We start from the raw sequence: 138,765 nt of genomic DNA on the forward strand, positions 1-138,765 counted from the left end.
CTTGGGACTGGACCCTGAGGAAGTTCTGGCCCCTGCCCAGACGAGTGTTACCCTTGTGGCAGAGAGTTCCACAGGGCCTGATGAACGGAGCTGCCGGCCACCGTCCCCTTCCTGGAGCTTGAGGCTCTTTTCTTCACTTGCCGAGAAGGCCTGAGCCCTTGAACTTGACTCCTATGTGGTCTACGGTCGCTCAGCACTACCTTCTAAGCGGATCCCCCTCCCCGCCTGGTGCGCCGCAGGTCCCCTGGGGGCACGGGGCTGGTGGAGCTCTAGGGAGGTCTCGTCAATGGGCAAAAGGGTCATTGACATTTCCAGAAGCGTTCCCCATTTCAACCCGCCTTCGTGCCGCTGTCGCCCCTCAGCACGGACATGCTGATCCTGCTCTGGGGAGAGCAGAAATCCTCCTTTAGGCCCATGCGTCTCTCCCTGACAGCCCCCCGCCCCACCAAATCCCAGCCCCCCAGAGCAGCGGCTGTTCTCTGTCCCACCCAGGCGCTGAAGGAGCAGGCTGCATTCCCAGATCACAGGACGCTGAATGGGGAAGAGAACGGCCCATCCCGGACCCTGGGCCATAGCCCTGGCCTCAGGGGGTTTTGGCCCTTTAATTTTATTTATTCCTAGCCTAGCCTTGACATCATCCCCTCCTTCTCCTGCTCCACCTCTATACTCCAATCCAGCAGGTTTCAACCTTGTTTCATTTGCAAACCCCTAAAACGTTTCAAATGCTGGTGCAGACCCCTTTGGAAATCTCAGACACAATCCGCAGACCCCCGGCTGAAAGCCTGTGCCCCAGCCCATCACCCAAAGACTCCAACAGCCTGAAATGCTAGGGAAAGGAGTGTAGGGCTGAGGCCCCAGGGAATTTAAACACTGTGTACCTGGCTGCAGCCCCCGGAGCTCAGGTGCGGCTGGTGGAGTCCTCCCTCCCTATTAGCCCATGGTAATTGGCGGCTGAACATGCCTGGTTCTTTGCTTTGGGATTATTGGGAGTTAATTAGGCACTAAAGCACTTGAGTGAGCAGCACACTGGGTGGTTACAGCCCTCCTGGGCCTTTTATGCCTTTAACAGTCACAGCCACTGCTGCGGGGTGGAAGTGGAGGGTACAGCTTAAAAGAAGGGGTGGGAGGGTAAGGAGCCAGGAACCCCAGCACCCCCCAAGCGTGGATCAGACCACGCTGCCTCTGAGCCCCTGCGCTGCCCGGGTCCCGGCGCACGGACTGTGGGGTCGGGCCTAGATCCTCAAAGCAGAATTGAACCTAACCGCTGGACTACGCTGCCTCCCTGGGCAGTGGGGTGGGAATCGGCTCAGAACTGAGGCAGCTCATCACCTGAATGGTGCAGCCACGCAACCCTCTGCACTCTCCCCCCTTCCTCTGCTGTGGATCAGTGTCACACGATGGCTTTTAAGCACCCAAAGGCTTCCCAGGGCTCCTTCCCCCCTCAGCCATTGATCTGGGCCCCTCAGTTGCTGGGGTCTCGCCCTGCCTGCCCTCGGTGCTGCGTCCTGTGGAAGTCAGTGAGTTCACTCAGCTCTCCCTGGGGCGGGGCAGGGGAGGGGCTGCTATCAGGGTAGCCCCATGGCTCCCCCTGCCTCTCAGCCTGAGTCTCAGCCCCCCCTCGCCCCTCCCGGCCCCACGAAGCACCAGCTATTATTACTAAGGGGATTCTTCGTATCCAACCCCGCCATCTAAGGGAGGAGGGAACTGCAAAGGGGTCCCTGCTGACACGAGCTAGGCAGTGCTCAGCCTCTGGGCAGGGCGCTTTGGAAAGAAGAGACCCTTCCACCGCCCCCTCCCCCCCCAGCTCTCTGTAGCAATGACAGAAGGAGCCACACGAGAGGGCGGGATGCTGCGGCAAAAGCCTCTCCCCTCCCCACGCCCCCGTCTCGCCTTTGGGGGTTCAGTCCCCGTGGCCTGCTCAGCCCTCAGCCTCTCCGCTCAGCTTGCCAATGAGGGGGCCCAACTGCCGGGGAGCCCCAGCGGGAAATGGCTGAGACCCTCCCAACTTCATCTCACAGCTGGAGCATGGCGCTGCGCCTGCCGTCCCCAGCCCCGGCCTTCTCTTTCTCTCTCTGTTAAAGGTGACGGGGGTTTTAAGCTGTCGGCCCCCTTCTCCGCACAGAGGAAGGAGTCCCAGCTGGGATTTGGGGCTGGGCTAACAAGGAGGGAGCGAACCCGAGGGCTCTCGCTTCCAGCGGCTCTGGTGCTGCTAAGTGGCTAAGAGGGAGGCGTCTCTTGATGTCTTTGAACGATGGTTTTTATTGCCAGGACAGCTTGACGGCTGCCCCATAAATCTCCCCCCTTGGCGCTGGTTTATTTCGCCGTCGCGCTGTGTGGCTGCCGGGCGCGATGGCAGGCCCCCCCGGCGAAGTGCTGGGCGCTGCATGTCAGCAGCCTTCGCCGCTCGCTCGGGCTCTGAAAAGCCCAGCCTCCATCGGGGGCTTCCTGACGGGCCAGAGCCGGGGACCAGGGGGCTGTTTCGCTGGCCTGTGTGCAGTGAGTTTGATGAGCCTCAGCGAAGCTCCTCATGCAAGGGAGTCCACCGCACTACAGCCAGTGGTCTCGGGGTGAGGAGTGCCTCCCTGCTCGAGCCCATGCTGTATCCTCCCCCCTTCGTCAGGCATTGAACCCCCCGGCCCCTGCCCCTCCAAGGCACTGAGAGACAAGAGCTGCTGCCCTTCCCCCTCCTTTTGCAAAGCCACCCCCAGCCCTCACAAATCCCAGAAGGACTCAATGCAGGCAGAGTCCCCACACACACCTTGGGGGGGAACCTCTCCCCCAGGGCAACAGCGGTAAAGCACCAGCATTTCTACCGTCGCCTGAGTCTTCAGAGCGGCTCGGGGCGACGCGGTGGTACAGATGCGGGTGCCGTTTACACTAGCTCCCGCTGTCAGCGGCACTGGCTTTAGTGCAACGAGGCGAGCTTTCCCCGATGGACAAGGTCCTTTGTGCTGTAATTCCTGCCTCCCCGGGGCAGAAACGGGGGAAGGAGAAGCAGGTAATTGCAACAGAGAGAGGCACGGATGATGGATGAAGCCAGGGCTACACAAGACAAATCTGAGCTAGAGGGGCTGTCCCTGTGCGTAAATTACAGTACTCTTTGGCTGGCAGGGCTGGGGGCGGGGGGAAGGGAGGTGGAGTGCGGGAGAGGGGGCTCTGCGGATGTTTATTTAATCATGGCAGGCGGGATAAATAGCGGATGTAATAGCTACGGGGACTCATCACCGGCCGCAGCGCTGCATCCCCCATCAATCTCGATGTGTCTAGGAATTGATTTCCAGGAGCTGCCTTTATTCCTCCTGCAGCCAGGCTGGCTCAGCTTTCCCCTGCTCGCTCCCCACCTCTGGTTGATGAAGGCCTAGCCCTGCCTGTGTGTCCCTCCCATCCGGCTGGGACTGGTAGGGCTCCTTGCCGGTTTGCCCTTGGGCGAAAGGGTCGGAAGAGGCAGTGTGGCATGGCTGGAGCCCAAAGCCGGGGGGAGCCACGCTGCACCTGTGTCCTGTGGGGCAGGGAGGGGCCAGGCTCGGGTGCCATGGCTGCAAAGGGGATTCTTTCTCAAGGCTGCTGGAGCCAGATCCACCCTGGGGTCCCCTCGGACTCCGCGGCTCCCTTGTGCTGCCGACTGTCTACCGCTCACGGACCCAGGGGGCATGGGAGAGATCCTAATCCAACATCGCAGTGGGGCTGGAGCTCTGTCCTGGCCTCAGCTGCCGCGGCCCCCAGCACAGGGGATGTTGGCAACGAAGCCACAAATCCTGCTCCCTCCCGGTCTCTGAGACCCATGGCTAACGGGGGCTAGTCACTGCCTTGACATGACCCAGCACGGCAGCGTCCCTTGCTTTCTTTCTTCCAACAGATGCTAGACAGGGCCGTTCAAGCCCCTCGAGAGGCCGTGTCCCCCTGCTAGATCTGAGATCTGCCCTGGCGTCTTTGGTCATGGAGAGGCCGATCCCGGAGCTAGACGTGTAACTACTCCCTCCTGGCTGCACTCACGGTTCATGCCATGGTGACAATGACAGGGTCCCATGGCGGGGACCCCTCCCACCAGTTACAGGCATGATCCACGGAGGTGCCGAGCACCCGTGGTTCCCCCAGAAGCCAATGGGAGCTGTGGGTGCCAGGCCTTATGGGCTTTGGTCCTGCCCACTGTTCGTGGCTGATGCCTCGAGCCCCGCATGGCCAGTCTCGGGCCTGGTGCCCTGCACCTCTTGGCGGGGGCGGGGGGAGGGGGAAAGCTCCATCCCTTTAACCCGGCTCCTACTCTTCCCCCTCCAGGCAAAGTTTACTTCCTGAAGACCTACCGCAAGATGAGCTACCCCGAGGCCCTCCAGGCCTGCAAGAAGAACGGTGCCAGGGTGGCCAAGGTGGGCCAGCTCTACGCTGCCTGGAAGATCCAGCTGCTGGACAAGTGTGAGGCGGGCTGGGTGGAGGATGGCAGCATCCGCTACCCCATCGTCAACCCCCGGGCACGCTGCGGGGGCCGGGAGCCCGGCGTCCGCAACTTGGGCTTCCCGGACAAGAAGTACAAGCTCTTCGGGGTCTACTGCTACAAGAAGGCCAGCGAGGGGCCCCCCAAGGAGGGCAGGGAGGAACCGGGCAAGTGGAGGCCTCTCCGGGTATAAGAGGCAGCCGTGGCCGCTCTGCTGGGGACAGAACCGCTCTTGCAACCGTCAGACAAACGCCGCAGTTGGAGAGCTGCTACCATAGTACCCTCCCCCCCATCCCTTCCCACCTGGAGCCGGCTGTGAGCCAGGACCGTGGTACTGATCGCCGAGCCCCAGGGGCCTTGCATATCTTGGTAACAGCATCACAAGAAACAGAAGGGAACCCCCTCCCCACCCTTATCCCTTTCCATAGCAGGTGGGGACGGTCCCACGGCATGGCAGGCTGGGGAGGGGGTCTGTGATAGAGAAGGGAAGAGGGCTGGAGGGGGGACCATGCCAGCTTCAATTCACTTGCTTTTTCCTGCAAACATCCATCCAGCCTCTGCACTCGTAGGGGCCGCTCCTGCCACGCAGGTGGGGTTTTCCCCCATCCCGGGCAAAGAAAAAAGTGACCGGATTTTTCAGTCTTCACAGTGCTGTCCTAAGAGATCCCCAGCCAGGGGCCCCCTGTGATATTCCCCTGAGAAAGGGGGGCTACTCTGTGGAGCGACCGATGGGGATTAATACAGGGCCAGATGTAGGGCCCGATCCTGCCAAGGGCTGAGTGCCCTCAGCCGCCACTGAAATCAGCACCACGCAGGATGGGCTCGGCATGGGAGAGAAATCTAGTGAGGGGGAGGAGCCAGGGAAAGGGGGCGGGGATTTGGCTTCCCCCTGCCCTGCAGATGCCCGCTTCTTCCTAGGCCAGGGCAAGGGATAGCTCAGTGGTTTGAGCATTGGCTTGCTAAACCCAGGGTTGTGAGTTCAATCCTTGAGGGGGCCATTTAGGGATCTGGGCCAAAAATTGGGGATTGGTCCTGCTTTGAGCAGGGGGTTGGACTAGATGATCTCCTGAGGTCCCTTCCAACCCTGATATTCTATGAAAAGTGCAGAGGGTCGGCCGTGGTCGCCCCGGTGGCTCGCAGTGTGTTTCCCTGCTCGAGGCACAGAGCCCGTCCCGCTGGCTGGGGCTCTCTCCCCGTCCCCGATGCATGCAGTCCATGTGCCGCCTCCCGCTCTCGCTACAACGCTGCATCGCCGTGCCTGACTTCGGTTTCAGCTGCATGAGCTGCATGCATGGCCGGGCGAGGGACACCACCAGCGACAGGGGAGGGAGCTCGGGGTCCCTCTGCTCCGAGTTTAGCAGCAGAGCTGATCAAGGTCTCCGTTCCCGCGACTTAGGGCCAGACTGCACCTGGGACGGGCCTGCAGGAAGCTCTCAGAGCCAGAGGTCACAAATGGGCTCCCCAGACCCGCTGGGGCTTCCCTTCTGGCCAGTGGGGGGGTCGGTTGTGGTCGGGGAGTTAATGAAATAAAGGCTTGGCTGTTGATTGAGAATGAACTGTGGACTCATGTCTCTGGACCTGACTCTCCGGCTCCTGGGCCTTTCGGGCGGGGCCTGTCTCCAGTCGAACTTCCGGGCTAATAGGAACAAGGCTCATTCATGTGCAAGGTGCTGTACAATGAGCAGGAGAAACAAAGACGTCGCGGCTCTGGGGTGAAGCGCAGACGCTGTTTAGTGGTGCAGGAAGGGGGGAGGGGGATTGAGAGCCAGTTCAAGCTGCAGGGGGAAAGAGGGAGGGAGGGAGGTGCGCCCCGCGCTCCTGCTCCTCTGGGATCGCTGGGGAACACAAGGTAGAGGAGGTCTGAGAGGTGGCTGCACTAGCAGCACCGCGCTCCCCAGAGCATGTGGCTCAGCGCCCTTTTTCTGGAGGGGAGCTCAGCCTGGAGCTCTCTCCCCCCAGCCCAGGGGCCCCAGCCGGAGGTGGCTGGTTGCAGGATGGGGGTGTGTCCCAGTTAGGCCTGCTCAGTGCAGGACCGGGAGCTCCTCTCCCACTTTGCAGCCTGGGGGCCTGCCACGCAGCTTTCGGTGAGCAACCAGCTTTGTTTAAACTTCGAGCAACCGGGGATTCCCCGGGGCCAGTCACCCTGCTGGGGGAACCTGCAGCCAAACCAGCGCCGCTCCATCTCCCCGGCCCTGCCGCTGCTCTCGCTTCTCTGGGTCGCTCCGGGAAGGCCGGGAGCGGGCCTGGCATCGCTGCCCTCTGCCGCAGGACCCGCGTGTGATCAGCGCAGCCTGGAGAGCATGCCTGCTGAGTTCTGGGCAGCGCCAAATACAAGCGAGGCCGGGAGCTAATTTTCATGATTGCAGCTAATTTGCATAATTGGCCTGGTGAGGGGTTGCTCGGCGAGTTTGCTCCCACTGCATCAGGTGTGTCAGGGGAGTCCACAAGCCAGTGCAGCATTCCGGAGGCTCCCTAGGAGTGTGGCGCCCCCACGGTGGCTTATTTGCATAATTTATGCTGCGGGAAATACCAATATAGCTGAGCCATTGATGACAAGCAGGGACTGCTGGGCCGGGCTGCATGGGGGGTGCCTGCTCTTAGCATCCTGCCTCTCGGAGATGGGGATGTGAATTCACATGGCCTGATCCGGTTACACTGCTCACCAACGAGGGGGGGGGAGTCTGAGCCAAGATAGCGCAGGGGGCTGAGAGGGGGTGAGCGCACCCCAGCCCCTTGGCTCTCCAGGCGCCCTCCCCCGCCATGGAGGCTGAACCATGACCCCTCAATCAGGATGGGGAATTGACGTTCCGGTTTGCTGCATTATAGAGATATGGGTCTGACCCCAAGCTCTGATCTGGACCCAACCTAGTCCAGGAGGGAGGTTCAGGCCCACAGCGAGAAGATCCCAGCTACCAGCAAGTGTGGCAGGGTCCGCTCCCCACCTCTGGTCTGGTCCTGGTGCGCCAGATCCTAAGCAGGTACCACAGGCCCTTGGCAGCCCCGAGCGACAGGCGTTAGTCCAGTCTCTGGCGCTGGTGGGCTTTGGAGCATAGAGGGCTGGGTGTCAGGAGTGATTCTCCCCACTCCCTCTGCAACAGGCAGCTGCCGAGATAGCTGGGCATGTCCGGCAATGTCAGGCTGATAGCGCCTGCCGGCACCTCTGAGGGCCTGTTTGCAGCCGCGAGGAGGCCCCTGGAAAACGCAGACTCTGAGTGTGCCGAGCACGGCTCCCGGTGAGTGGCTTCCCGGCCCGTCCCACATTCCCAGGGCTTTGCCGAAGGGCAGTGGGGCTAAGCAGAGATCGTACATGCCGTCAGTAGCAGTGTCAGGATCCGGCTGGGCAGGAATCAAGCTTCCACATGCTGCTCCTGGCTGCAGCCCTGGGCGCTAACCCCCCCAGGGGCACCCAGGGCTGCGAAGGGGAGTCGAGCAGCTTCGCAAAAGGTTCGTGTCCCTCCCATTGTGAGTATCTGCCAGCGTGTGTACGTGTGACCCTGCTGATCAGGGACGGAGCTGTCAGGCGAGCCCCAGAGCTACCGCAGGAATTGCTCTGCCAGGATGACTTGCAGATGGTGGAAGATACCCGATGGGCAGCCCCGTTGGCTGATGCCACAGGATGGGGATAGCCAGAGTGCAGATTCCACCCACTCCCCATGCCCGATCCCAGCAGGGGGGGCCGTGAGTTGCAGACGGGCTGGGTCTCAGTGCGGGGGGCACCTGGCCATGTGGAAAGGGACCAGGACCCATCAGACAGCCGCAGCGGCGGGTCACCATCCCGGGCTGGGTTGGAACCAGTCACCGAGAGGCGAAAAGCCCCGCAGCCCTTTCCACCCCCTCTGGGTCAGGTCCTGCTTCGTGATTTTGCCTTTGCCCTGTTATTGCAGTTGCCCCGAGAAGCTTGAGCTGCATTCAGGCCCCCGTTGTGCCGGCGCTGTACAGACACAGGGTGGGAGTCCAGCTCTCCTGAGGCCCAGCCCAGTGGCCTAACCACAAGCCCCCACTTTCTGCCTACCTGGCCAGCCGGCCCTTGCTCCACCAGGGACTAGGTGGCCATGTCTTGTTGGGTAAAACCAGCCTCCCGGCTGGAATCGGAGCTGCCCTTTAGCAAAGCGCTAACTCTGATGGAGAATGGCCAAAGCGCTTGTTTTCCACCTAGTGACGTTGCTCAGTAACTGGCCTAATTCTCTGGAGTTTGGGAACGAGGTGCCCCCCCCACCCCGCTCTTCCTTTCTTCTTCTCCCCAGCTCTCTGCCGCTGTGCGAGGACAGGTGCTGAATGCTGGCGCCCGGCGGCTCTGGTTGGGGCAGGCCTGGATTCTGGTGGCGTTTTATCTCCTGCCAGGGGGGCTCGAGCACGTTTCATTCATGTTGATTGACTCCAAACGCTGGTGGAAATAAATAGCTGCCGGAATTTGAAGCACTGGCAAGCTGGCCCCGGCTCTGCTCACGGCAGCTCTGCCATGGCGAAGGGGCGGGGGAGCGGAGCTCCGCTGTGCTGGGGCTGGATTTCGCTGTTCGAAAGGGGATGTGAACCCATGAGAGCGAGGGGACGGCGGCAGGGCCCCGTGGCAGGACGGATCAAGCTCACGAAGGGGGCTAAAACAAGGCGCCTCATTTTGCAAAGCGAAGGGAGAGGCTCCCCTTGCCCTGCTCCCCCATAGCTCCCTCCCCTCTGGAGCAGTGTCCAGGGGGTGGAGGGGAGGAACAGGCAACATCCCTCCGGGAAGGGGGGTGGCTTTAAGAGGCAGCGCGGGCCAGTCCCACAGCCTCATGCCAGGCGCTGTCCCAGCTCCACGCTGCTCGGTGCGGGTAGATCTATCTAGTCATCACAGCTGCTGGGTGACCGGGCGCTGGCCGCGATGGTGCCGGAGAAGGGAGCAGAGCCAGGTGGAGCCAGGACTAGGCTATTCCACTGTGGACTAAGGTCAGCAGAGACAGGCGCTGGGGAAAACCCAGCTCAGCAACGTGGGGCCTCCATGCTGGGGGTTTGTGCCGTGGCTTGTTGCACAGATGGAGCGGCCCCGTGCACCACGGGAAGAGGGGGCCTCACCAGCGTGACATAAGCCCATGAGGTACCAGGCACAGGCCCTATTTTGCAAGAATGCAGCAGCATGTCGCCAGTAGAGGTTTGCACGGGGGCAGGCGCACCAACGGCATTGCACTGGGCCCTGTTCTAGTTCCGTCTCAGGCCAGAGGATGGAGGCTTTGCAGAGGGGGTTTAAGGGCCGTTTGCCTTGCTCTCGTGCATGCAGATCCAGCTGGCGGTGCCGACAGGGCCCGTCTCTTGGGCCGGTAAGGGGCGGTGGGGATGGGTGCACCTGGGTTCCCCCCTTCTGCATCCCCAAGCAGATGTGAAGCCCCTTCTCTCTGCCCATCCCAGAGGCAGCTCTCACAAGTGTGCATGGCTTCAGTGGAGCCAAGCTGCCTCCTTTGTACAAGTGCCACCTGCCCCCCAACCTCCTCTGCCCCCCCAGGTCCCATCCACTGCCATTGAGGAAGCAAAGTCGGGGTCCCTCTGGCTTCGGGAAGCATGATCTTTCTCTCGCCTGGGAGGCTCGGTGGAATGAACATGCTCAAGCAAGGCAGGTTGTGTGGCCTACTAGTTAGAGCACAGTGTGGGGGTGGGGTGGTGTCAGGGCTCCTGGTTAGATGAGGCAACGGGCAGGTCCAGACTCCCGGGTTCTCTTTCCCAGCTGTGAGAGGAGTGGTCTCTAGTGGTCAGAGATAGGACGGGGCTCCTGGGTTTTTTTCCTGGCTCTGGGTGATCTGGGCCACTCCAGGACTCTGCCCAGGTGGCAGCAGCTGTAGGCAGAGCTTCCGGCGCAGGGGGCTGTGTCCGTCAAGCCTGCCGGGATCCCTGCCCGGAGGAGGGCAGCAGATGCCCACTGGCCCACTGATGAAGCAGAACTGACGGATGGCATCGTGCTCAGGTCAGGCAGGAACCCGCGATTCATGTTTTACGCAGGCAGCTTCCTGACAAATTCATTAAAGCCTCTGTGTCTTCTCCAAAGTGGCAAAATAAAGTTGCCCGATGCGTATGGAAGGCCGGCGCTGCTGTATTATTCATGGCTGGGTGAGCTCGCTGCCTGCATCCACCGCAGAGAGCCGCCCCAGAGGCAGCCGCGACGCGGGGCTGATTCTTTGGCGCTCGCTTTCCAAGGAGACAGGAGCAGGCGGCGGGGCTGGGAAAGGAGCGCTCCCAGAAGTACCGTGTTTGCTTCAAATTAATTTGGTGCTGGTGAAAGGAGCCGGATTGGCAGCCCTGGAGTTGAAAGGCTTTTGTTGCTCAGAGCGGTGGCAGGATAAGCTCCCCACCCTCCCGGGCCTGCTCCGGGGCCCGTGCAAGGCTGAGACGGGTGCTCAGTTCCCCGGGCCCTTCCATCCCTTGGCCTCTCTGCTGAACCTGCCAATACAGGGCCAGGCGGTGGCGGTGCCCGCCGAGCTGTCCCCAGGTTATTGTTCACAAGCCACGCCGCGGCCGTCAGACAGGAACCGCGCCCAGGCGTGGGACCGGAGCAGAACCAGGGGCCGAGCTGTGGAAGGCTCCATCTACCCCAGTGCTGGTCCCATGGACCTTTGGGAAAAATGTTTCCCAAGGTGAACATGCTGGGGTCCAGGGTACCTATTTGCTGTGTCCGGCCATGGGCTCCTGTGACCTGCGCTCGCAAGAGTTGGGGCTGGATGAGCTAACCTGTCTGTAAGTCTGCCCAGGGCCATCACCGCAGTATCTAGGCAGCGGCAGATTAGCCACTAGGCCAACGGGGCCTGTGCCAAGGGGTGCCCCTGCGCCCCAACCTGCTCCACCTGGCGCTCCTGCAGGAAGCAGGGGAAGCCCCTGAGCTTAATCTCGCTCCCCGGCAGGAGTGCTGTGGGGGGACTGCAGGCAGAAGGGGTGGGGAAGGCCCCTTACTTGCTCTGGCCCAGGGTCCCACAAACCCCTAATCCGCCTCTGTGTCTAGGCAAATGAGAGCTTCGTGCTGGTGTCTATGAAGCCCATCTCTGCAGCGTCTGAGCATGAGGAAGGTACACGAGCTCTCCATGCTGTCACTACAGAGTCCGCGGGCTGGGCAGGTACGAGAGATCTCTGTGCCAGCGGCTTTAGTGCCCATCACTGCCGCGTCTGAGCACCGGGCAGGGCGAGGAGAGCCCCTGGCTGGGTCCCTAGGGGTCTCTCCCAATCCCAGCTCCCCTGACCCTGTGTATCTGGGATTAGTGAGCTCTGGCGTGTCCGGATGAGACAGGCCCAGGGCAGGGGATACTGGGCCAAGCGAACTGGAGGGATTGAGGAAAATAGTCTAGTGTCTGTGATGCTTGCTCCCTTTGCTGGCTAAGACATCCCACTGTTATTAGTGATTAATTATTGAACACTGGCTGGAGGGGGCTTGGGGTGTCAGTAACATTCCTCAGACAGCTCTCCCCTCCCCCCGCACACACACGCTGGGGAGGTGCAGTCCCTGCCTCCTTCACAGGCCAGCACAGCCGGGGAATTGATGTGCAGGGCCTGGCGGGGAAGATCTGAAGAGTTCCCGGAATAGCAGGGTGGCAGAATCAAAGGAAGAGACTCCCAGGGCCGCCTCTGATCTCCTGTTGCCTTGTTTTATCCAGGGGGCGGATGGGAACCTGGGCTCCAGCTACAGAAGGGATCAGAGATGGGAAGAGGCCTAGCGGGTGGTCATGCCTGTGTCCCCTTCCCTGCCCCAGAGAGAAACAGGAAGGACAAAAGAAGGGGTACAAATAAACGAGGAGGTGGTTAAAAATCGAAAACCTGCCACTTGCACTCAGTGGTGGGCAGGCAGCCGGGCCAGGGCACCTGGGTGTGAGTGTGTGGAAACCTCACGGTGTGCGACAGAACGGAAGGGGAAATGCATCCCTCTGTGCTTAGCCCAGCACCCACGGCCCAAGGGCCTGGAGCAGCCTGACGCTCCCCAGGGCTCCATACAGGCCCGTCGGTCGGAGACTGATCTGCTGAAGGCCCCGGCACTTGACCATCACCAGCAGCCTTCTGATTACTCTGGATAAACTGTGCCATTGATATCCAACCTCCAGCTCCCTCACCGGCCTCCTGGCTTGATCTCCTGCCCCTTCCTCAGGCCTCTCTTCCCAGTCCTGCTGGGACCCAGATCATTCTTAGCCCAGAGCCAGGTGATGGCTGAAGGAGCATCTTCCAGCCTCTCCCAGACTGATGTGAGGCTGGGCTATGGGGCAGGGAATCTCCCCGGCTGATGCCCATGGAGCCCAGAACCCACCCGCTTCTACATGCCAACACCTATGGGGAGAGAGTCTGTGCTGTGCCCCCTGGAGGCAGAATGCAGAAGGAGCAGCCTGGGGGCAGAAGGTGGCTTTGAGCCACTCTAGCACCCTCCCATTTCTGGGCTGCCAGAGGCCAGGGTCTGTTCTAATGTATGGCAGCCTATTAGCTGCTCCACAGCTCTGAGCAGCAGAGACCAGCGTAGCCTAGCCTAGCATGCCCCCTCCCACCTCCAGACGTGCCCCCTGCACTGAGGCTTGGGGTGGGGGGCAGCACATGGCTGCTTCCAGCTGCCCAACATAGTACCTGCCCTGGGGGCATGTGGTGGCTTCTCTTCCAGTTCCTGCAAGGCTCTTGTAAACTAGTGGGACCTTTCCCTTGCACCAAAGAAGGGCAGCTGCAGGTGTCAATTAGTTTTTAACTTGAAATATGTCATGCCTAGATCTTGCCCTCTCCCCACCCCTTGAGACTTCAAGTCTTTGGAGTTTTAGGATGGAACAGCCAAAAAAAAAATATCCATTTTTTTTAAGGTTCATTTAAATGGAAATAGGAAGACAGGAATTTTTTTTTAAAAGAATGACAGAATATAATTATGTGCAGTAGCAATCCAGCAGCAGTGAAGTTTGGAATTAGCTGCAGAAAGATGCCCTCACAGCATTAAATTAGCCGAGCGCGGGAGCCAGGAGTCACAGCTGTGTCACTGCATCTGGGAAAGGAAATGGAAGGCAAAAAAATAATAACAATAATAATAAAAGGCAAAGCAGATTGCAGGGGCTTATTAACTGTTAAAAAAATTTATTAAAATGTCCAGCAATACAGAAACGCAGATGTCATCAGTGCCACGGGGGGTTGGGGATACAGGACACTGTGGTCACATCGCAAACAGCAGAGACGGGAAAGCGGCTGGCTGCGTTGTCACACACGCGCGCACACACGCACACACCAAATCAACCCGAATGACGACAAACAGAAAAAAAACCCTAACCACAAAACAAACTGGGAGGGCCTTGATCCTGCAAAGGCATTGGGACCGATTCTGCCAACATTGGGGGAAATTCAGCCTCCTCCCTGTGCGAAATACCCAGCACAAGGCCTATGTGCCATGCAAGGCTACGACTGCTCTGGAGCTGAAGGTGTCATTTGCAATGAGCCACAGCAGTGCTGTCCGTGGGATGGCCCAGCAGGCCCAGGAATGAGCCCATCTGTGGCCCTAGGTAACATGTCCAGGGCTACATTCCTATTTCAGGTGCACTGGCATGATCAGGTGCAGCCATGCAAGTTGGATATGACACCTCCAACTCCGGCACAGACCCACCATCCCTTGGTGTAAATCAGTCCAGCTCCTTCGGATGCAAAGGAGAGGCAACGGGGCTAGTGGACAGGACTGGGAAGGGCGGGGTTCCAGTCCTGCCACTGCCTTGGGGGAGTCACTTCCCCCCTCAGGGCCTCTGCTTCACTTTTTGCGCTTTGTCTGTTCAGGCTGTGAGCTCTGTGGGGCTGGGCCAGCTCTGCTGTGCAGCGACTGGCACAATGGGGCCCAATCTTATTTGGGGGCTCCAGGTGCTGCCATTCAAAAGGGGAGACTCTCAGTTTGGATTGGTGCATAGTCCTTGGGCCGACCTCTTTCCACAGCTGAATTTCACTTGGGCAAGTTCCCTATTGTTCGAGGAGTCCCATTGAAATCGGCCAGGCAGCTCCAGTGAGGGTGGCAGAATCTAGCCCTTATGCACTGGGATAACTTTACTCACACGAGCAGCCCCACTGAAGTCAATGGGGCCAGAACCCCAGATGCTGTAAATCAGCCCAGCTCCACTGGAGTCAACAGGCCAGATCTGCAGCTGGTATAAACTGGTGTAGCTCCAACAGTGCTGATTTACCTCCGCAGAGGGCCTGGCCTGAGGGGATTGCTCATGTCACTTTTGTAAGATCTGTGCTTTAAAATGGCAAAGAAAATGAAAAGCAGACCCTGGATCCTTGGTATGTCTGTCCTGGGGCAGGGGCTGGAGACGGGAAGAACCATCAGCACAGAAATAAAGTGTAACGGCCTGCTGCTGCCTACACTACCAGACCCAAGGGGGAAGGGATGGAAAGGCGAGAACAGACCCCGCCCTGAAGGGTTTTCGTTTGTTTTCTGTTGAGAAGCATCCCAACACCAGAGCAATACTGGATATCAAGGGACGCCTGCTCCCCCTTGTCTTTCCTACTGTGCGTTTTCTACCCGTTGCCTCTTGCCCTGGGGAAAGGAAGATAGCAAATAAAATGAAGACAGATGGAAGCGAAGGGATTCCAAGATGACCACTGCGTTGTAACCTGTTGGTGGCTGGGATTTGCTTTGCTTTCCCGGTCTGTTGGGGAGACCGAAGCTGGAAAAGGATCGTCACCTATTCAGCCAGGACTCTGGTGTGGGCTCCTACGGGACCTGCCCTTGGTTTTAGTAAGGACGTTTGTTTCCCAATACAGAGAAACCTTCAGTGCTGTGAGTGTGAGCATGTGTCCTGCTCTGAGCTTCTGCTCTTCTAGCCAGTCAGGAAACTGCTGGGTCCGAAAGGAAGAGAACGGAACATCGATGCCACCGGGGGAAGGAGCAGAAGAGGGGGCCTGACAGAGAGGGGACTATAAGGACCTGCTACTTGGGGGAGGGAGGGAAGGGAGGGCAAAAAGGAATGGGGGGGTTGTTTATTAAAAAACTGGAGTCTCCCTTGAAGAAGGCCAGTGGAATTGGGGATGAGGAGTCACACTGGGGTTTTGCCCAGAAGAGGAGCCCAAGCAAAGGAGCCAGAGATGGGGAGGGGAACTGTCTGTCCTGCCTCCCTGGGAACAAGGGCCAGATCCCAGGTGGAGTGAATCTGCCAAGCTCCACTGGAGTCAGCGGGGACGTCGACATTCCCAAAACAACCCCCTGCAGTAAGTCTCAGAGGCTGGGCTCTGAGACTCGCTGCTGCAGGGTTGTTTTGCTGTGTAGACGTACCAAACCGGGCCAAAGCCCTCCCCTCCCTCCACCGGTGTGAATCAGTGTAAAGCCACTGAAGTGGACAGTGGCCTCAGTTTACAGTAGCTGAGGATCAGGCCCTGCATGGACGTGCAAGGACAGTATGGACCCATCCCGGGAGCCTGGTCTGGCCTCTGCGCTCAGTGGGAGTCGGGATGGGTGGGGCCGAACAACTTGACCCTATGTGGTGCTGAGCAGCTCCTGTGAGGGACTGAGCACTGAGCAGGGTCAAGGCCTTGTGTATGCACAGAGGGACACAAATGCACACACACGTACCGCCCCAGGCACACAGGCGATGGGGACTGGGGGCGTCCTAAGGAATTAAAACAAAGGGGTTTAGAAAAGGGGGGTTGGGGGGGGTCAGTAAAAGTTGCCCTTTCCCATCACACACACGTGCCTGGCTCATGCCGGGGCGGGGGGGGGGGAAGGGACTTGTGCTTGCTCATCACCAGCCTCTAGAAGTAGTTGCCTTCCTCCATCCAGTCCAAGTGGAGCTGCTTCCTGTGTTTTCTCCTCTCCTTGCGGGAGTTGTGATGGTGGCGCGGGTGGTTATGGTGGTGGCGGTGGTGGCGCCGGGTTCTGTGGGACCTTCTGGCTAACAGAGGCAAAGAGGAGAAGGGGGAGGTGCGTTACCGTGGGGCTAAGCCACAAATGCCCCCCACCCCCGGGGGTCGAAGCCGAAGAAGAGAGGACAGGACACTGGAATCCTCCCATGTCGGCGCTACAGGGTGGGGCGGATGGGCATTGCACTGCGACAGGTGGCATCTTTGGGACGGGACAGCAGACGAAGGCTCGTCTTCACTGCAGTATTAGCTTGAGGTATAGCTCCAGTGTGGCCCCACCTCAACTCTCGTCCACACACGCACACAGCTTTAATCCTAGTTAAGTGGCGCTTTAAACTGGAGTGATCTGACCCAGGTGTGTGTGCGCGGACGTTTGAATGCTGCAGCTGCAGTGGGGATGAGTTACAACAGCCCAGCAGCTGCTAACCCGACCCCTCTGCGCAGTTCCAGCACTGGTGTGCAGTGAGATCACACCCATTTGAGTGGAGGAACGTGCACTGATCGGCAGTGAAGACAAAGCCTGAGGGCTACCTCCGGTGCAGCCACTTCTGGGGTGGAATGCAGCAACTGATCAGCATTCTCCATTTGAGAGCGCAGGGCAGTGTAAGCATAGAGCGATGCCCCTGGGATCTGGCCAGGACACTGGGGCTAAATGCCTCCTCCCTCCGGGGAAGGGGCCTGGTGTTTCACCCCCAGCACAGCTACCTTCAGCGCCCAGTGAGTAATGGTGGGTTTGTCTATAGAGAGGCTGGAGATGCCCTGAGAACTGTCCCCTCCCCCAGCCCCCCTGGGAAGGGGTGGGAAGCTGGCACTAACGTTTTGTGCAGAGGATTTTTGGTCTGTCCCACTTCCCGTTGCTGTGGCACTTGATGGTGGGGACGTGCCTCTGGGTGAAGCCATCCCCGCACTGGTACCGGACGGTCGAGTGGATAGTGTACTTCTCCTTCTGCTTGCCAATGGGGAAGGCATTCTCCACGGCCGGGGGCGGCCCGCACAGCACTGCACAGGGGGCAAGGCCACAGGCATGGTTACAAGAGAGCAGGGGCAGAGGGGGCTGCGGACAGTGCCCTCCGTTGGATGCAAATGGGTCATGGCCTGTGGCCTGCTGGCAGGATACCAGAGCAGCCCTTGATTGGGCAAAGCATGGGCACCAGAGGCCCTACACTGGTCTGCAAACCACCAGCTTTTGGACTCAGCTGGAGAGCTGCCTCTGCCCCCTGCATCTGAGTTCATGGAGTTTGGGGAGGGCCAGCCAGACCCACTTCACTGCACTTTGCAGTTTCCTCAGCTCCAACGCTCCAGGCTATGGATGGAGGCTGGATTTAGCAAGCAGTGGGGCTGGGTTTGGGACCACGGGGCATCAGCAGAGCTGTGTGCGGGGAGCCCAGGGCTAGGAGAGCAGGGGTTTCACTGAAGTTGCCAGTAAGTGGGACCCAGTGGTGCTGGTGGGGCAAACCCTATTTTCTGTGCAATATCTGAGCCCCTCACAATGCAATGCTTACAGCACCCCCCGGGGCAGGGCTAGGCTATTATTCCCATTGTGTAGATGGGGAACTGAGGCCCAGAGAGGCCTAGAACTGGACCAGTCAAGGTATTTAGGTGCAGATAGATTCTTCTGAAAATCCCACTAGGTGCCTAACTCCCAGTGGTTTCAGCACCTTGACAAATCCAATGATAAGTGACTCACCCACGGAGTCCATGGCAGGGCAGGAAACAGAACCCAGCATAGGGCCGTGAACAGCTGGCAGAATAACCCAGGCCCTGCCCCCCTACAGCAGCCAAGGGGCCCATGTGGTCCTCTGTTCTGCCTCTTGTAGTACATGAGACCAGATGCCTTCAGAGGAAGGTGTAATTGTGGCAGAGCCCAAAGAGGAAATTGGAGCAGAACCTGGGCGCATCTGCCCAGCCCCCCCATCCTGTCCTTAAACGCCTGTTCAGAGCCTTCATGTTTTTTCCATTCCATCAGGCTCCCTATGAAATACGCCCGTTGTCTCCCGCTCTGCCCTGCAGTTCCACCGCACTGCTTATGGAATACAGAACGTGTCAGGAAGCCGCCAGCGGCTGCTGTATAAATCCAATCTATGGAGAGGGCTCCTTTGACAGATTTGCGCCAAGGTGTTCTGGAGGATTTACATATTTAATTAATGGCCTTATCGGGACAAATATATCATTACATACAGTGGCTGGGATTCTGGAGCGTCTTTCTCGGCTCACCGTGAACAGCTGGAGGTTAATATAACTTTCAAGATAAGGAATGAGAACTTAATAGTTTTAATGGTGGCCTATTAAGCAATTTAAAGCAGAGGGGGGAGAATTAAGCAGTAAAAAAGATGAGATTAAGCGAGGTTATTTGGATTTTCTTTGTTGAGGGGTGCAAAGGGTAGCAAAAGAGAACGAGGGGGGGAAGCCACTTGTGACTTGGGCTTCTTCTTTGCACGTCTAGCCTGAATCTGATTTGCCACCTTCCACTGAGAGGCAGCATGAGTCCACGCAGAAATCTCTCTCCAGGGTGTGGGGGGAGCGCCGGATTTACAGCCGTAAAATGGGTTTGGCTGGCAACCAGCAAAACTCTCCTCTGAGGGGGATTAGATTGAATGCAGCCTGGCTGGCACTGACAGGCCCTCAAAATTCATGACCCATCCCCCAAATCAGGAGGTTGGCTTAAACATCAGGTTCTTTTTCATTTGCCTTCTGAAATTTGAGACCTTTGGAGCCCTATGTTCCCGCTCTTCTCTGCAGCTGAGAGGGCTAACATGTCACTTTAGAAAAGAAAAGAAAGCTGAGATTCTCATATGACTCCAGGAGCTGGGGCTTGAAGAAAACCACCAAGTATCACAAGTTTCGTGATGAACAGTGAGAGTTGGAAAAGCAGCCCACTTCTAAGCTGACCTCACCAGCTAGCCTCCCTGGGCTGCCCCACCCTGCAGCACTGACCTCTCTGGCTCCCTGCCTGCACCCGGGTCAGGGTGGCTAGAAGTCACCCCTCTGTTTCAACAGGGCCCATCTCGGCCCAGAGTCGGACTGAGCCCTGAAGCAAGCGCAGCCGAGGGCCACTGCTGGAGCTTGCTAGGCCAGCAGGACGGAGCCTCCCTTGGCCCAGCAACTCACTTGCTGCAGACTTGTCAACAGGGGTTAATTTAATTCTGCATTGTTCTCAGTGGGGGAGGGGAGGAGGAACTTCTCCTTGTTCTCACTGGGAGCTACTGACTCTTGAAACCTTCTCCCTCCCCACCCACCCACCCACATAACATCCCCAGCCACCTCCACTTCCCACTAGCTCACCAGCTACAAACCCAGCCAATTTATAGTTCCATTGGCCCCACCCCTCTTTCCCATTCAGCCAATCAGAGGCTGACCCTGGTCACCTGCCAAGAGGAGCTGCCTCCTCCGGCCCCCAGCCAGCAGCAGCTGGGGGAGTCTGGGGGAGCAAAGGAAGGAGGGGGCTGCGGAGCAGGGGCTGTGGCGGGGTACCTGTGCCTTTCTTGCAGATGTATGGCAGGTTGTAGTTGCAGGGGACGTCGTTCCACTTGCCGATCTCGTGGGACACCAGCACCACGCAGTCCTCGCCGCCCGCGAAGAAGTTGTCGGGCTGGTTCTCCCTCCAGTTCTCATATTGCTGGTGGGAAAGAGGGTGGCAATCACAGCCCCTTGCTCGCGGGCCCTTGCCTGCCCCCCCCCCACCGCCCCACCAGGGGACCAGCCAGCCCTTCAGGGACCCTCTGCACTGCTCTCTTCAGGACAAAGTGGGGGCAGCAGCCAGGGTAGGAGCCCCTTGGAGCAGGGTACAGGCTGCCCCAGGCCTTGGCCGTGTCCCCTCGATTTACACTAGTGATAATACCCCTGTTTATTCCAGGGGGCCTCCCAGAAATTAGAGGGGGACTGAGCCAACTGCTGGCCAGACTCACCATGTGGTGCCCTGCACCGATAGCTGGGTATTAGGCTCAGGGCTGCTCAGGCTGTTTGCCCCCCCACCTCCCCCCATGGTTCGGCTGGGTTGTATCCCCCCTACCCAAACTCAAAGTGATGCCCATGTGAGCCAGAGGCAGAGGCTCGCCTGGCTGGGCCAGAGTGGGGCCTCTGAGCCTGCTAGCTTCTGGGGGTGATACGCTGCATTCTCTGACTGCATGGAGTGGGGAGGCCAGGCCCGTGGTCACACGCTCACCCATGTTGTTTTGCACACCCACCCACCCACAATCACAGGTTATCACACACTCACACCCATGTGCATACCCATGTTTACACAGTAGCACACACACACATTTATGTGCACATTCACGCTTGCATGCATTGGCACATGTGCACACTCATGCATACTGAACCCCTCCACACACCTCCCAGGCACCTCCCTCTTTCTTTTCCATATTCCTCAGACATGCACATATTCACACTCACTCCTCTGTGACTCCAGGTATGCACTCCCTTGCACGCTTCCCCCCACACCTCACTATTCCCCTGGGGCTCCCCTCCCCTTTATATCGGGCACGTGCATGTTCCCAAGCTGGGCCCAAGTGGCCAATGGGCATTTTATAACCCCAGGTCATTTTATAACCCTTGGGCCAAGGCTGGATCAAACAGGACAACACCATGCTGAGGCCCGGGGCAGCAAAGACGCTCCCTGCCAGAGGTGCTCCAAACTCACCAGGCCAGTGTTATCCGTCCACTGGAAATCCTGCTCCACAATCCGGTCATTGAGCCCGATCCAGGTGTTCTCGTGCCCAAAGCCTGGGGAGAGTCACACAAGAGACACACATGACTGTCTCAGTGGGACTGGAGCCCAAGTCACTGCGTAGGCAGCAGCTGTGCTACACAACCAGGAAAGCACTTGCTAGAGCAGATCACTGGTCTTGGCAGGGATCACATTAAATGCTACTGGATGGTACGTTCCAGGGAACTAGAACTTGGCACCAAACTCTGCTTCTCTTCCTGTGTAAGCTGTGTAATACTAGATAGCTAGTGTGTCATGCTCCATCCCAGTGATGGCTGCATTTCCTTGATGGCTGATATTTACCTATTACTTTACCAGCTGCACCCAGAGTCTACCTGGGGCACTTCTGCTGGATGGGCCTGTGGGTTTTCATCCATAGACATCAATGCACTTTCAAAGATTGTGTTAGTGTCGTTTTACAGATGGGGAAACTGAGGCACATAGCAGGGCTGTCACTGGCCCAATGTCACACACTGAGTCCAGTGAGAGAGCTGGGAATAGAACCCAGGAGTCCTGACCTCCAGCTCTCAGGTCTAACACCAGAGCTTGGGATAAAATGCCAGGAGTCCTGATGGCCTGATGTGGACTGAGTTTCAGTGGGGCTCAGCCAAGGTCTTATGCCCCAGGAAACACCAGCACTGCTGGCACTAATTGAGACGTCAGTGCCAGGGCTGGGAATAGAGCCCAGGGGTCCTGGCTCCCTCTTTGTCATCCCTCCCCACAACAACTCCCACCCTCCCACTGGATCCTTTGCAGAGGCTGCTGGAGATGGGGTGCTGCCCATTGGCAGGGGGGTCCCTCGTGCCGGTTTTGTTGGGTCGAGGAAGAATCAGCGGACAGAGAACTGACCTGCACTGTCAGTGCTCAGATACTATGGAACCCTTCAGTGCCCCAGCGATGGGGCTGTACAAGACCCAAGAGAGAGACTTGGAACTGGTTTTGTTGTTCAGGGTCATCTGTTCATAGTGGGGCCAATCCTGCAAGAAACTGAGCACCCCATAGGAGGGGCTGAGTGCCCTGATTTCCCATTGATGCCAGTGCTCAGCTCAGTACCTAGCATGATGTGAGACCAGCCAATTCCGAGTGGCAGGACGGGCCTCGGACACGGCAGCCCATGCCCCGTGCAGGCCTTTCCCGACTGCACAGCGGTGGATGGAAAAGGCAGAGCAGAGACTGAGCAAAAAATAAAAAATAAAGAAGCCAACCTTCATTTCCCAGTGTGGCTGGGTCCCCTCTGCAGCACCCGCTCCACTGACCGGGTAAATGGCCCAAGTAAAGAAGCAGCATTGAACAGATGCCCCTGCCTGCAAATCGGTGCAGGGATGGCTCCGCGGATGGTTATTTGACCCTGGGCTCTCAGCTGGCAGGTGCACTGGGCGGGGGAAGAGGTTGGATGGGCGCCAGCTCAGCAACAGGGACTGGAAGAGAGCTGGGGCCTGCTGAGACCTGCGGGAGGCGTGTGTGCAGGGGAGGGGCTGAGTGGAGGAAGAGGCACCAGGAGCTTGGCCAAACCAAAAGGGTTTGTGCAGGAGGCTGGATTGGAGCCACTGGAGAACGAAGTCTTCTGTCTAGCTGCAGGCACAGGAAACGGGGCAACCCCGTGCCCATGTGCTGGACCGAGCGGGACCCGCTCTAGGGGGGAGCAGGGCACTGAGATGGCACAATTGGTCCCAATGAGGATGAAGGCTTTATGGTGTGTGTGCTCTGAGGCCCAGCAAATTCACTCCACACAGATCCCTGAGCCACCCATCAGAAAGCAACATATCCTGGCCGTGCTGCCCCACGCCACTTCCCTCCAGCCCCAGCAACAGGCGGGATGCTGCATTTCCATGACGAGCCCCCGAGCTGGCCAGGCCCCCACAGCACCTCTTTGGCTCTTGGCCCAATAAACTCCCGGCAGAGAACGGCCTCTCCCAGCCAGAGCATGTCCGAACATGGAGCTTCTCTCGCACGGGAGACTCAGCACTTGGCGAATCAGAACAAACCTGAGGGGGCTGGAAATCTCCCCCGAGGCGTCCGCTGGCCAGGTTTTGTGTCGGAAAAATTCCCCAATTTTGTTTCAAAACAAACTTTTTGCTTTAGAATTTCTGTTTTTTCCTCCCCATTTTTATATCACCCGCCTCGTTCTGTCCATTATTTCATGCCAGGGCAGTAGTGACCGTAGATCAAGGCACGTTGTGCGATGCACCAGAGCTACTGCCGATTTCTGACATCATGTAACCAGGGGAATTGGAACAATGTGTATAGTGTGGGGGAGGGGAGAGGGTCATTGAACAAGACTGTAAACCCTGTATATGATGGAAACCACTTCAAGCCAGGGGGTTCTGCTGTGCCTCCAGCACCCCTAGTTCCAGCAACCCTAGTTCCAGTGCCCCCTCCCACATCTGGCTGTGTAACCCACCCCCGGTGGGCAGGAAAACATGCATTTCGGAGTATTCCCCATTCAAAAGGGAGAAGCTCTTGAGAGAAGGGAGTGCTTTCATTTCACAGACAAAAGTGGGACATGACACAAGAGCTGGGAGCTGAAGTCAGACTTGAGATAAGAGGCACATTTTACCAGCAAGGGTAATTAACCATGGGAACAGCTCCACGGGGGAGGTGGTAAATTCTCCATCTCTAGGAGTCTTTACATCAAGAGTGGGCGTCTCAGCCACATGTTCCTCAACTCATGCAAGAGTGAGATTCTCTGGCCTGTGCCTTGCAGGAGGCCAGGCTAGATCATCACAAAACTCCGCTCGTCTGCAGCGCTTTGAGCAGCAGATCCCAGTGCGCTTTACAAAGAGGTCAGGATCCTTATCCCCATTTGATAGAAACTGAGGCACGGAGCGGCCATGTGTGATTTGCCCAGGGTCACCCAGCAGGGCAGTGGCAGAGCCAGGGGGTGAATCTAGGTCTCCCAAGTCCCAGTCCTGACTAGACTGGTCAGACTGGTCCCTTCTGGCCTTGGGAATCAGTTTGAGGTTTCCACGCACGACTAGAATCATTTCCTCAAAATTGCAATGGCCCCACTGCATCGGGCGTGGTTTCTGATTCCCTGTGAACCAGCGCCCTATGAATACCACTCACAAGGCTTGTGCTCCGGGCATTGCTGGGATTCGAGGGCCTGGCGCCCGCATAGGCGGTGAAGGCTCAGAGGCTTTCTACAATGCTTAACCCTGCATCCCTCAGCACATGGCCCCACTACAGAGTTGAGCTGCTCTAACTAGCCTGGGAGAGGATCCTGTATATTTCCCTACAGTGATCTCATGAACGCAGTGCAACTCTCCTTAGCATGAACACAGCTATACTGGGGGGACGGGGTTTATACCAGTGTAATCCTGTGCGGGAAGGTGAATGTGCTAGACCAGGACAAGGCGCCTTTATACCAGTGTAACTGCATCCACACTGGGACACCACCCTCTAACCGACCCTCTAACCTTGCATTGAAGCCGGGCTCCGCCCCGCCGCCCTCCCGGCCTACGTCAAGCTACAGGAGAAGGGAAGCACCCGCCCTACTGTTAATGAAGCCGTGCTCCTCTGGCGAGTGGATGCTGGCCAGGTGGCCGGCGCGCTGGCGGCAGTCCCGCTCTGCGTCCTCCCAGGAGCGCCGGTGCGCAAAGTAGCGGTAGCAGTGGCCCTGGAACTTGTGCCAGCCATGATCGCATCCTTCCGTGTCTGCCGCCAAGCGGGGAGAAATGGAATAGGTTAGCAAATGCGGTCAGCACCCCCGCATCGGTGCCAGTCTCCAGGTCAGGGCATTGGAGGAAGGACTCCTGGGTTCTATGCCCAGCTCTGACTGGGTGGGTGGTGCTGGGGCAGTGCCTGGCCTGCCCTATGACTCGCTTTCCTCCTCTCTCACTCAGGGGAAATGAGCTGTGACATGAAGCCCCAGTGTCTGCACAGCACCGGCGCTTGCGGCATGGAAGTTGCCAGCCAGCAGAGCCCAGGTCTGATAAACGCTCGGCAGCGGCGGGTGGATTTTCCCCAGAGCGCCGAGCGAATGAGCTGGGAAGGCAGGCAAAGCCCCATTCCCCATTGCGCTCCGCTGCTCAGTGGTATGGAGCGTGCCGCTGACACAGTTCCACTCCCAGAGGGGAGCAGATGGCTCATTCCCTGGCCTCAGAGCTGGGGCTTTGCTCACACGATCTTATTAAAAGAGTCCTTGTCTCTGGCAGCCAGGATGACAGCATGTGAGACGAGGCCGGGGCCTTGTGGCTGGTGCCAGGTGGGATGTTGCTGCAGGGAGGTTTCTTTCCTCAGTTCTGGTCTGGGGCTGCCAGGGCAGGTGGGGCAGGGCTGATGCTGGGGAAGTGCAAGCTCTGAATCGCACATGGACCAACAGTTTGGGATGAACCCCAAATCACCCAGAAATTCACTTGAAACTAGAGGTCTGCTCCAGCCTAATTTTAAAGACCAACCTGGCCCCGAGCCGAGCGGAACCTGACCCGAGGGCATTGAGACATTTTCAGAACCGACCCAACATCTCCCCTGAACCCGTGTCAGCACCGACGCCTCAGCCTAGTGGGGACTCCCTACTCCCCCTGCTCTGCATCTGCGATCCGTCCCTGGCTGTCTCCTGCCCGTGGAATGGCAGGTCTGAGACCCGACCCTCTCGTGCTGAGCTGTGCTGTGAACGCTGTGGAGCGAGGGGTGTGCAACCCCTTGGCCTCACTCACTTTGCAACATGCCCAGCACTCAGCGAAGGGGAAGCGCCTGGGAGGAGCTGCAACCCCCTGCCAGGAGGAGTTATTAGAGACGGCCTGGCTCAAGGGGTCTGGCTGGTCTTAGACCTAAGTGACCCAAACCCGACACTCGGACCCATGTCCTATTGAGGTTGGGTTGGGCTGCAAGGCTCCACTTGAAAGTAAGTTTCACCTGGCTGCTCCGTCAGGCGCTTCCGTCTGTCTGTGTCCATCCTAGAGTCTCATCTATCCAACTCCTAGATCCTGGTCTGTCTGTCTAGCCATGCTTTCATTCCCAACGCCCCCGCCCAATTCCCAACATCCTGATCAATCTCTGGCTCGCTCTCCCTCCCTAGATCCTAGGGCATCAAGCTGTCCATCTGTCTGTCTGTCTGTCTTTCTATCCTGCACTCATCACTATGGAACCTGAGCGACAAGATTCGGGATCCCCTCCTCCTATCTCCAAACTTCGCAGTTGTGAGGCCAACCTACAAACAGGTCCCAGGTTTCCAGCCCACAGAGAGCCCCACTCAGACTGCCCCCAAAGCAAAACCCCAGATCCTGATCCCGGATCGAGACCTGATGTGGAACTTCCCTCCCCGGGGCTGTCTCTGATTTAACTCCATCCAGTCTAGGGTTGTTAAAGGGCCATGTTGCTAAGCGTGTTCCCAAGATCACCCTGCAGGCCAGGCCATGGGATGCCTCGGTTCTTACCTTTCTCGCACAGGCTCTCCCCATAGCTGGGCAGGCAGAGGCAGACGAAGGAGTTTATATCGTCGATGCAGGTGCCTCCGTTCTGACACGGGCTGGACAGGCAGTCGTCAATATCTGCCACGAGAGGCACACGACGGCTCAGGGCCCAGCAGTGATAGGCCCTCCCAGGCAGTGTCTGCGTTGGGGATGCACACACACACACACGCACTTCCACACACGTGTACACACATACATGCTTGCTCTAACTGACACGCTGAGGCTGACGGCGTGGGCGTTAAAGCCATGGCCCTCGCTGGGGGAGCTGCCTGGGCGAGGAACTGGTTCTGGGGGCGGGTATGTGCCAGCAGCTGGGATGCAATTTGACACAGCTTCTCTGGGGAGATAAAAGGGCTTAACAAGCTCCTGCTGACAGGACGTGGTGCTGTGGCCCCCAGGATCGGGCCCTGTGCCCCTGGGGCTTGGCCCCTGCCCTCCTTTATTTTCGTGGGTGAGGGTTTCCTGCAGCTCCCTCCCACATCGTGGAAACCAGAGCTGGGGAAGACCTGTCGGGACCCATTGGGTGGGGTCACTGTCCCTGGGGTACATGCTTCCTTTGGGGCCCCCCAGCAGTGGCCTCCCCTCTGGCTCAGAGACCTCCTACTCTCCAGCCCATTCCACCCCAGTGACACACACACTCCTGGGGCCACCGTTGATTCTCCCCCCTGCCCGCAGCCCAGGCAGATGCCTGCAGATCGTACCCATGCCCCTGAGTCTGTCCCCGGGCCCTGACACTTGGGCGTGGCTCTCCCTGACCAGGTGCCAACGGCCACTCCCCTCTCCCACTGGCCTGAGCCAGCCCTGCGATAGCCCATCCTGCTCTGGCAGCAAGGGACTGGGGGATGGATGGAAGGCAGGGCCACAGCACCCCAGAGCAGCTGCCAAGGAAGCCTGGGATGTTGGACGTCACCTGCAGCAGGACTGGGGAGGATGTGGCTCTGGGCTGCTGCTGGAAACGCTTCTTGATACACTGGTATCAGGGGCTTTAGGAACAAACCAACCATCAACACCCCAGCCACTGACTCCTGCTCCCAACACCCTGGCCATCCCAGAGAAAGCATGGCCTGGTCAGCTGCAGATCTGTTCCTAGCTCGCCGCCGGGGGGACCATGGTTATGCCAGGGAAGGCTGCCTGTTGGGTTTGCTTTATGGAAAACGAGCTGCTCTATACAAGGATCTGGAGGGTCCGTAGTCATAGATAGACAGAATTTAAAGGGACCTGCTGTACGTTGCAGGCCACCTCCCCCAACCTGCTCCCCCCCACTAACCCCAACAACTGACATGAGACCAAAATGTCACAGCCCCCAGGAGACTAGGCTCTGATGTGCCACAGGCAGAGAACTGGAGGGACCCAAGTTCCCCACAATGCCAGGGAAATGGTTAAGTGAGACACACCCAGACTGCACTCCATGTTGCAGAGGAAGGTGGAAGCTCCCCGCCCAACTCCCTGTCTGTCTGACCTGGGGAAAAGTCCAGCCTGACTCCACACCCAGTGACCGGGTAGACCCTGAGCATGTGGGCAAGAACCAGCCAGCCACGCGCCCGGGCGGGGGAATCCCTCGGAGCCAGGGACCAGCAGATCCCTCCTCTGCAGCTGGGCAAGGAACCCCAAGGTGCCCAGTTGGATGCCAGCTGAGGCAGCTCACGGGTCGTACGTGCAGCCAGGCTATGAGGCATGGGAGTGGGGAGCTCGGTTCTCAGCCTGTTGCAGCCTCCAGCTGCCCACAGACGGGATACACCAGGGCCACAGTTTAGCGATTTCGGGCATCACAACGCCTTTCCAACAAACGAGGGCAGCCATCTCTTGATGCGCTGAGGAACTGGTGCTGTCATTGGTGGTTTGACGCCATGGTGATGGGCACCTTAGAGAAACCACGGTGAGAGAGAGAGACCAGGATCGAGGGCTGGATGGATAGATAAACACACTATGATCTAGGGATGGAGATAAACAGACAACCAGGAGCCAGGGCCAGGGCTAGCAAAATGATTGATCAGAGGGGATTGAACTGACGTTGTCTCTTTCAGGCAGGGAAAGGCACAGCTGTCTGCATCCTAAGAGATTAAACTCAGAGGAAATCAGCCGGGCTGATGGGCAAGAGTGGCTGGATCTCCGTGGAGCAGCTTGGCAGCTGGGACAAGTGCCCCACGCTACCCTGCCTTAATATCGCCGGCTGCTGGCTCATCGGCCCCATCCCGGCTGGGAGACTAACATGGCCGAGTCACAGACACAAGAGCAGGACTCTGGGGCGGGCCCCAGGCTGTTGTTACCGCTGCTCCTCTCCCTCCCCGTGGCTGTATTTTTGCAGCTGGTCACTTGGGCAATGGGGGGGTGGGGAGATGGTTTGGGATAGAGAACGAGTGCCAGAGAAGGCAAAGGGCAGCAGCAGCCATCGCCCACGCAGCCCAGGAAGAAGCAGAATCCCTGGGTGACCCCCAGCGCACACACACAGCACTCCCCAGTCCCCTCTCGGCGAGAGCAAAGGCCACCACAGGGCACCAGCTCCTGAGCAACTGGTGGTTCTGGGCGGGGGGTTCAGTGCAGATGGAAGTGAAAGACAAGCAGCCAACAGTGCACACCTTGCAGCTGATGGCCCTCAATCCAGACCCACAACGCCCCTGCCTTCCAGCCCTGCCCTCCCTGCTCTTTCCATGTGCCACGGTCCAGACCCACAGTGCCCGGCCAGCCAGTCCTGCCCCCTGCTCTGTCCATGTGCCACAATCCAGACCCACAATGCCCCTGGGGTTCCCACACAGTTCCCATGCACCTTGATCTGGACCCGCAGCCCTTGGAGGCCTCTCCTGTTGCTGTAGGTCCCACTGGGCCTCAGCAGTGAGATGGAACCAAGCTGGTGTCTGCCGATGGGGAAACCCCGCTGGAGGAAGCTACTTTAGGCCCAGAGCATGATGAAAACAGAGACATCCCTCCCGCGCAGTGGGGTGGGGCAGGCTGATCCCTCCCCAGGCAGCCGCCCCAAGGGATCCCAGAAGTGGGGTGAGGTGGCTGCTTAGCCCCAGGAGGCCCGGGGCTGAGTGTGCCACGTGCCACTGGGCTGATGACTTCACTAATGGGGTATCGGATTCTCCCGGACAAGGATGGAGTGCGTCTGCCATCGCAGCTGAGGCCGCTCAGCCACGGCTGCCCCACTCAATAATGCTAATTGGAGCTGATTTATCTGTGGCTAATGAATTATCAGGCTGACGCTTTCAGTTCTGACACCTGGCCCAGCGCTGGTGCCAAGGGCTGGGCAGTGCGGGCAGCTGGCCAGGGGGCACCCGGGCGGGACCAATGATGGGAGACTCTGGAGAGCACCCAAGGGGCAGACATCTGTGTGGACCAGGGCTGGGCTGGGGCTCCCTGGTGGGATGGCCAGGCCTCTCGGCAGCTGATGCTGCAGAAAGTGTTGGAGATGGCCCGTGCTGTCGAGATTTCCAGTCCCGCTTCCTGGACATGCTCCCCAGCCATTCTGGGGTAATTCTCCGGCGGGATGCAGATACCTGTCTGCTCCAAACCCCCTGCCATCACGCAGGCTCCTGAGGCCTGATCCTAACCCACTGGAGCTCATGGAAAGGCTCCCATTGGCTTCAGTGGGCTTTGGTTCAGGGGCTTGGTCACTGCTGGAGCTGGGTCATAAGGTGGATGCTATGACCCTCTACCCCAGTGGGAGCTCAATGGAAGGATGGTCCAGAGGTTAGGGCTTTATCTCAGGAGACCTGGGGTCAGTGCTGCGCTCTGCTACAAACTCACCATGTGTCCTTGGACAAGTTCCTTAGTCCCTCTGGACATCAGCTCCCCATCTGTAAATGAGCTAATCTCCCTGCCTTGCCTCCTGGGGCGGGTGAGGAGAAATCCACCACAGTGTGCACAGTGCTCAGCTGCCACAGCAGTGGGGGCCCGGTGAGCCCCCCACAACAGCCAGCTGGCATGTGTGCAGTAGGCCAGAGCCTGTCCCCATGCAGGAGGCACTGATCCCATCTGGGAAGGCGCTGAGCGGTTCGTTACCGCTTACTGAGCTGCAACAGGGAAATCGAAGCTGCTTAAATGTTATTACCCAGCTCTGGAAAGGTTTTTTCTCCCCAAGCGTATCTCAGCCTCTCTGGTTTTAAGCCTGATATTCCAGTGCCGGCTGCCCCAGGCCCTGGACTGGCCTGCGAAGCACGGCAGACGGGCAGGGCCCAGTCCTTTGTGGGAGACGCAATGGGTTCCTCATGGCAGCCCTTGCGCATAGTCAGGAGCCAGTGTCTCCTCCAGCAGCCCCTGACCTTGGAGAAAGGCACCGCAGGGGGACCCCGGAGAGCTGCTTCTGCCACAGACTCCGTTGGGCCCACATCACTCTGTCTCTCAGAGCCTCAGTTCCTTGCTGGGCAATAAGGATTCTCCCTCTGTCTGTCCGGGGCCGTCTCTCATGTTGGGTTCGTGCAGCACCCTGCACAACAGGGCCTCTAGCTTGTACTGTGAGAGAAACAGCTGCAGCAGGCAGGTCCCTGCAGGGAAATGAATCCGCTTGGAAAGCAAGATCTTCCCCTCCCTAGGGTCCCCCCTGGGTGGAGGTTGGGGCTCCCCCATATCCCACTGTACACCCTGGGAGTGCTGCCCAGGGGGAAGCACAAGGAGATTGGGGGCAGGTGGGGAGGAGATTATTAGAGGAGAGGATTAAAGAGGAATCAGCAAGGTGCTGTTCCCTTGCCAGCTTCCCAGCCAATTTGAAATCAGCGAGTGTGGCGGCCCCAGCGCTGTGATAATAGTCTGGAGCCTGCGGTGCTTCATCATGGCACAGGCGTGGTGTGATTTAGGGGGGCGAGATCATCCTAGCCAACCATTAACACTCCCTGCCCCCTCGCTGGGAACGGTGCCAGCTCTTCGCGCCACCGAGGCAGCGGGATTCAGCTCACAGCTGGATCGCCAGCAACACACCCAAGGTGGGGGGTCCACTGGATCAGAGAGGTTTCTAATGAGCAGCTTGCAGCCCCTACATCCTCGTGTGCCGAGCCCTGATACAAGGGACGGACACAAAACAGCAGGGCAGGGAGCATGAAATGTCTTCAAGCTGCTTCCATCCTTCCTGAGGCCCAGCTGTCCAGGACAGGGACTGCCTGCCTCATTCCCTGTCCATGCATCCCCCAGCTCTATGGGCCCGGGGCTCCTAGCACCACCCTGAAAGGAACACTGATGACAGTAACAAATCTAGGATGGAATGGCCTTTCGAGATACACCCAGCCCTGGATTAGCCTTCGTTTTTAGCCAGGGGTTTTCCTTTTCTCCTGGGGCAGAAACGTTCCCAGGATGGCTTCCTCCAGCCCTCAGAACCGCCAGAATGATTTTATAAGAAAACGGACGCTAACGTCTCTCTGGGACGGTGAAACCCAACCACAGCCACCTCCTGTTACGGGGGGCAAACCAGGGAGTGAAATGCACCCGGCTGGTTTGGCTGGGCTCCGCTCTCAGATCCCTCGTCCCTGCACTTGGAGATGAGATAGGAGCTTCACACAACCAATGTGCTCCCTGTAATTTAGGTCCATGCATGGCCTTGGCCAGGTCCCAGTGTAAATTAGAGCCACTTCAGGGTGTCTCGAAATTATGCTCCTCTCCCTACTGCCCCCTACAGGTGCTGGAAAGTAAGAATAGACATAGCACAGTGAGCTCCAGTCACAACCCCCATCTCCCCATTAGGGACCAGGATGAGGAGCAGGGTGGGTGCAGGGACCTTAAGCCAGCTCCACATCAGCTGGAGAGGCCCCCTGTGCTGTGGGGGGGATGCTCAGAGAACCCGTTTATGCGGCCAGAGGGTATGTCTGCACTCCAGTCACAGGGTGTGACTGCGGCTGGTGTAAATGGACCCATGCTAGCTTTAATCTAGATACCTCAGGTCCCAGCTCAGCACAGACTGTACAAGCTTGCCGGGAACACGGGGTTATGACGCGGGTGGCTCATTCGTGCCGCAGCCCGTGCTTCACTGGTCCAGCACCTGAGCCTGTTCAATTAAAGCCAGCTCAGGGATGTCTACACAAGCTGCGATCACCCCCGGTGACTGCAGTGCAGACAGACCCTTCGTGTAACCGGGACGGTAACACAGGCTGAGACGATCTGCTCCCTACAGCTCCCCTGGCCTCTGGCCGCAGGTGGGGAGCTGGCATCCCGGGGTCTCTCTTGAGCAGCGTGGCCAGGGAAAGCTGGGTGGGGTGGAGGTACAGGCGGGAGGGTGGCCCTGCAGCCAGCTGGCAGAGCCGTGCTGCAGTCTCACCTTGGGAACTGGACTGGCCGTGAACGAAGGGCCGGCTGCCAACCAGTGCCACCTGTAACATGACATTTACCAGCCTCTGCCTGCAGGTGCCGGCTGCGTGAGCAGTGCAGCTGCCACCAATGCCGGCAGAGAGGCACTGAGGGGCCAGGCCAGGCGGGTGTGCCGGGAATTGGGGGGGTGTGGGTGGGACGTGACATTGCGAAAACGAGGAGCATGAAATAAAAGGTGCTTTAAAGGACAGGGCCTGGAGCTCCCTCTCACCGATGAAGGGATTAGCAGGTGTCCGCAACCTGGCTGGAGATTGAGATCCCCACCCGGGCAGGGGGAGCAGCAGACTGAGCTCTGCACCCACCTTTTCCCAGAGGAGGGCTCAGCCTCCGTGGCTCACTCCATCCTTGCTGCATCTGCCAGCCAGGAGTCAATCAGTGCCCATGGGCACCTGCACTCCCGTCTCCAGCATGGCACCTTTGCAGAGACCAGGCAACAGCCATCAAGTGCCACACCTGCTCTTGGCTGGATTTGAACTGGCGACTCGGTGCCCAGACCCCTGCCCCACCTGTGATTGGCCGGGCGGCTGTTCTTAGCCCCTCCTGACTCTGCAGGGCAGGGCCGTGGTTGGGCAGAGGCCACTCACCTATTTCGCAGTTCTCCCCAGTGAAGCCCTGGTCGCAGCTGCAGCTGTAGACGGTTCCGTTGGCCTGGCAGGTCCCGCCATGCAGGCAGGGGTTAGTCTCGCAGGGATTAGCCTGAGCTGCAAGACACGAGCATAAGGCATGGGCACATGGGCATGGGGCCCTTTGGAGACGGGCGCTGAGGCAGTGACCCAAGACCCACTGCTCAGGCTCCCCCCTTCCCCAGCCTCCCTCAGGCCCCCAGGACCCACGGAGATCACGTCACACATGGGCCATCAGTAATCTGTGTGGGCTCCTCAGAAGCAGAGTTTGCTCTCCAGCTCCACTGGGCAGCCTTCCTGCATCTCTGCTGCAGTCATGAGCACTAGCGGTTCCTTCCCGCACCCACCAGATACCAACCAGGGGGTTGCTCTGTGACACCCCCTTTCAGAGCGAAAGACCCAGGGCTTGTCTGCACTTCAGTTTTCTCTGGTTCTCCTGCGAATGCTGCCCCTAACCCGAGTCCCAGCCACACCCAAAGGCCTCTGGCTCAAGCACAGGGGTGCTTTGCACAAAGCCGGCCGGCCGACGGGGCACAGTCTAAACCCACACTGGAGCGGCTGTCGTCACTGCTCTGCAGCATGGATACAGGTCTGAGCCAACTCAGTGCTGCTAGTCCTTCAGTGCCGTCCCACAATTCTTTGCCATCTCCCTCTCCCTGCTTCCAGCCTGGTTCAGCATTTGAACCCCACGCAGCTCTGCCCCTGCAGCAGGGCTTCCATGGGAACGGGGCCCTGAGCGAAATCCAGGTGAGAGCCACATTTGCACACTATGGTAATGTGCTTGCACGTGGCCATCTGCTCACACCCAGGCCCATCCGCTCTGCTCCCCAAATGAAAGCACAGCTCCCTGGCCCTCTCTCTCCTTCTGGTCCTGGTACACGTCTAGCTGTTAAGACGAGACAGATTCTGTGCTCTTGATCTCTGCAAACTGGGATTTTTCTCCCGGTTTTATTTTGGGCCCGCGTGCGGGACCCGTCATGCACGCCTGGCACCCAAACGCAGCGTTAAAATATGCAAAAGACTTGCAGCTCAGGCACCTGCCAGCTGGCTCGAGTCGGAATCTAATTCTTTCTTTTTATAATTAGTTCTGACTGACTTCAAACAGTCTCTGGGGGAACCAGCAGGCAGCCCTCGCATGGCAATGAGGCGCACACCCGAACGCCAGCAGCCCTGCAAAGTCTGAGATAGGCGAGTGGACTCCTCTGCTGGCTGAAGTGGAGGAATCTCGCTCCATTTATCTACACAGCAGCGCTCAGTGAGCAGAGGGGACACAGCAGGCAAAACAGCAACTGAGCTCTCTGTCAGGAGCTTTGCAATGCGCACCGTGAGAGCCCCCGGCAGCAGGAGAGCGACTGGATGAGCTGAACGGCGGAAGATGGCTCCTCCAGGCAGCTTTGCCGTGCTGTGCGCTATTGCTTGGGCCATCAGCTACGCCAGCTGTGGCTCCACTCCCTGTCGGGTGCATCTACACAGCAAATGACGGTGTGTTGGTAGCGTGGGTAGGAATCCCCCCACTTGCTTTAATCCACCAGCACGGGTAACAACAGCAGGGAAGACGCTGCCACAGAGGCTCGCAACCCAAGCATGTGCTCGGGGTCCCCAGAGTGGGGTTGTACCTTGGAGTCCCCTGCTTCCCACGGCTGCCTCCAGAGCCCCCTGCTAAAGGTTGGGTTTTCAAGGACACAACGCCTAGAATTGGGGCCAGATTTTTGCAAGAGCTCAGCATGGGTAATCACGAGTTCCTGTAAAACAGGCACATTCTTCCTACAGGAATATTAAAGGCGCAGCACTGCAAGAACAGAATCTCTCTCTTTCCCCCTACTTCCTTCCATCCATGGTACCTAGTTCTGTATGAATTCAAACGAGAGGTGGCAAATTTAAAACCAATATGAGGAAATACTCCATTACACATTCATCATTAACCTGTGAAACTCCTTGCCACAATATAACACACATCTATCTAATCTAATCTATCTATCCTCGTACACCCCTTCTATCTATCTGTCCCCAGCCACCCCCTCTATCTAATTTAATCTATCTATCACCATCCACCCCCTCTATCTAATCTATCTATCCCCATCCACCCCTTCTATCTATCTATCCCTATCCACCCCCTCTATCTAATCTAATCTAATCTAATCTAATCTAATCTCTTTGTTAGATTCTCATCTTTCTGTCTCTCCCCAAGATGGAAGAAAGTGGCTCCCTTTGATTTAGATGCCAGCAGGTGACCCCGAAGGGGTATAATGCAGATACTAATGATGCCCCCTAGCCTTTGATTGTGTCTCCCGGGAGCTACGTCTGCAGCCATCTTATTTTTCAAGCTGATTAACTATGGCTCCGTGGGGCGCTGTGTCCAGCGCAGGAGCTGGGCCTGACCAGGGACGGAACGAGTTCACAGCCAATCCTGGGAACAGCTGCACAGGCTAGGCCAGGGCAAGCCACTCTCAGCCCTTGAGGCCCCAGCTGATTGTGCAGGGCCCAGCAGGCTCTATTTCCATCACAGCCGAGAGCTGGCAGAGGCGGGATCTTCCCTGCAGGGGAGATGCAGGGAAGGCTTGGCGGTTAGTGGGGGACTGACAGGATCATGTGGAGGGCTCGGTGCCAGCATGGGGCGGTGCAATGAGCAGGGGCAAAGAGGCCTCAACTGGCACGCCGCCAAATTCCCCCAGGCCTTTTCCGCTGGAGCCGTCGCCCTCCCGCAGCCTGCTTCTCAGTCTGAGCTCAGGGAGCCACGTACGGAAACGAGGCCCTTCGGTCCCATTTCCATGTTGGGGTCATTGAGACTGGATGTTGGGGTCATTTGCATCCAGTGCGTGATGCCTGCCAGGCTGCGGCTGGGCTCAGCTGGTTCTTCAGTGCTGATTGCTATGCTCCAGCGCTGGCCCCACCGTCCCAGGAAGGGCTTAATTAGGACCTGGGGACCCAACAGCAAGTGTCACCAGGTGCTCGTGAACCTCCAGGTTAATGGTAGAGCAGCCTCGTTTCCTACCCTTCTGCTGCCCAGCATACCTGGCTTGCAGCTGCCGGGGCTCTGCATGGGTGCCAGACTGCACACCTGAGTTCATAAGTGCAGGGCTGCCTGGGGGTGCTGAGCTGTGTACACTGGTTTGTTATTGTAGGGTTGCCCGTGAGTGCTGGGCTGTGTACACTGGTCTGTTATTGTAGGGTTGCCCGTGAGTGCTGGGCTTCCCACTTCTCCTCCTCCCCACCCCAGCCAGCAGAAGGGGAAACAGAGGAGAGCAGTGCCTGGTGGTAGCTGGGACGGTGGAGAGCTGGGGCCAGCACTGATGGAGCAAACCCCAGCAACCAGGCAGGCGCAGCAGCAGGGCAGGCAGATGTGCTGGAGACAGGAAAAAGAATCCAGGAGCCCTGCGGAGGTTTGTTTGCTCGGCAGGCATCAGTGCTGCCAGCTCCCACAGCGTGGCGGGGGATGTGCCGTCCCCGCCAGCTATGGGAACGGAGCAGAGACGCTGCTGGAGAGTGGCCAGGAAAGCATGCATGTGAAGCGGGTGCTGAGCACGTGGGTGAAGGCGTACTGCACCCCGGGTGGTGATGGAGGGTGAGTGGGCATGCTGGAGCCGGGTGCAGGAAGAACAGCTCCGCTTTGAGTGTTTGTGTCTCTTGTTATAAATCCACCAAGACCCAGTGATAGGGGGCTAACCATAGGAGAGAAAGAGAGAAAGAGAGAAAGAAAGAAAGAAAGAAAGAAAGAAAGAAAGAAAGAAAGAAAGAAAGAACATCCCTTTCCAGGCTGAGCAGTGTCTTGGCCCCGTGAAACCTCGTCCTGTCCAAGCAGCTTCCCCTCAGAGCTGTAACTGCTTTACCAGGAAGATGTGTTCAAAAGCAGAGCCCCAAGTGCACCTTATTAAAATCATCTCACATCTTGCCCTGGGCTCGCTGGGATCTATTAGCAGGGATGCAGGGGGGTCCGGGCCTGCCCATCAGTATGCAGGAGAGCACAGCCCCCCTTTCCCAGGTGCTGTTCTGTGGCCAGCTTGGATTTGTGGGTAGTGGGGGGTCCCCTGGACCTTGACACCAGTAAGGCCAGTGCGGAGAATGCTGAGGCTGCAGCACAAGGCTGTAACAAAGCCCTTGGATGGGCGGGTAAATTCCAGACCTATGGAAGGCAGCATTCTGGGGCTGGGCTCCAGGCACCACTCACCGGGATCCACCAAAAACACCCTGCGGGGCTGATCAAAGCAACCCCTGCAGAGGGAGGGGACATGCCTGGGGCTTCTCTATCGGGGTTTATACACATGCACCAGGTGGCTCCACCCAGGGTGAGGCGCTCCCTGCTGCTTGCACTACTGCCGGAGACCCAGCCCAGATAAGATGAAGAAGTTACTCAGGACTGGACAGTAGCCAGGGCTACCTGTCCCCGGCTGAAAAACCACCCAGCAACCCCACAGCATGGCCAGCTTCCACACAGGGATGTCTCTGCAATTTGGGACAGCGTGGCCAGGGAGCTGCCGCCAGGATGGGGGAGCAAGGGATAGAGGCCAGGAAGTGGGTCTACACCGGGTGTGTGTGTGGTGGTGGTGGGGGAGGGCAGTTTGGGGATGGAACCTGCCTGGCTCACTCCACAGGCCGGCAAGGAGGGACACTGAGTGTTATAGCCAGAGCTGTAACGTGGGGAACTCCTGGCCCGTGGGAAATTCTACCAGTTCATAATCAGGTTTTGCCCCAAAATGTGACAAAAAAGTCAAAATCTGGGAATTTTTCATGAAATGAAACATTCCAAAAACATTTTGAACGTATTGTTGGAACTATTCATTGATGACATTATGGGCTAGCATGGGGCAGCATACTGACATCAAAGTGAAGGATCAAATGGAAACGAAAAATTTCCGGTGAAAATTTAGATGAAATTGTTACATTCCCGCAAAACATTTTGATTTCATGGAATCAGCATTTTCCAATGGGAAATTTCTGGCTGGCTCTTGTAACTAAGAGGCCAGTTCATTCAGGCCTAGCGAGAACCAAGCTGCAGCCCCCACCCAGCCACCCACCCCCACTCAGCGCTGGGGAAAGAAACCCACCTGGGTCAGGTCAAGAGCCGGGGCAGTGGGGAGGGTTGGGGGATCGCTCCAGGTATGAGTCCCAGTCTGACCTACCTCCCCATTGGGAGAAGCTCTGACTGCTTCTCTGCCCCACCCCCAGCATTAGCCAGCCACAGGACAGAGTCTGTATTGTCCCAGAAACCATAGGATCGTGTCAGGATCCTGCCGAGGGGCCACAGCGCATTTGGCATCAGAGAGCTGTTTGCAGGGGCTCAGCACAGCCGCAGCTCCAGCTCCCAGCGCTGACGCATATTTCACCAGCAGCGCAGGGACCTCAGACTGCTGAATATTAACTGCGTTGACTTTCCCGCCTCTCAGTGGCTCCAAACTTCAAAAATATTTGTTGTCTTTTTCCCAGACACTAAAAGTCTTGGATGCTTAAATATTCCCTGCCAGGAGCTGCCTCTCTAGCTATTATTATTAGCAACTGCAAATATTAAATATTTTAAACCATGGGTTTCCGGCTCGCTCTAACAGCACAGAGCACGTCGAGAAATCCAGGCTATGCCTGCAGCCCCATTGCAGTTGGAAGGAGAGCTCTATATAAAACTCAGCACCGAGGAAATGGGTGCTAATAAAATAAGGACCCCTGAACCCTGGCCTTAGCATTGAATCAATCTGTCTATATCCATATGTGTCTATCTGTCGCCATTCCTAGAGTCTAGTCTCTCTCTCCCAAAATCCTAATCTAATCTATCTATCCCGATACACCCCCTTTATCTGTCATCTATCTATCTATCCATCCCCATACCACCCTGCTATCTACCGCCTTAAATCCTAGTAACTATCTATCCATTCCTAGAGCCTATAGGGTCTATCGACTGTTTTCTCCATTGTTCTCTGAATGCACCCTGATTTTTAGCAGCTGGGCAGACTTGCTCGCTGGGCTACTCTCTGCTGTGTTTCCCCCTTGGAGGAGCCAGCATGCCAGGAGCCTGCCAGTGAGGAGGAGAAGCTGAGGCTATTTTTTGCCAAGTTGATTGTATCTGAGTTGCATTCATCAGCGGGGCCGCTCAATGCATTCCGACCCATTTGGAGAACCTCTGCGCAGGGCACTGGGGTGGCTGCCCAGGAAGCAGAGCCAGGAAATTAAGACGGATAATTTTGCTCCTTGTTTCATGTGAATCAAGAGAGATGGGGGATCTCGCCCTCTGCCAGGGCAGGATCCTGCATCCCCAGACGTCCCCCATGACTTCATCAAGCTTTTAGTCAGGCCCTGGGATGGAGGGAGGAGAAGTGCAGGGGTGGGATGCAGCTACCCAGAAACCTGGGATCAGGAGCAGCAGCAGGCAGGGGAAGAAAAGTGCGGGGGACACAGAATGGCATCTTGCAATGTGCAGACTGCTTCCTACCTCAGAACAGAGTGGCTTCTGCGGGACTTGGCTCCTGCACATGCTCTGCCTGGCTCCAGCAGGTGCCACCCCCGCTCTGCTCACAGCCTTGACCCCATTCCCGGCTCTACAGGGCTGTCACTTACCCAGTGTGCTGGCCTTGCTCTCCCCAATCCAGGTCAAGCTCTCCTCCCCCGCAAAAGGCAGCACTTGCTCCTCTCCACTCCCGCTGTCAGCCTCCCTGTCCACCAGCGAAAGCCCCGGGACCTCGGCCAGGATGCCCTCTTGGGCCGTGTCAATCACAGGCTGGAGAATGAATCTGTCCAGCTCCGCCTTGGGTACCTTGAAGGCCTGGCTGGCGTGCAACGGGGGCTCCAGGACGCCTTCCTCCCGGGACCCGGGAACCAGCGGGGATAAATCAGTGGGCAAGCTGGGCAGGGGGTCCTGAGGGCCGGTGCTCACTCTTGTCCTTTGTTCCAGCTGGGGCTGCCCAGCTGCAGAGCCCCATGGCGTTGGTGGCTCCTCCCTCTTGGCTTCCCCCAAGACATCCTCTGCGTTGGGCTCTGTGTGTCTTGCAGCAGCCGGTGCGGAGGGCGAGCTCTCGAGCCCCATGGCTCCTGGCAGCCTGGTCATTGCGACAGCAGCCTGGGCTGGTCCTGCTACAGGGGCTCGGTTAGCAACTGTGCCAGGGAGTGTGGGACCCGGTGCGAAGGAGTGGGCAGGCTCCGTTATTGTCAGCGATGGCTGTAGGAGGCTGATGGCTCCTGCTGCCATCTGCCCCCTCCTGGTCACCGGCCAATTGGTCCCTGCAGGCTTGTAGGGGTCCAGAGCCGTGGTCTGGGTGGTGCCAAAAGGGAGTGTTGGGGGACCCACAGTGTGCTCCGCTGACCCATCCCCAGACAGTGCTGCAGCCAAGTTCATGTCCTCACCTTCCCCCTCCAGCTCCCGTGGCTGTGGCTGGCTGGCTGTCATTGCCCAGGCTGGGCTGGGCTGCGTGGCAGATTCACGGCTGGCCGGTTCGCTGTCCCTGGCTGGAAACTCGGCTGGTGCCACCCAAGGGTCAGAGCGGGCAGGTGCTGGGGCTGGAATCTCCTCGGCGGGATGAGTGACCGCGCCTTCCCCTTGCAGCTCAGCCTGCCCATCCTCTGCACGCTCGTCTCTCAGCTCCCAGGCTGGGCCAGGCAGCGTTTCCTCCAGGCCCGGGGGTTCATCCAGAGACTCCAAGCCCAGAGCCCTGTGGGCATCCGTGCCAGCTCTCTCCCTGGGATCCTTGGAGCCGGAGCTCTCAGTGCTGGCTGGTGGGCTGCCAGTGCGACCAGGCAAGGAAATGAACCTCTCGGTAAAGGTCGCGGCTTTGCCCTTCCTCTCTGGGAAGCTGAATTCTGCAGCACCACTTCCTTCGCTGCCCCCGGGGTGGGGATGGGTGGAGGGAGGCGCCCCCAGATCCTCAGCGTGGGTGGGGAGTAGTGCATGCAGGTGGGCCCTGGGAAGGGCAGGTAGCAGCGGGATGGGGGTGGCACCCTCCTCACTGGAGGTGACCTCCCCAGAGAAATCCTCCACATCCTCCCCAGGGGACGGCAGCCCCAGGCCTCCCGCCTGGGGGTAGTCGCCTCGGACGCTGGAGCTGGGGAGCGGCGGGTTGAGAGCGGCCTCCTCCAGTGGACTGAGAGTGTCTCCTGGGGTCAGGGTGCCAGCTGGGCGCAGAGACAGCCCACTGGCTGCTGGCGTCGGCTCAGCCAGCATCGGGGTGCTCTTAGAGCTCCAGTCCCATCTTCCCTCCTCCGTTCTGGCTGCTGTCTCTGCCGCCCCCCGAGTACCCATCAGTGACTCTCCCACCCCGATGGTGTTGGCCGCTCGCGCCGCCCAAGGACTGTTGCTGGCTGGGGGCTGGTCAGTGGGAGCCCAGCGGCTGTGCTGTGGGAGCGGCAGTGTCAGGCGGAGGGTCCATTGCGGATTTTTTTTCTGGTCGGGAGCGGATGGTGAGGGGGGTGCTGGGGCTGTCTCCGTCTGCGGGTGCCCTTGGTGGGTGGATCCCCTTCGCTCTGCAAAAAGCCAGAGATGTTGGTTAGCAGAAGGCCCTGGGGCGTGGGCAAGGCAGCAGTGAGGGGGCGTGGATCACACAACCGGCTACATTGGGAGCCCCCCTCTAAATACAATAATCAGACAACAGCAGGACCCATGCAGGCCATGTGCCCTGGCTCTGCCCTGCTCCTCAGTCACGGGCCAGGAGCTCTCAGGGCAGGGTGTGGGTATACAGCGCAGGGGGATCCTGGGACAGAAAGCACCATCTGTGCACAAGGGTCTGAGGAGAGGTGCTTTTGAGTGGATGGACGTCCAGCCCCCCGGCCCCTCTCCTTGGGCTGTGACGAGCGCTTTGCGCTGCTATATCATCATAGGGCCTTATAATGGCCTCTAGTGATGCGCAGCAGCAGATCCCAGCTAGGCAAGGTTGCCATGGCTACTGGCTCCTCATGACTCAGGCAGCATCCGGGGAGGAGGCTCCCCCACTCTGAAGGCCTGGTTAATTGCAAGGTGATGGGGGGCTGCACATGATGCTCTCTCTCCTGGTGGCGGGGGGAGGGAACGGCCCTTTGTCCAGGGGAGGCTTCCTCAGATGTGTGAGGGAGGGGAAATTGTGGGAAATGGGGTGGCTAAGGGGGCAGAAAGGGCTCAGATCACCAACAGTCCCTGGGAGCAGGGGATGGGGAGGGGGGGAAGTGAGAACAAGGGAGTTGTTTCCATACAGGTGATGAATTCAGTGCAGATGAGAGGGGGTGGGCAGCACCCTGGAGGGGGTGGGGGGAAGGGAGGTGTGCCCTTGCACGGGGAGAGGGAGTCTGTGGATAAGGAAGGAAGGGGGCAGAGTGAGGCGGGGGGCTGGTGTTGTATTGTTGAGGCTCTCTGGCTCACTGTCCCCCCATCTCCCTGAGCTCCTCACAGGAACCTGGTCTTGTCTGCCCCGCGCCTGGCCCAACGGGCCCCTGATCTCGGCCAGTGTCTGCACCGCGCCTGGCCCGACGGGCCCCTGATCTCGGCCAGCGTCTGCGCTGCGCCGGGGCCAATGGACACCAGATCTCGCCTGGGGTCTATGAGTCACCCAGCATGACGGGATCCCGATCCTTGGGAGTGTAGATGCTCCCATGATAGAACAGGAAGTCAGACCACGGCAGATTAGGTATAGCCCTGCAGACATCAGTGGAACTGCAGGTGTAACAAGCGGAAGAGACTGTCCTCAGAATGGGGTGAAACTGGCACAACTGGGAGGGAAACGCTTCTCTCTGTCTAGATACAAATTGCTCAGATCAGGGGGCTGCCCCGGCCAACGCATGGGCAGATGGCCAGTCCTGCATTATAAAGCTGCAGCAGCTGCAAAGAATTCACTTCACCCCCCCCTCAGAAAGCGGTTAATCAGAGATACTCACTGTGGCTGGCCTGCCCCTCGGCCTGCCCATCTACTTCGTTGGAGAAGGGGTAGGCGCGGTCCCTTGCATGGGCCTTGGCGGTGGGCTTGGATGCAGGGAAGATCTCGACAGCATTGTCCGCTGGGCCTGTCATCTCCCACGCCATGCCAGGGGCGGGTGTGACGCCCCCCAAAGCGTTCCCGTCCATGCCCTGGGCTTGTCCCTCGCGCTGCAGCTGGAAGTACCGGCCATTCAGCCCCGAGGAGACACTCTGCTTGGTGGATTCAGAGCCATGGGACAGATGGCTGGGTTCATCCAGAGTGGCAGCACTCAGCTGCTCAGGCTTGTTGGCAGCAGATGAGAGCCCCAGGTCATCCTGGGCCACGGTGCTAGCGGCATGTTCCTGGGGAAGCTCTGGGGCAGGGCTTTGGGAAGGTGGCTGCAGATCAGCTGACAGGGGCCCCTGTGTGATGCCACCATGCCAGGTTGGCTGGAAGGCATCGGTGGTTTCCCCCAGGGCTGGGGCATCTCTTTCCACAGAGGACAACTGGCTAGGGCCAGGTGTCTCCTCCCAGTGACCTGTGGTGAAGCCCAGTGGCTCGTGGGCTCCCTGGTCGCTGCTCACCCCTTGCACTGGTGCCTGGTCGACCATATTCAGAGACTGATCTTCCCCCGGCCCAGCCGGAAAGGAGACTGAAGAGGGTTTCGGAGACACAGTCTCAGCCAGAACTCCGGCCCCTTCCAGAACGGGAGCTACCGTGGCTGCTGCCCTCTCGGATCCCACCTGGGGAGGCTCTGGGTCTTTCCCAGCTGGGCCAGCCGTCACCAGCTGCAGCTGCTCGTCCTCAGACAGAACTGGCCCCAGCAGCTTGTGCTGCAGGCTGTAGCGATCGCGGGTGATCTCCCTGGAGTCCCCGGACACACTGGGGTCCTTGCGCTCCTTGGGGATCAGCTCGTTTTGCGCCAGAGGCAGTTGCTCCTCGGCGTGCTCCACCAAGATGTTGTCAATGCCCAGAGGGTCAGGCCCCGCCGGCTCCAACCCATCCAGGTCCTGCTCCGGCTGCCCACGATCCAGGCTGCTCTCTGTTTTTTCAGGACTCAACTCATCTGGTTTCTTCTGTGACGGGGATGGCTGCTGACCCACTGCAAAGAGATGAACGAGCAGGAGCTGACACGGGCTGCTCTGACCCGAACGGACACAGAGATGAGAACTGGGTGTGTGCTAAAAGGGCCTCAGTGGGATTAACCCAGCGAGGGTGGGAAGCCCCCCTGTGAACCAGGCCTGGACCCAGAGCCAGGTGAAACCCAGGGACCTGGAGGTCTCGTTTGGCTCTGGCCCCTTATGGGGTTGCAGGAGCGTGGGGGAGCCAAAGCCTTGTGAGTGAGCGTGGGGTGGGGGGGGGGGGGGCACAGGAATGCCAGAATGAGCCCGTTTCCTGTTTGAGTCTCTAATGGACAGTGTGAGAGGCAGCTGGCACTGGGAGAGGTGCTGGGCCCAGCGACTTGCACCATCTGGGGTCGTTAATGGAGGGGTGACCACACGCAGAGCAAAGCCATGGCACAGGTGGGGAACCGAGCCATGGGAGGTGTGTAAAGGGATTCAGGGGTCTGACAATGCAGGTAGGCACTTTGTGGGACTTCTACAGGTGCCTGAGATGCACCCCCTCTACATCTCAGGTACCTAAATCCCTTTAACACTCTTGGCCTGGCTCTGCTGGGTGCTAAGAGCATTAGTCCAGACACTTGAGGCTCCTCAATGCAAGGGGGATTCGGACGAAGGTGCCGGCCGGGCGATTTATAGGGGCTGCAGAAGGGAGCTGTCTCCAGTTCCCTGCTGCAGCATGAAATAGGTCGGCTGTATTTCCAGACTGGTGTTGGGGGGCTCTGGCCGGCAGGCTCCCTCAGCAGCCCATAGTCCAGCAGGGCTAGTGTATTTCCCCATGGGGGCAGGGGCTGGTTCCTTCTGTGCCCTAACCCTCACCCCATTCAACTCCACCCACAAGGAGCTAGCCCATGGGTGCCCTTCTCCCAGTTGGGGGGTTTGTGCTTCTGTTTGGGAGCCAATCTCTGACACTCCTGCCCGGTGTGCAGCCACAGCGGGGCTGCTGGGCAATAGAAGGAGCCTCCAGCGCCCCAGCCAGGCCAGCACAGGACACAGGGAATGCGGGGTTCGGGCAGAGCCTGCGACAATCGCTCGGCCAGAGACAGAGGGGAGGGAACCAGAGCTTCCAAAGGGCTGATTTTCTCAGCGTAACCCCCAGGAGGCAGTCAGAGGGTTTGGGTGGAACATGGGGGGCACCTCTGAAGAGCTGAATTGCCCTCCCTTCCTCCCCCCACATCCTCTCCCTGACCCCCCTCGGGTCCCCTCCCCTGCTTCAGGCTCTCAGCTCCTGCCTTCGCACTGGTACAGGTTTATTCGCACAGTGAATTGGCCAGGCTTCCCTGACTGTAGTTCCCCTCATTTCTCTGATTAATTCCCCAATCAAACATTCATCCGAGGCAATTCTGCTGGCCATGCCCATCAATTCCCAGGCAGTGCAGGGTGACGGTGCTGCTCCGTCGTGTCTTGCTGCCCGCCCAGAGGAGCGGGAGCTCTGTGCACGTGGTGGGAATTAACAGGGGAGCAGAAACTAGCACCCAAAGTGCTGGAGGCCCTGCTTGTTCCCAGGCTAGCTCTGAACTTCACCTCCAACATCTATCCACCCGGCCCCATGGCCCTTGTGTCTATGAGACAGACAGGTTTAGGCTGCACCAGGGTGGTGAGGCGGGCGGGCAGCACGGGGACAAGTGGGCACCAGGGTGGTGGGGCGAGCAGGCAGCATGGGAACAAGTGGGCACCAGGATGGTGGGGCGGGCGGGCAGCACGGGGACAAGTGGGCACCAGCGTGGTGGGGCGGGCGGGCAGCACAGGGACAGGTGGGCACCAGGGTGGTGGGTGGGCGGGAGGTTTTAACGACACGTAGGGTGATTCTGGATCAGAAACTGGACTGGCCCATCATCCCTGGTCCGATCTGTCCCCGGAAGCGGCGCCTTCCTTCTTACCTACCTTTGTAGCAGTAGGCGTCAAACTTCGCGGCCGGGCCCGGGAAGCCAGTCCGGTTGGGGAACTGGTACACGGTCCTCACGCCCGGCTCGTCCCCTCCACATTTTTTACGTGGGGTCCTGATTGGGTATCGGACGCTTCCATCAGCCAGCCAGCCTGGGTCGCACTGGTCCAAGCCGTCCCTCCAAGCTAAGTACAGCTGGCCCGTGGTGGCTAGCGAGGCCCCCTGACTCTGGCAGTGCTTCCTGGCTCCTTGGGATGTCAGCCGTCCGGCCGTGGAGACGTAGAACACTTTCCCTGCAAGGGGAAGAAAAGCCCATTGATACATACAGCTCACTATTCCCCCAGGGTCACGCGGCTCATGGCTGCAGTGCAGCCGCCGCTGGGGTAGAATGCACCCACAGCTTAACAGTGCTGTACAACAGCCGGGATGTGAACTGAAGCCGAGTGGAGCAACAGAGTCATTGACTTTACTAGAGTGATGCTGACTTACGCCAGTTGAGGATCTGGGCCTCTTGCATCCAATAAAACCCACATGAGGGATGTCAGGTTGATGCTGGCATCCAGCCAAGATACGGGAGCTAGCATTGCCTAGGTGTGACGCAGCAGGGAGGGGGAGAGTTGACCTGGGAATGTGGCAGGGGAGTTTCCCTGGGGATGGGAGACCTGAGAGTCTGTACCCTGAGCCAGGAGGGGGATGGGGGAGGTAACACCTCTGCCCGGAAATCTGGACAAAGGCTGCAGGAGGAAGCTTGCTGGGGGGGGGTTGGTTGCAGTTTGGGGCTGGGTGGTGGAAAGCAGGGAACCCCAGGGCTGGGGTCTAAGCTCCCTGCTCCCGCAGAAGGACTTGACTGAGGGGTCCTGGTGGTACCCACAGGCTCTGTTTTAGACTGTGTTCCTATTATCCAATAAACCTTCCGTTTTACTGGCTGGCTGAGAGTCACGGTGAATCCCAGGAAGAGGGATGCAGGCCCCGGACTCCCCCACCCTCCGTGACAAAAGGCCTGGGAACCTTTGCTACCGATCAGAACGCAGGGCCCCACTTTCCCCTCTCATCTGAAGAAAAGCCCCTCCAGGAGCACAGCGCTCACTGTCATCCTACCAGGAAACTGGTGCAGAACTGGCTCCGAAGGGCAAACATCCCCACCACTTGCTGAGAGACCTAAGGGTCTCCCCTCCAAGCAGTGACTAGATCTACTACTGCTTAGCTTGCAAGGCCTGCCAAAGCACAAATCCCAGGGAGTGCAGCTATCGCATCCCTGAGCCACCCCACCGCTCAAGGTCACCAGAAGGGCTTCAGGTGCAAAGAGGTAATAAATTCTCCTTTGCTCCGTTTGCTGAGACGGCCGTGAAATCAGCATCCGTCAGCCTGGGGAGCTCGGAGAGGAGGAATGCATTTTTAGTCTTCATTGCTTAAGCAATAAGGCACAGCCAGGTGCACAGTGCTCCTTGGTTTGTCACTGTCCCCTGGGGGCGACGTGCAGCCAGCGGTGCGTCGCCAATCCATCAAGAGCCGCCTGGCGCTAGCTGAGGAATGGCCCTCACGGAGCCTTTTATTGACTCTCAAAGAGCAGCAGGGGAGGCTGCAGGTGGAGGGGAGATGGCCAGGGCTTGGGACCAAAGACCCTGCTCCCTGCCCTGAACCTCTTGGGGTAGAAATCCTCCTGGCTTCTCTGCACCCAGAAGGGACTCGAGACCCTGCCGGAGAGACACTCCCAGCCCAGAGGTGCCGGGGGCAATTATCTGCCCACCTCCAGCCAGGTCCCAGATCCGCTTCCCAGCCCCCGAAAGCAGGTGGCAGGAGGGGCCCTTTGGGGCTGCCTAGGAAAGCATCGTCGGGAAGGGGCCCATGCCCCGGGCTTGCCTTGGAGCTCCCTAGCGTAGCAGTAGACATCATAGGCTTCGCTGGCTTCCCGCTCCCCGTAGCTGCGGATGCCAGGGAGTCTGCTGCGGTCTCCGTAGCAGCCAGGTCTGGAGAGCGTGATGGGGTACCTGTGGGGAGATGGTGCAGAGCAGTGGTCACAGGCCTGGATTGGCCATTGTCCTGCCCGTCCCACAAGTCTTGGACAGCCACAGAACAGATTCTCCCTCCGTGCCGCTGTGCTTTAAAGTGGGAAGCCTAGCGTACAAAGCGGGAGATGGGGGTCACGGCTTCACAGCATCCCCACCGGTTTCTGCAGGGAGCTGGGGTGGGGTAGAGGCCCGTTGTCTCTGCAGTGGGCCCTTTGACAGCAGAGATGCCAAGCCCCAGCTCTCAGGATTTGTGACAGATCTGGTTGCATGACACTCAGGCGGTGGCACTTTGATCTAGCAGAGAATCACTCGCCGCGGGGAACCATGCTAGAATCAAGCAGCCGCCACTTTGATTCAGGTCAGAAGCTGAGGGTGTCTGATGGCAATTTCAACTATAACGGAGAAGAGGTGGAGGGGAAAAAAATCTCTTTATATATCCAAGGGGATGGAGACAGGCTGAGGGAGAGATGGAGTGGGGCAGGGGGAGCTGGAGATGTATAGATGGAAGATGTAAGTGCAGATCTGTGTCCTGAACCCAAAGGAGAGAAATCCTCTGTGGTAAGCTGTTTGCTAAGAGCAGAAGTGCAGCCTCAAAGTGCTTGGCAGGGATTAACCACCTTCCACCCCCGACTCTCAGGCTTTCCAGGGTCATTCTCCCCAGTTTTCAGATGGGGAAAGGGAGGCACAGTCCAGGGACATGACTCACTCAAGGTCACACGGTGAATCAGTGGCAGAGCTGGGAGCAGATCTGTGTGCATGGAACAGGCCTGCGTGTGGAAAGACACCACTATGCACAAGTAACCAAACCCCTTGCCTGATCTGCAGATACAATGGTGTTTTGCACACTCATTTTGCATGTGAAAGCCCCTGCACTGGAACCTGCTTTGGGCAGATTTTGCAGGCTGCTACTATTTGAATATATGGCTCAGTGGCTGCTGCTTAGCTGGGTGCCTCTGGGCCACTGGTATGGCTGCTTTGCTGGGTCAGGGCTGTGTTACGGGAGCCTGGGCCCACAGGGAAATAGGGATCTAGGGTCTCCAAAGGAGGGATACAACATCACACGGATTCCCAGGGCTCTAGTGCTGCCAGGTGTAGTGCAAGATGCAGAAACAAAGCAGCCACGTTGCACTGAGAAGCTGTCCCATAGTCCCACCCCCATCACCAAGCAAGTCCCACCACTCTCCAATAGGGCTACTCCCCAAGCCGCATCCTGACAGTGCCCAGGATCCAGGGGCTCCCCCGTTTACCGGACGGTCTGGTCAGCCAGCCAACCAGCATCGCAGTTGTCATAGCCATCTTCAAAGGCAGCCTGCAGGTGACGCGGGGAGGCGATGACGGCTGAGTTCTCCCGGCAGGTGCGCTGGGCCTCGGGGAAAGTAAGCGCGTAGCGGTTGCTGGCAGCTCGGTAGTGGAACACCACGCCTGGGGAGAAGGGGACAGGCAGGGCATGAGCAGGGGGACAATGCCGACGGGGGCTGTGCAGGGAGGAAGGAGCCCCCCCATCATAGAATATCAGGGTTGGAAGAGACCTCAGGAGATCATCTAGTCCAACCCCCTGCTCAAAGCAGGACCAATCCCCAACTAAATCAACTCAGCCAGGGCTTTGTCAAGCCAGGCCTTAAAAACCTCTAAGGAAGGAGATTCCACTACCTCCCTAGGTAACCCGTTCCAGTGCTTCACGAACCTCCTAGTGAAATAGTGTTTCCTAATATCCAACCTAGACCACCCCACTGCAACTTGAGACCATGGCTCCTTGTTCTGTCATCTGCCACCACTGAGAACAGCCAAGCTCCATCCTCACTGGAACCCCCCTTCAGGTAGTTGAAGGCTGCTATCAACTCCCACCTCACTCTTCTTTTCTGCCCAGAGTCAGTTTGTCTTAGGGACAAAGTAAATTCCACGCTGGTGAAAGGGGCTGGATTGATAGCTCTGGAGCCTGCCGTTTTCTGTTTATCCACAGAGAAGGTGTTTGCCCAAAGTGACACAGTGACAGAGCTGGGGACATGAGGCAGCTGTCTGGATTCCCAGCCCCCCACTCACCTCCCAGCACTGACTCCCAGTCTTCCCTTTGCTGTAACCCACTAGATCCCACTCCCCTCCCTGAGCCAGAGTCAGAACCCAGGTGATCTGGTTCCCAGCCCCCGCTGCGCTAACCCACTAGACCCCACTCCCATCCCTGAGCCAGAGACAGATCCCAGGAGAATTGGCTCCCAGTCCCCCCTGCTCTAACCCACTAGACCTCACTCCCCTCCTGGAGCCAGAGACAGGAGAACCCAGGAGTCCTGGCTCCCAGCCCCGTCCTTCCCCCCGCCGCTCTAACCTACTAGACCCCACTCCCCTCCCTGAGCCAGAGACAGAACCCAGGAGATCTGGCTCCCAGCCCCCCCTGCTCTAACCCACTAGACCTCACTCCCCTCCCAGAGCCAGTAGCAGACCTTTCTGAAAGAGAAAAGCAAATCACGAGCAAGGCCCCAGTCAGTAAGTACTACAGCCCTGCGGAGCCACTAGAGCTCCAGGGGGAAGCCCCAGGAGAAGGCTGAGAAGCAGCAGGGACGCAAAGCCAGCAGTGTTTGCTCATGGAGTGTTGATAGCCCCTGAGTGGGGCTGTGCATGCATAGAGCAGGAGTCACTGGCCATGTGCTCTCTGGGTGGAAAGATTCTATCAGTTCCCCTTTGGACACCAGCTGGACATGCAGCCTGAGCACGAGCCATTAGCATCAGCGGGAAGCTGCTACTGGGGGCGCCCAAGTGACTGCACTATATGCTGTTGAGACTCCAGCGTATTGGGGAGAAGAAACGGTACACCCCTGCTCAGTACACACACACACACACACACACACACACACACACGTATACATACGGCCAGACAGTCCTGCAGACAAAGGAGAGAGACCCAGAGATAGTGGCCCCAGAGCCAGGGCTGCCCTGAAAGATACCAGTGCCACTGCCTACCCTGCTATTATACCGTGCAGCAGCAGCTGCAGTGATCCCTCCTGCCCCCAGGGCTGAGTTCACCTCCAGCTCCTGGGACTGGCGGCACACGATGGTGGCTGGGCTCTGGCCAGCCTGGAGTAGCCAACACTCCCACAGCGGCTCTGCCGTAGGCATCCAATGGATAACTAATCACCTGCTTAGCTTGTGAATCCGCTGAGGTGTGGGTGAGGGATGTGGAGCAGCAGGTGGCAGAGGAAGTGTCCACTCTGGTGCTCAGCCTGCATGGCTCACGACTTCCAACCCTGCCGGCGTCCCCACTGCCGTGCACCCAACTCACCTGTGACCTCCAGGGGCAGCAGGTCCTGCTCGTCGTCGATGCCGGCCACCACCTCGCAGCGGTACAGCCCAGCGTCGCTGGCCCGCACTGCACCGATCACCAGGGTGGCGTTGTAGCGGTTGCTGGGGTAGCCAGGCAGGGACACCCTCCCCTCGTAGGCTTTCACCACCTTCACCACGTTATCCTTGGCCACCAGGATGGGCACGTCCTCCTTCTGGCCGGATGCCGACTGCACCTTACTCCATTTGATGCGAGGCGGGTCCGGCGGCTCATTAGGCCCCAGCGAGGCTGAAGGCTGGAGCAAGAAGAGGCAGGGGAGGGCCACTGGCTCAGCCAGCCCCACGCGCAGCAGCTGGTGCTGGACCTTGTTGATGCGAATCACCGGCCCATTGTCCTGGGAGCCTGCAGGAGAGAGACAAAGAGGAGGGGGGGATCAGAGGGAGGTGTAAGTCCTGGGGGAGAGGGAACGTGATACCACGGGGATGGGCACAGCAGAGAGACACATGTTCTGGCCAAACCATCTCAGACTCAGAACCAACTGCCAGCTCAAATCAGAACTGACTCCAGGATGCAGAAAAGTCCCTTGCATTTCCCCCCGATAGTTTCATTCTCGCTTCATCCGGCTGGGATCCGGCAGTGCTGGGCTGCCACCGGGAAGCTACTTGGCTTCCATTTCCAGCCCCCAGCCCCATGATGATGAGCATTCTGCCCAGGTCTCCCACATAGTCCCCACGCTCCTGCGATCCGTTCCCACTGGGCGACTCTCAGAGAGTCCGTTCCCTGGAAGTGTCACATGGCGAGGACAGGGCAAGATCAAGCAGCCCTGTCAATCCCTCGCTGACACCTGCAGACTCACCCGCAGGCAAGGGGCAGTTTGTACCAGCGCCAGTGGCTGCACCCCTCCTCACTGGTATCCATTCCCCCTGCGGGCCCAGGGTCACTCCCACAGTGGGTTTGGCTGGCACTGCAGACACCTGGGGGCTTTCTGGATGACTTGTATAAATCAAGTGAGCTGCGGCAGGGAGCAGGATCCTGGTTTCAGCTCTGGTTTCTAGCTTTCACCCTCCTTGGCCCTGGGGCTGCGGCAGGTGCCATGACAGCCTGAAACAGACCTGCCAGGTCGGAACACCCCTGGGCTGCGGCGGAGTCCCCAGTCGAAGCCAGGTCCGGGTTTAAGGTGATCTGCAGCACTGAGCTGGAAACACACTCTGCAGAACAGCGCAGGAAAGGCCTGGACCCTGCAGCCTTTGCTCACAAGAAGAGCCCTGTAGAAGTCAACGGGCCCCAGCATGACCTCCCTGCCAGCAGTCACTCCAGGGGAGGGTACCAGCTACCTGGGGGCAGGTGAGAGCAGGATCAGCAGAGTGAGCCTATGGTCAGCATACACTTGAAATCAGGGATGTGCTTTACTAACTCAAAACAGCACCCGCTGCTGCACGTCCAGCCAGCCTCAAGGTTCCCCAGCACTGCAGAGCTATTGACTACCTCTGCAGCAGGGGGCACAGAGCATGGCTGGAAACAGGCCTCTGGGCTGGGCTGGACGGCCCATGACTCTCTTCTGCTAGGGCCCTTCTCTGTGCTCTCACATAGCATGCACAGTGCTGGAGATGCTGGTATGGATTTAGCAGCAGGGCTGTCTGGGCATGAAAGGGTGTCAGGCAATCTGGTCACGTCAGGCAGCTAGGTTGATTGGCCCAAGCTGTGCTTAATTGCATGAGTGCTGACACCTGCAGCAGGGAGCCAGGTATAAAAGCAGCCCTGGCAAACTGAGGCTATTGTGTTGCTGGGGTCTGGGATGCAGGTGCAATGAGGGGGTGAGGTGCTGTGCTCTGGGCAGGGCTCTTTAGAGAGTGGAAGATAAAGTAGCTAAATATCAGCTTAGATCAGGAGTCCTCTCTAAGCTGCAATTAACAATTCTCCTTCTTAATTGCATGTTTGCAACTCTCTTCTCTCCTCTCAAACATACTCCGAAAACCCTCAAGGCTCTGCTTTGCCATAGGCAAGAATAAAAGCTAAATCTCTGGTGAGAGAACGCAGCATGTGCCTCCTCCAGAGAGGGTTGGCTGAATGCAAAATAGCAGGTGTCTCTGAAGGAAGGAGATATAGGCCTGAGGGATCTGGGCTCCAGTCCTGGCAGGATGTGACTCTGGGCAAGTCCCTGCATCTCCTTCTCTGGAAGACGGGATTAATGACCCTTCCTTTTCCTTGGCCGGTATTGTGAACCTCAAACGATCAGAGACCATAAGCCAGGCACCAAAGATTATGAGTTTGGCTTCCAGGTGAAGAGATTTAAACGGGCTGATAACTAGTGGGTTCTTTCCCTTTGCTTTCTGGTCCTGGAGCCACTTTCCATCTCTTTTCTACAACCAGCGGAGTCAGAAACTTAGCCTTTTTTAATAAAATGAAAGCGGAGGCTTGCACTTAATCCCATGAATCCAGAAGCTGGGGCTTAAAGAAAATGCTGTGAAGCTGGAGATACAACTGGGAGCGCTGCCCTGAAGAGCTGCCTGGTGCAGTGGTTGCCTGACCTAGGTTGGGGCTTCTAGGAGCTACCCCAATTCACATAATAAGGAGGGAGGGGAACTTTTTGAGATACAGGCCAAAAACTGTAGCCTCTTCCCTCGCCCCCCGCTACCTGATGTGGAACTACGCAGCTAGCAATGCGACCCCATCTCCCTGAGCTTGTTCTAGCCAAATGGTGTTGCCACATTACCAGCCTGTTCTTGCCAAATGTGATGTGCCCAGGCCGGAGGCTCTGTTCCTCTCCATGTCCCTCCAGCCTGGGCCCCGCTGCTAAGAGAGCCTTCTATGGTGGCCAGACTATTGAGTTGTCAGTGTGAAGGCCCTTCCCCAGGCTTATTAGTTGCCATGGCACCCACACTATTTAAAGCAACACAGTCCACCCCTGCCCTGGGGTGTGGAATGGGCACAGCAAGAGGTCTGGGCCCTGGGGTGAGTAACAAAGGTCCTGTGGACGCGGTGGGCTGGTCTATGGAGGTGCCAACAGCAGAAACAGAGGCTTGTTGGTGCACAGGCCAGCACACAGCGTGGCGGGGGGGAAGCCATGCTGGGAAATCTTTGAGCTGCAAGTTTCAGAGTAGCAGCCGTGTTAGTCTGTATTCGCAAAAAGAAAAGGAGTACTTGTGGCACCTTAGAGACTAACAAATTTATTAGAGCATAAGCTTTCGTGAGCTACAGATGAAGTGAGCTGTAGCTCACGAAAGCTTATGCTCTAATAAATTTGTTAGTCTCTAAGGTGCCACAAGTACTCCTTTTCTTTTTGAGCTGCAAGTTGACCTGTCTCTCTGAGGCCCGAGTACCAGCTGTAACTGTGAGGTTTGTTTCAGAGTAGCAGCCATGTTAGTCTGTATTCGCAAAAAGAAAAGGAGTACCCGTGGCACCTTAGAGACTAACAAATTTATTAGAGCATAAGCTTTCGTCAGCTACAGCTCACTTCATCGGATGCATTTGGTGGAAAAAACAGAGGGGAGATTGATATATACACACACAGAGAACATGAAACAATGGGTTTATCATACACACTGTAAGGAGAGTGATCACTTAAGATGAGCCATCACCAGCAGCTGGGGGGGGGAAGGAGGAAAACCTTTCATGGTGACAAGCAATGTAGGCTATTTCCAGCAGTTAACAAGAATATCTGAGGAACAGTGGGAGGTGGGGTGGGGTGGGGGGGAGAAATAACATGGGGAAATAGTTTTACTTTGTGTAATGACTCATCCCATTCCCAGTCTCTATTCAAGCCTAAGTTAATTGTATCCAGTTTGCAAATTAATTCCAATTCAGCAGTCTCTCGTTGAAGTCTGTTTTTGAAGCTTTTTTGTTGAAGTATAGCCACTCTTAGGTCTGTAATCAAGTGACCGGAGAGATTGAAGTGTTCTCCAACTGGTTTTTGAATGTTATAATTCTTGACATCTGATTTGTGTCCATTCATTCTTTTACGTAGAGACTGTCCAGTTTGACCAATGTACATGGCAGAGGGGCATTGCTGGCACATGATGGCATATATCACATTGGTAGATGCGCAGGTGAACGAGCCTCTGATAGTGTGGCTGATGTGATTAGGCCCTATGATGGTGTCCCCTGAATAGATATGTGGACACAGTTGGCAACGGGCTTTGTTGCAAGGATAGGTTCCTGGGTTAGTGGTTCTGTTGTGTGGTTGCTGGTGAGTATTTGCTTCAGATTGGGGGGCTGTCTGTAAGCAAGGACTGGTCTGTCTCCCAAGATCTGTGAGAGTGATAGGTCGTCCTTCAGGATAGGTTGTAGATCCTTGACGATGCGTTGGTGAGGTTTTAGTTGGGGGCTGAAGGTGATGGCTAGTGGCGTTCTGTTGTTTTCTTTGTTGGGCCTGTCCTGTAGTAGGTGACTTCTGGGTACTCTTCTGGCTCTGTCAATCTGTTTCTTCACTTCAGCAGGTGGGTATTGTAGTTGTAGGAATGCATGATAGAGATCTTGTAGGTGTTTGTCTCTGTCTGAGGGGTTGGAGCAAATGCATTTGTATCGTAGAGCTTGGCTGTAGACAATGGATCGTGTGGTATGATCTGGATGAAAGCTAGAGGCATGTAGGTAGGAATAGCTGTCAGTAGGTTTCCAATATAGGGTGGTGTTTATGTGACCATCGCTTATTAGCACCGTAGTGTCCAGGAAGTGGATCTTTTGTCTGGCTCCCTGCCTGCCTTCCCCCCTACAGCTCCCTGCACTTGGCCCACCAGCCCCACGAGGAATTGAGCTGTATGCAGAGCAGCACCCCAGGGAAAGCCGGGTCCCGCTCCACAGGACTAACCCAGAACCCTCCAAGCTCTCTGGCTGGGATGGCGTTCCCTAGGGGGCATTGAAGAATTACATTGCAAGGATTAATCTACCTCAAGGCATTTATCAAACACCGTAGATTCTAGGTGGGGACCCTTCCATTTGGGTGCCATCAATTTCTATGTGGCGCCAGCAAGTATGAAAATAGAAACCATGTGCAAATGAAAACCCCCATGGTGGTATCCCCGGTGCCATGCTTGATGCCCTTAGCATCTTTCTGTGCTCTAAGATGGATCTTAGAGCTTGCAATAAATGCTATTGTCGCCCCTCTGCTGAGCCATATCCTTGCAGGTCAGTTTCCATTGGAGAAGGAATAAGTGAAGTGGAGTCTCTGTATTTTCCTAGTGTAACTATTTATGTCATGTATACCTGTCCTGGAACAGAGGTGGCCACAAATGGTACACAGCCACTCCCCTTTGTCCAAACTTTTGCTCAAATGTAAAGTCCTCCATCTCGGAGCAAAGAATGCAGGCTATACTTAGAGGACGGGACTATCCTGGGAAGCAGTGACTATGAAAAGGATTTGTGAGTCACGGTGGATAATCCTCTGAGCATGAGCTCCCAGTACAATCCTGGGATGCATAAAGAGAGGAATCTCAAGTAGTAGTAAAAAGGTTAGTTTGCTTCTGGATTTGGCACTGATGCGACCACTACTGGAATACTTTGTGAAGTTCTGGTATCCACAGTTCAAGAAGAATGTTGATAAATTGGAGAGGGTTCAGAGATGAGCCACGAGAATAATTAGAAAACTTGCCTTGTAGCGATAGACTCAAGGAGCTCAATCTATTTAGTTTAACAGAGAGAAGGCAAAGAAGCAACTTATCAGTCTACAAGTACCTCCATGGGGAGCCCAAATTCGATAACACAGGGCTCTTCAGTCTAGCAGACAAAGGTCTAACCAGCTCCAATGGCTGGAAATTGAACCTAGAGAAATTCAGACTAGAAACGAGGCACAATTGTTTTTAAACACTGACAGAACAATTTACCAGGGGTCGTGGTGGATTCTCCAGCACTGGATATTTGAAAATCAAGACTGGCTATTTTTCTCAAAGACGCACTCTGAGTTCCAACAGGAGTTAATTCAGGGCACTCTCTGGCCTGTGCTACGCAGGAGGTCAGACAAGATGATCACAGGGGTCCATGTGGCCATAGAATCTATGAACTCTCAGCCCAAACACCAGGGAACTAGTTCCCCGGGAGCCATTCTGCCCTAGGAACTGACTGACTCCAGTGAGAGCTCCACTCCCCTGCTGAAAGAAAAGGAGTATTTGTGGCACCTTAGAGACTAACAAATTTATTTGAGCATAAGCTTTCCTCTGCTGCTTGCTACAGTGCCCCAAAGTATCACCAGACTAACAACAACACAGCGTGGCTTCAAGGACACTGCTCACTCACGAAGCAAAATATCTGGAGACGGTAACGGCACCACCTGGTAACCCCTGGTATGATGATATTGACCTGGTGCCTCTCAGCCCAAACACCAGGGCCACATTCCAGATTAAGGGATCTGGGAAAAACTGGGGTAGAAATTTCCCTCCCAGCTTGTTCAGCAGAGCACAGTCCACATCAGGATGGCCTGGAACTGTTTCAGGTAGATTCCAGTTAATCCTGGGTCTGCCGCATATCCTGTCACTGCTTCACCACTGAATGTTAGCAAATTCATGCCAGGCTGCTGGCAGCCTGGAGGAGATACCCCCCACGTTGGCATGAGATCCCGCAGTGCATGGAATTGGTAGCTGGCACCAGGCTTCACGCTGAGGCTTTCTCCGCATGGCTGGATCTATCCGTAATGCTCAGCTCCAATCTGTCTCCAGGCGCAGCCTCACCTGAGTCAAAGCCTTTGCAGACTTTCCCACACCCTTGTTAAGCGGACCCCATAACCTGGCAGGTGGGCTTGATCCCCATTCCCTTCCCCAGTAACCCTCCAGCATGGGCTTCGATCGTCCGGCATCATCTCGGAGGGAGAGGGCCTGGCTTGGTGTTGACTCCGCAGCTTCATTGCTGCCCGTGCCTCACCTGGCCGTCCGTACCTGCAGCAATTCCAGAAACCACAGGGAAAGAGCCAAGTGTCTTGCTGCTGACCAGGCTGTTAGCAGACTCTGCTTGGCTGGCTGCAGATGGCAATTAGGGCACCAGGACTCAGCCTCATCAGAATTAACGACACGCACACAATGGCGCTCCCCAGCCTGTGCTGTGATTGATTTTTTCCCCCAATTACAGTGCAAGAGCAACAGCAAAATGATCCACTGAGGCACATCCTAACACATCCCTGTGAGTAACTCCCTAACCTCCAGCGGCAGGCAGCCAGCGAGCTGCCACCGACACCGGCCCTGCCCGGTGAGCCCGGGGAACTAGCTTGGGTAACTAGCGAGATCTCCCCTTTAGACAGCGCCTCTCCTACCGCATAATGGCTAACCTGGCGCCAGTTCTGCAGGGCAGGATGGGAAGTGATGAGCGATTGTGGGACGTGGCTAACACTACGGAGAGGCAGAATGGAGCTGGAATGGAACCAGGACACCAAGGTTAATACCCTGCCTCTTATGGCAAACACCACATGGGATCTTTAGTGACCACATGCAGCCTGGAGATTGGTTTGACTTTGCCTCCAGAGGGCAGAGCGGACCCACTGCCAACCCCGCCCCTGCCAATACATAAGAATAGCCATACAGCATCAAACCAATGGTCCATCTAGCCCCGTATCCTGTCTTCCTACAGTGGCCGGTGTCAGGGGCTTCAGGGGGAATGGACAGAACAGGGCAATTTATCGAGTGACCCATCCCCTGTCATACAGTTCCAATCTCTGGCAGCCAGATACAAACCCAGTGGGAAGAGCTCCATTTTCTGAATCCCCAACATCGTCTATTGCCACGGTCCTTTGGAGAACCCTTCCTGATCCCCCAGCCCAACCCTGTGTCGCTCGTGAGAACGGACACAGCATGACGGGGATGACACACGGCTCTCCAGCCAGCCTATGCATCTCGAACAGGGTGGGAGTAAGCTCCCCCTGAGGCTCCGAGTCTTTGATTATCTTTGCCCCCTTCACATGCACTCCTGGGTGTGTTGGGCTCTTCGTTGACACGGCCAAGGTGCTAACTCCCCACTAGGATCTTGGATTCTTTATCTCAGCAGAACAAGCCGCCATGCATGCAAATGGTTCCCGGGGGACTCAGGTGCCCAGACCCAGTGACAAATTAATTACTGGATCCTGGGATGGGCAGGGAGGAGCTGGGAGCCCCGTGGCAGATGCATGGATGGCATTTCTCAGCCAGCTGTGACAAACACCCCAGCACCGGAGCCCCATTCTAAGGGGTGAGGTGGGCTGTGCTGTCTGAGATACCAGCAAGGCCCCCGGGGGAAGAGCATAAAAAGGCCTGGCTAATTCCCCCCCCCCCCCCATGAACCCCCGTGCCACTCCCCATCCGGCACTTGGAGGCCAACTTTGCTATTTAAACCCATCCCTCCAAGGCTGAATCTCCACGGTTCACACCCTCCGTCACTAAGCCGTGTTACAGAACTTCCAGTCAGAGCCCCCTCTGCGGGCTGATGGAGCTACCCGTGGCCCAAAGGTATCACTGGGCAGAGTGAGCCCAATGGGGAGAGCACGAGAAATACAGAGGCGAGAAATCAGCAGGCTCAGAGAATCCATGGATGGCCCTGCTCTCTGCACACCCACCCCCCCCACAGAGGGACTGGGCTGCATGTGGCTATATTTCAATCAGCATGCCTTAGGGCATACCCAAGTGCCCCAGGTCATAATTACCGGGCTGTAATCTCTCCAGGACAGCCTGCTGTCCCAGCTGAATTCTAGAGTCAGCAGCTCCAAAAAGACCCACCTCATTTAGTTAATGTTTAGAAGGGGCCCTGATCTCTGGGGGCTTTTGGGGATCTGTAACATCCTCTCTCACTTCATAATGCCCTCTCCCGCCCCAGCAGCTTTGGGTTTCTTTGTGTACCGTTCTCTTTCTGTCTGCCCCACTCTGTCGCACAGTCTAGTAGCTTAGCTACTGTAGGGGCACTTGAAAACACTGGAGTTGTGAAGTGGGGTTTCTTAGGCTAGCGCCCAGGAACTGCCAGCCTGGATCAGAGCATTGAGACATCCAACCCAGTACCCCCTCTCTGACAGAGGGCAGCGCCACATGCTGTAGATGGTCTGCACTGGGCAGCACTGGGATAAAATTTCCCCGAGGAGGTTCCCTCCTGACCCCCATTAATTCGGGACCAGCTGATGCCCTGGAGCCAGGAAGACTTGTTCTATCCCTTCCACGCTTGGAGAAAGATTTTTCCCTCAGCTGAAGCCACAGGGTTTGGGGCTTTTATTTTTGCCCCATCTCCATTTTGAGCATGGCCTGGCTGTAGAGGGAAGCAGCATGATTTAATGGTGAGCAAAAGAATCAGGACTCCTGGGTTCTATTCCAAGCTCTGTTGCTGACTCTCTCAGTAGCCTTAAGCAGGGCACTTCCCCATTTCTGTACATCAATTTCCCACTCTATGGAGTGGTCGTAGGCATGGGGAGGTGCGGGAGGCTGCAGATCAGTTCCTGTTGAGGAGAAATCAGTGATATGGAATCTGGGTATTTTCCTAGAGTAACTGGTTTATTTACCCTATACATATCAGTCCTGGAACAGAGGTGGCCACAAACAGCATGCAGCCAATCCCCTTTGTCAGGACTCTCAACCCAAACATCAATGCCTGGCTGCTTGGAAGCAACTCCATCCTGAGAAATTACTCTAGTTATGAAGGTTACAGCAGGCAACAAACTCCTGCTGTTTGCGACAGCTCCCCCCAAAGCTTTAACATAACAAAACTAACAACAATGCTGTGTTTCCTCATGGACGGTACACTGAGACAAAGAACTTGTGAGGCGACGTGGAACGGTGCCACCTGGTGACTGCCCACCATAACATGAATACCCTGCAGTTCACATTTTTCCACCAGCTCTGCACAGCCTTGGCATTTTCAGATCCCGCATTTCCCCCAGATACTTTGAAAGCTGTGTTCCTCTCCCCTGTAGAATAACCCTGCCCTACACATCTTGGTTCCTCTTTCCATGCACGGCTGTGCAGTGAGATATACACTGCCCCACCCTTCCTTTTGGCACACCTGTTTTACCACCTTCTGTGTGCCCCCCTCCCAGCCTTCCTGCTCACTCTCTTTCTGTTATGCTTGTGTTTGAAGCAGTCATTCATCTAGGAAGGGATATCCGTGAGGAGCAATCTGAGCTCTGCAACTGGGGAGGAGGGACTTTGACTGGCTGCATAAATTGCTTTAAAATAGAAGGGAGAAGAACTAAGCAAGCAGGCTGCACTCCCCTTCAGGGATAAAAACCTGGCATCAATGCATCGAATTATGTAAAGCCATAAACTGTTTTTATGCCCTTCAGAAATGACCGGGTAGCGAGTTGAATCACTTGTTGAGGGCATTTGCTGAAGCAGTTTATCCCTCTGGAGAGGGGCTGATTTATAGACTGAATGAGAGGACTAAAGGGATCTCAGGGAGCGTGTGCGAAGCAAACACTCCCAGACAACCGTCATTATTAAAATCTTACTAGTGTTTTATTTCTATGGCAGCAGCACCTGGGAGCCTCAGTCATGCACCAGGAGCCCATTTTGCTAGGCGCTGTACTTTATTATTATGCTTTTATTGCTGGGATAGAATCATAGAAGATTAGGGTTGGAAGAGAGCTCAGGAGGTATCTAGTCCAACCCCCTGCTCAAAGCAGGACCAACCCCAACTAAATCATCCCACGCAGGGCTTTGTCAAGCCGGGCCTTAAAAACCTCTAAGGATGGAGATTCTACCACCTCCCTAGGTAACCCATTCCCGTGCTTCACCACCGTCCTAGTGAAATAGTGTTTCCTAATATCCAACCTAAACCTCCCCCATTGCACCTTGAGACCATCGCTCCTTGTTCTGTCATCAGTCACCACTGAGAACAGCCAAGCTCCGTTCTCTTTGGAACCCCCCTTCAGGTAGTTGAAGGCTGCTATCAAATCCCCCTCACTCTTCTCTTCTGCAGACTAAATAACCTCAGTTCCCTCCGCCTCTCCTCATGAGTTGTGTACCCCAGCCCCCTAATCATTTTTGTTGCTCTCCGCTGGATGCTCTCTGCTTTGTCCACATCCCTTCTGTAGTGGGGGACCCAAAACTAGACACAATACTCCAGATGTGGCCTCACCAGTGCCGAATAGAGGGGAATCATCACTTCCCTCGATTTGCTGGCAATGCTCCTCCTAATACAGCCCAATATGCCGTCGGCCTTCTTGGCAACAAGGGTATACTGCTGACAGAATCTGACATGCTGAGAGCAGCTGGGTTCATCCTGGGAATCTCTGACGCCCACATGACTCCAGAGTGTCCTATTCTGCTCAGGACACTTTCCTGGGGATCCCCTCTGATCCATAGCTCCTGGGGCTGAGCACTGCGGTGTTCGCTCTTGCCTTCCAAAGGAGGTGGATCTGACAGCATCTCCTCGGAGTCCCATGCTCCTGAGTGCTCCCGCTCAGGACAGATGCATACATAGGAGAAGGGTGAGTGGAGTCATCTGAGCACAGGCCTGGGTGCCGGGAACTCCTGCGTTCTAATCCCACTGCTGACACCAGCTTCAACCTTGGGCAAGGCACGTGGGACTCTGTAAACCAGGCATGAGATAATTAATTTCTGTGCTGTACTCTATGGGCCATGAAATAACAGCCAGCCCCACAAAGTCACCGGGCCACCACATGAGGAGGTGCTCAATTCCTGCCAGTATAAACAGCACCATGCCATTGCCTGGGCTAGAATTGTATCCCCTTCTGCCAGCCAGAAGTCTGCTCCTGCCTGCGTACAGAGTGCCAGGCAGGAAAGTCATTCCCAGCCTACCTCCAGCCCTCACAGTGATAAAGTCCTTCTCACCCAGCTAATCCGCCATCAGGCAGCACAAGGATGGGGCTCTGGGGCTGTAAATCTCTAGTTCTCCTCCTGGTGAAATGGCTCTCGCGAATGCACAGGCTAACATGCTCTGCTCTCCTGACAACTCTGACGCAGGAGACGTATAGTAATAAATAATGCTCCTCATTACGGCCGCTCTCTACTTAGTTTAATACCCAGTGACCCTGCTTTGCAATCCTATTAATGTGCTGCCCCCCTCATTACATCGCTCTGCTCTCTGCACCAGGGAGTGTGCGGATGGGTTTTCACAGCGCAGGCCATGCGGGAGGCGGGGGGATGTTTTATTCATATTCCATTTCAGTCTCTTCCTATGCTCCTGTTCTGCCACCTGAGAGTTGCTCTGGGAACCTAGAAGATGGAACACGGAGCCTTTCACCTTTGGGTCACAGGTTCGAATCCAGCCCCAGGTCAGGTGTTACATGCTAAGGGCTCACTCCTGGCCTGGGGAGTGGAATGAGTTTGATGGGTCTCAGCCCCACGATCCTGAGCAACCCTATGATTACAAAGCAGACTGAGGAGCCAGAGGATCTGGTTTTGGTAGCAGGAAGCTGGGAAGATGCCCCAGGTGACTTGGTTAAAAGCCCCGATGTCAGTGAATGCACAGCCGGCCGCAGCATGCAGGGAATTTGCATGATGAGCAGAGCCCCACAGCAAGGACCGTGCTTTCGACTCATCCCACAGTCCCCACCCTCACTGCTGCTGCCCCCAGAATGTTTTGAAGCTCAGACTTTATCTTTCTATGCACCCGGTTAGAACTCCTCACAGGTCCCTCACCATCTCCTCTGGCCTCGGTCACCGCCCCCTCCTCGCTGGCTTCCCTCACCCCTGCGTCGCCTCCCATCAGCATCGCTTCCCCGACAAAAGCCTGGTCAAGCATCTCAACCTCCCCTTGACAGCCATGCGCTGCCAACCCACCCTTGTTGCTGCCTCAAAGTGTCAATCAACTTCTTCCACCACCACCTCCACGTGGCCCTGCCCTGATGACACTGCCTGCTTCTCCTTCGCAGCTCTTCATAGGGCTCGCTGCTCCCATCACCCTTGCAAGGAACTGTAGCCAGGCAGAGGGGCAGGTGGCGGAGAGCTGCCAGTAGCAAGTGCATATAAAAGCAATCCCTGCCGGGTTTGACTCCGGCAGCCCCTGCCCTGGGTTGAAGTGTCTCGTTGTCCTAGGCGGTGAGATGTGCAGGGCAGGAACCGTGTCTCCCCAGGGCTGTGCCGACGGCGCTGATGGCACCGTGTGTGCCCCTAGCACGTCCCGGGGGAGGCGGAGGCTCCTGAGTCACATCCCGAGAGCAGAGTCCTGGCTGCAGCATGGCACGAGGAGTTCAGGTGTCTGGGGGCGCTGGCTTTAAACCTGGGCAGGTCCAGGGCAGGGCCTGGAACCCCACCCCCAGAGAGATCCCCACCCTTTGAGAAGATTTTGCCTCCCGCACCGTGGCTGGCCCTAGTTGGGGCAGTGCAGGGGTGTTATCTCCAACAGCTGGCCAGGAGCAGCACTGGACCTGAAGAAATCCACCATATGCCTGGCAGCAGAGTTCTGCAGCATCCTCCCTAGGTGAGGGGAGGGATGGACAGGGTTGAAGCCTGCACTTTATGGCTCCCTGCACTGGCCTTGGCCTCTGGGTAAATACACATTCAGCAGCAGCCACAGCAGAGCTGCAAATAATCCCTGAGGGGGAGCCCCTGACACATGCAGAGCGGGCAGCTAATCCTGGCTGGGTGAGGGCTCATGTTGTGAGGAGCTGCTAGCGTTGGACATTCGCCGAACCGATCCCGGCTGATGGGCTCGGCGGCAGGGAGAGAACGGGATTAAGGGTTTAAAGATTCACCCGGGGAGGATTCTGGGGCCGCCAGGGAAAACACGAACTGGGGATGGCTTTTCTTTTGCTACTCTTCCTCTTGCCTCCTTGTCCCGCTCCTTGCCCTGTGCCCACACTGGGTGCACAGCCCCTCCTGCCCCACAGCCTCTGCCCCATGAGGCCTGCAATCACTCTGAAGTGTTTGGACTCAAATCTACTTTGCCAGCTGCATTATTTCCCTGCATTGAGGGGGTCAAAATGGTGTAAACATGTAACTTGCCACAGGGGCTGATAGGGTGCTGGGGGCACCCTCATTAGGATGTTCAGTGCACTTTGCTGGCTGGGGGCTTTCTAACTCCAGTCAGAAGGGCAAGGGGAGCAATTGTGTGTACCAGGAGCTCCCGGGGTCCTTGCACTAGGCACACAAGGGTGCACAATGGTGCATGTGGACCCCACATCTCCCCTGCCTCAGGTGAAGTTGGGGATTGTCACGGAGTCCCCGGGCGATGCTCTGGAACTGCTCCCTATGAAGCCAGGCAGGACTCTGGGGAAGTCTCCTCTCTGTGAACAGACTGTCTGCAGGACCCACAGCTCACCCTGCTTCCCCCTTCCTGGGTCTGACCTCAGAGCATTCAGCATCCTCTGCCCCTCCGAGCGCTTCCCACAGCGAGTCCGCCCAGGCAGGGTCCTGGGGAAGCCAGAGGGTCCTGCACCCCAACTCCACAGTCAGACGTGACTCTCAACCAGCCAGTAAAACAGAGGGTTTATTAGATGACAGGAACATGGTTTAACACAGAGCTTGTAGGTGTAGAGAACAGGACCCCTCAGCCAGGTCCATGTTGCAGGGCAGTGAGCCAGACAACCACGTCTGCACTTCACTCCATGTCCCCAGCCAGCTCCAAACTGAAACTCTCTCCAGCCCCCCCTCCTCTGGGCTTTGTCTCTTTCCCGGGCCAGGAGGTCACCGGGTTCCTTTGTTCTCCAACCCTTTAGCTCTCACCTTGCAGGTGGGAAGGGCCCAGGCCATCAGTTGCCAGGAAACAGGGTGTCGGCCATTCTTTGTGTCCAGACTCCTGCACACACCTGCCCTCTAGGACTCTGCAACGATCATACACCCTTATCCCACCCCCTAGATACTTAAGAATTGCATAGGGGAAACTGAGGCACACCCACAATATTCAGAGGAAACATTAAGAACAGTCCCGCTTCGTCACAGGGATTGTTGGGGATTGGTCCTGCTTTAAGCAGGGGGTTGGACTAGATGACCTCCTGAGGTCCCTTCCAACCCTGATATTCTATGATTTTAAGTCACGGCTGCATCTAGTCAGCTGTGCCAAACCCCTCTGCTCTTGGACACTGCAGACGCCAGACCTCCTGGGACAAATCCATTCTGGTGCAGCTCGGCGGCAGGCAGCTCTGAGACGGCAAAGATCTCCCTGTGTCAGGGCAGGTGGAGCCCCCCAGCCTGGCAGAGCCTTCAGAGCAAATGGTAGCCATCAAGCAAGGCCCCACATGGCTGGGCAATGAGACAGATCTTAGGGAACAGCAGCGCCCCTCTGTGGACTGCTGGGAAAGGAGATCCTGGAGGGGAGAGGAGCATGTGGGTGCCTGGACCTGGAGTGGTGCTAATGACCTGGGGGGGCAGGGAAGTGCCCCTTGCAATGCCTGCATTTCAGCCACTGCATCCTCCCCCGCTAGTCAGCAAGGAGCAGAGCCTGCATCTCCACTCCAGGCCTGCAGCTGTTACCAGTTATCTAATTCTGCAACTTGGATACTAAAACTGAGTCTGGTTTTATTGTTCCCAGCACGAGCCCCGAAAGAAGCCAGCGATTGTTCTGATTGTTCATTAGGAACCATTGCTGCCTGTTAATGCATTGTTATTGGCCAATTATTGTGGGCGATTTGTTACTGGTCATTAGCAGTTTATTCTTTGCTATTTTTTATGAGGGATTGTTAATACTGATTCTTTCCTGAAGTCCTCTGCGTGCAGGGCCTGTTTTTCCAGAGCAACCACGCACACATCGGTTGTTTGAGAAGTTACGGAGTGAAAGAGGATGGTGGCTGAGGCTGTCGGGAGCAGAGACAGTCTCACCCCCAGGAAAGGGAGGGAGGGCAGGGTGCGGTTCCCTCTTATGGTCCCAACAGGAGACAAGTGGCTTCTGCATCATAGCATCTCATAACCATAGGGGTAGCCTAAATTCCTCCTTACCTGTAAGGGGTTAAGAAGCTCAAGTGACCTGGTTGGCACCTGACCAAAGGAACCAATGGGGACAAAAAGAAAAGGAGGACTTGTGGCACCTTAGAGACTAACAAATTTATTTGAGCATAAGCTTTCGTGAGCTACAGCTCACTTCATCAGATGGAGACAAAAGATACTTTCAAATCTGGTGGTGGGGGGGAGAGATTTTGTTTTGGGTTCTTTGTTTCTGTGGCCGTTGGCTCTTGGGACTAAGAGGGACCGGACCGGGCATCAATCCATGTTCTCCAAATCTTCCTGAACAAGTCTCTCCTATTTCAGACTTGTAAGTAACAGCCAGGCAGGGCGTATGAGTTTATCTTTGTTTTCTCATCTTGTGAATTTTCCCTTTGCTAGAGGGAGTTTTATCCCTGTTTTGTTGTAACTTTGAAACTAAGGCTAGAGAGGGTTCCTCTGTGCTCTTTTCAGAGCAGCCGTGTTAGTCTGTATTCGCAAAAAGAAAAGGAGTACTTGTGGCACCTTAGAGACTAACAAATTTATTAGAGCGTGAGCTGTAGCTCACGAAAGCTTATGCTCTAATAAATTTGTTAGTCTCTAAGGTGCCACAAGTACTCCTTTTCTTTCTGTGCTCTTTGAATTTTCTGATACTCTGTAAGGCTAACTACCAGCCTAAGTTTACAGAGATGATTCTTTTACCTTTTTCACTTTAAATAAAATCCCTTTTTTTAAGAACCTGACTGATTTTTCCATTGTTCTAAGACTCAGGGGGTTGGGTCTGTAGTCCATTTGTAACCAATTGGTAAGGATATATGATCAAGTCTTCCCCAGGAAAGGGGGTGTAGGCTTGGGAAAATATTTTGGGGGGAATAGGGCTCTCGTGGTCCTTTCTCTGATTGTTTGTTAAATCACTTGGTTGTGGCAGTGATCCCAGGGCAAGAAAGAAATCTGTGCCTTGGAGAAGTTTTAACCTAAGCTGGTAAGAATAAGCTTAGGGGGTCTTTCATGTGGGTCCCCACATCTGTACCCCAGAATTCAGAGTGGGGAAGAAATCCTGACACAGTCGCTAACAAACCCTGAGTGTCACTGTGCTCAGATAGAGAAGGCAGCTTTGGCCTGAGTCCCTGAGCATAAAAAGTTTCATGACTCTATTGATGGGAGGCCAGCACTAGCTGAAACTGACCATAAACCGCTTACAGCGATTGCCAAGGTGGACTGGCAAACGCCCCCAGGCTCCCCTGACAATACAGAGATCAGTTGTTCAGCTCCAGTGGCAGGGTTTGCACGTTGAATACAAACCCAGGAGAGAGCTGGTGATTACGGAGGCTTTTGTCAAAAGGGCGCTGCAGCCAAGTCCAGAGCTAGACCGTGTACACGTCGATCTGATTAAAAAACGCCCCTCCAGCCTCCCTCAACAGTGAGCAGGGATTGCCAGGCTCCTGCCTGGGAGTGATGGCTGGTATTTGCACAGCGTGGCTGGGCCAGCGTATTCCCAGCCCCTAGCGTAACACCCCACCTGGACTGGAGGCGGCTGGGCCCAAACAGCAAAGGGAGCAGCACAGGCTAGCGGCTAGGAGGCAGCCTCGTGGGGCTCAGAATGTTTTTGTTAAAGAGGGGAGCCCGGGACAGCTGCTCGTGGGGAATCCCAGGAACTCCAGATGGGGTCTCAGGACAGTTGAAGCAGGGTGAGCGCCAGCCAGGGAGAGGAAAAGGGGAAAAAACAGCGAGTGAGAGCAGATGGTGGCTCCTGCCCTCCTGAAGCAGTGATGCAACAGGTGAAACAGGCAGTGGCAGAAATGGCTGGGGGAGTGAAAGGGAGGCTGCCCAGTGCTGGGGGCAAGAGAGGCCAGTCGCCAGTGGGGCAGCAGCTGGCACCAGAAAAGAAGGGATGCAGCAAGTGGCTAGGCCCAGTTGTGTCATCGGAGGGGCGCCAGGAACAGAGCTGAGAGGGAGAAAGTCCTGTTCAGGAGGGAGAGGAAAGAACAAGCCTGGGGAATAGCAGGGCTAGCCACAAAAGGGACAGTAAGAGACAAGGCAGAGGTAGAACAGGAAAAAAAGGAAAGTTAAAAGGAAGAAGAGTGCAGATAAACAAGGGCCAAACTTACAGAAGAGTTTCTAAGAAATCATCAGACAAACATTGTTAGCAAATGGTGAAAAAAGTCAAGCAAGAATGAAATGGGAGGGAAATAAGATGTAATAAAAGATAAACTGTAATTAAAGGGGAATAGACTTACGAAATAAGGAGGAAGTGAGCTTGAGTGAAGATAAGAAAATAGGAAGGACTGTGACACAACTTCTGGTGAGTGTCCAAAGGTATCCAAAGGGCAGTGACAAGAACAGAGAAATTCTCAGAGAGTAAAGGGACTGTAAGCCAGAAAGGAGCCGATGGACTGATCAGTCAAGAAGCCAACACATGGCATCAAGGAACATCTGTCTTTCTTGAAGCTGGAACTCCAAAAAGCAACCAAAGATTGCACAAGAGAGAACTAACCAGCCTAAGAACTCTTCCTCCAAACTCCGGGCTTGCAGAGGCTGAACGCTGAGGAACTGGAAGGGGAGCAAACACTGGTGGCGTTTATGTTCTAGTGCATGGTATTTTCTAATTCCAAATTCTGTTATTCCATAAATGTTCATTGTTACCTATAAAGTGAGTTTAATTAAGATACTAGCAGATAATAGACACTAGATAAGAGTAAAGCTGATAGCAGTCAATATATAATAGAGCAAAGGGAGTTTACAGTAATTTATGGTGTAAACCTAAATAGTTCATGCTAAAACAATGACTTTTGATTTGGTTGGGATTATTCCCCATGTCATTGACTTATACTGTACCCCAACTGGTTGACAAAACATAATTTGGACTCTTAGATTCACTCTGCATCCCCTCAGTGCTCTGATTCAGAACAGCCCTCCATTGGGCCGATTATGCTCGCACCAACCCAGGGAGAAACTCTCTGTAGGAGATGGGAATTTTTTTTAAAGCAGCAGGGTGGGGATTCCTGAATTGTTGCAAAAGAAGATGTTAAAGGACACATGAAGGTCATTTAGACATAGAAATATCTAAGTGAAGGGCCAGAGATGTTTTTATACTGGCCTCAAATGAACAGCGACATTCAGGAAGCTGTTAGACCTTATTGCCTAGCTAAAAAATACAGGAAAAGTCAAGAAAAAGAGCCCATGCTGGTGGCACAGGACAAACTTCCCCCCTGGAGCAAAATAGGTATTGATTTATTTATGCTGGCTGGGGAAAAAAAAGCCTGCACTAATCCCAGACAATTATTCTCACTTCCCTGAGATAGCCTTACTAGCAGATACTCCCGCTGACCATGGGATTGAGCATATCAAACCTATTTTTGCTAGATGCAGTGTGTATCACATTGTGATGGCTGACGGTGGGCTGCAGTGCAGTGGGTGTGAGTTTAAGCAGTTTGCAGTGATGTCTGGGTTTAGACAGGTGTCCCCCAGTCCCCGTTATCTTCAGTCCACTGGGCTGGTTGAAAATTGTGTCAACATCATAAAGCATCTACTGAAAGAGGCTGCAGTGTCAGGCTGATCCCTACTTAGCCCTGCGGCATCCCGCCAATGAAGCTGGGGTATCACCTGCTGACGTTTTGTTCAACAGGAAACTGACACCCGGAGTGCCGGCATGGTTAGAAACCGGTGTCAAGAGTCACAGGGGACTTGCAGACGTCTACAGAGACAGACAAGGCAAACAAAAAATCTGGGGTCGCTGGGTGTCTCTGTGATGGGAAACAATGGTGCTAAGCAGCAGGAGTGTCACAAACAAGTGGCGCTGGGGTCAGATGGGGTTGTCCCTCTGGACAGAGACATTCTCCGGGGGAATGGGCAGCACCTTCTCCAAATCCCAGAAGGGGCCCCTGTATCCTAGAGCATCTCAGGCACGCAACAACCACGGCAGGGTGGGACAACGGAGCCACAGGCCATGGCACTCCCAGGAGAAGTGGGACCAGCCACCTCCTGCCAGCGGCGGTGATGCTGTTCCAGGGCAGCCCACAGGCCGAGACAACCGCCCTGGGCGCTCCAGACACTCCTTGAAGATTGTTAGTGGGGTTCGCTGTTGGGATGGCTGTAAGCATTTGCACACGTGTGTTGTGGCCATGTTGGTTTACGTTTTGGCTGGCGCAGTACTGGGAACTGTGCCTCTAAGGACTGAGCTTCCCAGAGAGAGAGTCTAGGCAGGGCACTGTGACACTTTAGCTTGTGCTGCACCTGCAGCTAGAACCTGCCTGAATGCCACTGGGGGACTCCTCAAACAGGCGGAGGGATACAGGTCCTGCCCACGCTCCAACAGGAGGAGGGATACTGGGCTCCTTGGTGGGCAAAGGGAAACAGGGTGGAGGGATACGGGACTCTACAATGGGTAGAGGGAGCCCCAGGATGGCTGCAAGGATAGGGGCCCAGCAATGGGCTGAGTGTTGTGGTGGGTCATGAGTCACACATTACAGGGGGTGGGTGACTAGGTGCTTACATAGGGCATTGGTGGTGAGCATTAGCGCCTGGCTGGGTCTGGTAGGCTCCACGTGCTGTCAGGACAGTTGTGCGCTCTCTGTCAGACACATGCCATCTGCAGTGAGGCCAAAGAGTTTTACAAATCAGGGTCAGTGTCATTGTTCCTGTTTTACAGATGGGGAAACTGAGGCATGGAGGGGGGCAGTGACTAGCCCAAGGTCACACAGGAAGTCGGTGGCAGGGCTGGGAATAGAACCGGGAGTCCTGACTCCCAGGCCATGCTGCCTTCCTCTCCCAGGGACTAGATCTCTGACCGTGGAGTGAACCCGCGGAGGCTCGGGAGTGATAGGTATGAGACGAAGTCGTTCACCCCAGGGCACCGGCTCTTCTGCAGCCGGGAAGTAGCTACCTGGGGCCAGGCGCGTTGGCCTCTTTGGTGCAAGCTTGCACATAGTAGCGGGGTCCCAGCTGTCCGGGGTCCCAGTTCTCCCCACTCCCAACCACACATAATTAGCAGTAACCGCCAGAGAGACCAAGCCCCTGTCCCCTCCCCCATCCCACATACACACCCTGCCAGTGCAGGGCCGGGGCCATGTGTGTGGGCAGTGGGGTGTAGGGGAGGCTCCTTGGCAATACAGGGGGGACAGCTCTCCCTATTTGGAGTGGTCAGTAGGGGGCCCCACTCCACAGTACTCATTGCAGCTGGACAATAACCCTCTCCCCATCCTCCTGCACTGCTGCTCCTGCCAGGGGGCTGCTTTGCACTGGGCTGGGGGGGCCTTCATGAAGCCAGACATCCCAGCAAAGCTTCCCCCACTTCCCCTGAGGCCTCACTGGCTTCCCCAGCCCACCCCGCCCCCTTTGGGGAAGGAACCCCCCTTCCCCATCTGGTGTGCAGGAGGAGCTGTGGCGATCCCCTTGGCATGCGCTCGCCCAGCCTGGCATCACTTACCCAGCCCAAAGACAGGGAGGAGGGACAACCCGAGCAGGAGCCAGCAGCCGGCATCACCCATCACATTTACCATCCTTAACCTGCAAGGAGAGAGAGATTTTTGAAGACAAATTCTCCCTGTACCCCGCTCCCTGTTTGTTTAGTGCCTGCACCAGCTCGTAAATCATTGGCGGGCACTGAGGCCCCCGTGACACCCAACCTCCCCGGTGAGTAATGGAGAAGAAATGGCCTGCAGTGCAATATCATCTCCACTTAGGGAGACGGCTTTAAACGGAGACGATTTAGTCCCATTCTCGGTGAGAAGACGCCTCCGGAACTGGGTGCTTGGATGGGGCCGTGAGAGCAGCCAGCGAGTGGGGTCAGGCAGAGGGAGGGGTCAAAAGCCATGGGCGAACAGCGCCCCGTGCAGTGACATGGGAACGGGCCACCCGACCCGTCTTCGAACCCAGGCTGAGGCCACCTGCCAAAGGAGACGGAGGAGCTAGTTCGTGCTCCCAAGGGAGGTTTGTCCCCAGCATACCACTGCTGTCTGTCTCTGCTCAGTAAGGGCCGGGGCTGGGAGAGCAGAGGGCTGCAGGCTGGGATTGAGGGGCAATGGCAGAGCTGTGTGTGGGGCGCCCAGGGCCCAACCCTGGCCCAACATTTGCCCCTTTCTCTTCCTGCTGCTTGGATCGATTTCAGGGCCCCAAAGCTACCTCCTCACCCTCGCCCATTGGTGCCACTCTAGAAATGCAAAAGGGTTAAAACTCAAGGTGTTTTGGACCTTTCTTGTTCTCCCTGCTGGCCTGAGACCTGCAGCCCCATCACAGAGTCTACATGTAGGGGGCAGGCTCAGGAGATCTGGATTCAAGTCCCCTCCCTATGGGATAGCTCAGTGGTTTGAGCAGTGGCCTGTTAAACCCAGGGTTGTGAGCTCAATCCTTGAGGGGACAATTTAGGGATCTGGGGCAAAAATTGGGGATTGGTCCTGCTTTGAGCAGGAGGTTGGACTAGATGACCTCTTGAGGTCCCTTCCAACCCTGCTATTGTATGACCTTGGGCCAGTCCCTGCATCTCTCACGGGCCTCAGTTGTAAACAGGGGATAATGGGCTTGCACCGCTCTGGGCAGAACTGCCTCACTCAGTCTGTGCCACGCCCAGCACAGTGATGGACTCTGTCCCTCTCCCTGTGGGTTCCCTGGAGTGGCTAACGGGTGATGTGATGAGGGGGGCGAGAGCTCCCCACAAAGAGGATGGGCTCCCTCTTTCCTCCATGTCACTGGGGCTTTGTGATGCCTGACCTTCTGCATTACAGACCTACCAGGATCGCAGGGCCAGACCTTGGTGTCCCGCCCTGCAGGGACCCTGACAGGCTCGCTCACTGAGCTCCTTGCTGGAGTGAGCATGGATTGTTGCAGCATAGGACTGGCCCCTAACACACACACAGTCCCCTGCTTGTTTGTGGGACAGCAGGGGTCCTGTGGGTCAGGACTGAGGGGATCAGCAGAGCCATGCCCGGCCTCCAGCTGGCGTGCTCCGGATCTCCTGTTCCCGAGCGTTACCATTCAGCAGTGGTCTCCTGCTGGGGCTGCACGTGCTGCACAAAGACGGCAACGCTACTTGCTTAAAATCTCCCATTAATCTGTTTTACTGCAGCGCCAATTATTATTTTCTAAATCATTTGCTCTCCAATCTAGGAGAGGAAGTTCAGACAAATCATTCTCCCATCCCAGCATGCAGCGATGCAACTGCTGGCTGCTTTTACAACCCCTTTGGCCTCAATGCACCTTGCTGCTCTTTGTTCAGGATACAAAATGCAGCAATTTTAACCAGCCCACAGTCCTCTCCTGCCCCTCGTGCCCCTGGCTCCCACACACAATGGCCAGCAGGGAGCAGGGGCCCCAGCAAGGAGGCCAGGCCATTCCAGGAGCCAGCTGTCTGGGCAGAGAGACACTAGGACCTGGGCTTGTAACTGCCCCTTTCGGGGATTCTTGCCCTGGCTATGCAGCAGCTGGTGCTGTCGGAGATAGGACGCTGGCTCTGAGCTGCGTCTAGGGCTGCAGCTGGATACTTGTGTAAATCCACTGAAATCAACAGTCACTCTGGATTTACACCAGTGTCACCAAGAGCAGGATGTGGCCCTGACTCTGAATTTACAGCAGGGTCACCGAGATCAGACCCCAGCTGTGATTTCCCTGCCCTCTCCTGTGTTGGGGCTTCTCCTTCCCCCAGAAGGATGGAGATCCTCCATCCGGATGGCTCTAGCCATTGGCATTAGTTACGGGGGGGCCCTTCCAGCCCAAGGGTCTGCTCTGCTGGAGAAGAACCCCCCACCACGTGAGCACTTTGTGACCTGTGCAGCTGGAGAATCCAGCCAGGCGCTGCCCCAGGATTCACAGCAACATCCCCTTCCCATCCTGGAGGCCCCCCCGCCCCTCCGAGGTGGGGGGATTCCTTGTCCCCAGGCCTCAGCCCTTTGGCACAATCGCAGCCCCGGCTGCTCCTGTGCCCCACTCTCCCTGGAGTAAGGCTGGAGCCGGCACATAGTGACCAATGCTCCCTCCCCACTGGGCTGGGCAGGAGGCTCTGCAGGACTCAGATTCTCCCGGGTGGTAGAACCTTGTTGGTCCCATCTTATCTGGCACCCTCTGTGGCCATGGAAGGCAGGCCAGGGCCACTGCCCCAGGTGCATTGCCAAGGGATGCCATGAGTATCATGAGGCTGGGCTCTGCAGAGCCCTGAGACTGCAGGATTCCCGGTGAAGGGTGGATTCCCACCAGGCCACGCTGCTCTCCAATGAGCACCACGTGGCAGCTGCTGCTGGCAGCGCAGGGTCGCTAGCTTCCACTCTGCTGGGATATCCTGGTGCCTGATCAGACCTAATAATGTCTCCGCAGGCAGGAGGTGCCAGGTGACGGCACCTGGGCCCCTGGTGGTGGCAGGGGCAGGGATGTTATTGGGAGGCGATGTAATTAGCCCAGTGGCAGCGTTGTGTCTGGGAGGCGTCCACTCAGCCCCCCCGCTGCTGGCACCAGGCTGCTGGCATCTCACGGCACTACCTGGGCACCCAGCCCCAACACTTATCGCTCTGGCATATGGGCCGTGCACTTGGAGCTGGTGATGGCTCCTGACAGATGGGAAAGGAGGCTCCAGTTAGTGCCACATTCTGCTGACATAAAGCCTTTCCAGAGCTCGCCTGGTGTCTCTCCATTGCCTTGGGACAAGACCCATACCTTATGTTTGTCTGGTCCCCCCACTCTGTCACTTACAGTACCATCCAGAGGACATAACTGAGATCAGGGCCCCATCACGCTGCACGCTGCACAGACATGGAGCGGGAGACTGTCCCTGCCCCAAAAAGCTCAGTCGTGATAGATAGAGGGTGGGAGGGGAAACTGAGGCACCTAGAGGGAAAGTGACTTTCCCAAGGCCACCCTGCAGGTCAGTGGCAAAGACAGGAACAGATCCTAAGTCTCCTGGCTCCTCATCCATGCAGCCTCCCTATAAGCGGCTGTCAAAGCAGATGGATTATAGCATTTCCCCACTAGCCATACCCAGATCCGTTCTGCGGTCTCTGTCCAGTTTGTAAACGGCTCAGCCCTGGTACACTGTCTGAGGGAAGCCAATGGGAGCAGGGAGGAGCATGGGAGCTCACAGACAGAGAGTTTATTCCTCACAAAACCATCGGTGTGGTTGCATGTCCAGCGCTCATCAAGGGTGCGTCATCTTAACTGTGGGGGGAAATCTGCCTGCAAACACAGCACGTGGCAGCACTTCTCCGAGTCACAGGACCACAGATGAGATGGAGAGATTCAGAGAGCAGAAGCCCGTCTGTGTGTCTGTCTGTCCAACCGTCCATCTGCCCCCCGCGCTATAAGGTGAGCATGGCAGAGAACAGGTAAAATGTCTCAAAAGGCATATTTTTTCTATGAAAAAAAGTGGCCATTGGTGGGGCAAAAGTCAAGACAAATGTGTGTGAGGAGGCTGGGGGTTGGCACATTCTGGGTTTTGGGGGTTTTTTTGACATAAACATTAATTTTCAGCTTTATTTTTTTCCTTTTCCCTCCTCCTTTTTCTGTGGCGAAAAGGAAAAGGAGGCAGAGGGGAGGTGAAATGGAAAGAATGAATAGGCAACACTGGAAAATTTTGGTCAAATGTTTTGCAAAAAACAACCCCTCTCCCACAAACAAATCAGTTCTTTTCACAGCTTGTAAATAAAAATGTTTTTGACGTTTCAACAAATATTTTCCTCTCCCCACCTGCCCCTGCTTTTCCACCAGCTCCACAGGGCAGTGTCTCTCACCTCCAGGAATCTTTACAAGTAACTATAGAAGATCAAGAGGTGCCTTGATCATGGTGTATAAGGGTTTTCATGGGGAGGAAATACTGGTTACCAAAGGGCTCTTTAATCTATCAGAGAGAGGCCAAACAAAATCCAGTGGCTGGAAGCAGAAGCCAGCCAAATTCCAAGGAGAAATAAGGCCCCGATGTTTAACAATGATGGTGATTAACCCTGGACCAAACTCCCAAGGGCAGTGGTTCATTCTCCATCTCTTGATATAGTCAGCTCCAGACCAAATGCCTTCCTGGAGACGTGTTAGTCAAACCCAAGTTATTGGACTGAACACAGCAGGACTGACTGGCCTGTGTTATCCAGGAGCACAGATCAGATGATCAAATGGTCCTGTCTGGCCTTAAACTCTTTGTATCTGTGAATCATTGTATTCTTTGGAAAGGATGGGCTGTGCTGGGACATTCTCAGCTGGTGGAGGGAGCCGTCCATGACCGGGCTGATTGCTGCTGGTGCCCCTTGCCTCTCTCGCTTTGCTGCAGAACCTGTTCATGCACCCCCTGCTCAGCCCTCAGCCTTCATCTCTGCAGGGTAATGGGGTCTTTCCTCCTGCAGATTCCTCCCAGGCCTGGAGTCAGAGCCTCCCTCAGGCTTTCGGACTTGTGCAAAGGGCTGGTGAAGCTAGGGAGTGGCCGAGCAGAGGGTCCCCTTTGACATGGGGGAGTCCCCAAGATGAGATAAGGCCAGTGTAGTCCCCTTCTCTGCCGTCCACCTGCACAGCGTGTGTGTGGGGTTGTCCCGAATGCTGCTGCCAGGGCCATTTAGAGCAGTCCTGAGGCTGCTCTGTGCTACAGTGAGGACTGGGCTGGCAGAACTGGGGAGTTGCAGGCCCCCTGAGCTACGGATACTGGGCACAGCTGAGAACTGGGCCCAAGATCCTCTCACTTGTTCCCCAGAAAAACAGCCAGCCCAGAGGTGAAAGTACCAGGGCTGTGAAAGGAATGATCCTGCATCCTGTGGAGCTCAGAGCTTGAGCCCGTCCCTCAATCACAAGGCACGGCTGGGCTCAGTCAATGGGCAGTCAGTGGGTTCTTAGCAAAGGGGCCATACCCCTCCCAAGTCAGGAGTTGCCATTCACGCCTGCTCTCAGAGAGCAACGGTGCCATGGTCCACTCAGCAGCCGCTTCCCTCCAAATGTCCCTTGGAGTGGCCAGACAACAGCTGGGCTCTGGGCCTGCGGGAAGTCCGAAACAGACAAGCCCAGAGAGCAGCTGCTGGGATGCTGCACCTCTCTGATGAGAAGGTTGGATATCCTCAGGGATTGGATATGGACCTTTCCCCTCTAGCGGGGACTGGCTCTGAGCCAGTGCCAGGTTAGGAGGGAATGGGACACAGGGCTTTCCCCTCTATGGGGGTGCTGGCTCCGATCTGGCCCCCAGGGTGGGGAACTGGCTGGCTCGGGGGAAGGGGGAAAGGAATATGGGCCAGTTTGGGGTGGACTGGCTGGCTTAGAGAATGGCATATACAGAGCCTCTAGCCTGAGCTGGAATCCAGTCCCAAGCTGCAGTGTCAAAAGTGTTCATGTGCCATTAGTCTGGTGGTCATGAAGCTGGCGGGTCTCGATCCATCTCCTGGCACTAATTGGCTCCCTTGACAGCAGTCTAAGCAGAGATTCAGTTATGGATGGGCTGGGGTTGACGCGAGGTTGGCTGCTGGCATTCTCCACGGGCAGATAGCACTTTGGCAGCTCACCCCTTTCATATCAGCGCAACCCCAGACTTTACCCAGCACTTCAGTTCCGCAAGGGAGGCTCTTAAAGGGGCATGTGTCAAACCCTGATTCCATGCACCAGGCCGGACTGCCCCAAGCTTCGGTCCAGGCCCGGATCATTAGCGAGAAGCAAAGTCCCCTAGGCTGGAATTCAGCTTCCCAGTCGAGACAAAAAGCGGCTCTAAACTTTCCCTGTCCTTCCCGTTTAAAGAAAAAATAACTTGACATTATCAAGCTCCGAATGTTGCACATTTCTAAATCCTCCCCATTGAAGTGCTAATTTTGACTTTCTCTGCGGCCTCAGGAGAGAAAAAGCTTTTCCATCCCAAACAATTAATGTCTGACCAGCGGCCTACTCTGGGGAATGAGGCATCTCCTGGGGAGCCCCAAGGCTCCCACCCATTCCCCACCCTTCCCCCTATGGGTTTGAAACTCCTTGCTCAGTCTGAAGGCTTTACAATAACCGTTAGGGTTTAGGCTGTGGAAACGCAGCCACAAACCAGTCATGACTGTCTGGAGAATCCACAGCAGGAGGAAATTAAAGTCCTTGAGGCCAGAGCCCCCCAGCTGGTGGGACTCACTCAGGGAGTCAAGGGAGCAGAGCCCATTCACACCAGTTGATGTTCTGACCCATGGTGGTAAAAATGGCACAGGTGAAAAGCCAGCACCTGTCAGTAGAGGCGAGGTAACAAAGCCCTGGAGAGCTTGCTCGGATGATGTAATGTGTGTACCTCCAAATCTTGCAGTGGGGCAAAGGGGGAAACCTTGTGGATGGAGTTTCCTTGGGCCCAATCAGAGCTGGGATTCTCCTTCCTCCCCTGGATCCTTTGGATACAACTCAGCTTGGTTGATTTTAGCTCTTAATACAAGAGCACTGGTTTTGTTTTTTCTTATCTGCCTCCAAATCTGTATGCACAGAGCTAGTACCACCCACCCCTTCACGGTGCTGGCTCCCGGGGGCTGCTCCGAATTCAGTGATAAGCAGGGATTGACCTCACAGCTCTCTCCCCCTTGAACTAAAGGAGAACCTCGTTAGCAGTACAGGGCCTATGAAACACAGCTAAGCAATTCCGATTCCATCCAGCAGCAGGCGGTGGCACAGCCACAGAGGGAGCTGACCACAGCAGGATCCTTGTCTGTAACAATGGCTGGCCCTGGCTCTGAACACTGAGCTGTGAAATGCACATGACAGTACCCTGGCCCCTGGAAGCCCGTGTTTTTGAGCCGTCTCTTGTCGGTCATGTCTACAGCCGGCAGGAGTTTTTGAAAAGCCTTTTTTAGGGTGAACAATCCCGATTGGTTGAAACCAAATGGTTCTTGGGAAAGGGGCGGGTTTTGATGATTTTCCCATTTCAAAATCATCTGTGTCACGTTTCGATATTTTCTAGACTTTAAGTTAATTTATAGTTAGGTCAAAACTGAACCAAAATGTTTCAATTGACCCCACCTGAAATGTTCAGATTTTCAACTTATAAAGTTTTTGAGATTTTGAATTTTTGTCTCATTTCAGGAAGAGATTTTTTTTTTTTCAAATCTGTGAAATTCTCATGGAACAGGAAAACCATTTCCCACCCACATCTCGATACAGCTGCTAAATTTGGGTCCAGATTTTCAGCAGGTCAAAGGTCAGTGGTTTTTAGATGTAGCTATTCAGCCTCAATCACACACATCAGCGAATGTGCCCTCCCAACACTTCACTGAGACAGATCACTGCTATCACCCCCCGTTTACAGATGGGGAAACTGAGGCATGGAGCCAGGAAAGGACTTCCCTCAAGTCATCCACTCTGGCTGCAGATTGAGCCTCCATCACAAGACTATCCTCCTCCTCACTTAGAAAGGAAGGCATCAATGGTATATTGCAGACCAAGATCTGGCTAAGGCCTAAGTCTCCCAACCAGAAGGATTATCTGGGATCCAGCCTGAGCGGAGCTGTAGGAACCTCCCAGCTGACAGGAGCCCTGGTTTAAGAATCTGAAGAGCAGCTTAAATGTGTAAATACTCCAGCAAGTCCTTCCCTATGTACCCAGCAAGTTGTTTTGGATAGTGGCTCCTGGCTGAGCAAACGCCAGGCCAGCACGGCTGGGGAAACATTTCGTATTTTATTTAAATGTTAAACATGAAAGTTGCTCTTTGGATTGTGAACCCGGCATCCAAGAGGGCTGGGAAGTGGATTGAAGGGGAGCCGGGCTGAGCCCCAGGTCAGATTAACGCAGCCTGTATCCTAGGTTCACTGTGAACTCCGGCTGGGGACAGGGGACGGTTTGCCACCTGTGTTACCAGCCACGTGGAGATGCCCACCTCCTTGTGCTGAGATGGGGCATAAAGGAAGCTGCTCCCAGTGCCAGGAGGTAGCTTTTGTGCTTCCACACAAACAGTGGGGCAGCCGCCTTCTGAGCCAAAGGTCCAGGGTTGGGGCCAAATTTCAAATCGACCTGGGCCCAGTTTGGGGCACCCAGGAGGGAATCCGCAGGGATCACCTACCTAGCATGTGGCTGGGAGCAGATTTAAGTTAGTGCTTCAGGCCCGAGTCTTCACTAAGGCTCAGACGAGTCATGGGGGCGGGGGGGAGTTGTTCAAACTCAAGCACCAGAGAGGGGAGGCTTCTCCCCCCACCGCCCCCGGAAGCCACATCCATGCACTTGGCACTGACTCCCATTGACATCAGCAAGGATCTTCCCAGGAACGTCAGGCCCAAGGCCTTTGGTTCCCAAGAGGCCGGTGGAGGGTGGGGAGGGACACCTTTAAAATTCCAGTTTATCCCCACATGTTAAATCTTGTTGCCTGGCTCCCAGCTCCGGCAGGGCAGGAGAAACCAGATCCCTCTCCCAGCTCAGTGGCAAGGGCTTGCATCTACAGGGCCTGGGGAAGGGTGACACCAATGGAGTTTCATTGTCTGGCCCAAACATAGGTGGCATGCTGCTGCCCATCCCCGTGACTTCTGCGCATGTCCCACGTCAAACTGGTAGGAACAGCCAAGTCCCCAGCAGACTCCATGGCGTGGCACATTGTGATGCTGTGTCAGCCTCTGATCAGCTGGGTGGGGATGTGGGGCCAAGGGATTCCTGGGGGTGATCTGCATTGCACAGACCCCCCTGATGGGGGGCTAGAGGAGACGTGCACACCAGGGCCACCCCTGGGTGTTCCCCATGGCACTGGGAGACAGGACGCTAGCAAGGCCATAGGTGCCCGAGTGTGTGAGGCCTGGAGCAGAGCCATCGGGGGCAATGGGGAGTTTCCCAGGCCCTGTGAATTGGCAGGTGGGGCAGCGACAGGGGCTTTTGGGGATTGGTTATGTTTCCTGCAGGGATCCTGCACCCAGTGGTTAGAGCCGGGAGGCTGGCTATGGCAGAGGGGCTGCACCTTTGTCCGTGGTGCTGACACCATTGAGGATACAGAGCTTGCAGTGGGGCGCTTCCTAGGGCAAGCAGACACCTACTGGGGGGTGGGTCTGATCCCCTGCCCACACACACAGACCGTGCAGCCCACACCCCCTCGACCCTCTCACAGGGGACCTGGCTCTCAGCTCCCTGACCTGGTGTAAATACGGAGTGAGTAGGTGCCGCCGCTCACCACACTGGTGTCAAGTCAGCGCATGTGTGCGGAGAATCAGACCCAGAGAACACAGCCTGTCCCTCCCCCAGTGCACCCCCAATTGTGTACAACCCCCCCCACGGCCCAGCAAACACCTGTCACAGCCCTGGTCCCCAGCACTCCCCCATTGTGTACAACCCCACACAACCCTGCACACCCATGGCCCAGCAAACACATTCACAGCCCTGCCCCCCCGAGCGTCCCCATTTGTATACACCCCCCGTACACCCACAGACCCAGCAAACACATATCACAACCCTGCCCGCACAGCACCCTCCATTTGTGTATAACACACACATAATGCACAGCCAAACACACATCCCAGCCACCTCCCTCCACACACCCACACACCGCACCTCATTGCGCTGACACAACACGGCCAGACAACCATCCCCAGCAGGCAGTGCAGGCCCCCAGACAGCTACAACTACCAAGGGCTCGAGTGGGAGTGGGGGCTGGACTGTGACAGTTTCACACCCTCCCAGCCATCCACACATGGGCCAAGTTCCCTTCAGGGCAGCTCAGACACTCAGCATCATAACCAATGAGCCAGAGTCCTACACTGCCCGGCGCTGGCGTGTCGGCTAAAGGTAGCCACAGACACAAAGCCGACACAGCCCTGACAGAGGGAAAATTGCTTCAGTTCTGACACGTTCTGAAGTAGTAAAAAGGAGAAGATGGGAAATAAACTGCTAATAAGTCACTGAGACTCACCTGGGAGCCAGAGCCGGCTCTGGCAGCTGCGGTGTAGAGAAAGGCTGCAAAGCCTGGCACGGGGCTGTCCCTCCCCAGAGCCTGGGGGCTGCAGGGAAGGAGGCCAGATGCTGCTCAAGGGAGGCCAGTATGAGTTTCAGGGCCGCCCCCCAACCCTCGGTGGCTGGAGACAACCTGCGGGCTGACAGCCCAGGAGACAAAGGGCCAGCTGCTTACTGGGGTGCGGGCAGAACATGAGCCATCCAGGGCTGGGGTTTGTTCTGCGTCAGGCTGTGTCTGGCCTTTATCTCTTGGCCGGTGGAGCAGCAGGGCAGCTGTGTGCCTTGTGGTGACGGGCTGGTTGTTCTGCTCCTCGTCGGGCCCTTCGTTAGCACCCTGCCAGGCCTGCCTCTCTGTCAACAGTACGTGTAACCGCTGCCTGTCCCATTCCCTCTGGGCCCCATTTCACCCTCCCCTCTCAGATTGCAAACTCCCTTCGGCAGGGACTGTCTGCATGTGTATGTACAGCACCAAGCACAGCAGGGCCAAAATCCTGCCCGGGAGCGTTTGGGTACTACTGGACTATAAATAATCTCCCTCAACGAGCCCATGCTGAGAGTGTCCTGCCTGGGTCCCCCGGCTCCAGCCTTTTACCGTCCTGGATTTGGTTAAAACCTTAGCACTAAACTTTGGGGGAAAGCGGCCCGCAAGGCTGTTCCACTGGGGACACCAGGAGTGGGGAGGATTAAAGGCCTGTCAGTCTCCTCCCCCATCTCCTGTATTGCTGCTGGGGGCCTTTTTCACCAGCCATGGCATGTGAATCATAAAACGCAACTGTCAGCCTCTGAGGGCAAGGAGATGGGGCCTGCACGGCTCTGGGCTCAGAGATGGGTTTAGAGTTCAGACCCTAACCAAAGGGGTATTTTAGTTCCCCCATGCTCAGAGGGGGATGTACCCCATCTTGGGCCCTTCTAGAGTCCCAGCTCCATCCCATCACTCACAGACTAGCCCACCTGCATCTCAGAAAGTTTCCCTAGGAACTTAGACCCTGTGGTAATGGGCCCAGATAGAGGAGGGTACACGGGCCTGGGAGACAGGTGGACAGACAGACATGGCAGGATGGAGGAATGGGATTGGAGGTGGTTGGATGCATGGACACAGGGATGGAGGTGCAAGGGGTTGGCTGGATAGGTAGGTAGGGAACCAGGCCAGGCTTCCTGTCTGCCCCACATCTGGCGGGGAGGGGGCTCGTTCAGTGGCAAGACCCTCCCGGAGAGACGTGGCACTAAACAGGGCGCATCCCCGGTGTGGTCAGGGCAGGAGGAACCCTAACGGCCATTGGCCTCCACCGGAGATGATGGCTTCAGGCTTCTTGCTGGTGACATGGGCAAAGGGCTCAGCCAGTTCCCACATCCTCCCGTTGGGGAGGGAAACCAGTCCTCTGGGGTGTCACCCACATGAGCGCAGACACGCGGACAATGGGGGATGAATACATCCACATACACAAATCTGCTTCCTTCACAGCTAAGCTGATATTTTACAGTGGGATCCTATTTCAGCTCCCACACCCCGATTCCCCGTTCTGATCATACACCCTGGTTAGGAACAGCAGCCGGCTGCCCCCAGGCATGGCCCGGTTTTCCCCTTGCACCTGAGGGTGAAATTCCATTTCCCCCAGGTGAAATTCTTGATTGCCCAGTGTGGGTCCTTCCCCAATACGGTGTGTTGGTCTTTGGGTAGGTGGGTGGGTGGGTGCTCACGCACAGTTTTCTGTCCTCTCCTGGATGCAATCAGAACTGCTCAGCTGTGAATCATAGGCCCTATACTGTCCATTGGGGAGGAGTCTCCTTATAGCTCAAGCAGTGGGGGCCTGTGCTTTAGGTTCTGAGTTCCAGTGCCACCTGCACACACAACACCCAGCACAAACATGGCCAGGGCATGTCAACCCGCTGTGCTGCTGCTCGGTATGGCTGAACAGGGAGCACCCCACTCACTGGGATCATGGGGCTCCACCCCCACCCCGGGCTGTGGGGAGGACTGACCCCCTGTGCTTGGAGATGCAGCAGCCACCCCAAGTCTGTCCGGTTTCACAGGCAAAGCCAGATGTAAGGCAGATCCTCCCTCGCCCAGAGGAGGAGGCAGGGGCTGGAGCCTGGCAGTGGTTGAGGCCAGGGGGCCGCAGTAAAATGGTTCGCTGTTATTGTTAACTAATGTGCCCGCTCAGCTGTGGCACCATCCCCCTGACATCAGCATTTCTGCAGGTTTCACTGAAGCAGCAGGGAAGATCAAGAAGCCCCAGGGGAGTGGGGTGAAAAAACCGCCTCCAAGCTCTGATCAGGCTCTGAACTGGAGTCAGGAGTTGCTGGGGGGGGAGGGGGTTATTTTGTGGGGATGGGGAAGACTCTGTCTCCCCCTGCAGCCAGTCTGTTCCTGGATCTGCCTACTTAGGGCCAAATGCTCAGTGTAAATGGGCTCTGCCCTACTGAAGCTACCGCCCCAGCCAGGACACTTCCTTGTCCCCAGGGGTTTACATTACAGTTTTGCTAAATGATGCAGCTTCTCCCTCTCCTCTGCCCCCGGGAACAGCCCTGCTAACTGCCTTTGGGGCCTGGGGGAGCCTCAGCAATGGATACGCCTGAGCCAGGAATTTCGTGAAATTGATTCAGAGCCAGAGGCACAGCTCAGCAGGGAGCTGAAATGGCCCAGGCTCCCATCCCCTTGAATCCAGTGAGGGTCCCAAGCCACAGCCCTGATCTCATCTGTCCAGGTGTTCCCCAGCCACGGGGCTGTGCAGACAGAGTCCCACTCTCCTCCCCGGAGTAGGCTTCAATTCACAGCCAAGGAAGGCAAAGACCAAACCTAAGGAGGGACGCCCTGTTTTCACTGGCTTCTACTAAACACAGCCCAGCAGGGCCCTGGCCCAGCTTGGCTGTGACCTGCTAGGGGAGCCCAGAAAGTGCTAAAGCAGCTGCAACCAGGCTTAGTACTAAAAACAGCTGCAGTTGCAAAATACAAGTTTGGTCAGAGGAAAAGGTCACTGCAGCTCCTGTCCTTCCCAGCTCCCCCGCCCCTGGAAAATTGGTTCCTTCGCCAAGCAGCTGCCTGATCCGATTCCTTTGGGGAAATTGATGAAGGTAAAGTGGTCCCAGGGGAGAGCACATGGGGTGGATCAGAGTGGAGGGAGCAGGGGGAGCTTCCCCTCCTCTCTGTGGCCTGGGGAGCAGCCCCCACCACAAGTGAATGAGAGCTCATCCCCACCTCATAGCCATTGTGTGGAATTAGTCAGTGGATCTCAGTCCAGCCCCCAGGCTTCCATTCATGGACTGTCTTCCTCCCCCGCCCTACAACCCAGCAGGGTCAGAGGGGCCAAGCACTGAAGTATCATAAGGGACTTACCCCCATCCCCACACCAGAGGGGGTCCCTCCAGGGCAGAACAGGACTGAGGCCCAGAGGTGGGAGCAGCTGGCCCTGCCCGGTGGATAAACAGAGCATTTCAAGAGTGTAAACCTGGCACTGTTCACCAGCAATACATTCACTTAGGTCTTTTTTTTTCAACATGCCTTTAATTGGGAGAGCACGTGGACCAGCTCTGCCCCCCCTCAATGTACTTAACTCTGAGCAACAGCGAGAATATCGATAGATCCCTATCGACCCTCCAGCCAACAAGCTGGCTTCATATTCTGCCGAGTGCTGACAGCTCATTAATTATTGAGATCTCTCTTGCTCTCTCCCTCCCCATCCCTCGTTGATTCACTAACCTGCAATCAAAACCCCAACCAGCCTCCTGTGTGGTGGACTAGCCCTTGCTCAACACAGAAATGCTGCTAAGGACTGATCCCAACTCATCTGACCTCGGTGGAGCAAAGAAAGACACTGTGAGAAGCCAACACCAAAGCTGAAAAGGGTGAAGGAGATGTGGAAAAGAGTGGGTATTGCAAGGTTTTAACCTGAGAGATAAAGGGTTCTAGGTTTGGCTATAGCAGGTTGGAGTAAGGGGACCTAGAACCCAGATGTCTGGGGAAAGTAATGGGCTAGGCTGAGCTACAGCAAGTGGTGGGGCAACCTAGAATCTGGACAGCTAGAAGAGAAAGGATTCTAGATTTGACTATGAGATTCATAGATTCATAGATACTAAGGTCAGAAGGGACCATTCTGATCATCTAGTCCGACCTCCTGCACAGCGCAGGCCACAGAATCTCACCCAGCCACTCCTATGAAAAACCTCACCCATGTCTGAGCTATTGAAGTCCTTAAATCATGGTTCAAAGACTTCAAGGAGCAGAGAAGCCTCCCTCAAGTCAACCATGCCCCATGCTACAGAGGAAGGCGAAAAACCTCCAGGGCCTCTCCAATCTGCCCTGGAGGAAAATTCCTTCCCGACCCCAAATATGGCAATCAGCTAAACCCTGAGCATATGGGCAAGATTCACCAGCCAGATACCCAGGAAAGAATTTTCTATAGTAACTCAGATCCCATCCATCTAATATCCCATCTCGGGGGATTTGGCCTATTTACCCTGAATATTTAAAGATCAATTACTTACCAAAATCCCATTATCCCATCATACCATCTCCTCCATAAACTTATCGAGTAGAATCTTAAAACCAGATAGATCTTTTGCCCCCACTGCTTCCCTTGGAAGGCTATTCCAAAACTTCACTCCTCTGATGGTTAAAAACCTTCGTCTGATTTCAAGTCTAAACTTCCCGGTGGCCAGTTTATACCCATTTGTTCTTGTGTCCACATTGGTGCTGAGCTGAAATAATTCCTCTCCCTCTCCGGTATTTATCCCTCTGATATATTTATAGAGAGCAATCATATCTCCCCTCAACCTTCTTTTAGTTAGGCTAAACAAGCCAAGCTCCTTAAGTCTCCTTTCATAAGACAAGTTTTCCATTCCTCGGATCATCCTAGTAGCCCTTCTCTGTACCTGCTCCAGTTTGAATTCATGCTTTTTGAACATGGGAGACCAGAACGGCACACAGTATTCTAGGTGAGGTCTCACCAGTGCCTTGTATAACGGTACTAAAACCTCCTTATCCCTACTGGAAATGCCTCTCCTGATGCATCCCAAAACCGCATTAGCTTTTTTCACAGCCATATCACATTGGCAGCTCATAGTCATCCTATGATCAACCAATACTCCAAGGTCCTTCTCCTCTTCCGTTACTTCTAATTGATGCGTCCCCAACTTATAACTAAAATTCTTGTTATTAATCCCTAAATGCATAACCTTACACTTCTCACTATTAAATTTCATCCTATTACTATTACTCCAGTTTACAAGGTCATCCAGATCCTCCTGTATAATATCCCGATCCTTCTCCGAATTGGCAATACCTCCCAGCTTTGTATCATCTGCAAACTTTATTAGCACACTCCCACTTTTTGTGCCAAGGTCAGTAATAAAAAGATTAAATAAGATTGGTCCCAAAACCGATCCCTGAGGAACTCCACTGGTAACCACCCTCCAACCTGACAGTTCGCCTTTCAGTAGGACCCGTTGCAGTCTCCCCTTTAACCAATTCCTTATCCACCTTTTGATGTTCATATTGATCCCCATCTTCTCCAATTTAACTAATAATTCCCCATGTGGCACGGTATCAAATGCCTTACTGAAATCTAGATCCACTGCATTTTCTTTATCTAAAAAATCTGTTACTTTTTCAAAAAAGGAGATTAGGTTGGTTTGGCACGATCTACCTTTTGTAAAACCATGTTGTATTTTGTCCCATTTACCATTGACTTCAATGTCCTTAACTAATTTCTCCTTCAAAAATTTTTCCAGGACCTTGCATACTACAGATGTCAAACTAACTGGCCTGTAGTTACCCGGATCACTTTTTTTTCCTTTCTTAAAAATAGGAACTATATTAGCAATTCTCCAATCATTCGGTACTACTCCTGAGTTTACAGATTCATTAAAAATTCTTGCTAATGGGCTTGCAATTTCAGGTGCCAATTCCTTTAATATTCTTGGATGAAGATTATCTGGGCCCCCCGATTTAGTCCCATTAAGCTGTTTCAGTTTCGCTTCTACCTCTGATATGGTAATATCTACCTCTATATCCTCCTTCCCATTTGTCATGCTACCATTATCCCCAAGATCCTCTTTAGCCTTATTAAAGACTGAGGCAAAGTATTTGTTTAGATATTGGGCCATGCCTAGATTATCTTTAACCTCCACTCCATCCTCAGTGTTAAGCGGCCCCACTTCTTCTTTCTTAGTTTTCTTCTTATTTATACGGCTATAGAACCTTTTACTATTGGTTTTAATTCCCTTTGCAAGGTCCAACTCTACTCGACTTTTAGCCTGTCTCACTTTATCCCTACATGTTCTGACTTCAATTAGGTAGCTTTCCTTGCTGATCCCTCCCATCTTCCACTCCCTGTATGCTTTCTGCTTCTTCTTAATCACCTCTCTAAGATGCTTGCTCATCCAGCTTGGTCTACAACTCCTTCCTATGAATTTTTTCCCCTTTCTTGGGATACAGGCTTCCGATAGCTTCTGCAGTTTTGATTTAAAGTAATCCCAGGCCTCCTCTACCTTTAGATCCATAAGTTCTTCAGTCCAATCCACTTCCCTAACTAATTTCCTTAATTTTTGAAAGTCAGCCCTTTTGAAATCAAAAACCCTAGTTGCAGATTTATTTTTGTTAATCCTTCATAGAATCATAGAATCATAGAATATCAGGGTTGGAAGGGACCCCAGAAGGTCATCTAGTCCAACCCCCTGCTCAAAGCAGGACCAAGTCCCAGTTAAATCATCCTAGCCAGGGCTTTGTCAAGCCTGACCTTAAAAACCTCTAAGGAAGGAGATTCTACCACCTCCCTAGGTAACGCATTCCAGTGTTTCACCACCCTCTTAGTGAAAAAGTTTTTCCTAATATCCAATCTAAACCTCCCCCATTGCAACTTGAGACCATTACTCCTCGTTCTGTCATCTGCTACCATTGAGAACAGTCTAGAGCCATCCTCTTTGAAACCCCCTTTCAGGTAGTTGAAAGCAGCTATCAAATCCCCCCTCATTCTTCTCTTCTGCAGACTAAACAATCCCAGCTCCCTCAGCCTCTCCTCATAAGTCATGTGCTCTAGACCCCTAATCATTTTTGTTGCCCTTCGCTGTACTCTTTCCAATTTATCCACATCCTTCCATTTAGTTTGAACTGAATTAGCTCATGATCACTTGAGCCAAGATTGTCCCCTACAACCATTTCTTCTATGAGGTCCTCGCTACTCACCAAAATTAAATCTAAAATGGCATCCCCTCTAGTCGGTTCAGCAACTACTTGATGAAGGAATCCATCAGCTATCGCATCTAGGAAAATCTGAGCCCTATTATTATTACTAGCACTGGTCCTCCAGTCTATATCTGGGAAGTTAAAGTCTCCCATGATCATGCAGTTTCCATTAGTATTTACTTTATTAAAGACATTAAAAAGGGCTCTATCCATATCCAACTTAGATCCCGGAGGTCTATAGCACACCCCAAGCACTATCGTAGCCGAGGCTTTACTAGTTTTCTTCCCCAATGTAATTTTTGCCCAGACGGACTCTGTCTTACCCATTGCATCGCTTCTTATTTCTTTACATTCTACCTCATCATTGATATACAATGCTACTCCACCGCCTTTACCTTGTTTCTGTCTTTCCTAAAGAGCACATACCCTTCAATACCTGTAGTCCAGTCATGACTACTATTCCACCATGTTTCTGTTATCCCTATAATATCTGGTTTCACTTCCTGCACCAGTAGCTCTAGTTCCTCCATTTTGTTACCTAGACTCCTCGCATTGGAGTATAAACATCTTAATTTTTGCTGTTTGGCCTCGCTCACATTTTGTACCCTATTAGGACAGTCATTCTACAGCCAGTATAACCTATTAGACTAGTATCCACACCGCCCTCGCTCCTTATATACATTCTCCTACCCACAGCTGTATCCTTTCTTACTTCATCTTCTTCCCTCTCAATGCTAAAATCTGGCGTGGAGATTTTCTGGACATCTCCCATCCATCTCCCCCTAATTCCTAGTTTAAAGCTCTCTTTATCAGTTGTGCCAGCCTCGATCCTAGAAGTCTATTTCCTTCCCTACTCAGATGAAGTCCATCCCGAGAGAACTGTCCTCTGTCCGTGAATGCCTCCCAGTGGCCATACATCCCAAAGCCCTCCTTATAGCACCACTGCCTAAGCCATCAGTTGACAGTCATAATCTTGTCACACCTTTGTTGCCCTATTAAATTTCATCCTATTACTATTACTAATGTAGGATGTAGGATAGGAAAACCTAGAACCTGGATGTCTGGAAAAGAAGGGGTTCTAGGTTAGGTAACAGCAGGGGTCAGGAAACATAGACACTGGTGACAGGTAGAGAAAGGCTTCTAGATCTTCCTATGGCACATGACAGGGCTACTTAGAATCCATAAGAACATAAGGATGGCCATACTAGGTCAGACCAATGGTCCATCTAGCCCAGTATCCTGACTTCCAGCACTGGCCACTGCCAGATGCTTCAGAAGGAATGAACAGAACAGGGCAATTTATCAAGTGATCCATCATCTCCTGTCATCCAGTCCCAGCTTCTGGCTGTCACAAGCTTAAGGATACCTGGAGCACAGAGTTATATCCCTGACCATCTTGGCTAATAGCCATTGCTGGACCTGTCCTCCAGGAACTCAGCTAATTATTTTTTGAACCCAGTTAAGCTTTTGGCCTTCACAACATCCCCTGGCAACAAGTTCTGCAGGCTGACTGTGAGTTGTGTGAAAAATACTTCCTTTTGTTTGTTTAAAACCTGCTGCCTAGTCATTTCATTGGGTGACCCCTGGTTCCTGTGTTATGGGACGAGATAAGTAACACATCCTTATTCACTTTCTCCACACCAGCCATGATTTTATCGACCTCTGTCATATCCCTCCTTAGTCGTCTCTTTTCTAAGATGAACATTGCCAGTCTTTTTAATCTCTTTATATGGAAGCTGTTCCATAACCCTCATCATTTTGTTGCCCTTCTCTGTACTCTTTCCAATTCTAATACATCTTTTTTGAGATGGGGGAACCAGAACTGCATGCAGTATTAAAGTCATGGCTGTATCATGGATTTATATAGTGGCATTATGCTATCTTCTGTCTTATTAGCTATCCCTTTCCTAATGGTTGCTAACATTCTGTTAGATTATTTGCTTGCCACTTCACATCGAGCAGATGTTTTCAGAGAATTATCCACAGTGACTCCCAGATCTCTTTCTTGAGTGGTGACAGCTAATTTAGATCCCATCATTTGTATGTACAGTTGGGATTCTGTTTTCCAATGTGCATTACTTTGCATTTATCAACATTGAATTTCATCTGCCATTTTCTTGCCCAGTCACCTAGTTTTGTGAGATCCCTTTGTAACTCTTCACAGCAAGCTTTGGACTTAATTATGTTGAATAATTTTGTATTGTCTGAAAATTTTGCCACCTGTTCACCCTTTCCCCCCAGATCATTTATCCAGGTGTCCGACTGAGGCATACAGAATTTTGCTTCCACCAGGAGTTGGCTTCTCTTTACAAAAGGACCTGGATCTCTCTGAATAGAATGCCATTATTCCTACAAGGCAGAGCTTACATAGAGCAGACATGAAAGAGACACTCTTCCCTTTCATGCCTTTTCATTGTTGTCTCTTTCTCATTTTTTTGGTACTGCACTTCGCACCTCAAAGGGCTCCTGAAAAGCACCTCACCGCAGAGAGAAGAATGAGCAAAAGGTGGCCTGGATGCTGGCTTTTTCACTTCACCCTGATCTGAAATTCTAGGGAGAAAGATATTCCTGGATGAAGCACTGAGGAGGCCAGGAGACGCTGCCTCTCCCCCTTCATTGCCTGCCCCACCCTCCACCCCATGCCTCTATGTCTCACAAGAAGGATCATTGTGCCCATCTCACATGAGCACAAACTCATGCTCACCATCTCGGCCTGAACTTTACATGATGCCTCTGATAAAACGTCCCCTTTGCTTATGGACTCGTCTCTCCCTCTAGTGGTTAGAGGCCTCTAATGCAATATAAGTGCTGCTACTAGCTACTTCTGCTTGTCCCTCCGCAGGGTGTTGGAGCAGCCGTTTCTTGAGGCACAAAGGTGCTGTGGCCTTTCCTGAGGAGATTTTTCTGGGTGAGGAAGAAAGGTCATTTGGGCCACCTTTGCAGGTCAGGAGGATGCTGCTGGAGGTGGGAACAACCGTGAGCTGTAGCTCACGAAAGCTTATGCTCTAATAAATTTGTTAGTCTCTAAGGTGCCACAAGTACTCCTTTTCTTTTTGCGAATACAGACTAACACGGCTGCTACTCTGAAAAAAGTATCTTATTTGCCACCATTTAGATCTTTAGTTTAAGCCATGTGACTCAGCAGGGGGCAACTGCCTGTGGAGTCAGCATTGAAAGAATCCCCCAGCCCCGCTCGACGCTAGGAGACGCTGTGCGGCAGGACAGTCTTGCTGTGGGAGCATATGTCTCTGAGACTCAATAGTGAACCAATTCCCCAGTGTACTCTTCTCCCTGTGTATGGTTTAAACCCAGCAATGTTAGATAGCCAAGACTCGGCTGGCGACCTGATTGAGCTGTCATTGGAGGTTTTTAAGAGCAGGTTAGACAAGCACCTGTCAAGATGTCCTAGAGAATACTTAGCCCTGCACTGAATGCAGGGGACTGGTCTAGATGAACTCTCCATGTCCCTTCCAGGCCTATGTTTCTATTTCTATCATGGGCCCTGGTGTGAATGGCAGAGACACCAGCGGGGTCGGCCCACCTGGGACACGGGTTGATGAGATGTTCCATAGTGTAAAGTCCATTTCTGCAGTCACAGATTGGATTGTGTTTCGGATTTAAGCACATCTGCCATGCATGGGGTCAGTGCGGGATGGGCTGGGGTGTCAATTAGCCACAACAGAAGCCACTCCTGGTCATTAGGGTCCTCTCCCTTTGCCACAGCGACTCATGTGCGAGCAGATAATTAAGAAGAGCAGTTTAATTAATGAATAATAGCTGGGATCGCACTCAGAGCTAATGTTAAGGTTATTAAACCAAACCAAACTAAACCAAACCAAACAAGAAAGGACTGGTTCCAAACAGAACAAAGCGGATTATTTCCCCCTCCTCTAAGCAAAGAAATAAAATTCCAAGGCAGCTTGTCATGGCATAACAATGTTAGCGAATAAAAAATAAACCCCAAATCCCTGAAACGCCTGCTGTCTGGGTCCTTGTGTGATAGACAATATTTCACTCATCCGGCAGCTTTTTGCAATTAGAGAGACATTTGTAGGCAGTTGTTTGGCACACGACGCATAAATACATGCCATTATTTCCACTAGCCCGAGAAGACAGGGCTGGGCTGCTAAACACGCCTCTTGGACGCATGGGAATCTCATCCCTGCCTCACGCGGGACCAGGCCTCGGGCCACCGTCTGCCTTTTAAACCAGGAGAAACCCCAGATTCTATTGATTTTAAAAAACACCCACAAAGCCCCCCCAGCAGCGGTGAGCATTTTCACATCTGTCGCGGGCTGTCGCCTCATGAATAATTCATCCATCTCATGAATATGCAAAGCTTGGGGCCTGGGCGTCCCTGGTAGTTTTCACCGCCCAGTTTCAAATCCCGGAGCCACATGGGTGCGGGCAGAAGGGATTCATCCCCCTAGTGAGCTTGGGGAGTTCTCCCATGCTGATGCCTCAGTCATGAGGCCACCGCAGGGAGGGAGGACTCTGGCAGGTCCCTTTGCCGCGTGTGGGGAATGAACCCCTTTCCCTTTCATCCAGAAAGCCTCTGGTTGACTCTGGCCTGAGTGGAAAGGCGGGGGACGGCACTAGCTGGAGCTTTGACGCATTCTGTGTAGGCTGGTTTCATTCCAGCGCCAGACCTGCCCCATACACACAGCGCTGCCAATGCACCTCAGTCTGGATCAGCAGCGAGACCAGTGCTGGACACTCCCACGCCACCCACCCACCGAGTTCGGTCAATGCCCTTCAGACTGACCTTCAGGCCAGAATCCACTCCTCTTCCTGGATCTCTACAACTGCCCTTGGCCCTGACCTGCTGCCCCCAAGGCTGCTCTAGCACAGAGCCTGTCTCACGGGCTGGGATGAGACCTGACCAACTCAGTTCAACTGAAATGAAATGTTTCTCTGCTATCTGTGGGGCCCGCCCTCCAACCGGCCCATCCGATCTCTGGGGGAGGCCAGCGTCTCCCAGCTGCTCCAGGGGGAGTCTCGGGTTCCCATTTATGGGCTGGGGCAGGCTGTAATGCAGAGCCTGGCTGCGGCTGGAATTAAATATTCCAGGCCTGAATCAAAGGGGAGGAAATCCCTGGAGCCCAGAATCCAGGCTGAGGCGCTGTGCAGCTGGTGTAGGGATCACCCTTGGCAGGACACTCCCAGGAGCTCCATATTGGACCCCCTTTATTTGCTCCTGGCCCTGCACTCTGACTCGGAGCTCAGATGGAGGGGGCATCAGCTGACTTTTCCCAGCCAAACTCACAACCAAACTCACAACGGGATAAATCTCACAACCCACGTTTGCTCATCCACACTGCTGGGATGCGGGGAATGACCTGCTGCATTTCAGACAGGAATGGTATGAGGCATGCTCCGGTCCAAACGGGAACCACTGTGGGGCAGTCCCTACGACCTGTGCCGTGCAGCCGGGGAGCCCATGATCACAGTGCCCCTTCCGGCCTTGGGGTCTACGCGCTTCCCTTTGGCTGGTCACTGGACTGGGTGGTAGGAGAACAGCTCTGCCACTGACCCCCCTGTGTGACCTTGGTTAAACCCTCCCCCCATCCACATGCCTCTGTTTCTCCTCCAGCCCCGTGTCTGTCTCGTCTTGTTAGATGTAAGATCGCTGGGGTCGGCGCTGTCTGATCACACGGTGCCCAGCACAATGGGGCCCTGGTCTCATCTCAGCCTCCAGGTGCTCCTGGAATCTACATAATTAATGGTGTAAATCAGCCTTTGATGGAGCTGCCCCACTTTAGACCGAGCAACCGGCCCATTGCAGCTGAGCCCCACAACCAGTGGCTGAGGTTGGGGTAACAGGGATGCATCTGCCCCAGAGGACCTTAAAGTGGGACCGGAGATTATTCTGTATCAGGAATAGCCCTCCCCCGACCAAGGGGGCCCTGACTACTTCCGCACTCCAGCCAGGTATGTCGGCCCTGGAGAGCTACTGACGCAGAAGGGGGATAGTAGAGTAGGCGATGGAGCGATGGAGCTGGCTGGGAATTGTGTCCCAAGGGAAGGGAGGGGAGCAGCGGCGCTTGGCACGTTTGTAGGGAGCAATCCTGCACTGCCTGGGGAATGGGCCTGGCAGGTCACTTCCACCTCTCTGGCACCACGCCATGTGGCCACCTAAGACGATGAAACCTTGGGGGCAGCTGGATGCACCATGTGGTTGCTGTGGCCCTGGGATGGGGCAGCAGAAGCCAAGAATCAGCGAGGTCCATTCACGTTGCCGAGGGCCTCTGGGACTGACCAGCCCTGCCTGCCACTTGTGCATCTCTGTCACCCGGGCTGCAGGGCTCCAGCATACCTCGTCGAGCAGCCAGAGAGCCCCACCCCCCATTGCTCCCAAACCTGCTCAGCTTGTTCCCAGGAGGTGACAGGGTGGGGGGCTGCCTCCTTCCTCAGCTGGGCCAGTCAATGATTGGGAGGGGGGCTACTCCGCGGACTGGTCAGCTGGGGGAGCTGCTGGAGAGGGTGTCATTCATGCTGAACTGCCCCGATTGGATGTGCCCTGCAATCTGAGGCTTCAACCAATTTTACAGAGGAGGGGTTGAGCCAAGTTGTGCAAATCTCTCCCCAAAAAGACCCTGCCCAGCTGCTGCCTCGCACAAGAGGAGTGTGGCAGTTAGAGACCGAAGAGACCTCTTAGCTCACTGGCAGGATACGAGCCCCTGAGAAGATGCATCTCCCAGCGCCCACTTCCAGTAACAAACTTGCTTCTGCCTTCCAGGGAGGGGGCGGGGTTTTGCTTCCACCCATATGTCGATATCAACTGGCGAAGGACAAGAATCAGAAAGGCAGAAATCCACATGCAAATCCCAGCGCTTCCTTTTCTACCTCCGCTGCCCACCATCCACAACAAAAGGATTTTGCAAAACTCGCTGTCCCCATATCGCTCAAGCAGTGAGAGATTTTCCCCTCCACTCTGCTAGAATAAATTAGCACCTTGGAAAGCTGCGATCTTGTCCAATATGGGCTCTTTAATAGATGTGATTTTTATTGGGCGTGCAGTCTGCATTCTTTATTTCAGAAGAGTATTTATCTTTATTTTATTTTGCTTTTTCTATCATATGGTAGGAGCTACCCAGGAACAAAATACATTAAAGGAACGATAATGTTCAGACCCCACTTTCAACCTGAGTTATTTTCCTCCTGTTAAACAAACATGCATCTGATCCCCCAACACACACACACTAAACACAAACACACACACTAAACACAAGCTCATCCAAACAGCAAAACAAGTAACTCCCCTTGAACTGCTGCTGAACCCATGTGGGGCTCTTGCAGGTAGGAATGCCTTCAAGCTGGCATGCACAATGGCAGGTGCAAAGAGTAGCTTTCAATAAGACACAGATCCCTATTGCTAGACTGCAAATATTTTGCACTGGGAAAATGTGTTAGCAAATTAACCAAGCCTCTTAGCGAAGTTAGCAAAGGTTCAGTCATTTGTATGGTTTCTTTTCTTTCTTTGAAAGCGCTGCAATTAAATCCAGCTCAATTAATCCCCTAGAGAGCTGGCTACCCCCCTTCTTTGTGTCTTCTGGGAAGGCATAGCCAAAAGTCTCGGAGTTTCCGGCCTGGCCTGCCACTGCTGTCTCTGTTTAGGTATTCTGCAATGGAAAACCAGCCTTGGCTCTTGGCACTTTGATATACGCAACCCTGATCTTCTGCCCTGCGGATTGAAATTCCAGGATGTGTCCTGGTACATTCTAGGCAATCTGCTCCAGCAACGCACGACATCACAACCAACATCATCATACCCACCCTTGACTAATCTCAAAGCAGGAAACATGAAGGGGCTTCAGCTTTGCTCTCTGTCCATCAGACTACGTGGGGGGCGAGTTGCAATGCTCTTGGCTTGGAAAGTTTTGGTTTCTTTCTTTCTTTCTTTCTTTCTTTCTTTCTTTCTTTCTTTCTTTCTTTGAAATAAACAGTTCCACTGTCACAAACCCCAGCTCCCACCGTCTGGAGAACAGGAACATGAGAACGGCCAGGCTGGGCCTGACCAACAGTCCATCTAGTCCCGTGTTTCTGTCTCTGACCGTGGCCACTGCCAAGTGCTCCAGTGGGAATGCACAGAACAGGGCAGCTAGGGGGTGATCCATCCCCCCTCCCTGAATCTGGTAACAAAGGCCGTGGAGATGAGGCTATAGATACAGCTAGCTCCTTTGTAAGCTGATGCTGTCTCTGTGTCGGATTAGCTACCTCCGAGCGAGTTCCACAGGACTGGGAAGGAGGGGGAAAGGACTCCAAGGCAGAGCCATAGATCTTCACAACGTTATTTGACATTCCCCCCTCTCTGGATTGCGTTGGTGTTGCATTATTGCCTGGCCCACCCCCCCCCCCGGCTTGCAAGGCTGCAGTGTGATTTAACAGGGTATAATCCTCTCTAATAGAAATTATATTTCTCCCATCCTGCCAGCCTGTTATCAATTCCTGCTCCTGCCTCACTAAACCTCCCCCCCCACACACACACACTCCCCCTTAGCTGAAATTTTAGTTTCAGCATTTTCCTACTAACAAGAATAAATAATTCAGCATCTCTCCACCTGTCTCATTAGCGCCCATCTCTCTCCTCCTTCTACCACCTTATCTTGGCTTGGCTTGGCTCGAGCCGCCCCGCTCTGAACCGAGTTACCTGAGGGTTATTTTCATTCAGTTGGAGACTCTTGTCTCTCACCAATAATTTCAGTTCCCTGGGGTTGTGTCAGCTCATCCGCCACCTTTCCTTCTATTTCTCCCCTTCTCTCTCTCCTTGTGTGTGTGTGTTTCACACTCACAGAAAACCGGCTCGTTTGGAAGCAATCCATGGGCTCCAGTCCTCTCTCCATTCACCAGAGCTAACATTTTGCCAACCTCTCTTGAACTCCCTGCCATCTCTGTCCCACTGGGATTGCTGGATCTCCCACCAAGTCAACCTCACTTACTGCCTCTTAACACGCCGCTAGGCTACAAAACAATATACCCAACGCCTTCAGTCGCCACAATACATTAATTAAAAAGAAAGCAACCCCCTAAATCTATTGCAACCAGAGACAACCCGCCTTTGTTCTGATGTGATGGTCAGTTACAAGGCAATGAGCAATAGCCATAATGTATCATGCAAACAACCCCTGTACCAACTCTTTTTTTTTTAAAAAAAGGGGGGGGGGCAGCAAAGGGGAGGTAAGGGGAGATTTCCCCCTTCTTAAAAATCTGTGCAGTGAGCCAGTTGTTCTGCAAAGAAAAGTCAGCCATACATGCGCCAGACAATGCTCCTCCGGAGGTGCCTAGAAGTCAATGCAAAGGGGTGGGGGTGGGGGGTCATTTGAAGCAGCTTGCGAAAGGTGCCTGGCAAGTGCTGTGACTTTTGGTGGCTCGGATGGGAGAGGCAGCTGCGGGGCCAGGACTAAGCGAAGCCACCCGGGGAGAGCCCCGAGAGGGGGCGAGGGGAGAAATCTGGGCTTTAAAGGCGAGCGGGGGGAGAGGGAGGCACAGAGCCACGTACCTGCTGCAGAGGGGGAGCCCCGCCGCGAGCTCCAGGATCTGCGGGAATGCACCCCCCGTGCCGCCCGGAGAGCAGGGGCCGCGGTCAGCGCCGGCTGGGGAGCGGTCGCATCTCGGAGCGCAGGCGGGAGGGTTCGGGAAGAACTGGGGGGGAGGGGCCGGGGGCTACCCCAGGCGGGGGCAGAGCTCCATGCCCAGCCCCGTCAGTGGCTCCTGCAGCGGGCTGGGGGGCAGAGCCAATCCCGGCTCATCCTAGGCAGCAGGGTGGGAACAAAGGGGGCACCAAACCCAGCGCGCCGCCTGCTGCTGCTGGGCCCCGGGGCTGCTCGCGTCCCCGCCCGCAGCCATGGGCCGCGAGCCCCCTGCCCCGGCTGCCCGGTCCCCGACACCTGCCCGGAGCCGGGAGGCAAAGATGCTCAATTGCTCTTTCCAGGGGAGGGCGTGTGTCCGTGCTGCGCATGCGTCGCTGGTTCTCCTTTCCTCACCATACCTCCATCCCCCCTCAAACTCCTGGCCGCGCCAACTCCCCACCCCCCAAATCACCCACGCGGAACCAGGGCGCAGTCCCCCCACCGAACTTTTGTAAAGCTTTCCTAGATTACTGGGGGGTTGGAGGGGGGCTCGTTCGATCCGGGGGGTGTTGGGAGCTGCATATTTATTTGGATTCTGTTTTGCTTTGCACTTTGAGGGATGCAAAATCTAGGAAGCGACCCCCCCACCACCGCTGCTTAGCTGCCTTAGCCAGCTTTAAAGTTTGCAAACAACCTGACCAGCAAGAAAACAAAATAGACTGAAATCCTCCAGGTTCAGACAGCTCTGGTGGGGTGCCCGCTGGGCCGCCGAGCAGGGGTCAGAAGGTGGTGCTGATAAATCAATAGAGTGGCAATTTCTAGTGCTTTGAATTTAGGGAGCAACTGGGAGGCAGAGATCTGAGACCCGATGGCAGGACAGTCATTGGCAGAACGGGTGGAAGGACAAAGTCCTGGGTTTGCGCTGGGTTTATTTGCGTTTTTAATACCACCCACTTGGTGCATTGCTGCTGTTCATTATTTATATTCCAGTAGCATACAGAGACTCCCCCTCCCCCTGCCAAGATCAGGGACCCAACTATGCCAGCGGTGCCGGGACACACTGAGAGACAGGCCCTGCCCCAGAGAGCCACAGGAAGGATCGTGATCCCCATCTTACAGATGCGGAAACTGAGGCCGGTCAGATCATGTGATTTGCCCAAGAGTCCACCTTGGCCATAGTTAAGCCTAGGAAAGTGGCTAGTGTTTAAATGTAGAAATAACAATGAAAAAAAAATCCAGGAAGGTGACAAGAATGGGTAAAGGTCAAGAAATGAAGGTGAAGAGCTGGAGTTAAAATAGTACAGATTGACAGCAGTAGGGAGCAGGGATCCACTGCCAACCCCTTTGGGTATCCGCCTGCCCCTGGCCCAGACCTCACTCCAGTGCAAGGGAACGGAGAACCCTCCCGTGCTGATTTGCCCCAGGGTAAATGACTGCACAGGGCAATGGAGACCCGGGTCTCTGGTGTTCAGCGCGGCAGCCCGGACTCCTGGGGTCTAGTCCTGGCTCTGCCGCTGCCTCCCTGTGCGAGGCCGAGCCAATCACATCCTGTTTTCCAATCTGGAAAATTGGTTTTATGCTCTGCCGGAGGTTGAGGGACTAACTCCTGACGCGCTGTCAATCACTCGGCCACCGCCCCTGAAACACCGGAGTGGGACCCAGCCGGTAGCAGAAACCAGTGGGTGAGTGCGGCTTTGGGGTGAAAGTTACATCTGCCCATGGGAAGAGCCCCGGCATTCAGTGGAGATGATTAAACCAATTGTGGCCTATCCACACTATAGATATGAATGGAGAATGGGGGCTTTCCTGCCGTTCTTGGCTCCAGCCTGTGGAATTCTATAGCAGAGCAGAATTGTCTCTTCAGCTCTGAGGGCCCAGCCGAGGAAACCCGACCAAAACTTTCTCCTTTCCTGTCCCCACGCATAGGACTTGCCCATCAGAGCCAGGCGCCACTTCCTGCTTTTGTGAGTCACTATCATAGCCCTAATATTATTTAAGCACAGAGCCCTTCTGTGCCCCCCTCCCCTGCCTGAGCGCAGCTGCAGGGGGCTGCTCTCCTCCTGAGGTCCCCAGGCAGCGCGGAAAGCGGCAGAGAGGTTAACTGACTGGCTCAAAATCGCACACTGAGTGAGAACTGAGAAGAGAACCCCGGAGTCCTGACCCTTAGTCCAATGTCTCTAACCACTTACCCTCACAGCCCTGACTCCACTGTCCCCCTGCTCTAACCCACCTCCAGTCCCCACCCAGTTTCCTGCTCTGGCCATTAGATCACACTCACGCCTAGAGGCAGCCATAGAACCCAGGAGTCCGGAGTCCCAGTCCCCGGCACTAACCCCTACATCCCACTGTCCCCTGGAACCAAGGGTAGAGGCCTGGAGCTTTGATTCCCACCAAGTCCTTTGCTCTCCCTACTAGACCCAGCTCCCTCCCAGAACTGAGAGCCAAAATCAGGAGTCCTGCCTCCTGGTGTGGCCGAGAACAGCCAATGCGATTTCAGCACCATCCACTCCAAGCCTGAGATTTACCCTGGCCTGGTCCAAACCACTGAGCTGAGCCGTGCCCCAACCAGCCCCCGGCTTCTCGACCTGTTTCTAGCGTTTTTCAACATGTGAAGAACTTTGGGGGAACAGAAATCATCTGGCCTTTGACAGCCGCGCTCTGTCTTTGCTCCAACAGGGAAATAACGAGAGGTGTTCGAGCCAAAGTAGCTTCTGCCTTGCCAGATAAATCCCTGATACACAGACAGACACACACACGGAAGGAGAGACGCACACACAGAGCTCAGAAATCAACTAGCTCCCAGACATCTGCCTCCTCGCTGGCCCTGTTATTGCTTTCCCCTTTGTTCTTGGCGCTTTCTGTTCAAACCCTTTCCCTTCCCTTGTCTTTATTTTTCTAAGCTGCAGATGAAAAGCCAGAAGCTACGACATAGCCTCTGATCTTCACAATGGATCAGACATGAGTGTGTGTGGGAGGAAGTGGGGGGTTGTATTAGTTAATTTATTAAAACATGCTTCTTCCCCTTATCTCGGTGAGGTGCATGGCTCTAGGTGTGTGTTCTCCTGTCTCCACTGGTTCCCCCCCCCCAATGCAGACATTGCTTTCGGAAATGGCAAACCCTCTCCCAGCTGGGGCTACCAGGGGAGCGGGCGGGGCTCAGGTGAGTTCCATACAAGTGAAGGCCGCTCCTGCTGCTCTAAGACCTGAGAAAAATCAGGTGAAATATCAAGCCGTGTTCATGTTTATTTACTGCTGGGAGCACAGCTGGAGGGAACTGGGGGGGCCCACTGGGAAGTGGGCAATTCTGAACCATGGGCCTGATTTTCCATTGCTCTTCTCGTACAAATCAGCCATCCGGATCTGTACAATCCAGGCGCGTGGGCTGACATTGGTGCAGATTTAGACACCCCTGTGCTTGATTCTCCGTCGCCCTGCACTTCGCCCAGCCCCGTATCCGGAGCTGAGCGAGTGTGATCCTCTCCCAAGCCAGAAGGGATGTCGCCCTGGTGTGAATAGCTGCATGTAGGTCCCTGCGTCTCCACAAGCGTCTCCCCTTCAAAGCCCTGGGGAGGGTGTTTGGTTTGTCGGAGGCTTTGTCATTCCAAGCTCCACTCAGCTCAGCTGAACCTTTGTCCATAAACCTGTCAGAAAAGCAGGTGAAATCTCACCAGGTTGGAGGTTTCCAATAATCCTCAATCAGGAGGAGGATTTATTGCTCATTAGCTTTACTAGCAGACGTCTCGTTACTTGTTGTTGTGCCGGCTCGTCAGCTGGCTTGAAGCAGCCTGCTCCCGTGACTCCAGCAGAGCGCTGCTGATTTACACGGCCCGAGGATCGGGCCCCCCATGTTTGCCGCTCACAGACTCTGCTTCACAGCGCAGCCCAGGGATCTGGCTCCAGCCATGAAGAGCTGACACGTCCGGGGACCTGATGCGGCGGCCAAGCACGTGCTTAGCTCTCAGCATGGGAGTGCATGTGGCTGGGCTCGCAGGGACGCCTGGATCCACAGGGATGCAATGTGGGCTGGGGACAGACCAGAGCCGGGGGAGACACAAAGAAAGAGGTCGAGGCCATCCTGGCTGGCGGGAGACGTGGGCCCCTTGGTGGCCGGAGCCGGTGCGCGGAAGGCCTGGCTGACCTCACTCCATCTTCCAGCGGGACAAGCGTCTGTAGCGCCCACCCCGTGGTCCGCAGCAAGGCCGAGGAGCAATGCGGAGGCCAAGAACTCTCCCAACTCAGGGCTGAGACGCGGTGGGAGTGGGTGGGTGGTAGGTGTGCGGGGGGGGCTGTCCTTGCCTGTGTTCTGCCCAGGCATGGACCATCAGGGGCCCATTTCCCCACTGCCGGGGTCATACCCAGAGCGTCGCCAGACTCCTGCCCAGTCCAGAAGCGATTCTGGTTGCGGGGTGAGGGATGGCTGGATTCTTTGTCCCCCCTCCCCTCTGGCTGTCCCCCCTCCCCCGTGCCTTAACAAAACTGCCTCTCCAGCATCCCTCCTGCCCCCACCAACAACCCTCCTTCCCCAGCCCAACCTTCTCCGCCTGCCCGACTTCCTAATTGCCTCCCCGTCTGCCAGTGTCTCTCGCTTCCCTGCTCCATCCATAGCGCTGTCAGCAGCGGCAGGGAGCGAGCGAGCGCGTCGGAACGGCTTTAATGAGAGGGCACGATCGGAAAGTGATTATGCGCCGCGTGGAAAGAGAAGGGGGGAGATTGCCGGGCCAAACAGAGTCGCAGTCACTGAGCTGATCGGAAGCAATCAACAAGCGGGTGATTAATAAAGGCGGGAAGCTGCTAAGAGTGGAGAAAAAAGAAAAGGAGTACCGGTGGCACCTTAGAGACTAACAAATTTATTAGAGCATAAGCTTTCGTGAGCTACAGCTCACTTCATCGGATGCATCCAATGAAGTGAGCTGTAGCTCACGAAAGCTTATGCTCTAATAAATTTGTTAGTCTCTAAGGTGCCACAAGTACTCCTTTTCTTTTTGCGAATACAGACTAACACGGCTGCTACTCTGAAACCTAAGAGTGGAGAGTTGCCATGCAGAGGATCCGTGGAGCCGGAGGGGAGCAGGCCGCATGAGGGGAGAATGGAGATGGGTTTATTTCTGCTTCTTCCGGCCAGGGCCGCCTACCCCTCCGACCCACCACGTTGCAACTGGAACACAGAGCCAGGGCTCCGGGCTGCTGGGGGTCAGCCGGGCGCCCTGCAGCGACCCGGGCTGAAAGCCGTAGGGCTCGGGGGGAAACCAGCGGCAAGCTGATGGATTTTTATACCGCTCTGGAGCCTGGGGCAGGTGAGCGCGGAGCGGCTCTGTCAAGGAGCAAGTAGAATTCAGGGGCAACTCCGAAACTCTTCCCCCCCGGGCCATCCTGGGCAGGGGGCACAGCCCTGAGTCCTACCGGGGAAAAGAGAGCGTCATGGCTGAGGCTTGCAGCAAGGGCCTTGTTTAAATACCCCCTGCGGCCCGTGGGAGCCATGAGGGGAGGCAGGCACAGGTCTGTGCAGGTAGCGAGAGGGAGCCGGAGCTACTGAGCCCCAGAGCTGTAGTCAGAACACCTGGTTTAGCCTAAAAACAGGTTACAAACTCCTATTTGCAGCGATTGTGGCGACACCGCATCACAGCCAGGCCCCGCCCCTTATTGCACCGAGGCCCCGCCCCTTTCTCCTGTCTACCTAGACCCAGAGCTCCGTGGGGCCGGGGGCTGTGTCTGTGCAGCTCCCCGCACACCTGGGCCCTGAACTCTCTTGGTGCTACTGTCAGACAAATAACGATCAATATTTTATCTGCTGAATCTGCCTCTAGAGCTATGGGGGATGGGACGTGTGTGGAGGGGGGAGGAGGCGCTTTAAACTCAATCCAAGGAATAAATAGACTTTCTGCAGACCTTCTTCCCCAGCACACAGCACCTTGGAGCAGACGTCCTTCCAATGGGGTTTCAAGGCAGCCCGTAGCGAGGTTTCACCCCGCTCATAACAGTGTCTCCTGCCTCGCCGGCGCATTCGTGTGCCAAGCAGAAACTTCCTTTGTCACAACTTGTCAGCAAGCTGGGAATCGCGCTGGGCTGGAGCCGCAAGATGGGAGCTCTCCGCAGGAGACAGACAGGCTCCGCGCACAATTAGGGAGCCGTTGGCACATGACAGGCTCCCGGGGGTCTCCAAGGGGCTCTGGGAAAGTATTTATGTTGCCCCGTTTCGACCTGAGCGGCCCTCTGGGTGTTCCAGGAGGGATGGAAAGTAGGGATAGCTGGGTGTTTCTCGGAGGCAGTTTCGTTTGGTTTCAAAGGATGGACAAAGTCCTGGGTCTGTGGAATCAACCCGCAGGAAACAGCCTCTTGTCCTCACAGCACCAAGAGCAAACTTCTCCGCCTGCCGCCTGACCCAAACACCTGTGCCCGGGTTTCTTCTGGGGTCAGACATCGGGCTTTGAGCTGCTCCTTCGGGCGCTCCAAGTCTTTCCCCATTTTCTGTCTCCTGCCTTCCCTCATTGCCCCCTTTCCCCCCAAAATAAAACAATCCTCGTCAGAAAACCCTCCACCCACAGAACCAGAACTCCTGGGCGGGCCCTATGAGACTTAGTTTTTGGTGTCGTGCAGCTCTCAGAAGCGAAGGGCGCGTTCACACATCCTTCCAATGGGCTTTCAAGGCAGCCCGTAGCGAGGTTTCACCCCGCTCATAACAGTGTCAATATTGGTTTGGCTGTTGGAAGCACTAGCGCTAACACTTGGTCTCCCACCCCCGCGGCTCTCAGGGTGAACATCATCGATGGACGGCACCAAGCCCTGGGGCCCCTTAATCCCTCAGCTCCGGGGCGAATTGCGCCCATCAGTGCAACACTAAGAGGTCAAGGGGGTCTCCCAAGGTCACCGTGGTAGAGCAGGAAATCGGACCCTGAGTCCTGAAACTTGTTGGAGTAACGCTGTCAACATCAGCAAGGTTGCACCAATGTAAGTGGCAGCAGAATCAGACCCTGTGGTTGTCATGCCCAAATGCTCTGGGCCCAATTCTCCGTGGCCATGCGCTTTCTGTGGCCGGTCACGCTGGCGTAGAGTGCCCATCGGTCCCAGTCCCGAGTCCTGCGAGCCGGAAGAAAATATTAAGTTCTTGCTGGTAGGATTTGCAGGAGACACTGATGTGTGTGTTTAATAATGATAAAGACCAGTTATAAGTGCCAGTTATGCAGGGCGAAGTGGATCGCTTGGGGAGCTGGGCTCACTTGATCCACGTGTTTTAACGCAGCCAAATGCAAGGTCAGACCACTCCGACCCCAGCGTGGAGGTCACGCAGGATGAGGGATCGCCCTGCAAAGGACTGTGGGGGTCACGGAGGATAATCAGCGGAACATGAGTTCTGCAAAGGGCATTGGTGCGACCGGTCCTGGAGGCAGTGCCCGGTTCCAGGGTCCGCACTTCAGAAAGGATGTGGATGACCTGGAAAGAGTTCAGAACAGAGCTCCCAGGAGGCCTGGCAAGCCTGGCACAGAGAGAGGCTAGGGAAGCTCAATCTATTTCGCTTATCAAAGAGGAGGTTAAGAAGTGACTTGATCAGAGGTACCTACGGGAAGAACAGCTTCTGAGAGCAGCGGGCTCTTTCTCCGGCAGGCAAAGGCAGAGCAGAATCCAAGGGCTCGGTGCTGAAGATGGGCCCATTCAGACCAGAACTAGGGCAGAGTGTTTTAGAGCAAGGAGAGGAACTGGAACAGATCACGCAGGGATGTGGCGGGGTCCCCAGCGCTCGGGGTCTTTACATCCAGACTGGATGCCGTTCTGATAGCTGCAAATTTTGGGTTGCAGGCTGGAAACGCGAGGAGAGCTGCTCCGGTCGGAGGTTAAAGAGATGATGGCCGTGGTCCCGTCTAGCCATGCAACTGATGGCTCTATGGTTGGGTACCATTGAACTCCCACTTTGCCCGGATGTAACTGACTGGACAAGGGGCTCTGGAGAACCAGGCCTACCCCCTCCGACCTCACCCCGTCTGTTGCCTCTCCTCCACCGCCTCTGGATTTGTTTATTCGAGCCAAGGGCTGCACAAGTGAAGACGCGGGGAGACTCAGCAGCAGGAGGGACAATCTCCACTTCAAAGCCAGGAGTGACTGGAGTGCAGCAGAAGGACCCAGGCCCACGCGGGGGGCTGCCGGGGGCAGGGGAATCCCCCTGGATCCTCTGTAGTGGTTGCTTGTGGGCTGCTCCCTCCAGGGGCCCAGGGCAGGCAGCCTGCTGAGCCCCAGGGCTGGAGCTGGGGACCCTACTTTGCTCCAGTTAGCTCTCATCTGGCCAGTGTTTCTGTTTGGGTGCTTGGGGTGGATGGTTAGAGCAGCCCAGACGTTTGAAGGAAAATGTGGGCGGGGGAAGCCCCGGGGCACCCCTCGGAGAAGGGACTTGGAAGAGGAGAGCGAGGTAAGACACCAGCGTTTCGCTCTGTACAGGGTGCGACGTTCCCTCCCTTCCAAGCCGCTGCAGGGCTGGGTCACTCGTGTGTGGCAGGCACCAGGCTGTCCTCAGGGCCGGTGCCAGCTAAGCCGGGTGCGATGGTCAGGATCCCCTGCCACTCCCAGCTGGCCCAGAGCCCTTCGCAGCGTTCCGGGTCAGCAGCAGGCGGCAATGAGGGGTGTCTGGGGGAAGCAAATGCCCCGCTCCCCCTGCCCCGGTTTTGTACTTGCTCAAAGTTTCACAGGCCGCAGAGCTGGGGGCCATGGTCCGGCCACTTCTAAGCCGTGGTCCTAGTACGGTCACTGCCAGTGTCCGGAGATCGCTCGGGCTGCATGGTCCCAGCGCCACTGACATGTGACCCGGATGCTGCTGTCCAGACAGAGGGGCGGTCAGGCCACACCTCAGTGAGTAGTGCTGTGAGCTGGCGAGCGGGGTCTCCAGACGGGGGGCGGCCAGGCCAGTGGTGCTGCTGCCTGGCGCCCGGGGAGTCTGTTCCTACTCAGTGGAGTGCGGGGTGGGGGGTCTGCTCCTGGGGGCCCCGGCTCCTGCGCTGTGTGGATGGGACGGGGGACTCCCCGGCCCAGGGAGATCTGGGCTCCCTGTGGGAGGAGGTGGAAGATGCGTGGGGACGAGAATATCTGAACGGGTGCCCCGACCCCGGTAAGCAGACGGGTGACAGGGGCCGGTGATGGGGGGGGGTGCCTCAATCTCCCACGGGGCTCCCGTTCTGCTCCCCACCAGACTGAGTAGGAAGCAGTTAGGTGGCATTCGAGCCCTTCTCCACTGGGGCTGAGACCCAGGGGCCGCGACCGCAGCTGGTTCGGTGCAAAGCATTAGCCGGGGGCCAGACGCCAGCCTGGAGATCGCAGCAACCAGGCATCCAGCTCGGCATCTGCACTGCGGGTTTCCGGGCCTGCTCCCAGCGATCCCCCTGGCAGACCCCGGTGACGTGCTGCACAAACGGAGCCCTGTCTCGACACCCTCTGCTCGCTGGGCCTGGCTCGCACGCTCTCTTACAGCCTGCCCTTTCCCCATCCCCCGACCCCACTGCTGCGGTCTCCTCTTGCCTGTTGCTCCAGCGCCAGCACTGGCCTTTATCAGCGCCCCCGCCGGGCCCCCCCCCCATGAGCAGCAAACCCTCGATGGCTGATCTGCCCCTGGCCATTTGTCTTCATGAGTGAGGGCGCCGGCGGTGAGTTATCTGTGCTGTTCTTTCGAGTGATGATCAATGTCATAACAGACACCAGCCATCATGGCTTATGGATGGGGATATAATAGACACCCTGCCCCCTTGCTCACGGCTCTTCCCCACGGCAGCAGCTGCAGCTAACAGGAGCCCGGGAGGGAAGGGGAAACCAGCAGCCTCTAATGAACTCGAGGTGCAAATCACTGGCCAGGCACTGCTGCACTCGTACCTCAGTAACCAGCAAATGCAACCCATGGGGATGGGGGTTCAGCTCCTTTTCCAACCCTGCCTCACCTGGGCCACCAGCCGTGGCCCTGAAGTGTGAGTGTTGATTGCTGGTGGATTAGCCAGTGTAGCTGCAAACGATCCGGTTTGCTATTACATCCAGCCAGGGTGTTTGTCTCCTGCAGCTTGGAGTTCCTCAGGGGGACTGCGCTCTGGGGAAAGGGCTGCACCGTGCCAGGCTCCCCCACGCTAAGGGAAACGGCCAGTGGAGGGGAGCTGGCTCCGAATGAGAGCAGGCCATGGAGGCAGGGAGGACATTGCCAGCCCCTCACACTGCTCGGTTCCTTCCACGCTCCCCTTCCCCGCGTTCCCCGGGCCGGCTCCGAGCCCCAGCTCCTCACAGCCGGTTAGCAGGTGCCTCTCCCACAGGGGCAAAGCCCTGAGCTGGGGCTGAGCTTCTGCAGCAGGTGAGGGGCTGGCAACGCAAACCCGGCTGCTCCCCAGAGTTCTCGGAAGACACGCCCGTGTTATTAACCAACCCAAAACTACCGCAACGGACACAGGAGTCTCCTGTTCCCGCCCCACTCCGAGCTCTCGCTCCGCCCAGCCCCTGCCAGAGGCAAAACTTCAGTGTGTGGCCCCCTCCTTCCCGTGACAGATTCTCAGCGCACTGGGCCTCCCCAGCCATGTCACCCCTAGCAATGCTGTGAGCTGTGCCTGGGGAGGGGCATGATCCTGGGCCCTGCTGGGATCCAGCCCTGGAGCCTGAGATTCACGCTTCCCCTTGCAGCTGGCACAGCGCGTCCAGTGACTTTCAGCCGCAACACGACCCAGCTCAGAACGTTTCTACCGGTGCCGGGGAATCCCGTCCCACGGGGAATCCTGCCGTTTCGGAATAAGGCCAGGGGCGTCTCAGGAGACATCCCTCCCGCTCCCCTGGGTCAAACCAGGAGCACCTGCAAATTCACCGCCAGGTAGAAATTTACCCTTCTCTGTGCCCCAGACTCTCGTCCCCTGGCAGCCAGACCGTGGCTTCCTGGCTGTGAGCTCTGCACCGTTCATGAGAGCTGCTACACCCGTCGCTGCTCCCAAAGCCCTACATGGGAGGCTGGGACGTGGCCGGGCAGATCCCTGAAACCATTCACCGCACTGAGCAGAAACTCCCAGCCAAGGCTACTCAGGAGCAGCCCTGCTCCTCTGGGGCACGGCTCATTAAGCTTCAGCCTCCCCATTTGAAATCAGTGAGGCCCAAGTGATGCTGCCGATCTGGCTCCGCCCCGGGGAGATCCTAGTAACTGACACCTGTCATTGAAAGAAGACTCATCCCCAAGTGCCTGTTACCAGAGCCCCGCCGAGGGATGAATGCTCCAGCCGCTGGAACCGGCGCTCACCTCTCCCCAAACCACAAACCCAGCCTCCGCCTGCTATTCCCCTGCAGGGGCTGACAAGTTTAGGTAACTTGGCCCCTGGTGTTTCATCAGCTCTGCCCTTCCAGCAGGGCCCAGCTACAGCCATCCTGCTAGGCAGCCAGAGGGCCTGGTGCTGCCGGCCCAGCCCAGAGCACCAGGAACCAGCCATCCTGGGGCACGAGAAGCCGCATTCAGATCCCGCTTCCATGGTGTGAATCAAGGGGAACTCCCGTGGAGTAGCGACTGGTGTTGCACCGGTTTGCGGAGAGGAGAATGGGCATCGGAGAATGTCTGAAAGCTGGAGACAATCCCTCTTGCTCTGGAAACCAGCCGCGGCGTTGCCTTGGTGACCCTCCTGCAGCTCCCCGCACAGATGATTTCCCTTTGTTGTGACCGAGAGAGAAGAGGGCTGGGCATTTGGGGGAAGACAATTAGCACCTCAAAGTTGGGCCCTTTAACGGGAGATTCCTCGCCCTGGGGTCAGCGCCCTCCCTGCTCACACAAGAGCTTTGAACCATCAGGGCCCAGCCATCCTATGTCGGCCGCAACGTGACAGCTCAGAGGCGGGTCATAGGACCCGGAGCGTGTTCCCGGGTTGAAACCACGGCAGGGGTCCTCAATCAAAAGGGGCTAGAGAGATGCAGAGTTGCCAAGAGTCAGAGCCATCTCGCAGCCAGGTGTGCAATGAGTTTGGTGGGTCTCAGCTTGGTCCTAAACACCGCCGCCGCCCCTGGTAGCTGACTCAGCCCGGACGCTTAAGGGCGGAATGGATCCTGGAGCTGGAATTCACCTCCCGTCCTCACTGCTGAGAGAAGGAAGGATGGTCTAGTGGACAGGATGCTAATCTAGGACTTGGAGAGCTGGGTCCATGTCCCGACTGTGCCGCAGATTCCCTGTATGACCTTGGGCACATCACTTAGCAACTCGATGACTCAGTTCCCCATCTGTAAAGTGGGGGTAATAGCACCGCGGGGAGTGGTGAGTATGAATAGGTTGAAGTGTGTGAAGCACTCTGTGGAAATCAGGACCGGTTAGGTAGATGAGCTAGTGGGTTTGGGGGCAAAGGTGGAGGGGCGCAGGCAGCTCTTGTCCGGACAAAAAGAACAGGAGGACTTGTGGCATCTTAGAGACTAACAAATTTATTTGAGCATAAGCTTTCGTGAGCTACAGCCGTAGCTGGTCTCTAGCTAGGAGTGTCGGCTGGGGCTGTGTGCATCCGGCCCCGTCCACCAGCAATCCATTCACCTTAGACAACAAATACCAAGGGAACCTGTTCCAATCTTGTAAGATTTCTAGAGAAGTGAATCGCGGATGCTGCTGACATCTCCCACGGAAACCCTGGTCCCCGCGCCCTGGCAAGGCAGGCACCTTTGTGAATGGCAGGCAGGGAGCTGGGTCCGGAGAGGTACTGGGGAACTGACCCCCCAGGATCAATGGGCCTCTCCCCGACATGGCGCAGTTCGAGCACCCAAGCCCAGCTGTCAGAGTCTGCGCCTCCAGCCCAGCTGCCACTAGGGAGTGAAAGGGAACAGCTTGGTCTGGCCACATCAGTGTCCCCGGGGCTGGCCTTTGAATGGAGCAGGGAGTAAAGTAGTTTGTGACCTGGGGCAAATTGCCCCCAGGAGCAAGGCTGCAGGACCCTGGAGTCCTAGCTAGCTAGAGGGGTTGTGTACAGGGATGGAGGGAGGAGCGGACAGACACTGAAAGGGAGGGACATAGATGGACGGAGGGGGCTGTGAGGGGATGGTTGGATGGGCAGGCTCACTGGGATCTGGGGGGGAGGGAGGTGGATAGATGGACACACTTGGATCTAGACAGATAATGCAGTTTGCATGGCCTGTGTCTGCCGACTCACACGTGCTCTTGCTCTGTGGAAGGGTGGAGGCAGCCAGGTTCCTACGGAGCAGGTCGGTACCTGATCCCTTTACCCCCACAGCAGTTCCCCGTGTGCCCTTGTTTGCACGGATGATGTTTGTGTGCGGACACGTGTCCCCCTCCCGGAGCGGTCTCGTCCCTGATTGCTGGATCCCCACAGGGAGGCCGTGTGACATCCTCGGTCTATTGTCATGGCAATGGAGATGATGTCACCCACTGTGACTCAGGATGGCCTCACCGAGGACGCTGGAGAATGTGCTTCGTGCATTAGGGGCAGCAACAGAGAAGAGAAGGAAGTGTCCTGGCAGTGCTCGAGGGAGGCAAGACTGACTCCTGCTGGTGAGACCCGAGACTACAAGCTGCTAGCCCCAGCCCAGCAGCAAGGCAGCTTCCCTCTCATCTCCCAGCCCCCCCTCTCCCCGCAGTCCCACCCCGGGGAGACGCCAGGAGGGGAGTTTGATCTCTGTGGCCCATTCAGTCCTTGGCCAGCACAGAGGCTGGTTAGTGCCCTAAGCTCTGGTGGAGTTTGGTGCCGTGGATACCTGCCCCCTCAGAACCGCTGTGACTCACCCAACTCATCTCCCCCGGGGCACCGCTGTGTGCTGGCAGCCTGGTAGGATCTGTGTCCCATTCCCTGGCCCGGGAGCCGCTTTGGCCTTTTCGTGATGCGAAGGCCTGGTCCGAGACCCCCGCTGAGCTCCGTGAATGGAGGTCTCAGCAGCCCCGCTGGTTCGGAAGTGCCCAGAGCGGGGAGCACGCAGGGTAAGAGGCTGCCCTGGCAGGAATCGGCCTGTCTTACCCCAGGGGCTGCCGCGGCTGGACTCTCTGACATGCTGTAGGTAAGCCAGGAGACTGGTTTAGCAAACAAAGGGCAGCAGGTGAAAGCACCGTCCTCTGCAGGAGACCCAGCGGTGTGAGGCACGGCCCAGAGCACAGGGGAAAACCAGACAGACGGGGGGTTTTCTGCCCCCCGCAGGATGACCTGTCCCAGCAGCCCAGCCTTGCAGCATGTGCCACAGGCCCGGCAGGGGTGTCCCGCACAGCCGGTGCCTCCCTGGCTAGTGGTTGGCGGTGAGGGCTGGCTGGCTCCGGGTGCAGTTGTGCTCAGTGACCGCTCTGGGGGTCCAGCGGGAGGAACTCTGCTGCTGGGCGGATCTCACAGCACCAGCTGCAAGTAGACCCTGTTACAGACTGAGCCAGCACCAGGCTTTAATGTTTAATTCAGCATTGCCTGGAGTGCAACCCCCTTCCCTGGAAAGCCGCCAGCCCCAGCTGGACTTGCATCTGGGAGGGAGTGGGCCTGGCAGGGAGAACAGGGCGTGGAGGATGGGGATCTGCACTAGGAGTTTGCACTGAAGTGGCTACACTCGTGCCAAAGCAGAGACCTGCCTAGAGGAGGCCAAAGAGTCAGGACTCCCAGGCCTATTCCCAGCCCCCTCTATGGCCATGGGAAGGCCCTGCCCCCTCTCTGCCTCAGTCCCCACCCCCGTATGATGAAGATGATGAGAGTTTGGGACTGGGGGGGGTTGCTGTGTGAGAACAGGGCAGGGGTGATTGGCAGGGGCCCTTGTGCCACTATGTCCTTAAAAGTCGCCCTGTTGTCTGAGACGTGGGGGAGTCCTGGTGGGGGGCAGGAATGGGAAGGGGTGGAATGGACACAGAAAGTCTGCACAGAAAGTCCGTGAGCAGTGTCCCAGGTGACTGCTTGGGCCACGCTCGCCAGGCGAGGATGCCTGCACTTGCACAGTGGTGCTGAGCCCCCTGGAGGGCTGAGCACAGGGCTTCCCAGCCCTCCCCCTGCCATCCCATGGAGATGCTTGTTATTCTGCTCGTGTTCCCCGGCTGCTAATGAAGCCTGTTCCAGGAGAACGGCCACATTCATTCGGAGACTGGCTTATTAATGAGGCCGCTGCAGCTGGGGCCAGTGCCCGGGGTGCAAGTGAAAAGGAAGAGAGGCGCCTCCAGGATGGACAGATGGACGGACACTTCCCCCCGGTATCTCGCTGCACCAGGAAGGGGGCGAGAGGCGCCCCACCGGCCCCAGAGGTCGGGGAGGACAGAGTGCTGTTTGGGCCTGGTCCTGCCCGTGGTGGGGAAATTCCGTCTGGCCGGCGCACAGGGAGGGGCAGATGGGAGTTTACAGAAGCCATGGCCCAGCCCCGAAGCCCCCAGACTCTCCCCCTGAGATGGCCCCAGCCCAGGAGGAGCTCTTACCTCCCAGCTTCCCCCGCAGATAGCAGGGCTGGCAGCTGAGAACCCCTAGGGCAGTCCTGCCCAGACAGGATGCCAGGAGAAGAGCTCAGTGGCTCGACAGCTTGTCTCTTACCAACACATTGTTCACTAAAAGAGATTCCCTCCCCCACCTTGTGTGTCAGGTTTTTATCCAGCTATTGAGAAGTGGGGTGGATGCCCAGACCTTGCACCCCTTCGCCTGGCCAGCCGGCAATCCTCCTGCTTGGGGCTGACTCTCATTGTTCAGGCTGGGGAGCACCAAGCTTTTTGCAAAGGCACGCAGAGCCCCTGTTGGACAGATGGGGAAACTGAGGCACAGGTAGGGGAGGGACTTGGCTGAAGTCACCCAGCGAGCATAGGCGCGCCCTCCCTCCCCCATGTGCAGACGCGCATGTGCACAGACCCTTGCACTGAGTGTAGCTCACTCAGTTACTCAGGAGCTGCCTGCTCCAGAATGGGAGGGCTCTTCTCGGACGGAAGCAGAGCGGGTTTCCTCTGCTCTGAATGGATGCTGCAACCCCCCCGGCTTGTGGTAACTGTGCCAGCTGCAGCGCTGGTACCTGGGCACACCAATGACACCCTGAAACCAGGGCTACCGCCTCCTCCCAGAGCTGGGGCTAGCACCCTGGAGTCCGCTTACCCCCCTAGGGCCTACTCCCATCCCTTCAAAGGGTTCCTCCTCTGTATAACTGTTTCCTTGTGGAAAACTGACCCTCACTTTCCTCCCGGTCCCCACTTACATGGCAAGTGGGCGCATCATGCCGTCCATCAGACTCAGCCAGGACCATTCGCCCTGTGTACTGGAGCTTTGGCTAGTGGTGAAGGCAGGGGATGGGAGCCAGGACTCCTGAGTTCTAGTCCCGATTCTACCACGGACTCATTTGTGTGACCTGATGCCAGACGCTTCCCCTCCCGGTGCCTCAGTTTCCACACCTGCAGCAATAAGCAATAAGGCAATACGCCCATAATGGGATCTGAAGCGTGACTGGTGCGTTGAGGCACATGACAGCGTTGAGATTCCCCCCTGGAAGGTGCTGGAGAAGGGCCAAGGGGCTGTCATCACTCCAAGCCTCTGCTGGCTCAGCAGCATCCATCACCCCAGAGGCTGGAAGATGCTAATCACGCGCTGAGCCAGCCTGGCCAGGCGATAATCCATGTGCTGCGCCCGTCGTTGCTCCAGCTTGCGGAGACTCCCAGCCGGTACAGGGCTTTGCTCCTTTCCCCCCATCCCGCTGTGGTTGCGATCTGTGGCCCATCCACGTATTGCAGGATCGGGGCCCGAATTAGTCTTGGGGACGCCACATCCCCTTGTTTCCCTCTTCCCCTTCAACCCGGATCCAGGCACTCAGTCTGCAAGAGCCTTGCATTACATCCAAGACCGACAAACACCACGAGGAATCGCTTCCTACAGCCCTGAAGTGCAGCTGCCTCTGGGGTGGAGCTGGCAGTGCACAGCAACGAAGAGGAATTTCTAAGCCAGTTGGATGCAGCTAGGAATCAGGGAAGCAAGCTGGGTTTATCCAGTGCAGAGTTTGTCTGGGTCCCAGCTTAGCATGATCACTCGTGACTCCAAGGGGACAAGACATGTCTCCCCATGTCCTTCAGTGGCAAATTTCTGAAGTGGCTGAAGCTGCCTTTGCAGTCCCCCCCCCCCGCCTCTGCTTTCCCACCCGGGAAAAAGGGAGGCCGATGCATGTCCTTCCCCTCCCCGCTTTGCAAAACGCTTTGATGTCGGGGAGCCGGATGAGCGCGCAGCCCGGTGCATCTCATGCTCCATTATGCTATAATAAGAGCAATAATTTAACCAGACCCAGCCCAGGTTCCAGCTCCCCTTTCAGGGGACGCTGGGCGACTTCAGACTAATTGCATCTGATTCTCTCCCCTCCTGCTCCCGCCTATCTGCCAGAGCTAATTATGGAGCTGGCGATGCCTCGCGCCTGCCGCATGAATGCAGCCCCAGTGGCCCATAAATTCCCCCCAAGGTGATGCTTACCCCGGGTGACAGAGCAGCCTGCTCCCTGGCCTGACCCCTGCCTTTCAAATACTCCATCATCCCCCAACCCCGGTGTGTGCAGATCAGTCCCTGATTCAGCGGTCGGGAGCCCCGGGTTAATTCTGGCTCCTATTGTTTGGTGATACATGACAGCAGCTGTCGGATACATGGGCCCACTTCGTCCCGGGGGGATACATATATATCTTATGTATATTACAGTGGTCAGTGCCTAGAGACCCCGATTGAGCTCAGGGCCCCATGGTGCCAGGCGCTGCATAGATACCGTGACACCCCCTCCCCACCCAAAGACCCTGCAATATAAATAAGACAAGAAAGACATGGGGTGGGTGCAAAGAAGGCTCATTACCCCAGTTTCCCAGATGGGGAAACTGAGGCAGAGAGTGATTAAGGTCAGATTTTCTTGTGACCTTGGAAATCAGTGGGGATGAAGGATTGGGGCCACAGGGATGGAGGCCTGGGGGACTGGGTCTGTTTGTCCATCCTTCTTGATTCACTGGGAGAAAACAGATTCTTTCTCTCCTGTCCCCCCAGCCATTCCCTCGCCCCAAACCGTAAGGGGTTTCTGGGGCATTTCTCCCTCCCCCAAGCCCTGACCTGGGCTGTCTGCACAGTGGCCAAGAGAGTGTGGCGCTGTCTGTCTGTCCTGCCTTCCTGTCTGTCTGCAGAGGGTGAGGCCCTGCAGGAGCAGCCGGGAGGATTTTCATCTCTCTCTCCCTTCAGGCTTCTGCTCCACCCCTCTCTGGGCTGGTGGTTCAGCCAGGGCTTATCTAGCCAGGGGTCTCTGGCTCCTGCTTTGCTGCATGTTCCCTGCTGGCTTTGCCCAGAACCACAGTTGAAGGCACAGATGTTTCAGCTGCTTTGCCCCCAGCCGCAGGGGGGCTAGCAAAGGCGCTGGCCAAACCTCTCCGGCCCCGCTGGGCAAGTTCTGCCTTGGACAGCAAGTCAGCAACAGCATCCAGAGTGAGCAAGCTCAGTGCAGCTCTGACCGCCTCCAGTCTCGCCAGCTCTCATGGTTTCCTCATGATAATTATGGTTTTCCTTGAAGTCCCAGCTCCTGGAGTCATGTGGTGATGTGCTGATTTCAGCCTTTGTTCCTCAAGAAAGTTTCTAAATGGGACCCTAGTGCACCCCACAGGCTCAAAAAGCAAATACAGATCTATTGCTTTTACACAGTCTCCTGATTTCTGGGGAGCCTGACTCCTGATTTTTGATCATTGGGGGCTGGCAATCCTGCGGCTCGGCCCAGGGCATGGCAGCATGGAGACTGGCCCAGCATGACTCCCCCAGGGTCTGCACTAGGTTGCAATACCCAGCTCCCCACAGCTGCCACCAGCTCAGCTGCCGGGAGACGAATCCTCAGTGCAGCTCCTCCTGGTCTAAGCCTCGTGACGGAGGATCCATTGTACCCACGTCCCCATCCACATGGTGCTGGTAATGAAACTGCAAAGGGCAATTGATCCGAGCACCCTGAGGGGCAGGCCACACGGGAGCAGGAGTAGACCAAGACCCTGCGCTGTTCCCTGCAGGACTGGCTGCATGTCGGTCCCTGCTGTTATTAACAGGGATCGGAAGGGAAAACCAACCTGTCCCCCTCCTTAGGAACCCCCTTCCGCCGGACTGAGAAAATAAGCCGGGCCAACATCTGTTAAAGTTCTCCCCATTGAGAGTGGGGTTGGGGGGATTCCGCTGTACCGCCGCAATCCGTTCCCCGCTGCCAGCTAAAATGCCATTAGCCTTCTATTTGTTTTGCTTTGCTACGTCCCTGAGTCTCATTATGCTCCTGGCAGTGAGATTGCACATGAAAAATGAAGTGCCCGGTCTCTTGTTTAATTTGCAATCAGAATTACATTCCCAGGGGGAGGACGCTGCGGAAGTGGGGGGCTCCAGCCCACGGGGGGTGGCGGTGTCTCTTCATAAAGGAGATGGAAGAGCATGGGGCTGCCTCAGGGTCAGAGCCAGGCCCTGGGGGGTTGGAGGGGCCAAAGATCCTCGGCGAGGCTGGGAGAGCTGAAGAGGGACAAGCCTTGGAATGGATAGTCAGGGATTCCCCCTCTGCTGGGGGGCCCAGCTGCCAGGATCCTCAGCTGTGCCCCACACCACCACCAGTCATCCTGCTCTGCCACAGGGGTCACCAGCCCCCTCACCTCGCTCTGCCCTGAATCCCTTTCCTCACCTTGGCACCCCAACCCCTTGCTCTGGCTTGGCCATGCCACAGACTGGCCTCCTGGCAGGTTGGTTGTGTTTGAAATAGCAACACCCAGGGGCCCCCAAATAACCCCTTGCCCCCCAGTAATGGGACCCTAGAACTGACCCTGGCTGAGGGCCCCTCTCTTTGGTCCTGCGCCTCAGGGGCCCTGTCCAAGCCCTTCTCTGGTGATTGGGGCTGAGCATCCCCGCCCTGCTCCATTCCTTGGTGCTGCCAAGGAGCCAGCTGAAGTAACGGACAAGGACAAGCCCCTGGCCGGTGAACAGTCTAGATCCATCCTCTTTGGAACCCCCCTTCAGTAGTTGAAAGCAGTTATCAAATCCCCCCTCACTCTTCTCTTCCGCAGAGTAAATAACCCCAGTTTCCTCAGCCTTGCCTCCATTTCCATGAGGATACCGGGAGGGAAAGCCCCACTCCCGCTGCAGCAGCTATTCACTGCGGCTGCAAAGCAAGGAAGCAGGGCAGGGATTTAAAGGGGGAGCAGCTCCTTGCCAAGCTGGAATGGGGATTTTTCATGGCGTCGGGAAATCTGCAGCAGAGGGAAAATACACCCTGGAAAGGAGCCGAGTGGGCAGTTGCCAGCACGCTGGGGGTCGCAGGCAGGGACACGAGCAGTGCAGCCGCATGGTATGGGGCAGGGGGCTTGGACCCCAGGATAACACACACATGCTGCAGCTGATCCAGAGCTGCTCCAGGCCGGGTCCCCCCACACTGACATCATGGAGCAGGTTTGCTAGGGGAGCAGGACTGGCCCAGCCCTTGTTTTTCTTGGCTCCAGGCTCCAGAGAGCGTGTGGCGGGAGGGGTTCTAACATTAGGGGTCCTCGGAGGGGATCGCGCCCTCAAGCTCTCGGTCTCTTTTACATGATGCAGAGGACACGGAAGCTGTGGGAATAACCCTGGGGCCGTCTCTGCGTGACTGTCTGCTGCTGCTGTGCCCAGTCGCTGGGAATCCCCCTCCTGCTCCGCTGCCTGGTGCAGAGCCCTCCTTTGTGCACCTCGGGCGCCCTCCATCAGCAGACTGAATGCCGCATGAGGCTACCAGAAGCTCAGAGTGAATTTCCCCACCTCACAGATGGGGAAACTGAGGCACAGAGAGGGGCTGGGACTGACCCGAGGGGACCCAGAGACACATCATCAGGACAGTTCTCCCCCAGCTTCTAGGATCCCAGGAGCATCTGCCCTGTGTGTGTGTGCTAGTCCAGATTGTAATTTATGGTCCCAGTAGGAGAGAGCCCTGCCAAGAGCCGGGGATGATCAGCCCAGCGAAACGCACACCCACCGAGATCCCATTATCCATCCCAGGCTTGTTAATTGTGCCGTTGGCTCTGCCGGTGCCTGTAGGCAGAATAGCATCTCCAATTAGCAAAGCAAGTGGTCATTAGTGGTCAAGGATACACTGACATCTGCTCAGAATTGGAGCTTTTGTGCTTCATTGCCGTGCTGTGCTCCAAGTATCCCCAGACTGCCGGCAACTTAGGCTAGTGCCAAGGAACACCATCCTGCTCGGGGAACCAGCCACCCGCTGCCCATTGGGCCTGCTGCATGACAGAGACACGGGCCTGCTTGGGGAACCAGCCACTCGCTGCCCATGGGGCCCACTGCGTGACAGAGACACAGGCCTGCTCGGGGAACCAGCCATTGGCTGCCCATGGGGCCCACTGCATGACAGAGACACAGGCTTGCTCTGGGAACCAGCCATTGGCTGCCCATGGGGCCCACTGCGTGACAGAGACACGGGCCTGCTCGGGGAACCAGCCATTGGCTGCCCATGGGGCCCACTGCGTGACAGAGACACAGGCCTGCTCGGGGAACCAGCCATTGGCTGCCCATGGGGCCCACTGCGTGACAGAGACACGGGCCGGTGCTGCACAGTCTGGCTCTACAGCCAGGTCTCAGCTTTCCCAGGCTCCCTTCTCCCGCACATTAAATAGGAACATGGGACTTGCCAGGTGGGATCAGCACCAGGGTCCAACCCAGGCCAGCCCAGTATCCTGTCTCTAACAGTGGCTGGCACCAGCCGTTCCAGGGGATGGTGCAAGAGGCCCTGCCGTGACGGGACAACCTGCCCCTGGGGGAAGACCCCTCCTGATCTCATCAATCAGAGACTGAAGTAGGAGGGTTCATATACCTTGTGGGGGGGAACTCCTGGCCCCAGGAAGCCCATGGGATTCTTGCCCTTAATTTCGCTGGGGCCAGGATTTCACCCTGGGGGGGTGTTACACTGAGTTCTGACTCTGCATGGTCACGCTATGTAAATGTCTGAACTCTTTGGCGAATCCTGCTGAGCGAATCCCCTTGGCCTTACCACTACCTTGTGACAGCGAGTTCCACAGGCCAACTGTGCGCTGTGCTGAAAAAGAACATCCCTACATTGGCTTGAAATTAGCCACCTGTCTGTCTTATTACACTCCCCATTTTGTGGCCTGTGGTGAGATCCAGCCATCACGGGCTGAAGGGAACATCCTTCCCAGCTCAGCTGTGTCTGGGCTGGAGCAATCCGACTGGCAAGAGCAAGCCCATTCTCTGACTCACCCCACTAGGAGAAGAGGCTGGTTTGTGGCCTTAGTTGCACGGTTCTGATCATAGAATCATAGAATATCAGGGTTGGAAGGGACCTCAGGAGGTGTCTAGTCCAACCCCCTGCTCAAAGCAGGACCAATCCCCAATTAAATCATCCCAGCCAGAGCTTTGTCAAGCCTGACCTTAAAAACTTCTAAGGAAAGAGATTCCACCACCTCCTTAGGTAACGCATTTAAGTGTTTCACCACCCTCCTAGTGAAAAAGTGTTTCCTAATATCCAATCTAAACCTCCCCCACTGCAACCTGAGACCATTACTCCTTGTTCTATCATCTGCTACCACTGAGAACAGTCTAGATCCATCCTTTTTGGAAACCCCTTTCAGGTAGTTGAAAGCTGCTATCAAAACCCCCTCATTCTTCTCTTCCGCAGACTAATCAATCCCAGTTCCCTCAGCCTCTCCTCATAAGTCATGTGTTCCAGTACCCTAATCATTTTTGTTGCCCTCCACTGGACGTTTTCCAATTTTTCCACATCCTTCTTGTAGTGTGGGGCCCAAAACTGGACACAGTACTCCAGATGAGGCCTCACCAATGTCGAATAGAGGGGAACGATCACGTCCCTCAATCTGCTGGCAATGCCCCTACTTATACATCCCAAAATGCCATTGGCCTTCTTGGCAACAAGGGCACACTGTTGACTCATATCCAGCTTCTCGTCCACTGTAACCCCTAGGTCCTTTTCTGCAGAACTGCTGCCGAGCCATTCGGTCCCTAGTCTGTAGCTGTGCATGGGATTCTTAAGTCCTAAGTGTAGGTCTCTGCACTTGTCCTTGTTGAACCTCATCAGATTAATAAGATAATTATAATGATATCGCCTAATCTGTCTCTTTCCAGGGGGAGATATTAGTCTCTGCTCTAGAGAGCTCCTTCCCAGCACAGAGTGCTGATTGTGAAATGCCGCCGCATTATTACTATGATCATCCTATTTAGCAAAGAGCATTAATTATGGAGCTGCGTTCCCTAGCGGCTCCATGATGACTGGTCAGCGGGCACGGAAGGCAGTGAATAATGTTCGGTCTGCGCCCCCCAAAGCATCTTGTCTCCAAGATCGATGCCCCAAGTGTGGCAATGACAGAGGGACAGTCCTGCTGGGATAATTGGGGGGAGAAAGGAGCAAGGGGGTCGAGGCAGGGCATGGGGTCAGAGGATGCCAGCAGTGCTGTGATGCCACTGCGCTGGGCAGTGCCAGTCTGCCCCCATTGGGCAGCACTTGTCTGCAAGGAGCTTTGCAAACAGAAGCTGAATAATTCTCCCCGTCTCCCTGGGTGTGGGGGTCTTGCTGTCATTGATCTCTCTATCACAGGGCTGCCTCAAGGCCCTGACTGAGGTCGGGGCCTGGCTGCTCTGAGGGCTGCACCGACAGGATGAGAGACAGCCCCTGCCCCAGAAAGCACATTACCGAGCATCCTCTAAATATTGCTACAGATGGGGAAACTGAGGCACATAACGACCATAAGAACGGCCACACTGGGTCAGACCAATGGTCCATCTGACCCAGTATCCTATCTTCTGACAATGGCTGGTGCCAGGTGCTTTGGAGGGAATGGAGAGAGTAGGGCAATTATTGAGTGATCCATCATCTGGTGTCCAGTCCCAGCTCCTGGCGGTTGTTAAGTGCCTTGCCCAGGGTCTCCTGGGGAGGCAGTGGTGGGAACGGGATTAGAACACAGGGGCTCCTGGCTCCCAGCCCTGTGCTCTGGCCATTAGAATGGGTTCCAGGATTCCCCTGACCCCTCGGGGTGGCTGAGCCATGTCTGCTTTGGTGGGAGCCAGGAGCCCCCTTGTGTCAGGGTGCTTGAAAACCAGAAATTGTGGGGGGTTCTCTGACTGTGGAGACACCAGTTGCTGTCACTGGCCCAGGGCAGCACCCGGCATGCGGCCTCCCCTGCAGTCCCATCCTCTCCATGATGCTGACAGTGACACTGTGGAATAGAGCTGAAGGGAGGAGGTGCAGGACCCAGGGCGAGGAAGCTCTGGTCTAGATCTGAGTTTATTGGGGTAGGGAGACTCCAGTTTAACCCTCCCTGAAATCCCGGCTGTGAGGCTGAAGGCTCATTTTCTTGTGGCTGGTGACTGGGTTAACTGAGTAGCAGCCGTGTTAGTCTGTATTCGCAAAAAGAAAAGGAGTACTTGTGGCACCTTAGAGACTAACAAATTTATTAGAGCATAAGCTTTCGTGAGCTACAGCTCACTTCATCGGATGCATTTGGTGGAAAAAACAGAGGAGAGATTTATATACACACACACACACAGAGAACATGAAACAATGGGTTTATCATACACACTGTAAGGAGAGTGATCACTTAAGATAAGCCATCACCAACAGCGGGGGGGGAAAGGAGGAAAACCTTTCATGGTGACAAGCAGGTAGGCTAATTCCAGCAGTTAACAAGAATATCAGAGACTTCCCAGTTGAAATCCCAGATGAGCCCCCATTAGAGGAACAGTGGGGGGTGGGGTGGGAGGGAGAAATACCATGGGGAAATAGTTTTACTTTGTGTAATGACTCATCCATTCCCAGTCTCTATTCAAGCCTAAGTTAATTGTATCCAGTTTGCAAATTAATTCCAATTCAGCAGTCTCTCGTTGGAGTCTGTTTTTGAAGCTTTTTTGTTGAAGTATAGCCACTCTTAGGTCTGTGATCGAGTGACCAGAGAGATTGAAGTGTTCTCCAACTGGTTTTTGAATGTTATAATTCTTGACGTCTGATTTGTGTCCATTCATTCTTTTACGTAGAGACTGTCCAGTTTGGCCAATGTACATGGCAGAGGGGCATTGCTGGCACATGATGGCATATATCACATTGGTAGATGCGCAGGTGAACGAGCCTCTGATAGTGTGGCTGATGTGATTAGGCCCTATGATGGTATCCCCTGAATAGATATGTGGACAGAGTTGGCAACGGGCTTTGTTGCAAGGATAGGTTCCTGGGTTAGTGGTTCTGTTGTGTGGTGTGTGGTTGCTGGTGAGTATTTGCTTCAGATTGGGGGGCTATCTGTAAGCAAGGACTGGTCTGTCTCCCAAGATCTGAGAGAGTGATGGCTCGTCCTTTAGGATAGGTTGTAGATCCTTGATGATGCGTTGGAGAGGTTTTAGTTGGGGGCTGAAGGTGATGGCTAGTGGCGTTCTGTTGTTTTCTTTGTTGGACCTGTCCTGTAGTAGGTGACTTCTGGGTACTCTTCTGGCTCTTTCAATCTGTTTCTTCACTTCAGCAGGTGGGTATTGTAGTTGTAGGAATGCATGATAGAGATCTTGTAGGTGTTTGTCTCTGTCTGAGGGGTTGGAGCAAATGCGGTTATATCGTAGCGCTTGGCTGTAGACAATGGATCGAGTGGTATGATCTGGATGAAAGCTAGAGGCATGTAGGTAGGAATAGCGGTCAGTAGGTTTCCGATATAGGGTGGTGTTTATGTGACCATCGCTTATTAGCACCGTAGTGTCCAGGAAGTGGATCTCTTGTGTGGACTGGTCTAGGCTGAGGTTGATGGTGGGATGGAAATTGTTGAAATCATGGTGGAATTCCTCAAGAGCTTCTTTTCCATGGGTCCAGATGATGAAGATGTCATCAATGTAGCGCAAGTAGAGTAGGGGCATTAGGAGACGAGAGCTGAGGAAGCGTTGTTCTAAATCAGCCATAAAAATGTTGGCATACTGTGGGGCCATGCGGGTACCCATCGCAGTGCCGCTGATTTGAAGGTATACATTGTCACCAAATGTGAAATAGTTATGGGTCAGGACAAAGTCACAAAGTTCAGCCACCAGGTTAGCCGTGACAGTATCGGGGATACTGTTCCTGACGGCTTGTAGTCCATCTTTGTGTGGAATGTTGGTGTAGAGGCTTCTACATCCATAGTGGCTAGGATGGTGTTTTTAGGAAGATCACCAATGGACTGTAGTTTCCTCAGGAAATCGGTGGTGTCTCGAAGATAGCTGGGAGTGCTGGTAACGAAGGGCCTGAGGAGGGAGTCTACATAGCCAGACAATCCTGCTGTCAGGGTGCCAATGCCTGAGATGATGGGGCGTCCAGGATTTCCAGGTTTATGGATCTTGGGTAGCAGATAGAATACCCCAGGTCGGGGTTCTAGGGGTGTGTCTGTGCGGATTTGTTCTTGTGCTTTTTCAGGGAGTTTCTTGAGCAAATGCTGTAGTTTCTTTTGGTAACTCTCAGTGGGATCAGAGGGTAATGACTCCCTCCTCAGGCCCTTCGTTACCAGCACTCCCAGCTATCTTTGAGACACCACCGATTTCCTGAGGAAACTACAGTCCATTGGTGATCTTCCTAAAAACACCATCCTAGCCACTATGGACGTAGAAGCCCTCTACACCAACATTCCACACAAAGATGGACTACAAGCCGTCAGGAACAGTATCCCCGATACTGTCACGGCTAACCTGGTGGCAGAACTTTGTGACTTTGTCCTGACCCATAACTATTTCACATTTGGTGACAATGTATACCTTCAAATCAGCGGCACTGCGATGGGTACCCGCATGGCCCCACAGTATGCCAACATTTTTATGGCTGACTTAGAACAACGCTTCCTCAGCTCTCGTCCCCTAATGCCCCTACTCTATTTGCGCTACATTGATGATATCTTCATCACCTGGACCCATGGAAAAGAAGCTCTTGAGGAATTCCACCATGATTTCAACAATTTCCATCCCACCATCAACCTCAGCCTAGACCAGTCCACACAAGAGATCCACTTCCTGGACACTACGGTGCTAATAAGCGATGGTCACATAAACACCACCCTATATCGGAAACCTACTGACCGCTATTCCTACCTACATGCCTCTAGCTTTCATCCAGATCATACCACTCGATCCATTGTCTACAGCCAAGCGCTACGATATAACCGCATTTGCTCCAACCCCTCAGACAGAGACAAACACCTACAAGATCTCTATCATGCATTCCTACAACTACAATACCCACCTGCTGAAGTGAAGAAACAGATTGACAGAGCCAGAAGAGTACCCAGAAGTCACCTACTACAGGACAGGCCCAACAAAGAAAACAACAGAACGCCACTAGCCATCACCTTCAGCCCCCAACTAAAACCTCTCCAACGCATCATCAAGGATCTACAACCTATCCTGAAGGACGAGCCATCACTCTCTCAGATCTTGGGAGACAGACCAGTCCTTGCTTACAGATAGCCCCCCAATCTGAAGCAAATACTCACCAGCAACCACACACCACACAACAGAACCACTAACCCAGGAACCTATCCTTGCAACAAAGCCCGTTGCCAACTCTGTCCACATATCTATTCAGGGGATACCATCATAGGGCCTAATCACATCAGCCACACTATCAGAGGCTCGTTCACCTGCGCATCTACCAATGTGATATATGCCATCATGTGCCAGCAATGCCCCTCTGCCATGTACATTGGCCAAACTGGACAGTCTCTACGTAAAAGAATGAATGGACACAAATCAGATGTCAAGAATTATAACATTCAAAAACCAGTTGGAGAACACTTCAATCTCTCTGGTCACTCGATCACAGACCTAAGAATGGCTATACTTCAACAAAAAAGCTTCAAAAACAGACTCCAACGAGAGACTGCTGAATTGGAATTAATTTGCAAACTGGATACAATTAACTTAGGCTTGAATAGAGACTGGGAATGGATGAGTCATTACACAAAGTAAAACTATTTCCCCATGGTATTTCTCCCTCCCACCCCACCCCCCACTGTTCCTCTGATATTCTTGTTAACTGCTGGAATTAGCCTACCTGCTTGTCACCATGAAAGGTTTTCCTCCTTCCCCCCCCCTGCTGTTGGTGATGGCTTATCTTAAGTGATCACTCTCCTTACAGTGTGTATGATAAACCCATTGTTTCATGTTCTCTGTGTGTGTGTGTATATAAATCTCTCCTCTGTTTTTTCCACCAAATGCATCTGATGAAGTGAGCTGTAGCTCACGAAAACTTATGCTCTAATAAATTTGTTAGTCTCTAAGGTGCCACAAGTACTCCTTTTCTTTTTGGGTTAACTGAGCGAGTCCAGTGCAGCATCTGGCCACCTCTCCCCTGACACAGCATCACTTCCTACCTGCCCACGCCCTGACCTCCGCCCCCAGGGCATGTGCTGCCTCTTCCATCATGTATCATATCCCTTGGCATGGTTTGACCACGTCCTCCACAGTGCACTGCAGCCCCCACGACAGGTCAGCTGCTTCCTCAGTCTGCCAGTGTGGCCCAGAAAATCAAAGGCAAAGGCCAGTTTGCAGAGGCCCTGTCCATTTGCAGGAGGAGGTTCTGAATAGCCCCTGTGCTGCGTTCAGCTCTCCCCTCCAGTGTTTACATGGAAGTGGAAATCAACTGCTGCAGCTAATTAACCGAAAAGGGCACAACACCCACTTCTGGTTCAGAAACCGCTTGCTGCACCAGCCGCGAGTTGCCCAGCAAAACTCAGGCATTGAGACCCCGGCACACAAAAGACACCGGTGCTCACTTCCTGTGCACTAGGCTTCCCGGTCAATAGCTACCCTCATCAGCTCCCTTCCAGCGAAGAAAAGCCTCTTGAACTGCCGGCACAGCCGCCCCTAAGCAAAGTAGATTCCTGGGTCTGTGGGAGGGCTTTTTGTGTCATCCGCACTATTGTTCCTCACATAGAGACTAGATCCTGCCAGGTGCTGGGCACCCTCCCATTGACTTCAATGAGAGCTGAGAGCTCTTGTGGCCTTGAAGGATGAGGTCCTTCCAAAATGGTTTCGGTTTCCTTACCAGGATGGAGACGCTAAGCCCCAATCTTGCAGGTGCACCCGGGCCCCACGGACCTAGCAACAGAACCCCAGCCAGCTCCTTGTTAAACAGTTTTTCTATTAGCTGTTTTATAAAATGAAAACTACCCCCCAACGGGCTGCTAAGTGCCGGGCTGGAACGCAGCCTGGAATCCCTGCCACAGGAGCCTCTCTGTTCACTTGCAACCGCCTTTGAGCAGCTCTCACTGGAGGAGAAAACTAAACAGCTGCATTTACTGTCCGCATTGTTCCTAGAGAGCACCGAGCTGGAGCGAGACTTCCTGGAAATGGGGATGATTAGCACAGAGAAAGAACAGCTGTTTGCAAACATGACTTAGCCCTCCCCAGCCACTCTGAACAAGGCAGTGGGGCTCAGTATCGTCTTCTGGGGTTGCCAACTCTGCCTGAAGCTATTCCAGGAGATTTCCCCCCAAAAAAACTGACATAATGCTGTTTTCTTAAAATATCCTATTAAAATCTCCCGGGTTGCTTTCAATAGTTGCTGGGAGATGGATGCCGATTCCGGGAGACTCCAGCCCAATCCTGGAGGGTTGGCAACCCTATTGTCTTCCTGGTTTTAAAGGTGGGGACAGGGAGGCCTGAAGTGGAGAAGTGGCTTGGCCAAAGTCACAAAGGGACTCAGGGGTGGAACTGGGAAAAGAGCTGGAGAGTTCTTAGCTCCACGCCTGCCAGGAGCACAAAGGGGGCAAAGATCTAATTCACGGGTGCCCCGCACCATGTAAAACGATGCAGCCCATGGTAACGTGGGTGCCAGTTGTCGCCATTTGGATCTGGCACAGGGTGATGATGCCCTGGGTTCTCTGGTGACAGGGAATTGGCTATGTGGAATTCAGTATTTGGGGCCCATTCAATCCTTGGTCTCTCTGGGTATGTCTACACTGCTCACTAACACTGGGTCTGTGGGATCCGGGCTTGTGGGCTTGGTGTTTCCAAGCCCACACTTGGGTGTCCTGGGTTTACAATGCTGGACCCGGGTCTCAGAACTGCACTAACATGTCTGCACTGCATTACGCAGACCTTCTGGCTTGGGCCTGCATCCAGACCTGCGTCCACACTACATGATGACTGGGCTTGGACCCGAGTCATGGCAGGACTTGGACTCTGACCCACCCCTCTAGCAGGGGTCTAGGACCTGGGTACTGACAGCTTAGTGACTCGAGTAAGACTGATTGGTATGTGCATAGAATGGGGGTGCGGAGAGTCAGAGTCAGAGCCTGCACTTAGTGCGCAGTGTAGACATCCCCTCTGTCAATCAGTGCCAGCTTCAATAGTGGCAGAACTGAGACCTAGCAAACTCATCTCACCCAGGCCATTGATACAGCCACTGGCAGCACTGAGAATTCTCTCTCTCAGATGCTTGGCTGGCTGCTGCTTGCTCACTCAGGGGCTAACTGATCATCAGATGCGGGGCCCAGAAGGAATTTTCCCCAGGTCAGGTTGGCAGGAACCTTTCTTTTTACCTTTCTTTTTAGCATGGGGTGGGTATTGCCTGCTGTGGTCACCTGGGCATATCTCAGCTAAGCTGTTCCCTGCTATGTGCTGTGCAGGGCCCTCAGGCATTGGCAGCACCTTGGTCCCTCCAGTTCTTTGCCTGTGGCGTGGGTCTCCTGAGGGCTGAAATTCTTTGGCCTGATTCTGGTTGTTGGCTTGGGGCAGGGATGCTGGGTGTGGCAGTGGCTGGTGATACACAGGTGAGATGATCTGCTGGTCCCTTCTGCCCTTAAACTCAGACTCTGTGACAGTAACAACTTTCATCCAGATGATCCACCGCTCCCCACGTGGGGGGAGTTTTCTCCCTGCAAAAGGAGATGCACCCCACCCCCACTGATGGGGCCTTGCAGCCTGTTGCTTTCCCTGCAATCAGCATCAGAGGGGTAATTTTCTCCTGCAGGCAAAAAATAGCAAGAAGGGTTGGATTTGCATGGCAATCCTGGGGCTGACAGCTCTGTGTCTGCATACAGACAGCCCATAAAACACTGGGGGAATAGCCATCTGCTTGTAAATGTCCATCATAAAATACTGTGTTGTCCATAAAAAATAGTCCCTGGGAAGCAGAGCTACTTTCTGGCTGCTCTCTCCGGCTTTTATTGGGCGCAGGGTGTTGGGTTCTGTTATCCTTTTAAGTTTATAGTGGGGGAAAACAGTAACATGGGATGTAGGCGTGAAATTGACGAGGAACTTTGCCCTTCTTTTATTAAGGGCCCAACCCAGTGCCCACTAAAGGCAAGGAAAAGTCCTGTGTCATTTTCAAGTGGCTTTGAGGAAGGCTCTAGGATCCAGACCCTGGTTTCGGGTTTTCCTTTGATGTCTTTGCTTTTTGTGCTGGCAAAGCATTGTCAAAAAATAAAGTAAACGGTGGGTGTCTGGAGCGATGCGGCAGCCACTCACCACTGGATTGTTTGTCTCTAGCTTGGCAGCTCCAAATAATAAGCATCGGATGTGATATTTTTTGTGCACAGCTCTGAATTTGCCATCGCAGGCACTGGCCATCCCCAGTTTCCAGGTGCCAGGTTGGGAGATGTCTATTTATCATGTGCACTCTCTAAACCATTCAGAATAACAGACAATTTGCTGAGAAGGCTTTGGAGAGGAAATTACTGGCGGGTGGGAGGCATCAGGGCGATGGAAGAGCTTGGTTCTTTTTTTCCTTCCCCTTTTGCCTCAGCGTTTAAATGAAGCTCAGGCTGGATCAGAAAAATGACAGGGAGCCCCCAGAAAACCCAGAGCAGAAGGTAAAATGCCGGGGCTGCAGCAAAGACACAATAGATCAGACAGACTGTCTGTGAAGGGGCTGCTGGCTATTTAAAAAATTAATTTCACCTGCCTTTCCAGCAGAGATATCGGTGGGAGGAACCGTGGGCTGCCACTCAGATAAGGCCAAGGATGGGGCTCCAGAGGTAGCAGGCCCAGCCCCAATGTGTGATTAGCCAAGCTACAGTTAAGACACTTTCCCTTTGACCCAGCTTCCAAAGCAAAATAGGGGGGAGGATGGATGAAGAGTTACAAGGAGCATCTTCTGCAGCTGAGACCAGCTCACTCCGGGGGAGCGACGCTGCCCAGAGTAGCTTGGCCCAGGGTAGGTAACTACCAGCTCAGCTCTGTGTGGGGGATGACGCCCAGCTCAGCCCAGCTTATTGCTGCTCCTTCCAGTTCACCCCCAGGCAGACTTTGCTGGACAGCTGGAGCCTATGGCCCATGGCAATCCCATGCAACGTTCTGGTGATAGCAACAGGCTAGCTATGTAGGCAGCAAGTCCTGGATGCAGACTAGGGGCTGTGCTAATGGACTGAGCCCCACAGCAGGGTCAGGGCCAGAACGAGCAAATACATCAGAGCAGACTGTCTAAGGGGCTGTAGCAATGTACCCACTCCTAAACTCTAAGTGGGAGCTGTGCTGTATGCACAGGATGAGTACAGTCTGGGCAGAGCCAGGGAAAGCGTCCCGCAAGCATTGTCCCTTAGGTGCCTCAGCCTCTATGGGCCACAAGGGCGCACCCCCCCGGATGGTCCATTCAGACCTCGGTGGGTCTGCCACATGAACCCCAGAACACCAGGAGCTGGGCTGAGAGCCACCAAACCCCATTCAAGTTGGCCATCAAATGGCAGTGAGCGATTTCCGGCCATTATTGACCCTAGCTGAATTGGAACAGAGTCTCGGGTCTAAACTTAAACCCAGGAATCTGGAGTTGTTCACTCACCACTTGACAGGCAGGAAAGATGATCTGGGGCTTTGGACCCCTGGGCTGGATTCCTGGTGCTGCCACAAGACTCACTGTCTGTTAATTTCTCAGAGCCTCAGTAATGCTTTTTATCTGTTTTGATTGTGAGCTTTTGGAGGGCAGGCCTGTCCTTTGATGTGTATCTGCAGTGCCCAGCACAATGGGGCTCTGATCTCGGTCAGGGTAGGGACTGTCTCTCACCATGTGTCTATGCAGAACCCAGCACAATGAGGCTCTGATCTTGGTCAGGGTCTGGAGGTGCTACCATGCCACATCGATAAGAGGGGTCCTGGGGCTGGTTCACAGCAAGTGAGCTTGCCAGTCAGAAGACCTGACCACTGCTCGGTGCCAATACGTTTGCAATAAAGGCGCTGTTATTGTTAATGACTTTTTTTTTGCTTCTGCAAGAATGTTTTTTTTTAAAAGGAACCTGAGCCAAACAAGCCCTTAATTACCAGCATATTAAGAGCTGCCTCCTAAAGGAGGAGGAGAAAAAAAAGGCAACCTTCCGTTCTGCACAGTTGTCATAGAAAAAACGAGGACAAAACACACATCAGAAGTGGCTCAATTAGCAATCTCTAGGAGCTGGGTGGGGTTTTTTTTCCTCTGCACTCCAAGCTGCTGACATGATGGATAAATAGTCCTGAAAAGTTGCTAATTGAACAGATTTCAAACATGATTGCCAGATATTTTGCAACTCCCAGGCCTTCATTACTATGCAAATTCTGCTCGCTTGGCGCTGGGGATTGGGTGGAGGGGGGGTGTGAATCACCAGGGAGAAGGGACAATGTCTCTCAGTGGGGGATGGGCGACAGGGAAGAAGGAAAGAAGGTAGTAAAATTAGGGGGAAGGTTTATAACAGATCCTGGGAATTTAAGGAAATTGCTCCAGCACCTGGCTAAAGCCCCTTTACTACACTCTGGCAGTATCAAGGGGAGAATCCCCCCTGTGCAGTGCTGTGCTCCCCGTCCCTGGCCTAGCATGGCCCCAGGGCATGGCCAGAGGGCACTGCACTGTGGCTATTCTCTGCCTCTCAGCAGCCATGGGGAGCAGAGTGTAAGGCAGAGTAGCCCTGAGGTGGCTCTAATTGATACCAGAAGCCAGGCAGGGCCCTGCAGTGCCCCAGAACATGGGCAGCACAAAGCCCCACTCCAAGCCCAGGGAAAAGGGAACACAGAATCAGCCCCCCAACCCCACCCCACCCCAGCTGGAATCTGGTCCATAGCCCCATGAAGCTTCCTCTCCTGTCACTGCATGTGCGTCTCCCCAGCGAGGCCCCGTGGAAGCTGGGATTGGCTGCGCCAGGAACTGGCTGCCGATGGCTCAGGCAGCAGATTTCTCACCTTCCCGTCATGGCTCGGGGGCAGGAATCCCACAGCCAGTGAGCACCCTCTAATATGAGCCGACAGATGCTGCCCCGAGCAACCGTCTCTCCCCATTAGCCTCTGCTGAGGGACACGGGCAGGGGCTCGGGAACGGCACTCTGTGGCGGTTTCCCTTATGCTCCCGGGAAGGGGCCCTGACTCTGTTGTGTGTATGTGTGTGTGTGAGTGGGGGGTTACTCCAGTTTTAGGGGAAGTAAACACCGCCCTAGGTGGGCACAGGGAGAGCTGGGCTGGAAGGGCCGATCCTCCCTCTGGCAGCAAAGTGTCTGGGAGGCGCATGTGCTCTGGCAAAGGGGTGATACTTGAGCTGGGGGTCCGACTGAAGGACTGGGCACTCCTGAGCCCAAAGCCTGACTCTGCCACCGACTCACCTTTTTGCTCAGAACGTGCCCGGGCCGCCTTCTTGCTTGGCCAGGCCTCCCTGGGAAGAGCCCTTTCTCTTGGCCTGGACACTACCCCAGGCACCACGGGCTGCTTGCATTTGCCTCCCGCACACGCCAGAAAGCCAGAGCCCCAGTGGGTTCAAGTTCTTGTAATCGTGGAGAAAAACTTGAAAATGGAACCCCTAAAGGCTCTACACCCCAAAGGCAAATGAAAAAGACCCAGTGTTTAGTATGGTTAAAGTCTCATGATTTGATTTTGGGGGGACTTCTGATATTTGCAAGCTTGGAGCTGGCTGGCACAGCAACAGAGCGGCGGTAAAGCTGCGGCCCATGGGAGAACACGGTACATAGAGTGTCGGATCCCCATCTCCAAAACAGGGAGCAGCTTTCCTCCTGCTGAGTCAGGGGTTGGTGAGCCAGTGCTCAGTATTGCTGTTCGTTCATTAAATTCATCTGAATTTAAAATTGTGCTTCACAGATTGGAACAAAGTGGCACATTCCAGGGTTAATAATTCACCTAGCACAGAAATCCACACACACCCCCCCCCCGCACAAAACCAGCTGGGTTAAGCCCTTGGGACATGCTCCTGTCCATCCCAATAAGACCTCTAGCAGGCTGGTGCAGAGCGCCCATCCCTGCTTGTCTCAGATGTCGGCGGTGCTGCACATTGCTTGACAAGCCCTTGGCCTGGCTGCCGAACTTTGTTAGCTCAGAGATCGTTAAGCTGAATAAACTTGATTGCTGCTTCCCTCTCATCAAGCATGGTTTTTTTCTTTTTTCTCCTTGATCTGACATGAACCTCATTCTCAGCCCACAGCTCTCCCTAACCTTCAAAATTCCTCCAGATGCTCTGTCCATCCTCCACTGCCGGCCACTCCTCCGCAGCCTGGCTCAGGGAGGGGAAAGGAACTGAGGCCCAACTACTCACAGTCTTTAATGATCTTGGGGGAGTTAACCTTGGTGTCCTTCCCCACCCCCACCCCCACTCCAGCTCCCTGCTGCAGTGTCAAGCGGATGCAATTCTCCTCTTTTTCAGTCCTAAGCGGCTGTTTTGTTAAGTCCAGGCAGGCCGCACCCCGAGGTGGCTATGGGTACCTTGCATGCAGGTATATGCAATTGATAAACACTTTGGTATCTTTGGGAATGAAAGACATTATAACCCTGTAAGCCAGCATTGCCTCTCTGCTCATGGGCAAGAGCACATTGGCCTCCCCTGCGCATCCCAGCTGGCATCTTGCAGCTCCCCTGGGCTGCAGCACTCCCACAGCTGCTTGAATTGATGCCATAGGCCTGGCTTGACCGATGCATTTTGCCATCACCCTGCACTGTGAACTCTGCTTCCCCCAGAAGACACCCCCATTCCAGCATCTGTGGCCTCAGCTCTCCAGACCAGCCTTCTGCTCCCGCCAGGGAGGGGCCATCAGAGCACCCTGAGTGGGCAGCGGTATTCATCACTGGATTTGGGGGGATGTGAAACTGTTCCCCCCAACTCCAGTCCTGGTGGCTGGGGACTGGCTCCATTATCAGCTGGTGCTGTTGGGTGGCCTTCGTGAAACGGGGGGGCTGGGCCCACTTCAGTTCACAACTCCCCTCACAAATTGGCTCTGACCACCTTCCTCGTTAGCAGCCTCAGTCCATGGACCAGAGGCCAGCTCGCCGTGCTTCGAGCTAGAAGCCCATTGGTTGAGCAGTGGTGTGAATGGGTGCTTGTGCCTGCATGTGTGTGTATGTGCATGCCATTGGGAGTGTGCACGTGAGGCTCTGTACATATGTATGTGTGCACCTGTGTACCAAAGGCTCTCCCTTTTGCAAGTGTACACAGGAGGACACACACACACTTATCCCTGGCACACACTCCTCAAGCCACTATCAGTCACTGGCCCCACCACGTGGTTTAAAGGAAGTGAAATGCAGCCACCTATTTCCAAGGAGTGCGGCGCCTCCTGCACCATCCAGGCAAGACTGTTGTGGATCGGTTCTGAGCCCATCTCAGTCTCTGGTGACTGGGTTGCAGGGAGAGCTTAGCGGGGTCTTGGCCATGTAATTCCCAGTGTAATAAAAGCTTAATGGGTGCCATTTCCCCCCAGGTTCTCCCCCCCCTTGGCTCACAGAAATCCAGCGTGCCCGTTTGCGTGACAGGACGCAGCTCCACATCCTGGATTGTTGATGCTCAGCTTCCCCGGTGCTAAATCAACTTGTGCCTCCAGCTTGGAATTCCCATTGGCTAACAGGTAATTTGACCAGCTGGCCCAGGCCCTGGCAGCGCCTCCCTCAGTGGGGACCACTCTGGCCTCTTCTCGTTGGCCAGCCCTCGCATGCAAGTGGCAGGTGTTGGTAGAACCCCACATTGTCCCTCGCTGGCAGCACCACTTGGGAACCTTCTGCTGAGGAAAAGGAATTCCCCTGTGGTTGAGCTAGGAATCAGGAGAGCTGGGGTTGGATCCTGGCTCTGCCACAGAACCCTTGGACAAGTCACTGGGCCTTGCTCCAGGTGCAAAAGCGGGATAAGAATCCTTCCTTCATCCCAGACACCAGGGGCTGGGTTCCCCAGTCTACCGAGTGAACCTGCACTGGCTGGCAGTTGCCATTGGGGAAATTCTGGTAGAAGTGGCTCTGCTGGAACCCCCATAGGGAGGAGGGGCTGTGTGGCAGGAGAGGGGAACCCTTTATCCGTGGCATAAATTAAATTTGTCCCTTGCAGGATGATCTGGTGGGACAGAGTTTGGGGAGCGCTGGAATGGGAACATCCTCCAGAATCAATCTCTGCCTCTCAGTTCTGCTTCTGTCTTTGGCTCTCTGGTCATTCATTCCCATGCAACTGAGTCCTTAGTGCCTGAGGGATCCGTCGGGGAATGCTGGCTGCACGGACCCCTTTTGGTCAGCTCTAGGAAGGATATTTCCTCCCCTTCCCTCCTGTTCTCCTCACTCCAACCGTCCTGGAGTGGTGAGGGGGGCCCTAGTGTGGAGTGCAGGAGTGCTTAGACAGTGACAATGCTTAGAGTGGCAGGATGAGGGATGCTACAAAATAGGAGGTTGTATTTGCAACATTAATTGATGCCCGACAAATGTCTAACCTGGGAACTGAAGAAACCGGGACATTCCTTGATTGGCTGGGGTCATTATGTTCAAGCAATTTCCAGATCATCATTTCAATTTGTTTAATTCCTTCCCTGATTGTTCAGTTCTGAGTAATTCCCCTGCCATGGTGCTGCATGTAATGGGCCATTACAGAGCCTTCCCCAGGAGGCTGGTGTACACTTCCACAATCACTTGGTGGCTGCGTGGAAAAGGATTACACTCCTGGAGCTGGCCCCAGAAGTCAGAAAGCAGCCAGTGAGAGGAGCCATGTGTGCATTCTCACCCAGTGCAGAAGCTCATTCAATAGTAATCATAAACATTACTGTGCTCTGCAGACAGAGGAAGAGCCATGAGCCACATTTGGAGCCTTTTCTTTGCAGCTGTAAGCACCAGAGGCCATTAAGGGGTTGTAAAATTAAATTTGACTTCTGCTTAAAGTGATGGGCCAAAGCACTGGAAAGACAATCTAGCTGCTAATGTACCACCAGCCCTGGCTCTGTCTGACACCTGCCGTCATTATCACAAACAGCCCCAGTGCCTGTTTAATTCTGAGCAAAAATGTTTCCATTTTTTCCCATTTTGTTTCTCCAAAATGTCCCATGTGTCTGGTCAGCCAGGTTGGAATTGGCTGCTCAGGGCGAGGACAGGGCACAGGAAGAAATGCACTGGCTTCCTCGGGATTTCTCCTTTCTTGTTCACCTTCTGTAGGTTTGCAATCACCCTCACACATCACACGCGTGAAGTCACACATTCATGCACATGCAGCGATATGTGCTCAGACACATTCCAACGTGTGATGTGCACATGCACGCTCACAGGTAGTTGCATATGCATGCACCAATGGCCCCTCCACTCACAGACAGAGAGGCTTTTTGGTATCTGCATTTTAAAAGGTGCTTTCTGGTGGGCAGGGAGTTGCGCAGCTTAAGGTTAATAGTGAAACACTTCCAGGGCAACATTTGCAGCCTTTACACAGAGACCGCTGAGGGCGCTTTCTCACTACACTCACTGTTGCATCCAGTCCGCTCTGGCCCTGGTCCAGTTCTGTAAGATTTCCAGGCGTGGCCCTATTTGGTACCGTCTTGTCACCTTCTTCTGTGTGCTGGGGTAGCAGCATTATCCCCATTTTAGTCAGGGACACAGGCTGGTTCAGGCCAGGAGTGGGAAGTCTGGACTGCTGAAGACCATCCTTTGCTGCTCTAAGCACTAGTCCACACTCCATCCCAAAGGCAGGCACGGAACCCAGGAGTCCTGGCACCGAGCCCTCCTCCCCGCCCTTTAATAGCTTTCTCACAGGGGCGTCCTGGAGGCAATAAAATGGTGCTGGAGGATTCACGTATGACATTGAGGGTCCCATGCAGGGCTTAATTTGTGCCAGGGCCTGCCAGGGCTGAGCCCCGGCACCTCTGGGCTTGGCGGTTCGGGGCCCCGGCACCTCTGGGTTTGCTGCATGTTATGAAAGCAAAAAAATTCCGTGGCCCAGCACCTCTTTCATTACAAAGTCAGCAGGGTCCCCGGCTTGCTTCGGCTGTGCTAGGGACAGACTGGTACCGGGTGAGCTGTGAGTGGTCTAATGCC

At 55.4% G+C, this 138,765-nt stretch overlaps 2 protein-coding genes across 7 annotated transcripts in view; one reads left to right on the forward strand and one right to left on the reverse strand.

Annotated features, from left to right (window-relative positions):
• HAPLN4 (hyaluronan and proteoglycan link protein 4) overlaps positions 1-6,135 on the forward strand; it is a 17,393-nt gene extending 11,258 nt beyond the window's left edge. Inside the window, exon 5 of the mRNA XM_038383983.2 lies at positions 4,276-6,135. Within this exon, the coding sequence (XP_038239911.2) occupies positions 4,276-4,622 (347 nt within the window). The 3' untranslated portion in view covers positions 4,623-6,135. The remainder of the gene's footprint in view (positions 1-4,275) is intronic.
• Positions 6,136-13,239: 7,104 nt separating this feature from the next.
• Positions 13,240-100,061, reverse strand: NCAN (neurocan). 6 transcript variants are annotated; one of them, XM_038384317.2, is made up of 16 exons: positions 98,767-98,798; positions 72,549-72,628; positions 51,378-51,779; positions 49,354-49,528; positions 47,958-48,085; positions 46,097-46,390; positions 43,072-44,193; positions 39,796-41,691; positions 33,217-33,333; positions 26,309-26,422; positions 24,429-24,587; positions 20,868-20,950; positions 19,700-19,844; positions 17,045-17,227; positions 16,115-16,256; positions 13,240-13,382 (listed from the first exon to the last, which is right to left on the reverse strand). In XM_038384317.2, coding segments are annotated over exons 1-16 (5,058 nt in total). In that variant the 5' UTR covers positions 98,784-98,798; the 3' UTR covers positions 13,240-13,381. The 6 variants fall into 6 exon arrangements, with proteins under 6 accessions (XP_038240245.1, XP_038240248.1, XP_043358613.1 ...); XM_038384320.2 differs by having other exon boundaries at positions 13,241-13,382; positions 16,115-16,260; XM_043502678.1 differs by lacking the exons at positions 13,240-13,382; positions 98,767-98,798 and adding an exon at positions 99,616-100,061 and having other exon boundaries at positions 13,447-16,256.
• Positions 100,062-138,765: the final 38,704 nt, after the last annotated feature.

Source organism: Dermochelys coriacea, chromosome 25 (assembly GCF_009764565.3).
Source record: "Dermochelys coriacea isolate rDerCor1 chromosome 25, rDerCor1.pri.v4, whole genome shotgun sequence".
Lineage (NCBI taxonomy): Eukaryota > Metazoa > Chordata > Testudines > Dermochelyidae > Dermochelys > Dermochelys coriacea.

Coding starts and splice junctions, on each gene's coding strand:
- NCAN (XM_038384316.2), bottom strand. Junction 26,423..33,216: donor TGGGGAGAACTGCGAAATAG/GTGAGTGGCCTC, acceptor CTCTCGTGGCAG/ATATTGACGACTGCCTGTCC. Junction 24,588..26,308: donor GGAGAGCCTGTGCGAGAAAG/GTAAGAACCGAG, acceptor GCTTGGCGGCAG/ACACGGAAGGATGCGATCAT.